The 144,179-nt window shown below is 38.8% G+C and overlaps 5 protein-coding genes across 12 annotated transcripts in view; 1 reads left to right on the top strand and 4 right to left on the bottom strand.

Moving 5' to 3' along the window:
* The window catches only part of LOC119775734 (tetraspanin-2-like), a 9,671-nt gene extending 9,056 nt beyond the window's left edge, over positions 1 to 615 (bottom strand). The window contains exons 1-2 of the mRNA XM_038273808.1: positions 557 to 615; positions 326 to 437 (exon numbers count right to left, since the gene is read on the bottom strand). Coding sequence (XP_038129736.1) covers positions 326 to 427 — 102 coding nt within the window. The 5' untranslated portion in view covers positions 428 to 437; positions 557 to 615. The remainder of the gene's footprint in view (positions 1 to 325; positions 438 to 556) is intronic.
* A 5,552-nt stretch (positions 616 to 6,167) lies between these two features.
* LOC119775708 (CD9 antigen-like) lies at positions 6,168 to 16,368 on the bottom strand. Of its 3 annotated transcripts, none has more exons than XM_038273775.1 (9): positions 16,212 to 16,368; positions 15,903 to 16,050; positions 13,406 to 13,511; positions 13,223 to 13,320; positions 12,499 to 12,573; positions 12,311 to 12,412; positions 12,051 to 12,146; positions 8,859 to 8,942; positions 6,168 to 8,572 (listed from the first exon to the last, which is right to left on the bottom strand). In XM_038273775.1, exons 2-9 carry the CDS (start codon positions 15,966 to 15,968, stop codon positions 8,345 to 8,347), a joined length of 855 nt encoding a protein of 284 aa, XP_038129703.1. In that variant the 5' UTR covers positions 15,969 to 16,050; positions 16,212 to 16,368; the 3' UTR covers positions 6,168 to 8,344. The 3 variants fall into 3 exon arrangements, with proteins under 3 accessions (XP_038129703.1, XP_038129705.1, XP_038129704.1); XM_038273777.1 differs by having other exon boundaries at positions 6,168 to 6,851; positions 16,212 to 16,367; XM_038273776.1 differs by having other exon boundaries at positions 15,903 to 16,080; positions 16,212 to 16,300.
* A 14,438-nt stretch (positions 16,369 to 30,806) lies between these two features.
* LOC119775691 (RNA binding protein fox-1 homolog 2-like) lies at positions 30,807 to 107,277 on the top strand. Of its 5 annotated transcripts, none has more exons than XM_038273753.1 (13): positions 30,807 to 31,780; positions 47,586 to 47,636; positions 74,618 to 74,815; positions 78,141 to 78,314; positions 78,682 to 78,735; positions 80,793 to 80,885; positions 94,769 to 94,856; positions 97,195 to 97,248; positions 97,322 to 97,475; positions 98,438 to 98,480; positions 102,153 to 102,256; positions 102,356 to 102,431; positions 104,574 to 107,277. In XM_038273753.1, exons 1-13 carry the CDS (start codon positions 31,541 to 31,543, stop codon positions 104,616 to 104,618), a joined length of 1,374 nt encoding a protein of 457 aa, XP_038129681.1. In that variant the 5' UTR covers positions 30,807 to 31,540; the 3' UTR covers positions 104,619 to 107,277. The 5 variants fall into 5 exon arrangements, 4 of the variants coding, with proteins under 4 accessions (XP_038129681.1, XP_038129680.1, XP_038129679.1 ...); XM_038273752.1 differs by lacking the exon at positions 98,438 to 98,480 and adding an exon at positions 98,920 to 98,962 and having other exon boundaries at positions 97,192 to 97,248; XM_038273751.1 differs by having other exon boundaries at positions 30,808 to 31,780; positions 97,192 to 97,248.
* A 4,074-nt stretch (positions 107,278 to 111,351) lies between these two features.
* Positions 111,352 to 116,921, bottom strand: LOC119775706 (G-protein coupled receptor family C group 5 member D). Of its 2 annotated transcripts, XM_038273773.1 has the most exons (5): positions 116,658 to 116,921; positions 116,428 to 116,536; positions 113,589 to 114,766; positions 111,582 to 111,637; positions 111,352 to 111,465 (listed from the first exon to the last, which is right to left on the bottom strand). In XM_038273773.1, the coding sequence occupies exons 3-5, from the start codon at positions 114,694 to 114,696 to the stop codon at positions 111,376 to 111,378; spliced, it is 1,254 nt and encodes a 417-aa protein (XP_038129701.1). In that variant the 5' UTR covers positions 114,697 to 114,766; positions 116,428 to 116,536; positions 116,658 to 116,921; the 3' UTR covers positions 111,352 to 111,375. The 2 variants fall into 2 exon arrangements, with proteins under 2 accessions (XP_038129701.1, XP_038129700.1); XM_038273772.1 differs by lacking the exon at positions 116,658 to 116,921 and having other exon boundaries at positions 116,428 to 116,651.
* A 6,969-nt stretch (positions 116,922 to 123,890) lies between these two features.
* On the bottom strand, positions 123,891 to 126,272 carry LOC119775707 (retinal cone rhodopsin-sensitive cGMP 3',5'-cyclic phosphodiesterase subunit gamma-like). The gene is made up of 3 exons (XM_038273774.1): positions 126,116 to 126,272; positions 124,846 to 124,997; positions 123,891 to 124,761 (listed from the first exon to the last, which is right to left on the bottom strand). Exons 2-3 carry the CDS (start codon positions 124,986 to 124,988, stop codon positions 124,644 to 124,646), a joined length of 261 nt encoding a protein of 86 aa, XP_038129702.1. The 5' UTR covers positions 124,989 to 124,997; positions 126,116 to 126,272; the 3' UTR covers positions 123,891 to 124,643.
* Between the last annotated feature and the right edge of the window lie 17,907 nt (positions 126,273 to 144,179).

Here is a 144,179-nt window from a genome sequence, read left to right as displayed (position 1 = left end):
TTTAACTTTCTAAAATAAGGAGCAAGAATTATCAACTTTTTCACTATATTCTGTTTTTTCAGACAAACATGTATAGAGTATCACAGTCTATAATAAATATATCATAAATAAATAAATAAATAAATAACTAAATAAATAAATAACTAAATAAATAAATAAATAATAAATACAATTTTTCCTTTTGTATCGAATTTACTTTCCAATGATATTCTAATTTATTATGCACCAATGACCTATTGTCCAGTTTGTTATGTTATCAGGCTTTACGCATCTTGCCTTATATATAAACCTGTATCTTATTTTTTCATAATTGATTCAAACTTACCAAATAGATGATATTGAAAGCAATGATGGCGTATTTGCAGAAGGGCCTGGAAACATCCGCAGAAATGATAAAGTGCGACTTTATATTTGCAACAGGAGGCATTGTCCCGACACTAAACAGAAATCAGAAAATTAACTAATGTAAAATATAACTCAGGAGGGAGTCTTTTTCCGGTAAATCTCATGCTAATGTTATCAACATCTAAGTGAAAAACAAAACACAAAATCTCACTGGAAAAGCTCAAGTTGTGACAGAAATAGATGCACTCATATCACTGTGAGAAGGTATAGGTTCAGTTTTCTATTACAGGTGAGCTCTTTTTTTCCCTCAGATGACCCCGCCCCTCTGCTCCTGTCCTGGCCTCTCATTGGTTGAGAGGTGTAGCTAATCAGCCAACCAGGGAGCTTGCAGGAGACCCACAGGTCAACTTTTAATAAGGTATTTAAATATGTTTTTGTAAAGTTTATATCATTGAACCTATTGACCATATTTAATCCCTTTAAATGTACTAACTCCCAGGAGTAAAACACATATATTGGAGTAAAAGACTGGATTAAAAAGATAAAAATTATTGGCTCAGCATAAAAGGCAATAGAGGTTATCCCACCCCTTATTAATATTTGATTACCCATAAGGCTATAAACAATAGCAGCCCCTAAATGTAGTTTTTTGTTGTTTATCATCAGGCTGGTTAGAATAACTTAATTCTTTACTGTCAGTTTCTAACCAGCTGAGGCCAGGATCTGCAGATCCCACATATTCTGGACTGGACTTTTCCTCATTTTACAAAACATAATCACCACATGGATTTTTTTTCTCTAAGCTTTCTTTTAAAAGAACACATTTTGCACCATTGCTCGTTTGCACCATTTTCTCATGTCTTTTTTGCTATATAATAAATAATGGATTGCACAAATATATAAAGAATGGTTTGCGCGTTGTTATCATGTGAAACCAAAGTATAATCCAATTTTATTCACATACATTTAGTCAATAAAGCTTATCCTTATATTACTTTGAAGTTATTGATTACTACTCAAGAGTCATGAACATTTTCTAAAGCAGAAAAACCTTATAGCTGCCTGACACACTCCCTTAACATATTAAAACACATTTTAACTCCCTTATAATTAAATCAGGAAGTTATTTAGCCATGAAAATTTGCATTACTGTGATTTAATCTGTGAATTTCAGGTAGGAAATACATGAGAAATGTCCGATTGAGAGCCAGATTTGATCTGTTGATTAAAGGCCAACCATTTTATAAATACAAAGATAAAACAAATTTTAAAACTTTAAAACAAACACTGCTAAAAATAACTAAATAAAAACTCAGGTGTAGAATGTTTAGAGGCTTTAATCCCATTTAAACTGGACTAAAATCATTTCACTGCTGTTTTAATCCATTTTATTTCATTTCATGCCTTTTCCAAATGTAAAAACATTAGAATAAAACAAAACTATTATATGGTAGACCATGGTACCAGGTCAAGATTAGTACATAGTTGATATTTAAACAAACTCATTCTTTATTAAAGTAACTTTATTACATTTAAAGAACCATGTGGGTTATTGTCTTATTAACAAAATCCTGATACTTCAGCACGGATGTTTATCAGATCGACACTGGCTGCTGACGACACAGATTCAAAGCTATTTTAAAGAGAGCATGGGTTATATTAATAAACACTTCCTGCTCCAACAGATGAATAAACCCCTTTTATACAAGCTGACGCTTTCTTTCTAACCACCAAACACAGAATAATGAGTTTACCTTTACTTTGGATGGAAGTTAATATTGAGAACTTTTTAGAAAAGTTAGGTTTCAACAATTTAGATAACTAGATTTAGTTTTGTGCTATAACTTAAAAACTCTTTACAGCTCAGAACCATGTTTATACCCTACTTTTAAAATAAAATACTTTATTATACATATTAAGACTTTCACATTCAACATTTGGTATTTGACATGTCGTCTGGAAATGCTCCCAAGAAGAAAGTGATTGATGCACATCCTACTCTTTGTGAAACGTGTTTTAATATTTTTGTTAAAAAGATCACAGAAGCTTGAGCTTCTATTTCCTGTTCTGTTCTGACCCATGAGCCTCTGTTACTACTCTGTTTAACCAGTTGGAGGCAGTGACTCTGGCTTCTCTCAAAATGATTGTTGGCTGTTTAAAGCCTGGTGGCTTTCCATATGATGCTGTTCCTCCTCAATTTTTCAAGCAGGTGTATTGTTAACAGTAGTCTGACCTCTTATCTAAAGAACCTGCTCTTGATCCTTAAATAAATTCAAACTATAGGTTGATTTCTATGCTTCCCATCAGTTCTACAATTCTTTTAAAGGTGCTTTATAATCAACTGATGGCCTTATTATAAGAGCATGATATTTTAAGGTTTCCAATCTGGTTTTAAATCTTTATACAGCTCTGAATCGGTTCTTTTAAGGGTTTCTAAATTATATTTTTTAGCTACAGATTCTTGAGGGTTTGTGATTCTTGTTCCCTAGGACCTGACTGCTGATACAGAAGACCACAAAATATTACTCGCTCGTTTGGAACAGTTGATCAGCATCAGTGATAAACAAACTGATTGGTTAAAATAATCAAAACTGAACCTTCTGTGTCTCCCTTGGTGATAATAAGGAATTATCTGTTCCCTTATTGTGTGGAGTACCACAGGGCTCAGTCTTAGGCCCTCTTCTTTTTACCCTTTAACTACTTCCCTTTGGCTCAATAATGAGGAAGCATGGTTTATTTCCAGTTATGCTGATGATAGACAAATTTACATTTCTCTACGCAGGAAAGATGAGAACTCGATTAGCGTGCTATTAGAATGCCTTGAAGACTTAAACGGTGGTCCTTCATTTCTTAAAATTAAATTAGAGTAAGACCGAGGTCATGACCTTTAGCTAAACATCAGATGCTCCCTCCACTGACCTAAGTTACCTAGCCCAGAACAGGAAGTAAGTTATTACTAACCTTAAGGTTTCAAAATGGATGTTGCTTCTTCAATTAAGGCAGTTGGCCAAAACAAAGTCCATTATTTCCAAAGAGCATTTAGAGACAGTAATCTCTGCCTTAATTTCTACTGGATTGGATTACTGCAATGCACTTTATGTGGGGGTTAGTAGCTCCAACATTGCTTGATTCAAAAGAGTGCAAAATGCTGCTCTGCGTCTTTTATCCGGCACTCATAAGCATGAAAGCATTCCCCCCATTTAAGCCTCATTACACTGGCTCCCTGCACATTTTAGGATCTATTTTAAAGGTCTTTTGTTTTTAAGTCTCTTCGTGGTCTTGCTCTGTCTGCATCCTCCGGTTGACCCAGGTCAGCCAATCAGCTGCTTCTTAGGGGCATAGGGGGGTATCTTACTTCAGCTCCAAAATTGCGGAAAGAGCTTCCATAGTGTTCCTTATTGTTTGATTTTTTAAATTACTTCTTAAAACTCACCACTTACGACACTTTATGAGATGTTGATGTTAGCCTGTGACCTTAATTTTATTAGACATTTGTAGTTATTTTAATTGTTATATGTATTTAATGCTTTAATTGTTCGTATTTAGGTCACTTCCCTTTGTCACGATTCTGTTCATAACTTTTATGAGCAGAAGCCAAGGTGTTGAAGGGATCCGTTATGGTGGCCTTAGGATTGCGTCTGTGTTATTCGCAGATGATGTGGTTCTATTGGCTTCATTGGGGCGTGATCTACAGCAGCGGTCCCCAACCACCGGGCCGCGGAACGGTACCGGCCCGTGGGTCATTTGGTAGCGGACCGCAAAGAAAAAAGTATATATATATATATAATTTTTTGACGATCAGAGTCTGAGTGATGTTTTATTTTGAAAAATATAAAAAATGGCGGTATTTTCTCCCAATTACATTAGTCAGTGCATCTGTGCCTCTTGACACAGGTTAATTCAGTTCAAGACTCATCCTATCTTTCACATCCTATCATTGTGAAGCGGGATTTTCTGCGGTTACAACGACCAAAACAATACGGAGCAGACTGGACATCAGGAGCACACTTCATGTGTCATTGTCTCCGATTACGCCTAGATGGGACCGGCTTGTTGTTTTATTTTTTTGTGTTTGTCCGTGAAAATATTGTCTGACCTACAGCGGTCCGTGGTGCAAAAAAGGCTGGGGACCACTGATCTACAGCTCTCACTGGAGCGATTCGCAGCCGAGCGTGAAGCGGCAGGGATGAGGATCAGTGCCTCCAAATCCAAGACCATGGTCTTGAGCCGGAAAAGCGTAGAATGCCTTCTCAGGGTTGGGGAGGATGTACTGCCCCTAGTGGAGGAGTTTAAGTATCTTGTGTATCACGAATGAGGGGAAGATGGATTAGGAGATCTATAGGCGGATTGGTGCGGCGTCTGCTGTGAAGCGTGCACTGTACCGGCACCGCTGTGAGGAAGAGAGAGTTGAGCCAAAAAGCAAAGCTCTCCGGCAGATTTACCGATCAATCTAAATTCCTACTCTCATCTATTGTCATGAGCTTTGGGTCATGACCGAAAGAATGAGGTCCTGGATACAAGCGGCTGAAATGAGTTTTCTCTGTAGTGTGTCTGGGCTCTCCCTTAGAGATCCGGGGAGGATTCAGATTAGAGCCGCTGCTCCTCCATATCAAGAGGAGCCAGTTGAGGTGGCTCGGGCATCTGCTTAGGATGCCTCCATGATGAGGTCTTAGGGGCAAGTCCAACCGGGAGGAGGCCTAGGACACGCTGGAGGGACTATGTCTCTCAGCTGGCCTGGGAGCGCCTTGGGATTCCCCTGGAGGAACCGGCCCAAGTGGTTGGGGAGAGGGACGTCTGGGCCTCCCTACTGAAGCTGCTACCCCCGCGACCCGACCCGGATAAGCAGAAAATGGATAGCTAGATGAATTGTTCTAATTTAGGTCCTCTGAATATGAGCTTGCCTGCTTTTGTTGACTGTGCAGCACTTTGGTCCCCAGGGAATTGCTTTATAAATAAAGTTGCAATTGATCTCCTCCCTCTCTCAGTCCCACTCATCCTCCAACTTATTCCTCCAGCAGTGTCAAGACCCCAGGAGGAAGAATACTTAAATTCATCTCCTAGGTTTCTCATCCAAGTGAATGTCAATTCACAGCATCAATCATCTGCCGGGTCCCAGCGCCAAATAACTTATTTCATCCTTGTATGTCAATGTTAATCTGTCCAGGTTGAAATAATGCTGTCTTTGGATATTTTACAAGTAAATATCAGTGATACTCTGCATTTGTAAATACAGTAAAAATAGGTTTTTCATCTAAACTGTTGCTTATTTCCTATTAAACGAAGCTATTTAAACCAGCTGATGAAATCAGTAAAATCCTTGTTTATTATTACTACTTTCCTTTATGTTTGCAGGAACATTGGGGTTAAAGGGAAAAAATGACACTTTCACATATTATTTTTTTAGATGTTTTATGGAAACATGCACAGCAATAAACCTTTAAGAGAAAAACAAACTGTAACGTAAAACAATGCAATAATCTGGGCTACATGTGAAGAAAAATAAGGCATTTAGATTCTAAACAATTTTTTCCAATATATAAAAAAAAATCTTATACCAAGGCAACAGTTTTGATCTACAGCTTTAAAACAAACACATTTTTTTTTATCATAAGCTGCTGACACAAAAAACTTTTTTATTTGGTACTCAAAGACTTTATTTTACATCATGGCTAATCTTGTGGTCCTTAAAACACTAGTCAAAAAATAAAAAATAAAAAAAGCAGGTTTAACATAATAAAAAAATCTATCTCTGTACCTTTAAACCTCTAGAAATATATAAAAGTTTTAATGTTAAAAAGTGAATAAATCTACAATGATTCGAGCATTGCACGTGAAAAAAAGCATCATTACAGTGATTGAAGCACAGAAACAAGATATAGTAAAAGAAATGTTCAAACTTTTTTTTTTTTATTTCACCAAAATACAATCAAAGCTTCTAAAAGCTTGACTTTATGAAATGATCCCTTTATTTCCCTTTTACATTTCTGACAGCGATGTTCATCAGTGTTCCACTGTGGAGCAAACAAAAATCAGCCACTTAAAATCTGTGATCACGGAACATAAAGAATCGAGCTAATATGTAGCGTCGTAGCATGCATTCTTGGTTTTACAAAAAGGCTCAGTGTGGCTTTGCTACTAGATTTTGCAGCTAAATCGTTGTGTTTGTTTTGCATTGTCGGATTACCAGGCTCGGGTATTTGCAGGCCTGTTTCTGCTGATTCGGGGTATCTTCTAAGTTGGTAAATCTAGTGCTGTACGACACTTTCAGCAAACTGGCTCCAGGAGCTGTAGTCGGTAGTTCACACAAACAAGGGAAAAAGCTGTAAACACTGATCTGCTGGTTGAGTTTCCAGCGATGGTAGCTGAAGATGAGGCGGAGGCGGCTGAGGGCCCAACCCTTACCAGTCCTCCTGTTCTTAGTACACAGAGGAATAGTAAGCCGTTATCTCCTGATGCTCTTTCTTGATCTGTTTCAGGAGAACAGCGGCGCAGACCAGGGCAGTAATCTGTCATGCAGACACAGAAGGAGGGAAATAAAGAGCAGAATAAGGGACAGAGGCCCCACTCAGACCTGGCATTAACATCCATCCTGGCTGTTCTGATCATCATTTGATCAGCTCTAAACACACTCAACACTGTCTGAGCTCTTTGCAACTTCTCTTTGCATCAATCAAGTGATGTAATCTGTCCGCTGCAGAGCGTATGAGAAAAGCAGCTAAATAAGATCTTATTGTTCAGGATAGATTTTGATGCCAGGCTGTGATCTACCTGCTTCCACCTCTACAGCAGATCAACATTCAAAACAGACCCATGAAGACAGAAAGACAGGATGTTTCCCATTATTTGCTGATGATTTGCACACAAGCCAAAAATAGAGCATATATGACACTGAATAGGAGTGATTTCTATGACTAAAAGCATCTGAAGGAGAAAATCCAACCCGAATAGATCATAAAAGGGAGCAACCTTTTAGTGTTTAATGGGGGTAAAATAACGGACATTATCCCTTTTTGGATTTCAAGGATGAACCCAGTTCTAGTCAGTGGTTTACGTCCAATCCTCAACGTGGCCATGAATGTTGCACTGATGTAAAGCTTTTACAGATTTAGTTAAACCCCTCAGTTCTGATAATAATGATAAATATTTTTTTTCTAAAAGAACTAGACCCAGAAGTTGAAATTAAAGGGAATATTTGTCTAATCCAAGCAGGTTAAAAAATAATTCCACTTTTATCTTGTCCTTCAAAGGTTGCTTTGAAGCTATCTTTCTGATAGCCTATCAGACTGACTTCAAGTTCAGCACTAAAACAATAGAATCCTTGTTTTATCAGAAATGATAGCCGTTTGGCTTCTTCCTATAGGCAGAGCTGCCTCTTTCTGGTTAATCTGGTTCCTGGACATTTCCGGGTCATCCTTAGCTGTCTGGTATGAAAGGCAAAGTTAAAGCATCTAGGATGGCCATGACCTCGACAGCTTTAATTTGAATTTTATTTCAATTTAACTGAATCTAAGAACCAGGTCCAGACAGAATGAGGACAGATGCTAGGAGCTTGTTTACGACTAAAAAATATCTGTTTCTTGTAGACGAGTTAAAGGACAACTACCTAAATCTGCTATTTATACGCAAACATGTAACAATTAAAATTGAAAAAGAAATTCAGATAAACTCAAACTTCTTTATCTAGTTCTTGTTTTGAAGTTCTATACTATAATCTGAAATTTAGAAATCCTAAATTGTTTGTATAGTCATGACCAAGGTGGATGTACGTAAACATCTGACAGGATGGAGGTGCACTGATGTCACCAAACTGTTATAATATCTTGGTGACTTCCCCAAACTGGGAGGGTTTTTTTTTTTTGTAACTTGGGGGATTTTTCCTTCTGAAGAGCTAAAAGATGAAGTGTGATCAGGTTGAGTGAAGTAACGTTTTCTCAGATCATATCATTGTGAATAAACATGAAACCCCAAAAAGTGACCCTGAAGTTTAAAGAGACGACTTTTAGGCCTGAGCCAAGGGAAGGTTGATGGTAGGCAGGGGTGTGAAGACGACTGGGTCCTGATCAGGGAAGGAGTTGATGGAGTTGGTGACGTGCTGAGGGTATGGCTGAGGATATAGCTGAGGGGCAGCCAGGGAGGGAGTGTTGGTACTCAGGATAATGTACTGAGGAGATGAGGAGAGCCGCCGAATCTGTGAACTGAGCACTCCGCTGCAAATCATAGCTACGGTCTTTTGGTAGCAATGATGGAAAAAAATAAAATGAAAAAACAAAAGTGGGAGGGGGTGGGGGGGGAGACAGATGATCAAACTTAAGAACATGAGCAGAACTCAAACAGAAGCTTGTGAATAGTCTGTTTTTCTCTCTTATCCCCGTTTCCCCCTCAGATCTACCATTATATTTTACATTGATGTGACCTTCCTATTTGCGGAGAAATTTAACTTTATCTGTTACCCTATTTCAAATGAATCTTCATCACTTGCTTTTAGACTAACAAATGTGCAGAAAGTTGCCTACCAGAAGAGCTCCAGTTCCAACGAATATGCCCATCACCAGCGGCGCTCTGCTTTCAAACACGTTCACAATGGTCAGAGGACAGTTCTGTGGGAGAACAGAAGCAGAGAGACGTTAATCGACAGTTCTGGACCTGGACTAAATGCATCAGTAGAAAACTTAATTGCAGTTCAGAATAACACATTTTAAATAAGCATTAGAGACTCTTCCTTTTTTAAAGCCAACATTCATTTGTTGCAACTAAAGTCAACATGAAAACATACGATGAATCTAAGGTGGAGTGTTTTCTAGAGGTGAGACATTTAATTCAGTCATCAATGACTCCCCCTGTTTCTCTAGGCTATAAGTAGAATATTATATACACCATTTCTAAGAATAATGAAAAAAACATGTCATCCGATTAGGTCAGATGTGTAGAACTTTCCTGAGCCTGAAAGCTTTACAGAAAACAAACTAATTTCAAACTTCCCAATATTCATAGTAAAATAAATACAGTAGCCTGTAAACTTAGTAAAAAGAAAACCAAACAACCCCACAGTATGATTCTTCTACCACCATGTTTCACAACCAGAATGTTCTGGTTGTGAAACATTTGGTCTCATTTGATGAGACCACCTTCTGTTTAATGGCTCCCATTTGTCGGGTCGCACATGGTTTGGTACCAGGCGCAGGAATGCAGAAACAAAAAAGAACAGCGGTTTTCCAAAGATGAAAATTCTAGCTGGAAATTAAATGTGGGAGCTGAGATGGAGGAGTAATGGTCTGGGCTCAAACACAGAAGTGTGGATCCTGTTTTACCCTATGAAGAACTATGCACTCATTTTTTCTTGTCTAACACTTCCAATCTAAATAAAATTCAAATTCTTGGTTGGAGCATCATAAGATTGCTTTGCAGGGTTACAGTGGCGTTGGATGTTCTGACTTTCAGTGTTGTTGTGTCCTTGGGCAAGACACTTCACCTGCATTGCCTACTGATGGTGGTCAAAGGGCCCGGTGTATGGCAGCCTCGCTTCTGTCAGTGAGCCCCAGGGCAGCTGTGGCTACAATGTAGCTTGCCACCATCAGTGTGTGAGTGTGTGTGTGAATGGGTGAATAACTGAATGTAGTGTAAAGCGCTTTGGTCAAGTCTCCTGTCCTGAAAAAGGCACTATATAAGTACATGCCGTTTACCATTTGCAAGGCACTGAACATCAAAACCCGGTTAATCATAGGATCTTAGCCATTAAAGTCGTAGGGAAGCAGCTGTTCCAACCGTTACATTTCTGAATTCTCCTGAGTGGTGCCCGACTTTACACGAGTGAAAAAAGTGAATGTGATTGGTCATTTCTCGAGAGGGCGGGATTGTTGTGGCGGAAGGTTCGCAAGCAAGTTTGGTTGTGGCCGGTGTCTCGGAAGCATCTTGCTAACCAGTTAGCAACTTAGCGCTAGTAGGTTCCCAATGGGAAATTCCATTGGGACCAAGTAGGACTAATTTGGTGACTTAGAAACGACACTGTCAAGGAATGCTATGGACAGAGGAAACATGCAAGAGGAAGAGAGTTTTGTGTCGGAGGTCGTGGATGAGTCTCCTCCATCATACATTTTTTATCTAGAGGAGGAAAGCGGGACGAAGATGTTGTGGAAGAGGACGCCAGGGCGGCAGAAGCTTGGTTTGGTGTAGAAGGCTTACAGCCGTACATGTTGGAGCCCTTGCCTCACAACGCTGCCAGTTCTGTTAGCTCTACGCCTGCTGAAGACACAGACGTCCATCCCCGTGAACACTGGGACGGAACTCAATGGGAAAGGAAATGATTCTTATTTCTTATTTCACCTGGTGCGTACATTAGCTGCGACATATGAATAAAGATGCTTTGACCGAAAAAATTTGATTGACAGACGTTGATTTATGATTGGCCGAATTTAGGTGTACAAGCTGACGTATAACTAACTGGCCTGCATAAGATAACGAAAAAATAACACAGATTTTAAAGGCACACTATGCAACATTTTTCAGTTAATTAATGTGTTCCATAACGTTTTGGATGATTAAATGCGTCATTTCAGGTTGAACAAAGGTATTCTCGGCCGCCCTGGTGGTCTGTGGGGGAAATACTGCACTTGCAATTGCAGGAGCACCGACCCGCACCCACAGGCTCAGAAGTCTCGTGAGAGTCAGTCTTGCTTTACGGCGAGAACTGCTACACCCCCCAGTTAAAAGCATTCTCGTTGCTAGCACAGTGGCGATCCTTGTGCAGTTATGCTACGTTCACGCAGCAAAAGCAGCAAAATCGTGTCTGCTGCTTCATTTTTGCTGCTTGAACCAGTTAGTTCTGACGCTCTGGCTGTGCGGTGCAAAAGTGTGTCTGACGCGCGTTGGGCGGAGCTTCACTATCCTTTCTCTGCCTTGCAGCTATATTTGCTGTGATCATTTGGAATAAAGTAGTTTTAATATGTGTTTAAATGAGAAAATACACCTGAAAACGAAATCAGTGCCGTCAGTTCATTCAGATTATTATCCTGCCTTCAATATTTTTTCTGTCGGAGCCGCTCAGACCCCACATACCAGCAGTGCGCCGACAGAAGGAACCCCTTCATCAGCAGCCTCTGGCCAGGTCACGTCCTCGCGGTTCACCGCGGCAGCTGGTAGGTGTTTTTCATCTAAATAATCCAAACTGCATATTCTGCCGGCAGATTTCTGCATTTTAAGTTAATTTAGGCGTCAATAAACTGTTTAAGAGGAGAGATCATAGCCTCTGATCATCAGCGCTCTGTCTCTCTCCCTGCTTCAGCTGCTCAGACGCGCTGGGCCTGCTGCTCCTTTGCTGCGCCTTGACGCGCGTCAACCATTGACTTTGCATGTAAACTCGCTGCTTCTGTCGCGCCAGCTGCGGTGTGAACGCAGCATTAGTCATTCGTTGCGTTAGCCTGTCTGCTAAGCTCAAAACAACCGCGCCTGGCTTGACGGAGAAACCAGGAGAACAGCTGTGCATATTTACGACAGTGCACTTTTACTTTCGCCCTCTGGGGGGAGTCTCGCTGGAAAATCAACACCGGTTGCATAGTGTACCTTTAAGAATGGATTTTTTTTAATAGAAATTTTCTAAATTTTGGGACAATATTGTCTGATAAAGAATACATTTATATACATGTTTAAGCCAGAATAATTTGACATTTAAATATGATTTACCTAAGATTTTAAAAAGTAACTCCACTTACAGACATGACAATGTGCTCCATAAAACCGTCAGGTTTGGGGCAGGTCTGCTTCACTAGCTCAATCAGACTGACTCCAGTCATTCCACAGCAGTGCAGCTGCAGAGCAGAGAACAACAGATAAGACAAAGGTTAAAAAAAATCACCCAGAAAAACAGAAATCCTGCACAATGGATTCCGTAAAAAGATCACTCTCACTCTACATTAACATAATGACACATTTCAAAGTTCGTATCGAAAACCAGCAAACAGTGGACACTCACTGAGTTGTGGATGAATGTGAGAGTGACACCAATCGCTGGGTCTTGGCTGTTCACATAGATGGTATATAAACTGACGTAGAACTCTCCCAGTCTCCGTCCGACCTTGGGGAGGAAATTCCAAACATGTAAATAAAATCTAAAATATTTGATTTCTGACTGGATGTAGACTGAAAACATTTTGCTTTTACCTCGTGGCTGTTTGAATAAGCGAGCGCTCCGACAACAATCTCAGCGATAGCCAGAAAGAAGATCAGGACAGAAAACTGAGGAGACAAGAAAAAAAATTAAATAATGAATGTCGCTGAATGTAACAGAATAGTAACTTAGTATAAAACTTGCAATAAAACCTACTTCCTGTACTCTTTTCTGTTTTGTTACAACTTCATATAAGCTTATTGAGGCATATAACCAGATTTAAAAGATAAAAGGCATTTATTATCATTTATGAGAAATCACAGAATGAAGCTTTTTTTCTTTTATTAAAAAAAAAATAAGTCGTACAGTATAAATGTGACCCTTTCATAACCCTGTGACCCTTTTTTAGTAGCTTGTTTACAAGGGCAGTGTTTAAAACTTTATATCCTGTTATTCAAACCATTTGCATGTGAATAATAAAAAAAAAAAAAATAAATATATATATATATATATATATATATATATATATATATATATATATATATATATATATATATATATATATATATATATATATATATATATATATATATATATATATATATATATATATTGTGTTTTTAACTTTCATTAGTTTGGTCATTCAAAATTAGTGCAAAGATGACCTTTATAGGGAAAAGGAATGACAAATCCAAGCTGCAGCAGCAGTTTCTGAACAGGAAAAAAAAAAAAATCAGTGACTCAATATCAAAGGATGCGCCGGATGCATTTTCTTACCACTTGCAGAGCACATTTCTTCTCATTGCAGGCCCCGTAGTCCCCAAACGCCACAACAAAGAGCATGACTGAGCCAAGAACGATCAGTACAGTCACACCTGATTGAGCAGGAAACAGAAGCAGCTTATTTTTAACAGGAATCTGAAGCTAATCTCTGCTAAGCGATCGCTGCAATGCACTGACCTATGACAAACGTGCTGGAGCTCAGTTGGTCTATTTCAAAGATTCCTCTGGTGCTGCCACTGAATCTAAGCCACAAGCCAAGGCCCAAAAACGCAAACCCCACCACCTGCAATAAAGAGGAAACAAAGTTAAAAGCATAAAATTGAAACGTGGTAAAGGTGTACACAGCCGCAGTTATCAAGATGTTCGCTTTACAATAGTCAAAGCTAAGCTGTGTAGAATTATAAACAATATATCAAATCACAATCATCAAACTTTTTCCCTCTGTGCCCAAATGTGAAGGAGATGCAATATTTGATGTGAAGCATCAACCACAATTGATGCTTCACATCAATGCTATCGATGCTAATAAATATGTTGAACAGCAGGAAAAATAGCAAATTTAAATACGCCCTTTTCATTTGGAAATAAAAAAAATTGTTTTAAATATGTGGATGAACCGTCTTTTTCTGTTTTGTGTGACGGGTAAGATAGCTGCCAATAAAAATGCAAGTAAGAGATGTGAAGAATTGAAAGTTTCGTATTTTCTTCCTGTTGTAAACTCGTATGCATGACATCAGATGTTTCATATGTGAGAAAAAAGGGTTTCGAAATTAAAAATACAAGTAACAACGTTACAACCTTGCAGCAGTATATGTGCAAATAACACATTTCTAAGTATAGATTAACAACCTCTGATGAAGCTGTTACACTCCTTACTGATTGGTGGCGCTATTGAACCAGATTTTTTTGCCTGCTGTCTTTAAATGAGAAAAAGAAGCAGAAAAAGCAGAACAATCAATAAAACCTTTTGCCGTTAATGTGTTGAAAACAGTTTCAAAATGTTTGACCAATAGTTTTATTTTCATCTTGTTTTTCTTTTTCGCATATATATTTGGTTGGCAAACAAACTTCAGTGGCATTACTGCCACCTACTGGTAAGAAGAGAAATACCTTCATCAAGTTGTAGATTTGTACTTGTAAATTTGTCATTCGTGCTTGCATTGTTACAATCATTATTATTGTTTAAACCTAACTCAAATAATAGGATATTAATAAGTTTATCTTAAGTTACCATTAAAAGATCAAACTCTCTATTATTTTTTAATAAACGAATTTCCCTTTGAGCATGGCTTGCTTATTTGCAGTAACTACTCTATAAGAGAACTAAACAATATAATAGACTGATTCACTCGTGTAATTTTTTTTGTCCAAACTGAGTGTACTAGTATGTACGGAAGAGAATAAGAGCCACTGAAAAAATAGAAAAAGCAAACTCATTTTCAATTTTATTTCAGTTTCATATACAGTAGGAAAAAAAGTCAGAATTCCTACTTTAATCTCAGAATTACGACTTTAATCTCAGAATTCTGACATTTTTTCTCAGAATTCCGACTTTAATATCAAAATTCTGACTATTTTCTCAGAATTCTGACTTTTTTCTCAGAATTCGGACTTTAATCTCAGAATTCTTACTTTAATCTCAGTTTCTGACTTTTTTCTCAGAATTCGGAATTTAATTTCAGAATTCAAACTTTAATCTCAGAATTATGACTTTTTTCTCAGAATTATGACTTTAATCTCTGAATTCCGACTTTAACCTCAGAATTCCGACTTTAATCTCAGAAATTTGACTTTTTTTCTCAGAATTCCGACTTTAATCTCAAAATTATGACTTTTTTCTCAGAATTATGACTTCAACCTCAGAATTCCGACTTTAATCTCAGAATTTTGACTTTTTTCACTCAGAATTCTGACTTTAATCTCAGAATTCTTACTTTAATCTCAGTTTCTGACTTTTTTCTCAGAATTATGACTTTAATCTCTGAATTCCAACTTTAATCTCAGAATTCTGACTTATTTTCTCAGAATTCCGACTTTAATCTCAAAATTATTACTTTTTTCTCAGAATTATGACTTTTTTCTCAGAATTCTGACTTTAATCTCAGAATTATGACTTTAATCTTAAAATTCTGACTATTTTCTCAGAATTCTGACTTTTTTTCTCAGAATTATGACTTTAATCTCAGAATTATGACTTTTTTCCCATATGAAAATGAAATAAAATTGAAAAATCAGTTCACTTTTTAATTTTTTTCAGTGGCCCTAATCCTCTTCCGTGAGAAGGGGCCAATAGCGATATTCGTGCAAAAAAAAAGGCACTTAGTGGGACCATGGCTAGAAAATGGTTTGTTTACAGCTACCAAATGGAATCAGGAAGGAGAAAAGACTGAGGTGGGGGGTTGTTGCTTAGGGAATAAAACAAACGAACAAAAACCTGATGCACAATCAAACATAAAGCCTGTCTGCCGTTTGCAATGTAGTAAACGGAATTAACCCCTCCCAAAAGACATCACATTAGAAACAGAGCATGGACATTTCCGAAGAAACGAAACTCTACATGTTTCTACTGTAGCCGCAGACCAAAGGAGCGGTGTGCGCTTCCGCCGCCTCCATCTGTTAATAAACAATTTCCACGCACCCTTTCCCTCTTATTCCATCAGCATTTGTCACTTACAGCAAAGATGATGTTGAAAATGATGAGAATGTATTTGCAGACGAGTCCACATCCGTCGATAGCCATGATGAAGGGTGGGTTTGTTGAACTGCGCACTTTTAATCTGGAGCTGAATGGTTATAATTGGAGCTGATCCAGCAGCACAGGCCTGCGCAAAACAAACTGCACTTTAGCTGACCTACAATAAGGGTAATAATTAGATTCTTACGCTTAAATAAATATGTAACAAGAAAATGATAAACTACCAAATGTGTCTGTAAATAAATTGTCAACCACAGAGATCAAATTAGCTTCTAGTCAAATAAATACCTCTCACTGTTTTCTGCTGTTAAACGGATGAGCAGCACTCGCCTTCAACGACAGCATCTGAAAAAACTGCGTGTTAGAATTCATTACCTCCAACGTGCGACAAGCCCCGCCTCCTCTACGTCCACCAAGCCTCCCATTAGTCGAACAGTTTGATTGGCAGGAATGGCTCCTATGAGGAAGAGGAATTGGGACTGCTGCCTCCACATTAGAGGACGCCACAGGAAAAATGAAACTTAGGGAAACGGACTGCGGCAGGAAACCTTTGACACACTATTACTGCAAGATGACATTTGTGTTTTAATGTATATGATCATATTTACTTTAGGAAAAATCTGCATCAAAAAATAGGTTTTCTGATGTCATCGGCTCCTATAACAGTAGATTGGTACCTGGAAAGAAAAACGAAACAACTTGAACAAGACAATAAAAAAACAGCAACAAAAAGAAAAAAGGGGCATTTAGGTCTTTCCTTTTTTCCATCCAACTGATCATCTTGCATAAAGTTGTAATTTCAATCCCTGAAAAAGCAAGATGTGTTAAAAAAAACATAATTGCAGTTAATAGAATAGAATAGAACTGTAAATTTACAGTCATATGTTTATATTACAGTTTATATATATATATTTTACTATTTTTTAAAGGCTGCACTTTTATAAAAGATTCTAATTGTCCAGAGAGCTGTTTCAAACGAAATTTCTTTTTGTTTTACATTTGTGTAAACAAAATGACAAATAAATCTAAGTCAGGGGCGTCTCTAGGTTTAAGACACAAGGGTGGCTCAGCCCCTAGAAGATAATGCGCGCGCACAGCGCGCGCCGAATTTTTTCAGTGCACCTGCTAAGGCGTTGTCTAAGACAAGGGTGTAACTTTGTGTTGAAAGTTGGTGGGGACGGCTCATAAGGAAAGGGAGCTACCTGCGCGACGCCTTTTTTTTTTTGTTGGAAAGGATAAAGCCAAAAAAATGCGAATAACATTTATCAATTTAATGCTTACAGTTGAAAACATAACTGTTACAATATTCACTTATATATTTTGTGCCAAAAATATCACATAAATCTAAACAGACAGTACAAATCAAATAAATATATCAATTTTGTAGAACATTTATTGACAGTCAATTTTGGGTCACGTTTTAAAATTAATTTACTTTTAAACCAGAACTCGGACAAGATCTTATGGGACCTTAAGCAGAATATGATTAAGCAACTCCGTCTTTCTGTCAAGAACATCCACCAGCAGGGTATCCAGGGGGGGATTTACCATTAGGCAATACTAGGCAGTTGCCCAGGGCCCCAAGTTCTGGGGGCCCCATAAAACTCTGTTTCCATTTATGGTTAATACAACTAATCCTTATTTGTGCACATTAATTATGTTTTTGCTAAAAATCCTTTGGCTAAAATGCCATCAGAACGCTGATAAATAGAGAGAAAAAAGGGACAAGAAGAGAGGGACAAAACCTAGAACAGATAATTCAATTCAATTCAATTCAATTTCAATTCAGTTTATTTATATAGCGCCAAATTCACAACACATGTCATCTCAAGGCACTTTACAGTTCAACCAGATCATACAGTCAAATTGAATGATCCAGATAATGGATGTCTATTCTATTAACATTTCTCTATCTGTAGAATGGGTCTGTTTTATGGGTTTTCTTCTCAGGGGGCCCCCTGCCTTTGCCTAGGGCCCCAAATTTCCTAAATCCGCCCCTGAGGGTATCAATACTGATTTGATAGAATCTGGGAGAGCGGACTATGTTCAACCATCCATTTTCTTTAACCTTATCCCTCAGTGGGATCAGGAGGTGCTGGTGCATATCTCCAGCCACGTTCTGGGTGAGAGGTGGGATCACCCTGGACAGGTCACCAGTCTGTCGCAGTATGTTCAACCAGCTTAAAAGTAATCGGTAATCAGATTTATTATTTGCACTTTTACTAAGTGAACTTTCTAACTCCCTTAAATCTGAAATTCCAATGCCAAAATTGTTTAAATCTTTTATCTTTGGACCCCCTGCAGAGTGACGTCACACCTGCAAGATCCTATCCTTACCTTCCTGCTAGATTGCAAAAAGCAGCTTGCTCATGAGTTGTCAACATAACACGCTAAATCTTAAATGTACGTGTAGGCCTACATATAAAAGAAAAAGGGGCGCAGTGCTTGCTACTGAATGGCAACACTATCAAAGTCAGGAAAAAGTTTTAAGTAAAGCCGGGATTAAAACAGTAGCTACAAGAAGCTTCAAATAAAAGGTGTTCTTTATGTTCAACCTAAACACCAACTCCGATAGACCATCAGCAGAGCAGGTGTTTAAATTAATCAATCACTGCTGTAAAAGCTTATAGCAGTGAAAGCTAATATACCACAGCCATCACTTAATAAACGCAAAATAAACAACCCTCTAAAAATGGAAAACTGTAATGGACTGAAAGTCCTGTTTTTTATGTGGGAAATTATTTGCGTGTGTTTTAGTATAATTCTGATATATTGGCGCTGTTGTCTGTTTCTATGGCAACGATACTGAATGTAGTGTAGCTTAGAGACCTGCATGGGTCGAGTTTTACCAACCCGCACCCGCCCGAACCCGTTAGGATGACTACCGAACCCGACCCGTCACCCGCGGATATCTTCAATTCAAATGTCATGGGGAGAGGTTGGAGGGGGGTGATGGGGAGAAAGCAAGAGGCAACAGATTCTTTTTTCTGAGTTTTTTTTGTCGGGGTTTGTGGACGGTGAGCAGCGGGGAGAACTTTTTTTATTTTCTTTCTGAGGAGCGGCATGAATGGGGTTTTAATCAGATATACACAGCACCGAAAGCAAAATACGTGTACAAAATATTGGTGGGGACTGTCCACACCAGTCCTTAAGGAAGTTACGCCTATGATTGTTTAGATTAACTTGTCTTCTTTATGGCTTTTATTCGGTGCTTTACTGCATTTGTTTTGGGAAAATATGAGGAAATAATAAATACAGAAAAAAAATATATTTTTTTTAAAATCGCAAAATAATTATAGGGTGGCTAATGCCAAAGAAAGGGTGGCTGAAGCCACCCTTAAATAGGTCTAACGACGCTTATGATCTAAGTCTAAGAATAGAATAGAATAGAATAGAATAGAATAGAATAGAATAGAATAGAATAGAATAGAATAGAAAACCCCTTTATTCTCCCACAGTGGGGAAATTGAGGTCTAATACTCTTGTTGCGAAGGTAGACAAAACTACCAAACTCTGTGCTTCGTTTTCTTTTTGTGTTTTTTGTCTAATTAAAATCAAACCCACTGACATCAACTAATTTTAATTATATTTAATCTAAAAAGGCCAGAAATAAGATGTCTGCTTTCAAAAACACATTTTTAAGGTAAATACCTAGAAGTGTGGCATGCATATAAATTCAGTTTCTCTTTCTTAAGTATCTCGATGAGTAAAGACTTGCACATGTAAATACCTATTTATTTCACATACTTTATTTTTAATTTGGAAAAAACTGATAAATGTGTGTTGTTTCTCCTTTTATAACATGTCTCCATTTGTGTTATTAAATAAAATATTTCTACCATACATGGAACTTAGCAGTTTCATATTGCGTTGCTCCATGATGATTGACTTTGTGCGGCAATGCATCATGCTGGGTTGAATTATATTTAAAAAAATCTTAAAGTACAGTAGGCAGAGGGAAGACGCTCCTTCAAATAACAGATAACTCTGCCGTCCATCATTGCAGGTTCAGTGGGTGGCACAGGAGCAGGTAGCAGGGGAGGGAAGGAGTCTGATGGAGTGAGTAAGAGAGAGATGGAGAAAGGAGAGGATACGCCTAAGGCCCCTCTCTCAGACTTTTATGTTGTAATGTATAAACACTCAAATATTTTCAAGAAAGAAGTTTATTCTAGATTCTAATTAATCTTTTGATTTTTCAGAGAAGAGGTAAAGATGAAAATAAAGGGATTAGTGAAGCTCTGGAGGACTAAATTCATCTGAATAATGTTGATAATTTAGTTGTTTTTCCTGAGAGGGAACGTAAGAGTAATCTCAGAGAGGCTAAACTGGTTTGTAGATGGGTAGGTGGAAAAAAAAATATTTTTATTTTCTGTTTGTTTAACAAATATAAAGTTGATGTTTGTCTCACGGGTGAAACGGCAGGTGAGAAATGGTCGGTGAAGGCAGAAGGATTGTAGGAACAGAGGCAATAATTCAATGTTTAGAGGGGAGTTTCTAAGGTTAGTGTTTTGGTGGAAACCAGGAAGTGACTGGAATAATGGGAGGACACTCTTTAGGACACGATAAGACATGAGCAGCGGGAAATTTTCTCCCAGAAATGATACAAAGTAAGACAGCTGGATTCCTGCACCTAAGACAGGCAATCTGGCAGTGTGAGCCAATTCCACTGGTCCTCATCTGCTGCGTCGTTAAAAAATAAATGTTACAGTTGGTAGAAAAGCGCAGCCAGACAGTTCCAACCCAGAGGAGATTAACACTGCAGTAGGAGGAGGAGATATAGAGAGAGGAAACACAGAATGGAACAACTTCTTCAGGATTCAGACACATAAATATGACTGGTTGACATTCTTCTCTACGTTCTCTAATGTTTTAGGGACAGAAAGCTTCTCCTAAAGCATTTTGAAAACCTTTAAAAATGTGACAAAAAAAATGTGTTCTTAGATTTCTTTTTTCCCTACTGTGATACACGAAGAATAATTAATTCCTCAGTTTCAAAAGCTTTTAACAGTAAATGTAATGACCCTTTTTCATAACCCCTGCATGCCAGATGAAGCCAATGATTTAACAGGCTGAGCCATATTGTCTTTTTCTTCAAAGCTCACAACTGAAACCAGACCTAACCCAGACACTAATAATAATCCACCGCAGTGGTTTGCACTGAAACAATAAAGCTTACAGCTGCTGCACCTCTCATACACATATACTTATGATGCTCAGTGGCCAAGACTAAATAACTAAATAACAACTTTCATAATCTGTTGTACAGTAAAATCCAGGTCCCAAGAAATCCTCTGCAAAACTGAAGATTTTTTCCCTGCAGGATTTAGTCCATGGTGCTTCTTTACACAACTGTTCAGTTCTCACACTTATGTAGAATGACTCACTGGTGCTCTTCTTTATCAGTGTGATATTTTTGTTCCTGAAAACCCTGAATTACACAATCAAACACATGTAGTGAGCAGAAAACGTATGAGATTCTACAGAAATCAAAATGTATGTAAATTAATGATCTAATTTAACTTATACAATTTAGTTTTATTTAATTTGTTCGAAAGTTTGATGACACATTTAATTAAAAAATATATATATAGAATTTTTCTCAATTATGTCACGGTCCAGGCTTTAAAGGGTTCAGACAAAAGTCAACCGAAAAAAATCTATCAGGTATCATAATTTGTGAAAAAAAAATCTTCCACTTCCACAGAAAAAATAAGTACCAAGCATTAAAAGCTCAATCTGTGCATCTGTGTTTAATAAATAAAGGTTAGGCAGGCATCCAAAGTGAAACTTAGGCTATGTTGACACGAGAAATAAAAGTGTATTCTTAATATCTTATTTTAAGAATATACTTACTTACAGATATCTTAATTTTTGATTTCTTATTTTTGTTTCCTGTTTATTTTTTTTAAACCCATGAGGTGTATACGAAAACTTAAAAATACAGAAAATAGAGTAGCTGCCTGAACAAAACTAAGAAAAACAGAATTCTTATTGTTTGTTTTCCACAAACAAATGTTCTTTCGCAATAAAAAACATTTCAGGATCTTGTAAGGAAAAAAAATACTGCTACTTTTGCTAAGAGTGTGATTAGGTTGATGACATCAACATCAGTGAATCCGAGAAGTTTGTGACAGATTTTAAATTCTGAAGATTTAAACTTTGATTTGTTTTGCCAGAAGATTTGTAAAATAGATAGATAGATAGATAGATAGATAGATAGATAGATAGATAGATAGATAGATAGATAGATAGATAGATAGATAGATAGATAGATAGATAGATAGATAGATAGATAGATAGATAGATAGATAGATAGATAGATAGATAGATAGATAGATAGATAGATAGATAGATAGATAGATAGATAGATAGATAGATAGATAGATAGATAGATCTGGACTCTGGAAATGTTTACCCTTTTTTCCTCACTGAAACCTGCCTATTGCAAGCTGCCTCTCCACAAAAATTTTCCATGTGTTTCATCTTTTCATAGGTCGTTACATCCATTCAGTGTTCAGTCATACAGCTTTACAGTTTTTTCTGAATGCTTAAGGGCTAATCGGGATTCTTGTAGCACAATTTCTAAAAATATTAATACCTATAGCAAAACCACTCACTGAGTTTGCAAAACTAAAAGCACAAACACTGCATTGCACTCAGTTTGGAATTTTTTAACGCACATTTTGCAAAACTGTAGGCACAATTCACTGCACAACACTCTATTACCAAATTTCCATCACACTCCTACCAAAATTATACAAATGTATAGCTCTCATTAACACTATTTTGCCAACTGTCTGGCACACTTTCACATGTGAAAACTTTTTCAGTTAATTAGTTCACTTTGCAGTCAGCCTAAGCACTATAAATAAGCCACAGGTAAGCTGTCTGTGTGGAGTACAATGGATGGAGCAGTAAGAGTGAGAAGAGTGAGATTTAGAGGAGGCCGAGGGAGAGGACGTGGAGTTGAAGAAGCAAGAGGGTTAGAGGAAGTTAGACGAAGAGGACAAGGAGGAGCAAGAAGAGGAAAGAGGAAGGTAAAGAAGAGTAAGAAATAGAAAAACTGATGACATCAGAGCTACAATAGTGGACCATGTCATCAACAATGGGATGACCCTGAGGGAAGCTGGCCAACGGGTTCGGCCTAATTTGAGCCGCTACACTGTGGCAAGCATCGTTAGGACATTTCGAAATGAGAATCGATAAGTACTTTGTAGCACCGCCATACTATATTGAGAAACACAACAGTACCATATATGCAAAAATACAGAAATTGTAACTTTACAGAATTGCTACACGTCCAGATGTTGGTGGCAGAGGAAGAATGTTCACTCCAGAGCAAGAGACCCATATAGTGAACATGGTGGTTGCCAATAATGCAACAAGACTGCACGAAATACGGCAGCACATAATTGATAATGATACCATCTTTCAAAATATATACAGTCGTGTACTTGCTCGCCACAGAATAAGAATGAAGCAAATTTACAGAGTTCCTTTCGAGAGAAACACAGAACATGTGAAGCAACTGCGATATGACTATGTGCAGGTAAGCTCTAGTGTCATTGGTTCTGAATTTGGAAGTGCATAATGTAGTGCTGTGCATGGGCATGATGTGATGCATTTGTTTTCTCTTGTTCAGAGAGTGATGGAACTAGAAGCAGATGCTATGGGACATGAGCTACTTTTTGTAGATGAAGCCGGTTTTAACCTCAGTAAAACCAGGAGACATTATTGGACACCGTTCCATCATCAATGTCCCAGGACAACGTGGTGGTAACATAACCATGTGTGCAGCTATAAACCAAAATAGTGTTGTTCACCATCATGCAACCATAGGCCCATACAACACTGCACACATTATTGCATTCCCGAACACCTTACATGACATGCTCACTGTTCATAGTCCAGAGCATACCCGATATTTCATCATATGGGACAATATTAGTTTCCATAGGGCTGCTTTGGTCCGCAACTGGTTTACAGACCATCCATTCTTCATGGCACTCATCCTCCGTCCATCCTCATCAGCAGGTAGCCCTTTTACAGGCAATGGAGGAGGTATGTGGAGATATTGACCAGGCATCATGTCAGGCCTGAATACGGCATTCAAGGAGATATTTTCCCCGATGCCTTGGACTGGAGGATGTCGCATGCGATGTGGACGAAATTTTGTGGCCGGACCCAGAAAGACGACAAGATGTAGGCTGATTATGTTTTTGTCTTTTGTGAAATTACTATTTTGTGTTCTGACTTTGTCTTGGTTTTGATGAGTGTGAATAAACAGCAATACTTGAAATTTGGATCCTTGTATGTTTACATGACACTATGACAAAAGTATAACCTCAAATTGACATTTGTACACAGAGAAAGAGAAAGCCAGATGTGTTTTGTATTCATACCATCAGTGTGTATAGTTGGCACATTGCGTGCTTAGATGATGGTTTGTGTTTACTGTTTGAAACGAAAACACCATTTTTACAAAGGTGTGAAGAGTTAATCTAGCTGTGTTCGCTTTTGCAAGAGAACTGCAATGTTTTGATAATTGGGTGAAAGGTTTTCTTATTTGTGTGTAGAGTTTTGCAAAAATAGTTACAAAAAATGTGGTTAAGCAATCAGAAAAAACTGTAATGCAATTAAAAAAGAGAAAATAAGGAAATTAATTGAAGATGTGCATCCAAAGCATCCAAAAGAAAATGGTCGTGTTTAGATAAACTGGGAACTAGGGCAGAAAAAATTAATCCGATTAATTGTGATTAATTGATTATTGAAATAATTGCCAATTAATTTAGTAATCAATTAATCATTAACTGGAGTATAGAGACTCTGAAACATGCATTTAGCTGACCCACTTAGAGCAGTAATTATATATATACAGGTGCTGGTCATAAAATTAGAATATCATGAAAAAGTAGATTGATTTCAGTAATTCCATTTAAAAAGTGAAACTTGTATATTATATTCATACATTACATACAAACTCATATATTTCAGATGTTTATTTTGTTTAATTTTGATGATTACAAATGACAACAAATGAAAATCTCAAATTCATCATATCAGAAAATTAGAATATTACTGAAGACCAATAAAAACAAAGGATTTATAGAAATGTTGGCCAACTGAAAAGTATGAACATCAAAAGTATGAGCATGTACAGCACTCAGTATTTAGTTGGGCCTCCTTTGGCCTGTATTACTGCAGCAATGCGGCGTGGCATGGAGTCGATCAGTCTGTGGCACTGCTCAGGTGTTATGATAGCCCAGGTTGCTCTAATAGTGGCTTTTAGCTCTTCTGAATTGTTGGGTCTGGTGTATTGCATCTTCTTCTTCACAATACCCCATAGATTTTCTATGGGGTTAAGGTCAGGAGAGTTTGCTGGCCAATTAAGAACAGGGATACCATGGTCCTTCAACCAGGTACTGGTAGCTTTGGCACTGTGTGCAGGTGCCAAGTCCTGTTGGAAAATGAAATCTGCATCTCCAAAAAGTTGGTCAGCTGCAGGAAGCATGAAGTGCTCTAAAACTTCCTGGTATGTGGCTGCGTTGACCCTGGACCTCAGAAAACACAATGGACCAACACCAGCAGATGACATGGCACCCCAAACCATCACTGACTGTGGAAACTTTACACTGGACTTCAAGCAACGTGGATGAAGTGCCTCTCTTCTTTTCCTCCAGACTCTGGGACCTTGATTTCCAAAGGAAATGCAAAATTTACTTTCATCAGAGAACATGACTTTGGACCACTCACCAGCAGTCCAGTCCTGTTTCTCTTTAGCCCAGGCAAGACGCTTCTGACGCTGTCTGTGGTTCAAGAGTGGCTTGACACAAGGAATGCGACAGCAGAAACCCATGTCTTTCATACGTCTGTGTGTGGTGGTTCTTGAAGCACTCACTCCAGCTGCAGTCCACTCTTTGTGAATCTCCCCCACATTTTTGAATGGGTTTTGTTTCACAATCCTCTCCAGGGTGCGGTTATCTCTCTTGCTTGTACACTTTTTTCGACCACATCTTTTCCTTCCCTTCGCCTCTCTATTAATGTGCTTGGACACTGAGCTCTGTGAACAGCCAGCCTCTTTAGCGATGACCTTTTGTGTCTTGCCCTCCTTGTGCAAGGTGTCGATGGTCGTCTTTTGGACAACTGTCAAGTCAGCAGTCTTCCCCATGATTGTGTAGCCTATAGAACTAGACTGAAAGACAATTTAAAGGCTTTTGCAGGTGGTTTGAGTTAATTAGCTGATTACAGTGTGGCACCAGGGGCCATCAATTTTGAACCTTTTCACAATATTCTAATTTTCTGATATGATGAATTTGAGATTTTCATTTGTTGTCATTTGTAATCATCAAAATTAAACAAAATAAACATCTGAAATATATGAGTTTGTATGTAATGTATGAATATAATATACAAGTTTCACTTTTTAAATGGAATTACTGAAATCAATCTACTTTTTCATGATATTCTAATTTTATGACCAGCACCTGTATATATATATATATATATATATATATATATATATATATATATATATATATATATATATATATATATATATATATATATATATATATATATAAATATATATATATATACCGTATACATTTTGCATTTAAGATAAAAAAACAAACCTTATCATCTGTCAATATGCTCCATCAAGAATTCCTCAAGTGTAAAAGTTTTAGTTTAATTTCTTAAAAATGTTTTGAGGAACCTTCTTTCTATTCATAAAATGAAAAAATAACTGACAGATTAATCAATTTTCAAATCAATTACTCGTTAGTTCCACCTCTACTCTAAACAGTCGTCTCATGCCCTCCGTGTTATCCCCAGAGAAATGGTAATACGAAGGTGTTATTTTATGAAAACAGATGTGCTGCTATATAATAATCTTATTTTACCAGAAAATCAAATACGAAAACAAAAAAATCAAAACAGGAGTTGGAAAGGTCACTAAAGTAGAAACAGATTTAATAGATATAGACTCACAAGAATAGAGCATATAGTTAATCCTTTAGGAAATAAATTAGGAGTAATTCAAGAGTAGCTTCTTTTTGTTAAAGCTGTGTCGCCTGTTGCACTTTTTTCCTAGATTAATTTGGAGAAAGCGTTTTTTTTACCCAAGATCTAAACCAATTTAAGAGAAAGTAAAGAGGAACGGATGTGATGAGCAACAATTGAACCCGCTCCAGGCTGCAGACATCAGACAACAGCGATATGGGGGCAGCTGTTATGTAAGATTCTGTGAAATATTGTGTTCAGGCCACAGAGAGCTTAGGAAGCTTCATTTGTGTCGATGATGTGTCTCCAGGACATTCAGGAGTGTTGTTTGTGCAAGCTTTTAGGTCAGATCAAAGACAGCTTTATGCTGTTTAAACTGATGTTCCACATGGTTGGAAAAGACAATCCCCATACTCAAATATTTTTAAGATGAGGATCTACTTGTTTCGTCTCCTTCTGAGGTCCAAATGCTGTTATGCTCCAAGATTTGAGAACCAGCTTTTGAAATATTAACAAAGTATTAACATATTATCTTCATTTAATAGCAACCTTTAATCTGGATAAAACTTTTTATTGTTATTTTAGGCCACTTAAGTTTGCAACAATTACCTCAGTTAGCAACTGTATTTAAGTCAGTATAAAGAGAAAGAGTGAACGCAGGCGTTTCAACAGTTGACAATCAATAGGATCGTTATTCATACTATTTAGTAGAACAGATGATGATTAGGCTTTTGTAAATTTCTGATCTGAAGTCACATTTTTTAGGTTGTTGAAGATATGAAGATATTATATGCAAGTATAAACACCATGGAAATGTCCGCCAATCGTGCTGCTTAGGAAAAAAATTATTAATTATAATAGTTTAAAATGAAAGTATCAACGCCAAAACAAAAGCAAAAAGATCTTGTTGTGATGCCCACTTGATATGGTCAGATAGTTTTACTACTGCCAGTAAAAAAAAGTCTTATATGGGCTGGAAGGAGCTCATCATGGACTTCAGGGAAGATTCAACAGGCACTCACGACACCATCCACATCAAAGGAATAGCTGTTGAACGTGTCTCCAGTTTCTAGTTTGTGGGGACTCAAATCTCAGCTTACATGTCCTGGTCAACCAACACCTCCTGCCTGGTCAAGAAGGCTCACCAGCACCTCTTCTTCCTGAGAACACTGAGGAAGAATCAGCTCCCCTCAACTATCCTGGTGAACTTCTATCGCTGTGCAATAGAAAGCATCCTGACCAACTGTGCAACAGTGTGGTAAGGAAGCTGTTCTGTTGCAGAGAGCAGGGCGCTGCAGCGGGTGGTGAAAGCTGCCCAGCACATCACTGGAACCTCACTACCCACCATTGAGCACATCCAGAAGAAACGCTGCCTACATCGAGCCAGCACCATTCTTAAGGACTCATCTCACCCAGCCCACAGACTGTTTTATCTCCTACCCTCCGGCAGGCGTCTCAGGTGCCTCCGGACCAGAACCAGCAGACTAAAGAACAGCTTTTTCCCCAGAGCCATCTCTTTACTGAACTCTAACCCTCACTGATAGACTCTCCTCTCCTTCCTCACACCTACCACCGTTTTGCTGTTCTGTTTTTGTAGAAGACTGTAATGTTCACCTGCACTCCTGCCTGTTACTATGTAACAACTCTTTACATGCATTTTGCACTACTCACTTTGACTGAACATTGATTTGCACTGCTGACTGCTTATAATTGCACTGCCGACTGTTTATTCACAGTACCAATTGTTTACATATACAATTGCAATAACGTACTTTAACTGTAATATGCAATAACCTTCCACTGCACTTTAATTTAGATAGCTTCTGTCCAAACTTTATTATAAACCCATCTGTATATTATGCTATTGTACATAACTGTAAAAACCCTTTTTTTAGTAATATCCACCTGTATATTATATTCGGTATATATCCAGCTGTAAATTTAGTTCATAACACTAGTGATCTATATACTATATTCATTATTCACAATGGTATTCATCTCTATACTCATTAAGTAGAAACCCATGTCTTATATTTATGGAACCATTATTTATCCTGCACTTGCTGCTATTGCACTTCTGGTTAGACCTAAACTGCATTTCGTTGCCTTGTACCTGTACCTGTGTAATGACAATAAAGTTGAATCTAATCTAATCTAATCTAATCTAAAGGAGGAAGAATCTGTTACTCAAAATACAACATAGTCTGATTACAGTGTGCAAAAACATTCAGGAACATAAACCCGCATGTTTGCCCATAATGACATTCTCTACATTTAAAGGCAAAGAGAGAAGCTACGTCCAAACGCAGGGATGGCAGCATTGTGTTATAAAGGAGTTTTGTTGTATGAAGGACTGGTGCTCTTCTAAAAATAGATGACATTTTGAGGAAAGATTATGTTGAAATACTGAGGCAATATCTCAGAAAATTAAAGGTTATACATAAATGGGTCGTCCAGATGGCCATTACAGCTGGTTAACTGTTAAATCAGTCAGAGAATGGCTTGAAGACAGCAACATTGATATTTAGGAGTGGTTATCAAAAACCCCTTATCTCAGTACCATGAAAGACCCGTGACTCAGTTATCCCACCTCTGTGTGAGGGGATAGGCCGTGATATTTTTGGGACTTATTAGGAAAAGCTTGAGGACGAAAACTCAAAATGTTTGACCCTAACCGTTCAGTTTAAAGGCGGGTAAAGGAAACTGATATGAAATTTTAAATCCCAAGTATGTTTTTAAAAACCATCAACACAATTATCTCTATTTATTCTGCAGCAAATCATTTTGTGTAAAAACTTTCTTTTATTTTAGCACAGAGGTCTTAACAATAGTACTGCTGTATAAGGAGAGCCGTGCATGTACAGAGGTTAAGTCACAAAATGAACACCATTGGTATGTATCATTTAACCACCACTAGGGGGTGCCATAACCTTAAAAAAGTGAAGTTTGCCAACCCTGGCAGTGAAAGTCAAATAGTTTTCAATCTGGTTTATTTATTTAGAAAACCTAGGTTTGAGGTGTGACAAAAACACAACAATATATTATTCATACTATAACATTATTGATAATTTAAGAATTAAGGTCAAATAGAAGGGGCCATCCGGTCTATTTATCTATTAAGGTATTATGAATACAATCAAAGATATTACATATTAAAAATCAGAAAAAAAAAAAAAACAACAACAAAAAAACAGGCAGCCTGATAACTTGTTTATTCGTTTTTTGATTAAATCCCATTACCTATCATACCTGTATTATTAAAAGAATAGCAATCATCGGTAATTTTTCACTTATTTTTGCATATATTTGAATATAAATGTTTTTATTATTATTAATTATAATTTGAAATGATATTAAAGAATGGGTAAAAAAAAAAAACTATTTTCTTTTTTAAGTTTGAAGTGTTATTTAATTACATATCAAACTATCCTGTTATGATCCTCAACATTTATTTGAGGCGGATTTTTTTAGGTCACAAAATTAGTTCGGGTAAATTATAAAATTGAGAGAAAAGGTCACTGTTGCTTTTATAAAAAGTGTAGTGCGTAATGTATTATTTAAGTTAGGATAATTTAATTTTTTACCTACTGCAATATTATAAATACGATATTAATATATAGTATAAAAAAATGTATAATACATTTTTTATACAATTTTTTTATATATATATTTTGATGTGTTGTTTAATTTATTCTGAATAAACTTTTTTGTGTCTCTATGTGTAAAAAAATAAATAAATAATTGAGAGACAACCATCTTTGTTTTATTTCTCTAACAGTTTCTTATAATCATGGAGGAGGATGGAGCCATGAGGTGGGGGTGGTGGTAAAGGGAGAAGCGGGTTGGGGTGAAACGCAGACCTCAGACCAGCCAGTCTCTTTTCAGCCTCCCTTACTTTCACTGTGTAACCAGAGAAAGCTGATCTCAGATCGGCGGACCGTGTCTTCCGTCCACACTACCAGCTTTTTGGGACTCAGACCAGAGGAAATCGTGTTCCGTCGGCAGCAGCAGGTCGGCTCATCCACAGCAGACCACGGCGAGGGGACGGACAAGCAGGCAGCGGAGACTGATAGGACCCGCGGAGGAGTTTAAAGAAGCACATCCAGCGGAGGAAGAGAGCACAGAGAACTGAGTGGCGCCTTACGCGGACTACTTTCACTCTCAGCTAATTTCCAACATTTTTCCATTCTTTGCGGCTCTCGGAGCCTGATTTATAAGGAGAGCTAGCGGAATGTACTAGCCAGCTAGCTAATGGTAGCTAGCTAATTAGCTTGTCAGGGAACCCGAGAGTCGGACGTGTGATCTTTATTAAAAAAACAATAAATAGGTCACTGTTTGGCGTCATTTCACTTTTTTTCCTTTTTGGAAAATTCTACCTTTTTTAGCTACTGTTTATAGATTCTAAAATGGCCATTTTGGTTTTTATTTAACAGCCAACGCCAAGTTAGACAATAAACAGAGCGAGCTTTTCCATATTGATTAAATCTGCTCTATATTATCCGGGTGTTTTTGTGAAAACCAAGCCGCGAAGGAGAAAACAAAGGATTAGAGGAGAAGAAACAGAAAAGAGAAGCAGACTTTAGATCTTTAGACCCCCCCTCCACCCCCTCCGTCCAATGTTAATGTCGACCGACGTTGCATCTTTAATGCTGCCCGTTAATCGGGGAATCATGGACCGCGATATTGAGACGGCGGCCGCCGGAGCGCATCCGAACGCGGCCGCAGGAGCCGCGGTTGTCCGGGGGATGAAGCGCGGTGACCCGGAGCCGGACGCTCAGACCGCCGCTGCCCTGACTGACCTGGCCGGGGCGGAATGCAAGAGACCCCGGATAGACGGCTCCGGTGACATCGGACAGGTATGTGAGCCATGGAAACACAAAGGCATGTTTCTCTTTATTCTTTGCATCAGTTTCCCCATTAAACATCTGAAGCATCAATGCACATGGGATTTTTTTAAAAAGGCCGATTTCTTATTAACGTGAAGAAATCTGCAGCTAGATGGGTTGTTTCTTTAATTTAACAAAGAAGAATTGCAAAATCTAAATGCTCTTTTGTTGTGAGCTGAGTGAGGGAGCAAACCCAGACAAAGGTAATATGATCCAGGCTCCATTGCTGTGACAGACAGCAGCACAGCAAAGATCAGGGCCATTCATCATGCCTGTCTCACTGCTCCATCACATGCTGCAAGCTGCTGTAAATATTGTTTTTTATTCACATAGACAAGAAATACCTATAATGGTGATCCTGTTAGGAATGTGCCATTAATCACTCCCCCCCCACTTTTCCTTTAGTCTGGCTAGGTGTTAAGAGAGGGGAAGACAGACAGGATTGGGGGAGGGGTCACCCCACTGAAAGACAAAGAGCAGAAGGTTTTTGCTGGAGGCTTGAACCAAAAAGGGGGGGCTCCTTAACACAGGTCTATGACTCCACAGCTGAGACAGCAGAGCATTGGTGCTTCTCTGGAATCACCTCTCACTCATCCTCCCTGGATCTGTTGCTGTTTATTCCAAAATGCACTGCAGCATTTATATGTGTAATATTTTACACCTAGATCTTGAAGCGTCTGCGAAAATAGATGAAACTGTAGGTCCATCTTCTGGTAAACGAACCTGAAGGAGTTGAAGTTTCTTTCAAATGTGGGCGGAGGTCGGCTGCTGGGTTTAAAGACCGCAGAAGTTTTTAAGAGTTAAGGGCGGACTATACTTCTGCGACCGCACACATCAAATGTCGCTTGCGTCTGGACGCGAACCAGTTTTGCTGGTATGCTTCTGCAACGTCGGGCTGGAATATCTTGGGACGCACTGCAGTTTCCCTCCAAAGCGCAAGGGGGAGCCTATTTTAGAACTCGCGAGAACTTCGGCGCCGGCGGAAGTGTTTATCTTCCAGAACAACGATGGCGCATCTGGAAGATATCACGGTCACGGAGATAGATCTAGAGTTGCTAGACATTGAAGAGGAACAGGTTCTGCTTATAGAGTTGGCAAAAAGACCGATTAACCTTTCGTCGTAGTTGTCCATTGTAGTTTGCTGCTAAAATTCTCAATCATCCAGTTAGCTATTAATGGACCCAAAGACCCGCTTGTCAGGTTCAATTAGGCATGTTTCTAATTAATACAAGGCCTTGGTTTTTTTTTTTGGTCCACTATATAAAGCCTCAACTCATTGCGAATCCAGACATTTTGAATTGAGAACGCTTCCTCGATGGGAAGCGAAACGTCTTCAAACCTTGGAAAAAAAGTCCAGTGGATTGTTTTAAAAAAAAAAAAAACTTTTTCAGAATCCATTGTAGTTGTTCCTTGGTTTTTAAAAATGGCGCGCCCCGGCACCGGATCGAGAAGGACGACCACACAGACAGCCGGAAAGGTATACCAAGGACCAATCACAGCGACGACGGTAGCAGAACCTCTGCACGGGGGCGTGGTCGCAGAGGCCATGCGTCAGAAGCATAAATTGTCCTTTAGGGTTTGGAATTGAGAAGGGGAAATATTTTCAGTCATTCCAGCGGTTAGAAGTCCTTTGAATAAAGTTGCCGCAGTCAGTATCAGCCTCAGCTCCTCAAACGCTTATTGCTGCACACTGCTGGGCAGCTGCTTGTAAAAAAGGCTCATCCTTTTTTTTTTTTGCCAGACGAATCTGACTGGAACTGATTCTGCTTCCACAATTGTGATTTTTATGACCATTTTGCATAACTGTGTTGAACTAATGGATTTAAAGGTTAGCTGTACAGATCCTCTGCAGGTATTTAACTATTTTTTAAAAACAGAGGGCATAATGAATAATAAAGATGCATCAACATGCAAACAAAAGAGATAAAAGCAGGAAAATAAGCCCTAACCTGACTTAGGAATGTCTCACCTTATATGAACTTTTTAAAGTTCAAAGCTGCAAACACTTGTTTTAAATCTACTTTCTAAAGTCCCCTATATCAGACGCCACCATGATTTTTTTATTTATTTTCTTCTTGGCTGAGTAGAGCATAGGGTAACAGTGCTGACCCTCAGCGCCTTTTGTTGCTCATTGCTGTTTAGATTGCTTTTCCCTCTTTTTTCCTAACGTTTGTTTTTGGATTTCCTTCCTAATGAAATACTGGTGTAGAAACTAAAGGATCATCTCGTTATTTTTATGTTGACCCTTTTATAAAACTGGAACCAGATGACAGATAACATTCCATACCTGTCTGATTAACTTTGTCCTTAAAGAGAATTCAGGGGGGAAACGTATATTTGCACACTAAGCATTTTAATTGAAGATTAACAACATTTTGCACGTAGTCTAGATTTTTACGAATCAGAGAACAGATTAGAAGCTTAAATTTGTGCCTTGATTGACTTGAATGGCTGAGAAGCTGTTCAAATATCAAATTTTTTCAGGTTGTGTTTAATATGTTTTAAATCATATATTGGTTCAAAACAAAGAGCTACTACAATATTTAGTCTATAAACACTTCAAACAATAGTATGCATGTTATTGGAGATTGAAAAAGGTTGGGATAAAGAGCTTTAAGACATAAACTAATAAGTTTTATTGTTGAACCTGCTGACATTTATTAAGTATTTGAAATGGAGAAAATGTGGAAGTTATAATGCAGTCAGATAGGAATGTGAATCTGTGTGTCTCTGGGAAGATGGTTTCTCCGTTCTATGCGGGATACAGAGACTACGGAGGAAAATATGGCTTAATGAAACAGGTGAACCGCTGAATAGATGACAGGTGATGGACAAAAGGAGCTGTAGATGGATAATGTTTCAGAGAGGATTCATAGTCTGAGGAATGGCAGGTTGGTAGAAATGCTCCAAATAAGGAGAGGAAAAGACGCTGGCAGGGCCGTGTTTGGGAACTGGAAGATGTTGGAGGGGCCGTATAAAGAACGGCAAAAGAAAACCCAGGGCCATTACCTCCCATCCATGAGGAATCATGATAAGAGGATGAGAGGAAAGTGATGGATGACAGAAACGGCATCGGCTGAGGGAGAGATAAGCAGTGGGGAGCAGAATGAAAATGAGAGGCACTTTATGGAGGATAAATAAAAAGGAGAAACAAATGACTTTGAAGGGGGTTAGGCTGCCGATTGGGGCGTAAGCTCTCCGTCACGATGGAGGAGATGAGTTCTGGGTGGGTGACGTGCTCCAGGAGCCAAATGCCCCCTAACAATTACTGCAGGATTCCCACTGAGGGATGCAGGAGAGCGCTGACCTTCCAGCCTGCCTGTAAATCAACGCTGTAATAATAAATGAGAATGCAGCCTCCTCCTATTGTTGCTCCTGCTCTCCTCCCCCCTCCCCCTGCATGTCCTCTGATTTGTCCCCCCCCCCCCCCCCGCAGGCATATTTCCAGCTTGCTAATTGACTCCTGATTCGGAGGCTCTCTGTACCGATGAGGTGGTTTTCCAACCCCCCCACCTCCATCCACACTTTCTCTCCGTTATCCCACCGCTCCCTCTGCCATTTTTGATTATCTCTCCATTTCTCAGTCCATCTCCCATCACCCCACCCCAATCCATAATGGCTGTATTGATGTTTCCCCTTGAGGCATCGCTGTGGTCCACGCGGATGAAGCAGGAGTCCGTTTTCTAACTCTCCCTCTTTGCCTGCGTCGCTCTCTCTGATTCGTAGAGCCGATTTGTCCTATCGTTGGCAGTAAAGAGGCTTTGTGTCGCACTAACGAGATCAAAGCTTATTTAGGCGAGAGCATTAACTGGACTGATTGCCGTGACGGGCCAAAGCAGTGCGTATGTCGGAGGGGTGATTTAAAAGATCACAGACAAATATTTGGTAGTAAATATCAACAGTTTCAGTATCTCATCTTTAGATTCCCTTTTTTCTGGAATCCAAAATGAACTGAATTACTAAGATTGAGACAAAGTTTTACTTTGAGCACATTTTAAAGGAAATAAAACGACTCCCTGAATGCTTTTGGATTCTATATACTTATTAGATGCAGGTTTTTCTACCTTTTAATATTATGATCACACAACATGCCAACGTAAACAAAGATTTAATTAGAGAGATAAGGTTTAGGAATCTGTCTGATTTTTATTTTTCCTACCAAATCTGACAAATCTAATTTTTTTCCCACCCACTTAGGTTTCATAATAAAAGTATAAAAAAGCCACATAGCGCTTTCAAAAACTAGCTTTTTTTTTTTTCAATCATTCCCGCTGGGAGGTGACCTTCATTTAAAGGGCAAGGAAATCCAAGCTGTGAGAAATACTGTAAAACAATAATGTTTCACAACAAACATAAAAATATAACATGAAGTGTTTGCAGCGAGTGGAATCACAGGGATCTAGTTTATTCGTTTTGATGAGAAGTCTGAGAATCTAAGACAGATGAATTTGACCCTGAGGTATGGAAGCCTAAGGAGTGGATTAGTCAAACAGATCTACATTTACCTGAAGTTTAATCTTCATAAATACAAAATTCAGTTAATGAAGTCATTTTCATGTGGTAATTATACCAACGGTAGAAATTTGGTATGAAGATAAAGCGATGGCGGGGAGTTTTAGAACCGTGGCTGCGGGCTAACTGTGGGGCGGGTCACATGTATCTGAAACTATCTCCAATAATTAACCTCCCTGTCATAAAATGTTTTTAAATAGCAACACAATTAACTCTACTTAATAAAATCATGTATTAATTTTTATAAAATGCCTGAATCTACACTGCAAACATCTGATTTTAGCAAAAAGACGGTAGTCAGAGGCAAACTGTCTGTTAGTCAGGTATATTGCTGAAACAATAGGATTAATTGTGATTATTAGAATAATTGTCAACTAATTTAGTAATTGGTTAATAGTTAACTGGAGTATAGAGACTCCCAAACAACGTCTTTAGCTGACAGAGCAACCCACTTAGAGCAGGATTTTACCAAAAATATGTAAACATTTTCCATTTAAGATTTAAAAAAAAAATCTGCTGTCAATGTGCGCTACCCAGAACTCCTCATGTTTTAAAGCTTTATTTTCGATTGGTTTAATTGTGTAAAAAGTTTTCTTTAAGGAGCCTTTTGCTATCCGATTATTAGTTTATTAATGTGAAATAGAATCGACAGATTATTCGATTTGCAAAATAAAGGTTGGTTGAAGCCTTAGTCAGGTATTTATTGTCCTGCAGCTGCAGTTCTGGCCCCCAAAATAGACTGGATTTAAAGCCATATTTACCTGATGTTTTTATCCCGCTTTGTAATCCAGGGCGGAAACATCGGCAGCTTTACGCACACGTTCATCAGGGCTTTCAGGACGGGGCGGCTGCCTGTGAGACCGCGCTTAGGGAAGTAGGGAGAGACTCACTGCAGCGGTTAGACGATCGCTTCTTTCTCATGAAGCTAAACTCACCAGGAACACAGAAAAGTCAATAAATTTATTGCAGTTTCTTTTTTGTGCAAACGTTTTAAAAGGTCCCCAAATATAGTCGTTGTTTCCTGCTGTCTTTTTCTACCGATAACAGCTAAGCTATGCCTGATATGCTAACCAGCTTTACAGTAATAAAAACGGGAGCAGACTGTCCTGATTTTTCAAAATAGTGTAGATATAAACATTATATGATATTTAAATGATTTAAAACTCTGATTATGATAATTTCACAAACAGTATGCTATACAATATGCTTTACATAGTTTTAGCATGTTTTCTATGTTCGCTATGAAGGTGTGGAAGCCTTTAAGATGCGCCAGGATCAGTTACAACCCTCATGTTGCAGCTTAGTCAGATGGTAAACATATTGAAATCATCTTATATATTTACTCCCCTCATATGTTCTAAATGTTCAGAGCTTAAAAGCATCAGACATGAAGAGTTAGCTGATCGAAATATAAAAAACATGATTTAAGATATTGTACAGCCGCAGTTTTGAAGTAATTTTAATAATTTCAATCTCACCAGTAAACCTACACCAGAGAACCATAAGTATTTCTGATTTAAATGAGTGTCATATATGTTTTTTTGTGTCACGACTAAAGCTTAGTTAGCTTTCATGTTTAAGGGGAGCTCAGCTTTGGGTCACGTGACTAATCAGTGACGGATCCGACTCTTTAAAGTTACAAAGCTGAGTTCTTGATGCTTGTTAGAAGCATCCAAGCGCAGCAAAACTGCAAAAGGATATGAAAAATCATTTAATACGTCTAAAATTACGCTAAAACTTGGGTCATGAGTTATGAAGTGATGCCTTAAGGAAGCCTGCTTTGCCATCATGGGATCTGAGCAACAACTGCATAGGGACTGATGTTTACAATGATTTAATGAAAGATGAATGGAAAATTTGAAGAAAGAAAAAATCTATAACAGAAATATTCCATATATATCTTTATAAAACAAATCTAGCTACGCTGCTGCATGTTTACATCATCATAAACTGGAGCTTTATTTAGACGGTTTGCATTGATTCATGCACTTATAAACATCTTTTTTTTTCTAGGGACAAGAAAATATCTTAAACCTCTTTAGAGATTTTTTCTTCCTTTTGATAATGTACAAAAGATTCCTAAGATTCAGTTTATTTACAAATAGCTGTAATGTATTTAGCTGGCTCAGAAAAAATCTTCAGTTTTGCGGCGGAAATGGGGGTGTGGAGTTGTGCTAATGTGATCTACCTTGATTTTTAGCCGTTCTAGGTCAGCTACACTCCTACATGGCCTGCCGTTTAATGATTGGCGTTAAACTTTGAGCCACAGCTCGGTGGTGTCACCCTTGACTTTTGAACTGGCATTGATAAGCTAAAAATTCCCCAGACAAAGTTGCTCAACCCATTCTGTCTCTCTCTCTCTTTGTTGAGCTTATTTTGCAGTGCTTTGTTTACATAAGTGCTGCAGTTGTATTACCAAACTGTGGAGGAAGAATTTAAACCGAAGAAAAGGAGGAGAAAGGCAGACTTTGTTCAAATACAAGATCAGTTTAGAATCCCTGCATGGGCTCCTGTAAAACGACACTCGGTTATGCTCCTTAGCATGCCACTTGCATGTTCAGCCTCCCTTTATGGTCATCGTGTCGCTGCTTCCCCCTCCCTACATGTCTCCTCCCCAAGGCTGCCCCCAAACTGTCACATGTGCTCCCATCTCCACCCACCCACACAGCCAAATGTCAATTCAGTGTTTCCCTTACATGGGGTCATCTGTGATCCGCTGCCGCTGTATTGTCTTTGCAGTTTTGAACGTCACAAATGATGCACATTCAGCCATGAAATTCCATTTATGTCAGATAAATATATGAGGAGTACATTGAATTCAACTGCAGGGATGAAAACTTTTGCTTAAAAGTTTATTAGTATGTAAATCTGTTGTGGTTCAGAAATATTTGCTATATTTTAAACTTTTATCTGCAGAGATACTTATTATGACTGACTCTGCTCCTTCTTTAGGAACGGTTATAAAAGAAAATAGAACATCAGCAAATGAAATGATTTTTCAAGCCTTTCTGCAGTGAAACGTCATTAATTATTTACATTATGATCAGAGATGATGCCGCATATCTGTGAGAGAGCACTCAATAAAAACTGTGTTTACTAGTTAGGAGGACAAATAACCCAGCAGGCTTTTTAAAACGGGACATTTTGTTGCCGCAGTGCATTTGGTTATTGTACTGGCAAGAATATGGACCCTTTTACCCAGACTAGTGCTGAATGATTTTTGCCAAAAATCTAAATTACGTTTATTTTCAACCAATATTGCGATTTTGATTTTATTGCGATTTTCCTTTGCACTGAGCACAACCATGTCGATGTATTACTTCAGGGTTTCAGCTTTTCCATGGTCCTAAAACCCTGCTTGTTCAGAATCCAGTGCTGCAAAACTTTGCTGTATTTGCATAAAAAAGTTCTTACTTCTACTATAATCTAGGTGCTAGCTTTCCATTCCCTTATGTGCGACAGCATACCCACTTTAATCGTATTACCACCACTTAAGGGAGAAAATTAGTGTTTTACTCTTGCTGAATGTATTGTAATTAAAATTGATTGCTTCTGCGGATTGAAAATTGCATTTTTCTAAATTGCGATTATATTACAAAAGCAATTAATTGCTCAGTCCTAATCCAGAACTTTCCAAAAATTTGCAAAAATGTCCAAATAAATTTGTTTTATAGCATCAGTGAAAGATTTAAAAGGATTTAATTTAGCCATAAAGCCTTCCTGTTAGCAGCTGAAAGTCTTGCTCTCTCTCACAACTTGAACGGGCCAGGGCCAGGTTGGCCAAGGCCGTCAACACATCAGAGAAAATCTCTATGAGCAGAGGAGGAATATAAATACTGAGAGATGGGCTCATCAGTGATAATCTGACACTTTATTATGCTTTTATTTCCTGCTAAACGTAATTCGTACTGAAGGATTTATCTGTCCTTAAACTGATGAACACAAAACAGGTCCCAGTAAACTCCTGAACACAGTAAAAAAATAAAAATAAAGCTAAAACGTTGACATATTGTGTAATTTAAAAGGAATTGATGTAGAAAATAATTAGATTTGGTTATTTATTTAATGCATATCGGGAAAAAAAAACCCCAAGACAAAACGGGTAGAAACATGTAACCTGCTTGCACAGGAACCTGTTTGCAGATAGTGTTCAAAAAGGTGTGTTATTAGCAGACCACACAGGCAGCCGAGAAGTAAACAGTCATCAATACGTCCATCCTGAGAGTGCCCTAAAGCTACTTCCTGTTGTTCAGTCATGTCTAGGACTCCCACTCTGAGAAAATGCATTACGTTAAACTTCAAAGAAAGAGACCTGAGAGGTTCTGACTCTCATTCTCGGCATTTCCAGGCCTGAGACGGCATGGAAATAATCCTTGAGTGCCTGAAAAAGGTGCCCTATAAGACGTTCAGACATATTTATTTCATTGTTTTTCATGTAAAACAAAAAACATAATTGAAATGATTTACAAAGCAAAGAAAGGAAAGATTTACTCCGTCCACTGCTACGGAATGACAATTCCTGCCCCGTTTTATTCAGGTTGTAGTTTAAAGTTTCTTATTGAGCATCGGCAGCTATGTTTCAGCCAGCTGACTGGCAGTGCACTGCACTCTATAGGGATAGGACTCCATATGTTCCTTACAGCCAGGAAAAACTTTTTCTCTTTTTTCTCATTCCAAAAACTTTAAATCCTTCTGGAAATCTGAAACCTTGAGATGCCTCACAATCAATCAGTAGCTGGATGGACCAATGAAAAGCCATCTTTAAACGCTTTAACGGGGAAGCAGCATGGGATGCATGATAAATCATGGGTCTGATGACTAACACTGGGCTGATTAAATAATTAGGGTTTGTTAGTTAACAACAAAGCTTCTTAGGCTTTTTTGGCTTTTTTAAATTAATATATTTTTGTGTTATTACTTTATTCATTTGTTATTTGATTTCATTTTTAGGATTGTTAGGTGTTTATTTCATTTATTGTATTGGGTACTTATTTCATTTTCATTTTTTTTTATATATATATTTTTGTAGTATTCTTTAAGTTTTTTTAAAAGCAAATTTCTATCTATTTGGCCAAGCTTTTCATATTGGTGAATCCTTAAACCAAAAATAAAGGTTACATTTCCTGCAACTTTATCACTTTGGTTTTCTTTTAGGAAGGAGGAGACAACAGTCTCACCTACAATAACTGCAGTGTTGGCTGTCAGCATCTTGTCAGATTGATTCATCTCCATTTTGGTTTTTTTTTTCCTCTGCAGTTGTTACCAGTAAAGTTGTAGGTTTGATGCTTCTGATGGTATGTAGCCAGGAGCAGCTGAGAGTCTCAGATAGAGCTTAAAATCAATATGCAGTTTGGGTGGAGAGCAAATGTAGAAGATGTTGAAAGAAACATTGCAGAAAATACCCGACTCTGGGTTCAGCTTTTCTAGTGTGTAACATCTGGTTTGAAGAGTTTCACTTTCCAGGTTTCTGTTATTTTAACATCACAAAATGTGATGATGGTAATAAGTGAACTGGAGTTTATCTCAGATAAGACTGGAAGTATTTGAGAAATATTTTAGTGATTCCTTGTAGAGATTGTATACTCCAGTTAACGAGTATTTGATTCTGATCCAACTTTAAGGTCAATAATTAATTAATTACGATTTAATCCAAGAAAAATTTTCATCCTAAATGAATTGAAACCTGTTAGCATTAGCCTTAAAGCTCAGCAAAAGTCTGTTTTGTGAAGATGTTTCCAACAGGAGCGAGATGTGCATTTATTAAAGAGTCAGATGGAGGCTGAAGCTCCGGAAGCTTCTGGTGACACGTCCGATTCCTTTCATAGCTGTCTGACCAAGTTAACCCATGTTACAGCTGCTGTTCATCAAGGAAAATAAACCAGCAACGTGTGCCTTAGCATAGCCAAAATGATTAGCTTTTTCCATTTTAGATGTTTAATTATCATTTTGGAGGATCGGTGATTGGCCGATACTTAGATGAGAAACTGATCTTATCTTCCTCTGCATAAATCATTGCTCTAAACATTGATTTATAGGCGAGGGCAGTAATTTCAGACGTTTTTATCGCTATATTTAGCAAGACTGATAGTGTCGGTTGTAAAAAATAAAAAAAAGAAGGTATTGATTAAAACAGATGAGTCTGAATCAGCATGTCAGACTTTTTACAGATCAGAAACCTGCAGTTGCTGCACTAATCCTAATTTTTATGCATTTTTCTTAACAATTTCTTGCCCTTTTGCTCTTCTTTACCAGTAGCTGCTGCTTGCTTTTTGTCACCAGCGTTTAAAAAGAGTATAACTTCTCCAAGATCACCTTTAGGAGTTAAAACTCCAGCTTGCTATAACATCTATAGCATCTGAAGCCAATGTGGGCACGTTTTAGCTCGGCCTCAGATGGCAGCAGGTGGGATTTCCTTAGATCCGACTCCTCTTAACGCCATGAAGGCAGCGTTGGGCCAAGCCCTGTTCTGGTAGGTACCTCCGGATGCCTGCCTGCAGCAGCCTGCCTAATTACCCCCCTGCCCCTCCCCCTCTCTCACCATCTGTTGACCTCATGTCAGCCTGCCTTCCTTGAACCCCCCCACCCCGCCCCGCCCCGCCCCGGTCCTTGCAGCTACTCCCGACTTTTTGGTTCTATTCCTCCTAAAATAGCAGACGGCAGATAGAGGAAAATAAACAAGCCAGGCGCCCTTTTTCAGGTTTGCCTTCGGGTTGAGTTAAGAGAGGAGGACAGAGAGTGGGAGGCTGTGTTTATGAGCGTGTGACTGGATGTCTGTGCTTTTTCTGATCTCTGCCAGCTCAGTCTGAAACCAACGCCTTCCCAGCCTCCTGGACTGGAGCTTGGTGGAAAGTTTGGGGAGTATAAGAGAGCGATGTATTTTTCTTTCTTCTTCCTTTGTTTAGAGCAGTATGGCGATTAGTGATGAGTTTTTTTTTTTTCTGATACACTTCAAGTCATACAGTTTGTGTGAAGAAAGAGGATCAAACTCAGACCCCCACTCCCTTCCCCCACTCCCTAAGAAAATATAAATCACATGGCATATTTTGCTTGTGACTCATTTGGTTCGCTCCTGTTTATTGTATTATTTTACTCCCCTTTCTTTACTTTGGCCATCTTTTTACCCACATTCCTCCCTTCGCCTGTTTTCATCTCCTCCTTCTTTTCTTTTCTTTCTCACCATTCCTTCCCCCATTGCTCCCCCTTTTTCTGCCAACAGATTGATTCCAGATGTTGCTAAACCCCCCCTCCTCTCCCTCCCTGCGTGTGTTTTTCTTTTTTCCATCATAAACTCCTCCTTCTCTTTGCTTTTTCTTCTCTTCTTTTGATTCTTGAACCAACAGACTCTACAATTTGATGGTCTGGGATAATTCTGGTTTTCATTGCTGTGGTGCACCAAAATTCTCTGTCCTTTCTCATTACTAGTGCCTCAAACAAGCCTGTCCGTTATAAGAACAAACATTAAAATACATTTAGTTAACAGTTTTATTCTTTTAAACTCTTTTCTGTGTAGAAATGAACTAAAATGATGCTCCAGATGTTCAGACTCTCTTTTCACTCCAGAAAAGGTTTTGCAAGGCTTCACATCACCGACAGCTCTCTGCTCAATATGAGCCTGCCGGTTATAAATGTAAATGCAGCGCTTCAAGGAGAGGGTTCCCCCTGGGGACGAGGCACGAGGGGAAAATTGGTTCCAGATGAAACAGGAAGTGGAGGGAGAAGACAAAGAGAGGGCTGTTTCAGGCGGGGAAAAGGGAGGACGGGCCCCAAGTCCCGGTACTCCAAGTCTGAGTTTATTACTCATATTAAAGTGGAAAAGACAAAAAAAAATTCTCTTTAATTTTCTTTAAATGTTTATTTTTTAACATCCTACTTATATTTTTTGGCTTCCAGTAATCACACCGTGTCTAGACACCTCTTTATTGGTCTATGCATTGAGGTTACAGCGCCCTGCAAAAGGATTTACACCCCTTTAGCCTTTTCCACATATTTTTCCAATTAAAATGCAGTTATTTTATGGCAGAGCAGAGTAGCCTAAAATTATGAAGAGGGAAAAACTTTGTATAAAATCTGCAGCATGTAGCGTGAAGATATCTTCAGCCCCCCTTTACTCTGAGTTTAATGCAGTCATGAAACGCCTACCTAGTACCGGTAAATAGATTACTGCTGGAGGTTGAATGTCTCCCACTGTTCACAGGGTTTCCGCGGGTCATTAAAAATCATTAAAAGTCATTAAATTATTATTTTTTTTAAATTAACACCTTAATTGGCATTAAAATTCATTAAATTTGCTTATTGTGGCATTTAAAATGCTTTATTAAAAAATGTTTATAAAAACAATTTCGTCAGACATATTTTATCATGATATATTTGCGTGGAACTGCTTCCGGTTGATCGCAACGCTGTATGTTCAGAAAAGAGGCTTGAGTGGGGAAAAAAAGTTAGAGAACGGGGGGGGGTAAAAGGAAAACAAAACAAACAAAAGTGGTTGCTCGTGTCGACTGGTACCTGTTGGTGGCATTAAAATTATTTCTAAGAGCATTAAAAGAGCATTAAAAAGTAGGGATGCATGATATAATCAGCCCCCTATCGGTATCTGAGTTTCTAAACTCTAAAAAAAAAAAAAAAATACTACTTCTTCTTCTTCCTCAAAAATTTATTTTTTACAGACTTAAAAACTTCTAAAGACGAGGGAAAAAATATCGATACATTAAAATATCGTAATATGTTCATATGCTGATATATTGCCATTTAAAAACACCATATCAATCTCTTTTACTAATGAAATATTGCTATATGTCATCGTTATGCTACGAAATCCCCCGAAAATTAACGAAATTTTGCCATATTTTTATATGTTGATATATTGACGCAGTATCGATCTATTTTACTAACAAAATCTAACAAGAATTTGCAAAATATCACGAGAGTTTTAAACAGAACGATGAAATTTCACGAGATTTTGAAAGTAAAATAGATCGATACCGCGTTTTTAAAAATCAATTTGATATCAGCATATGAAAATATATTTGAGTATTATTATTTATATATTATAAGTGTCAGAAATGGATAACAAAATGGCTATTTTCAATGACTACTTATTTTTGTCCAGCTTTAACATCAGTATCGATATCAAGGTTCTAAAACTGTATCCCTAGCTTAAATCCTCTGTTGAGCGTTTGAAAATGGAAACAGGATGTAGCAACAGCAAACGTACAGAGACACATGGTATCTCTGGAGGAGTTGCAGAGATTCTGCATGTAGGTGAAGGAACCTGCTCACAGGATAACTAGCCTGATGCTGAAAACTTCTATCCCATGTAGGGGGGGACATGTAATTAAATGTTTGTTGCAGATAAAACACTGCGGAACCCTCCAAAGCAGTCCCCACTGTGAAGCATAGTGGTGGCAATGTAATGCTGTGGGGATAAGGCTGGTTATAGCTGAGACGAAGAAGGATGAAGCTAAATGGAGTCTAAATTAAAGCTATTCTACAGAGAAAATGGGAAAAATACCTTCTTCCACTTCACCAGCACACACTAAGCTGTCTGCACTGGACTGTTTCACATTCAGATCAAACAACGGGAAGTTTGTGTTTGTAACGAGGCGATGTAGGAAAGCAGCAAAGCCTCCCTCTCTCCCGGTCCCAGTTGCACAGAGAGCTCTTCTGGATTAATAAGCCTTTTCTCTGTCTGTTTATATAAACTTGTGTCTTCACAGCCCTCTGTCTCATACACTTGGCCTTGATTGGCTGGCTGAAAGCAATTAGGAAGCGATTCCCGCAGCGGGCAGCTTCAGGTCAAGGCTAAGAGGTTAACTCTGTTGACGGTCCTCAGAGTCTAAATCAACCTTTTTTTTTCCTTTTCTTTCCCCTTTTTTTCATTCAGGCGGTCTGCAGCACATGGATATAGAAGATTTTCTGATTAAATTTAACAAACGCTAGAGTATATAGTTATTCACAGACACGCACATATTTCTCTCCGTTACCCATCCAGACCTTCCCCCCGCGCCTCGCCTCGCCTCGCCTCTTGCTCAGTCAGACTCACGCCTCAGCTCCTTTTCGAGCGCAGAGACATGAGTCTCACCAGGCGGTCATGTTTTCTCTGCGAGGCATACCAGCAGTCATCTCTCCCTCCCTCCATCTCGCTCTCTTGCTGCTTTTAAACTATCATTTAGTTAACTTTCCATATTGTAGCTCTGAGGCAGACAATGGCTCCTCTTCCCAGGTCAGAAACGGCACAGAGCAGGAAAACAAAAGAGAAGAGAAAGGGTGAGAGAGACAGAAATAATCTAATTAAGAGTAATTATAGAGCAATTAACCACAACAGTGGTTTTCTATGGAGGTCGTTTGGTGAACGACGGCGGTGCCGCTTATTAATGGTCGGTTTCGGCTGCATGAAAGTTCTGGGTCACCAGTCGGACCACTCGCTCACTGTTGATTTAATTTGCTCTTTTGTCTTTGTGCTTCGGGGGGAGTCTCCTTTGCTCTTTCATAAGTTTAGACTTTTAGAGCCTGCAGGAACTTGGAAAAACCTACTTTGATGTTTATGAAAAAGAACTGAATGTGTGTGGTGGATTAGGGCTAAATCATTCAGTGCCAAAGGAATAGATACAAGCTTTAATATAAGCACACACAGTAAGATTTATTTGAATATTCTTCAAAAAAGTTGCAGAAAAACTCCCTCGACAAGCTCCTGATTCGATTGGAGTTGCATGATTCCGCTGGTTCACAGGTTTCATGGATGTTATTCAAAAGGGGAAAGAAAAAAGTGAATGGATTTTGCAGGTTTCCTCATGAGGGAACTTTCTGGAATAAATGCTTATTAGACGAGAATCCTCAAAGCAAATGTGAAGCATGACGGTGGCAGCATCATGGTGAGGGTCTATTCAACTCTCTAAAGGAGCTGAATGATGGTGGAAGATCAGCATTATTTATTAAACCAAACCAACGTGGCTCCAACCTCCAGATCAAGGACAATTCTACACGTCAATCTATTTATTTCCTTAAGAAGTTTGTTTTATAATGATTAAACCCTAGAAAAAGAACAGCAATGTTAAACTAAACGCTGAAACAATAGATAAATGTGTAAAGAATTTGTTTCATGTTATGATTAAAGTGTCTTCTTTATTTGTCGGTCTGAATGCATTGTGGGATTGTATTTGCCTTTAAGCACATTTCAGAGTTTTACTCCGTCACACTGCTCCCGCTTATCTGCAGAAGCCTAGCAACTTAACGCCGCTCTCCTCCCTCCTGTTGTCTCTTTCAGAACAACGAGCCTTTAAACCCCGGTTTCCATGGATATGCACCTCACAGTCAGGTAAGAGCTTATTACTTGCTTGCAAACCTCCCCAACCACCGATAAACGTAAAGAGAATCCTTGACTCCGACCGAACGACGTCGGCTTCATCATTCGGCTTTTATATTTTTGAAGGCTGGAAAAAAGGCAGAACAGACATTGTGTCTTGTGCAGTAACGTGTAAACGGCTTTGTCAGTGGATGCAGAAGGTTCCTCTAAAAATACATCCGTGGGTGTTTATCCTTACGGTGCTGCAAAGAAGCATTTACAAATTTTCAGATTTATTGTTTTTTTTATCTCACTTAAACGTTTCAGATCATAAAACAAATATGATAATTAGATGCAAACAGGAGAAAGCCATCAAATATACCTTTTTTTCAATTCAAAACTACTGGTAACAATAATTTTATTTGTGCGTTTTGATTAATTACCCAGATTTGTAAAAGCAGGTTCTTAATAGAGCCTGTATGACAGCATGAAGTAGGCTAAAAGATCCCCAAAAGAATCAAACCTAAATAAATCCAGAAGCAGATGAGATAAAAAGAAAATAATGCATCAGCCGGGAAAGGGCTGCAGTCGAACCCATACTTTTTGATGCCAACTGACTTAAACTTTATAAACACCAAAGGGAAATAAAAAAAGTATTTTTGAATTGAGTACATGGAGGTGTTACCCACAAATGGAGATAACATGGAACACCCCGAAATTACTTCCAGAAGGTCACAGCAGAACGCAGAAAAAAAAAATTGCTGCAGTTTTTATCTTTCAGCAAGGAAGAAGAAAAATGGCCTCAGTATGAGAATCCCTAATGAAAACCTCTGCAGCAAAAAAGGAAAGTCTTTACATTTCCTAAACTGTGATGATAATCCTCAAGAACCTTTAATAGAGGCTTCTAGACTAAAGGAAAAAAGTGGAAGGCGTCCATGCCCTTTCTGAAACCACTGATTATTTTCATCAGTTAAACCCAGCCCTGATATGTGCTGCTGATGTATCAGTTTATTTTTTGGGGTCCAATTCCTCGGTTTCCTATGGTTTTCTCTTCCTCTATTTACTCGATTTAGATGACACCAAGATAACAATTCTTACACAAGTCATAATTTAAACAGAATTATTAACAAATGAAATAAATCATATTAGCTATTGATAGGAAATGGATAGGACAATGCATGTGCCTCATGTGATGAGACAATGCAAGGCTGCTGAATGCACCAATGAATAAGCCAATGCATGCATGTATCGCAAATATTATAAAGCGCTAATATTTGCTGCAAATATCAGCCGGCTGAAGTATCATTCTGTCTCCAAAACAAAGCCATTTAACTACAGATATACATATACTGTATGACAAGGCAGAGGTAGGATGACAGGCTGGTTTTTCCCTGCTGCTGCAGGAGATCAAACCTTATTATTAGATTTTTTTTAAACTATAATTTACAGTAACTATCTAGGATTTTAACTTTGTTTAAATCCATCTGCTTCCTCTATGTTTTATTTGAACCCTGGTTTATCTTAAAGTTCTGTATAAAATAAAAACTGTTCAACTGCTAGATTGACCTATACAGATTATTATTTTAAGGCAGATACAGTTATCTGCCTTAGTCTAACCAATCCTCAATATGTGTGGCCAATTTTTGAATACAATATTACTTTTTCTTCTCTTTAAAGTGATAAATAGATGTTGACAAATGTCAGAAAAGCTTCTATTTAAAGAAAAAGTACTAATTATTAACAAAAAATATTAACTTTGGATACCAAATGTAGGAGTGATTCGCTTCATGGGATCTTATGAATTACAGAAATGTATCAGCCAATACCTATACGAGAAAATGAATACAAATATCGGTCAAAGATATCGGCCAGCAGATGTATCGGTCTATCTCTAGTTCTTATTAATGATGGAACCACAGCATTTGAGCTGTAGTGGATCGTCTACCTAGAGATCAGTTTATAAGTTGATGAGGTAAAGGTCAGAGGCCTTTGGGTTACAGGAAATGAAGGTTTAAGAACTAGGCGGTTCAAATCTGGGCCAAAGTTTGATTGAGGGCTGGGCTTGACCTTAAGGAGGCCGTTCTTGGTTGGAAAAAGATGAAAACATTAACTCCATTTTTATTCCCTCATCATCTCCATCTGATAAAGAAATAAGTTTTAGGATCTGAAACTTTAGTGCAACAAGAAGAGAGAAAATGGAAATCTGTCAAGGGGAAAATGTTTTTAACACTGTTCAAAAACTGGATTTGATTATTCCAGTCTGATTTGTTTTAAGGGAATAAATAAACCCTAATTCTCGCTGAGCGTTCCGTCCAGCCGTCGCCTCCATCCGGGCTCTCCCACCAGCCGGATCGGAGAAGAACCCGGACGGTTGTGATGTTTGGGAGTTCATACGTTTTGCCCCCTGAGAAGCTCTGAATGGAAGCAGAGCAGCTTGTGACTAAGCTTCCCTTTCAAACTCTCGATCCTCGGAAAGTGGGGTGAAATCATCCTATCACCCGCTTCGAGCAGACCTCCGCACGCGGGGGCCTTTTCACACAGCAGTTGCAGTCCTTTCACTCTTCAGCTCCTCTCATCCTTTCATCGTTCCCTCTGTCTCTCTCTCTCTCTCTCCACACATATTGCTCTCGGTAATCACTGCCTTATGTGTGCAGAAGGGAGGAAGAGGAGCGAGTGTTCTGTTATCTGCCTTGCAGCAGCAGAGCACACTGAGCGGCTCAAACCGTCCCAGGACTTGTGTGTGTTTGTTGAAAGGGTGTGCGCCGTTTTCCTAATGTGAATTTGAAAGCTGGAATATATGAATCTTTGTCCTTGGATCCTTGTCTGCAGCTCTCTGGCAATGCCACAGGAGGGGGGTGTTGGTCTGTGTGCTTAGTGCCCCCCCAGCCTCCCTCCTCTCCACACAAGATGGAAGATTCTCCCAACCCTACCTCTGCTTTCCATATTCTACCCTCCTCCTCTCACCTCTTCTTTTTTAACAGTACTGGTTCTAAAATGTGAGCTTTAGAAATCTGTTTTGTTTAGATTGCGTTTTTCCTGTCCCTACTAGCCCACAATTTAGGTATTCTAAGTCGGATGCTCACTTGACAGAGAGATTATAGGCATATAAAAACAAAAATGGTTTGAGACAGAGCTGGAAGAGACAGATGAGTGTTCAGGATGGCTTGGCTGAAGGCCGCAGAATGCTTCAGGCATATGGTGCTTTTACAAATGCCTTCACACTAATCTTTTAATATTTGCATCCAGCAACCAGTGTTTTGTTTTTCCAGAAATGATTGAGATTAAATCGAACAAGAAATACTTAGGGGAATTGCGGCCTAGGGGTTAGGGCATTGTGCTTGGCTCCAAGAGGTTCAGAGTTCAAGCCCCACTCCCACAGACTGCCACTCTGGGTCCCTGAGCAAGACCCTTAACCCCACACTGCTCCCCGGGCGCTGCACAATGGTAGCCAACTTAACCAGAAATCTTTCAAAGACCAGAAAAGATTTGAGATTGGGATAAAAATTCACCTTCCACCAGAATGGCGGATATTTGAAAGCAGATCTAAACTAAAAAGGGTTAAATTAAAATGTAATGTCAGAACGTCCAGTAAAAGTTTGTTGGGTTTGATGTAGGGCTGAAGCAATTAATCGGATTAATAGAGTATTGAAATAATTCAGTTATCAAATAATTGTCAAATACAGTACATAAACTGTAAAATATGCCTTCAGCTGATAGGGCAACCCTATTTGAGCTGCATCAAAATTGTAAAAAAAAAAATTTCATTTAAAAAATATTGCCTGACAATATTCTCTATCCAGAACTCCTCAAGTTTCACCTGGTTTCATTTCGTAAAAAGTATTTTTTTAAGGAACCGTTAGTGATCCAATTATTAATTGAAAAAATTATTGACAGATGCATTTACAATAATTGTTATTTGCAGCCCTAAATTGATGGTTTCCTATCACACAAAAGTGGTTTTGTGAAGAAGAAAAGACCAAGAATATCAGTAAAGCTGGTGGAGATTCCCCAAAGGGCTGCAAATGTAACGGCAGCAGAAGGTGGTTTATAAAGTAAAGACTAAAGGGGGATGAGTACAAATCCACACCACATGTATCAGACACTTTATTGTAAAAACTATTTTATTCTATTTGTCTTATACATAATAAGCACATTTAGGTTGGTGGTTGTTGAGTGCTAAAATGTGAAAAGTTACAGACAAATCCCAAGAGGATAATTTGCTTGCAAAACAAGTAGCTGTTCTTCCTCCACACCTCGGCCAATCTGCAGCACGTTCTGACTCAGTAAGTCATCTTTTGCATTCAGAACCAGCACACAGGTCTGGATTTGCTTTGTAGATGATTTATAAAGTAATTCCTGCTGATATATTCTACCCTCCAGCTCACTAGCTGCCGGTTATCATGCAAATGGAGTTAGCCAAGCCTAGCTTTGGAAGATTGGTGCGCTCAAACGGTGGCAGTACATTTGTCTTCACGGAGCTTCTATCCTATTATATTTATGCATTTTTTTGCTGCCTGTAGGTCTGAGTTTGTTAATATAATTGTGTTAAACGGTAACAAGCTTCTGGGGATCCCTGCATTTTACAATTTTAAGTCATTACATCCCCCTTAAAGATTTGTTCTGTTTTTCTTATACGTTATACGTTTCAGATCACTGAACAAACTTAATAACAAAGATATTGATTTGCTGAAAGAAAAAAAAAAAACCTTTTCAAATGGATCAAGGCCATCCAAACCAACCAAAATAAAGAAATTAATCTCCAGGCCTGTTTACTGGTTTTACCAGGTTAATTAAGCAGATTTAATTAAGATTAAATAATCTTATTAGGCTCATTTCAAAGGATTTATCGGTACTACTACTTTAAAAAAGACATTTTATTGATTCAGTACTTCATCAATACCCCTATAGATTCCTTTTTATTTAGTTTTATCAAAATGGAAAGAAATCAAATAATGTACTGACTGGACTTATTTTTTTTTATGATTTAGAGCAAAACCATTTAAAATAAAATTAGTATTTTGTAAAGAATGAAAAGCTAAAAACATTATAAAAATAACTTTATAAACAAAAGGATTAAACAATATCTTTTAAATATGCCGCATATTGAGAAAGGAATGCCAACTTTGGCAGGAGAAAATGATTAAAAACACTCTAAGAAGCTAAAACTAAAACAAACCTTTATAAAATTTTAAGTATATATGAAAATATTAACTGATTTCAAACTACATATATAAGTTTTATGTTATATAACATAACCAAATGATGGCAGAGGCAGACACAGTGGATGAAGGGAATAAATGACTGACTGTGTGAATCAATAACAGGGATGAATCTATTTAAATGCAACACAAGAGAGGAAAAGAAAATATGTTAAATACTGTTAACATCATATTTACATCCTGGTTTGAAATCTAGGTCAGTATCAGTGGAAGCTTTGCTCATGTGTGACTCATTTCATTATAGAAACAGACTGGAGTCGGTGTCTGCTCTGACTGCAGGCAGAGATTGCTGCACAACAAGGCTGCTCAGATCAGCTGCCTTCCAGTGCTGTTGAAGTGGGAGGGGCTAACAGCAGCAATCTCTGCTTGCTGAAGATGATGAACTCAGAGGGAACGACACTTTCACTTCTTGTTGACAAAGTCACAGAATAACTCACTAGATTTGCCGCCAGTCACTTCAATTCAATTTAGTTTATTTATGTAGCGCCAATTCACAACGCTGAGTTAAAAACACAACAAAAACAAAAAAAAGCTTCTAAGTCTGAAAATTTGCTAAATTGGCAACAGGGTTGGATGAGAGTAAATTAGTCGCATTTGTGATAGCAGAACTTTACCCCCTCATTGTAGGAGATGGTTGTCAACACTGGGAGTGTTTCTGTAAAAAGTAAATGTGGAACAGTAAAAAAAAGAACCAATAGGACTGAAGCTAATAACTGGTTGCAGTAATTCAACTTCATTGATCTCACATTGGAGAAATGTACCTCTGCATTTAACCCATCTCCTTGGGGAGCAGTGCGGGATGCCCAGGGAACAGTGCAGGGTCTTGCTCACAGACCCAGAGTGGCAGTCAGTGGGAGTGGGGCTCGAACTCAGAACCTCAGGATTCCAAGCTCTATGGCCTAACCACTAGGCCACCAATCCCCTCAGGGTTCCTCCATAGTTGCATTCAGGTCCAAACATCTATTTTGTAAGGCAAGCCATTTAGATCCAGAAATGGAAAACCAGACCATTAAACTACCGACACCATGCCTGGCTTTCAAGGTGTAGATGTTGGTCTGGGTTCTTATATAACCTCCTCAATGAGATGTCAGTTTTAAGGAGCTCCCATTTTGGGGAAGGTTTACTACTCTTCTGTGTCTGGTACACTTTAACCCTTAGAGGTCACCTTTCTTTAAACTAATGAATGTGGAGGAATTTGTTTTCTTCTGGTTTTGGATTTCTTTTTCTATCTGGGCATGGTGATTGTGCTTTAAGAGATATTTAATCATACTTCTAGTTGTCTGTCGGGTACTTTTCTAGTGTTTTTCCTTTTAGATATTTTCAGTTTTGTAAATAGTCTTAATGAACTGGGAGCAACTTACTAAAAATGGTGGTTAATTATAGTCGGTTTAATGTAGGGCAGAGCGATATCATTCCAAAATCTGCATTTTTTTTTTTTTTTTTTTTTTTTAAAGACAGAAATTACTGTTTAATACTCATTTTTCTATTGATTGTATCAAACAATAATCTGGTTAATCAGTTATAAGTTTATTTTCAAGAACAAAAATGATGGAGCACAGTTCAAGGAGCACATCAGATTTTCTAAGGATTCAATTTTAATAAACTACAAGTTCAGATTAATCAATCCAATTAGTTTATCACCCAGCCTGAATTTAATATTTAACAAGGTGGAGCATTTCCTTCTTGCCGTAGGTTGGTATGGATAAATTCTTTTCCTATATTAAATCCTTATTATATCCTTATTAAATCCTTATTATAAAACTGCATTTTCAGGGTTATTTTTGTCCAATATTACAATCAGAATAGAAGTGAAATCAGTTTTGATCAATGCCTGTTTGATCAATCCCTCTTTGATTTGGTTAGTTGGTGGCTGTCGGATGGGTTTAGCTGTCGTTGCCCCATCAAAGCTGCGCCAGCCTGAATCCAATCACAGCACATCTGTGTGTACATTGTATGCATGTGTTTATTGCTGCGTCCAGGCTGTGGACTTAATCCAGGGATCATCCCCCATTCATCCCCTCATCCTCCTCACTTACAGCCCTAATCCTGTCATCCCTACCCTCTTTTTTTTCCACCCAGCCCTTTATCCATTTATCTCCCTATCCCGTTATCTCTGTCGCATCCACAGCACCTCTGCTCCAGTCCAGCTAGCCTTTTTTCCCCCCACTCTACCCCTTCAGCACCACATATCTTTTCCTTCCCTTTCATCCCTTCATCCCTCTGGACCCAGTTTCTAGCCAGACTCAGCAGATGTCTGAATGCTTGGCATCAGGGCTTTTTTTTCCGCAGAGTTCAGTCCCTCCCATATGAAAATGCAGTGCAAGGAACTGCACCCCCGTCTCTGCAAATTAAGCGCCTCCTAACAATGCAGTGTTGGAAAGTGGCGGAACTGAGCCAGAAGGGGGGAAAAAGGCGCAATGCAGCGAAATACAGATTCATGTTCAGCTTGAAGCTCCAGGTTCTGGAATTGGAGCTCAGTTGGACAGCTGCAGGGGAGAGAGAGAGACAACGATCTAGGAGCCTACCCACGCAGCTAGCTACTTTACTGGCCTACCTACCACTGCTTTTTGCAGCTGACAGCCTGCCATGCAATAAATAAATCATCAAAAAAAGCTGCAATGCAGTGGGGGTCGCCTTCTGTACTCTCAGGCAGCCAATGCGTGGATGGAAGGCAACATCTTCTTCCTTTCGTGTTTCTTCTCCCCGCAGAGGCTTGACGAAGCACCAAAAACAGCTTTCTGACTCCAACGGGAGACAGGGTTAGGTGGCTACATGGAGGGATGGATGCCTTGATGGACAGGAAGCACTGAGAAAGGGAGGGAAAGTTTTTAAAAGAGGGGCGGGAACAAGAGGAAGCAGGGGGGAGCAGCAAGACGTGTAATGCGAGCATGTGAATGACAGCCTCGGAGCAAAGAGGAAAGAGAGAGGAGGAGAGAAGAGACTCAAGCTGGCAGGAGGAGAGAGACGGAAAGGCCCAAGGGGGATCAGAGCGGCAGGGCCGCCGGGACGAGGAGAGGTTGAGAGTGACAGGCAGACAGCTTTTGTGTCGAAGAAGTGGGAAGAAGGGGCGCCGGCTAAGAGAAGGCGAGCAAGGGAACGAGGGAGAATTTAAACGTGTGAGACAGACGTGGACTGGAGCCATCTTCAGCTCATGGTCCTGGGGCACAGGCGTAGAAGAGGTGGAGGAATAGGGGGAGGAGAAGAGACCGGGATAGTGGAGAGCTGGTCAGCAGTTGTTCCTCTAGATCAGACCATGATGGGACTGTACTACCCAGCTCTGCTCCCGGTAAGTTCACTTGTTCAGCAGCTGTTTGTATAAACTACCTCATGCACGTGTCAGTCGATGCAAGACGGAGCTGCAGAAACGGTAGCAGTTTTTTCTTATGAGTTTTGTTTGGCTTTGTGTTGAAGTAACTGATGCGCCATTGATGGTACTGCCCTGTTAGGTTTGGCTGTATCTTGGCCCAGGTGAGGCCTCTGTCAGTTGGCAGAGTTTCAGACCGGCAGCAGGGCTTGTTCCTGCAGCTCTGCTCATCTCTGCTTGTATAAAACTCTGCAACCAATAATTACCAATTGTATGGCTTGTTTTGATAGTTCAAGATGCTAAATTCAAAATTTTGTGACCTGTTTCTGATCTCTGCTTTTCGGAAAGATTTGACTGTCTCGAAAGATTTTTACTGATTCTGGTTTATATGTAAAGACATACCGATGGTATTTAATATTCACTAGCTTTCCTGTCATATAGTATTTATATTGGACAGTCGCAGGTAAATATAGCTTTTACTTTAAAAATTGCATACAAAATAATTAAGAAACTCAAATTTCAAACTACTCTTAGCATCGCTTACTGGTACTTAATGTAGCCAAATCTGCTAGCAACTCTAAAACATACATTTTAGTTATGTATATTTTATCTTCCTCCTGTCCTTTACCTAATTGCAATTTCTAAAAGGCTTCAAGTGTTTTAAAATCTAGTTTAAAGTGTTTCGTCATGTAGCCTTCTTGTTATCTCCTTAAAGTCTCGCTCTCTCTTGGTCTCTTGCTGGATACGACTGCTGGAATTTCGTGTTGAATGCAATCGTCTAGTAAATAGGTTATTCCTTATTTCCCTCGCTTGATTTAGTCTCGCCTTACTGATATAGAAAGTTCCTTTGAGTGTCGACACGACCTGGACTGGCTGTGAAGTTTCCGACAGTTATTCACCTATCGGCGCAGACGTTTCGCAGGTTCTTATATATGTGAATAGCAAAGGGATAATACAGAACGTTATTGTAGTCTATTTAGATTGCATTCTAGCTTCTGAAAGTCTGAAAGCAACAACTATGGGGGGAAAAAAAGATAAACAAGTCTTAGCATTTCTGGTTTCGCCTCACTAAGACCAAGGTTCTAAGCTCAACCTGTCAGCAGCTGGTATGGTGCATTCACTGATTGGAAAACTGTCTGATTTGTGAGTTTCACCACTGGTCAGACGGAAATAATGGTGGAGGCAAAAACTGTATATTTGCATTAAGCTTAAAGAGTACAAAATGTATATCTTTATTTTAAAACCGAGACTTTAGATTGTAGTTTCTAATGCAGTTGATGTGTGCTGGGGTGTCGGCAGCATATGGTGGGTGTGCTTGTGCTACTTTATCTTAGAGACAGCCTGAGGATGAGAGCTGCTCTCTCGCTCTGTTCAAGCACGCCTCGCTCTCTGCTCACGGTGTCCTCCGGGCCCGAGGGCAGCTGTTGGGCTCGGATCGGGTCGGGATGGTTAAAAGGGGAATGCACACAGATGCAAGGTAGCAAGTGCTGAAGCCACATGTGTAGACATGCTGACTGCACACAGTGTCACGTTGCTTTTGGAACACGTGTTGGTGTGTGTGCGTGCCGCATCATGTCGTGCAGAGAAGATAGAGAAGTTTTTGTCCAGTGTTTTTTACTGTGTCATCCAAGCTGTCCATGGTGCTCAAACTTCACCTGTTGACTGGATTGAAAGAGGCAGGTGGTGTCATTGCTCACAATTGCATCTTCTAGACAACTTCACTACCATTTTTCTCTTTTCTTACTAGTCCACAACACCTTTAGTATGTTGGCATACAAGAAGACTTCAAAATTCTCACATGCATCTGTCATTACGTTATTTATCCATTTCCTGTAAAGATGCATCCCTTTCTGAATTATGGGAAATCTGAGCAGTGGTTTGATTAGAGCTTTGATTTGATGATGCGAGTTTAACTGATTTTTAATGCTCTTTAGAAATGCCCATTAACGGTATTGCTGTTGAAAGAAACATCTTCAAACTGTTTGACAGAACTTCTGCTGCAGAATCATGTTTTCCCGAGGCTGGAAACAGATCTAGCTGCATTAAAATGCCACCATAATTGACTTCCATGTTTTTAAAGCTGTCAGATAACCTACAACCTCTCAGAGATAAATGCATTTTCTTGATAGTTCAGCCTAGAATGATTTATATCCCTGGAACATTTGACTTTTGAAGTGATGTTTTGATTTTCACCAAAATTTTGATCAGTGTTTTTTTTTGACAGCCATCTTAGATTTAATATTCAAGAAAAAAACTAGGGCTAGGGCTTAGTCTCAGGCCCATTTTAGTCATTATGATATCTGAACGATTTAGTCGGTTTTAGTCGACTAAAACTTAAAAAGGTTTTAGTCTTTATGTTGCAAAAAAAAGTTAACCTTTACAATTTCGAATAACAACCAGTCTCACAGCTCTTGCCTAGATGCTACATTATCTGGGTATAGAATGCCACTATGCAGTTCATCGTTGCTGTTGGGCAGAAAACTTTGAACTTTTTTATGAATTAATGCCCTACTTTATAAAATGTGTCTCACAAAAGTTGTAAAAATAGTAGACCTAGCTCAACACATCATGTTGGATAATCTAGCTGACAGACAAGCTGACAAAATGTACCATAAAGGAATGGTTTTAGACTTACAAGGTTTCCATCCAAAAGGAAACACTTCCTACTATCATCTACTATGATTTATGCATTACAGACAGATCAATAAAATCTTCTTTGCTCCAAAAAAAGCAAAGAACAAAGATATTCTTCTTTCTTCTTTGGCCATTTCAGCTTTATTTCTGAGAGTTTTCCATTTTGTTTCCACTGCTTAGGGGTCAGAGTACATTTAAATGCACAGGGTTCTGATATAGAAAAAAGAATACAGAGAATCTAAATAATTGCCTTGCAATGCAATGGAAATCCAGACCCAGATTGAATGAATACGCCAACTAGGGGTGGGTATTGCCAAAGAAGTCACGATTCGATTCCAATCACGATTCACAGGCCACGATGCGATTCTATCACGATACTTGAATTATTGCGATGCATTGCAATATTTTATCCTCCATGTTTTGTTTTTGAATGACTCGGCACAGTATCCCGCAGCCGGAAATGCTTGTGACACAAGGCAGCGTGCGTCAACACATTTGCAGCAACATCTACTGGACTGGAAGTTGTATTACACTTGTTTTTGGCTGATGTTCACCAACCATTCATGCAATTTTATTTATTCATTTTTTATTCTAATTTTCGTGATCTACTGCATTGATTCTTGATGCCAAGAATCGATGCAGTAGATCACGAAAATTAGAATCACGATGCATCATCATCACGATTATTTTGCACACCCCTAACGCCAACTAAAATGTTGACATATTCAAAAGAAACATAGAAAATGTTTTAACGGAAATTCAAGGAAATATTTACATAAAATTTAAATAGATGCAAACAAGAACAATGAGAAAGAAGTATTCAAAGATCTATGTACCTTTTCACCCAGCTCTTTATCCATAAATAAACATATATAATAGATATAATAGATATAACTTAGGGATTCCTTTTGGTAGAAATTAAAGAATGTTTAGTATCGCCTCTTGTGAGGTGGATAAAATAAAATCTTAATAGTTAGACAAAGGGATTTTTATTACGCTTGGCAGAGAATGATCAGCCACATAGTTTATTAAGTAGTGAGAGCAGGAGGGGACATACTGCTGAGAGCGAACCATCAGTGTTGAGCATAAGGCGCAGACTGGGAGCTTAGCGCAAATAGAGACGCATTTCTGCACAAGCACAGCAGGAAGATCAGAGTTCAGATCTGAGTTCAGCAGGCCCTGGTTTTACTATTTTTAATGTGTTCCTGCAGTGACAACTTCTACTTTGTGAAATGTCTATAACCCAGTCCAGTTTAAATGTATATTAATTTAGTCCATTGCATCATAAACCGACTGATAATTTAGCAGTTGTAAGACTTGAGATATGAGATTGGTTGTGAATTTATGCTGAACTTATAGTGTTTTATCAGTACCAGATTAGTGAACAAACACCTATTCTCCCCCGCACAGCACCCATGCATCCATATACGTTTGTTATCAAAGACTGTAAAACATTCGGCTCACATTGGTCTGATCTCATCTGTTAAATGTCAACACATAACGGCCTCTCTTTCGGATAAGCTATTATTTCTCCATTTCCCTCCGCCCTTGTTTGTTTCTCCTGTATTTTTGCTATTTTCTGGCTAAACACATTATTCATCTTCAATGAGAATGACACCAACTGGAGGATGGCGCTTATAATGAGGGGTAGAGGGACAGTTTGGTGAGGGAACGCACTGTGAAGGTGACACTCCACCAGCCACGCTCTTCCTCTGTAAAATTTATCGCACCGCTTCCTATTTTTGGCATCCTGTCTCTCTAGAATGCTGTAGATAAGTTATTTAGGGTGAAGGAGCAACTGAGAGTTTGTCCATGTAAGCTTTAGGTCTGTCCTTTGAAAATATTTAGGAGTAGGATAAGGGAAAATAAATAATATTTTGTTATTCTACTTCCTACTCTTCCTTATGAGAAAGGTTGAAACCACCTGGCTTTACTGTAGGATCCTGCTGAGAAAGTGATCCTTCCTTCCTTCCTTCCTTCCTTCCTTCCTTCCTTCCTTCCTTCCTTCCTTCCTTCCTTCCTTCCTTCCTTCCTTCCTTCCTTCCTTCCTTCCTTCCTTCCTTCCTTCCTTCCTTCCTTCCTTCCTCCCTCCCTCCCTCAATTAATGTATCATTCCTTTATCAGGGTTTCCGCGGGTCATTGAAAATCATTAAATGATTATTTTTTAAATTAAGGCCTTAATTGGCATTTATCAATCATTAAATTTGATAATCGTGGCATTAAAATGCTTCGGAAAAGAAGATTGAGGCAAAGAAAATGCTAGAGAATAGAGAAAAATGATAATTTGAACCAAAGTGGCGGGAAAACTAGGAACTCGGGACATGGCTGCAGCCTGTCCATGGTGAAGATGACGAAGGATTTTGCCATATATATATATATATATATATATATATATAAGTCATGGGGACTTGTTGATGGCATTAAGATTACTTCTAAGACCATTGAAAGAGGATTAAAAAGCATTAAATAAGAGTTACTCATTCATGTATAAACCCTGTTTATACCAGAGGCCACAGATTAGCGGACCGCGGTCCGGATCCAGACCTAACCTGTTTTCAAACATTTATAAATTACTGCATGTTTTCTGACGATAGGGTCTAATTTCACTTGCGCCGCTTCTCCTGTCAATATGGTAAAGCCCTCCGGAGCGTCCGGCACCAGGCTGCACGTGATACAAATGAGCCAATAAGCTGTCAGTCTGGGTTGCTGCTACTTTTAGACAGAGCAGGCAAACCTGCTCAAAGATGACCCTGCACATTTAGGGTATGTGTGGCTCAACCTGCTGCTGTGAAGCAGGATTCTCCACCATGAATAGAATTAAAAATAAATATGGATCCAGGCTCAAAATGAGCACCTTGATATGTGCTTGAGAATGGCTTTGTCTCCATTCAAACCCAGGTTTAAAGCCTTGCAGGGCAGCCTAAAGCCCACTGCTCTCATTAAGCCAGAAAAAGGAAAGAAAAAATTAAAATAAAATAAACGGTCATATTCAGGTGTTTTATAAAATATGTGAATCAGAAAATTGTCTATATACCAAACTGAATGATTGTTGTCTTCTTAAACACTTGAACCTTTACTGGTTGATGATTTCCTATTTTTGGACCCAGCCAATTTTTTATTGGTTACCTCTGCTTTATACCATCCTTCCTCCACACATTTATATCCATCCTGCTGTTGAATATCTATCATATACATACTGATATATTTATATATAATAAAATATATCCCATGAGAAGCCCATAGAAATCCTCTCCTTTCATCAGGCCTATGGACATAAGTTAGTTTGCCGGTCTCCACCTGCTGGGCTGTAATGGCTACCTGCCCTGCTGTCAGCACATATCAGTCTGATGCTGGCAGACACAAACTGCAGCTAGCACATGAATTAGACTGCGCTGCTCTGAAGGATGAACCTGAATGTCCTTATCTTGGTAGTGACCATCTGAATGTGCATGTGCCTGAATAAAATAAGAAATATCCTTTATAATTTCACTCTTTATGGCTAGATCTAAAACGGACAGACTGAGCTACTTATCTGTAGAGAAAAATAGACCTTTTTTAGCAAAATGAGCGAATGTGCAGCTGTGCCCCACTGGACAGAATTATTAAAACCCTCAGAGAAAGTTCAGGACTGCAATGAGATAACGTAGAGCCAGTTCAAACAGAGCTGTCTGTATAGCTGCTGTAATAAACCGTGTGAAGCCACTCCACCTCAGGGTAAACTGCTTCCACGCTGTCCGTAAAGCTGCTGAGATATCGTCCGACACTAATGCTGCTCTAAGTGACCGCTGCCTCAGGCTCCATACAGTTGGGGGTGAGGTGTGAAAGTCCTACACATGTCACCTCACAGTTCGCATTCATCAACGCAGAAAGGATGATTGCAGATGATGTGAAACACAGATGCGATGCAGCAAAGCTCAGTATGTACGGGGTGCTGCACCTCCTCACATTTTCACAAACGCTGTGCACTAACGCACTATGCATCCTATCTAGCTTTATTTGTTAAAGCATTTTAAAATGATCCAGAGGACCAAAGAGCAGCACAGAAAACAACAGGTTAAAAGGAGAACAGAGAGACAAAATAATAAAAGCACAACATGCATATTACTAACATAAAAACCAACAAAATCTGTAATAAAAATAACTTCATTTTAACTATACAGCAGGGACTCTGTGCTCCTCTGCTTTCATGTTTGGCTCTTCTAAAAACATCCTGCAGAGTGCCCATCTGAAAGCATCTAATCAGGATTTTAAATTTCCATGTCCCATAACTGTTTTAAGCAGCAGAGCAGAAGAAGAGACACTGTAGCCAGAAATGTGACAGATTTCCATTTATGGGTTTCATTTACCATTTCTATAATATCAGGAATTTACAACCGCTGTTGCCGTGCAACATTTCCCTTTAAAATGATAAAGTGATGATCACAAAGTTCTCGTGTCAAACAGTTGTTAGAATGTTCTATTATCACAGAGGGCGAGGTTAGCCTTAAGGTTGATTTATACTCAGGAACTAGGTCGTCTGCGTGTGTCACAGTGATCGCAAATGTGCTCCCGCCCCTTCCACAGACACTCTGCTGCACCTCTCCAAAATTGTAGGTGACGCAGACAGGAAACCTCTGATTGGTCAAATCTACATCCGCTCTACACTATCCGTCTCCTGTTTGGTACCTAACCGGCTTTTTTTGTTTGTATGACCGCCACTGCGGAAAATGAGAAGGACCAGGTAGAAGAGCGAGGTGCGCTAGAACGCCGCTCTTTTTCGCCCTCATGTCCCTCCGCTGTCGCAAAAACTTGTCCCACTTCCTCACCACTTCGGCCGTATCTAGACCCACAGCTAGTTCCTGATTGTCCCCCTTGCGTTGTGGCGTGGAATAACAGCGTAGACCTCGCTTCAATATTGGGCATAAATCAAAAATATCTGCGACAAGCTCACTGCGACACACTGGTGCAGGAGGATAACCAGCCCTTTAGTGTAACGTAGAGACACCAACTGTGACTTAGATGTTTCCAAAACACTACCAAAGTCTGAACATTCTCCATTAAAGACGCAGGTTAAAAGCTATAACTGATGAAAAAAAGCGCATCTTTGCTGCACAGTTCAGCCTTCCTGTTCCATGCTTTAAGTCTTGCTCTCCCTAAAAACTTTAATGAAGCAAAGATGGCTCTGATCGAAGGGTGTAACCTGTCATGGCTTCACAAAATCAAATGATTAATGAATAAAGACATCCGTCAACCTTATCATACTTAAGAAATACCTTTAGTTTGAAATTAACAAGGCATGGTAGGTCATGGTTGGACGATTATTTTCTGTATAATTAGATAAATGATGGGTAGTTTAATTGGAGCTTTATTTACCCAATATAATTTCAGTATGAATAATGCATAGCTTTATCATTTATTTTGTAGTGTGGAATATTAAACAAGGTTTTGACTGACATTACCAAACCAGAGAATATTGGGTGACATAAACTTTAAACAAAAGACATTTTTTCTATCTACATCTGAAGATGAAGGCGTTACATTTTTTATTAGTTTTTCTGTGATTGCAGGCTAAGTTTTCAATATAATTATCTGATTGGGACGTTCTTAAGAATATTGCTATTTTTAATTTAAATGCCTGATTCTTGTAAGAGCTAAAAAATAAAATGATCAAATGTTTTTTGTGACTTTATCTCAATCTAAACAGTTTTTGGACGGTTGATATTGCATATCAGTTACAAACAAGCGAATTAAATAAAAAACGCATCATAAGGGACGCTGTGATTTTGGCAATTGCTGTCCATCACCGTATTGTTATCCAAAAAGTTCTATATAATGTTTAGATAAAAAATATATTTGGTAATAAGGCCTAGTATTTAGATCCCGGGACTCAACATGCTGTTAGATTACTTTTGAGTGGCTTCTGGTAGCTTCTTCTGCTCCCCAGTTTCAAATATTAGGGTTGATTAATTTTTGGGTGATTAATTAATACAATCCTTTAGTCACTGATTTTGTTTTTGTTTTTTAAATTGCATTTTTTGTTATTCAGAACATTTCTCAAACACAGAGTAGAATGAATTTTTTCTTTTCTTTAAGGTAAATTGTAATTTTATTCTATTCAGACAACATGTTTCCCAACCATTAAAGTCATATGGAAGTCATATTTATGTCAAATCAGTCTGGCTTAAACATGTATATAAATGTACTCTTTATCAGAAGATATTGTGCCAAAAGTTAGAGAATTTCTATTTCTAAAAAAAATCCTGTCTTAAAATCTGTTTTTTTCTTCATTATCTTCTGCAGGCCGGTTAGTTATACGTCACCTCGTACACCTAAATTCGGCCAATCATATATCAATGGTCAATCAAATTTTTTTCGGTCATAGCATCTTGATTCATATGTCGCAGCTAATATAAACGCAACGGTTGAAATAAGAAATAAGAATCATTTACTTTCCCATTGAGTTCCGTCCCAGTGTTCACGGGGATGGACGTCTGTGTCTTCAGCAGGTGTAGAGCTAACAGAACTGGGAGCGTTGCGAGGCAAGGGCTCAAACATGTACAGCTGTAAGCCTTCTACACCAAACCAAGTTTCTGCCGCCCTGGCGTCCTCTTCCACAACATCTTCGTCCCGCTTTCCTCCTCTAAATAAAACATTTATGACGGAGGAGACTCATCCACGACCTCCGACACTAAACTCTCCTCCTCTTGCATGTTTCCTCTGTCCATACCGTTCCTTGACAGTGTCGTTTCTAAGTCACCAATATAGTGCTACTTGGTTCCAATGTAATTTCCTACTGGGAACCTACTAGCACTAAGTTGCTAACTGGTTAGCAAGATGCTTCCGAGAAACCGGCTACAACCAGACTTGCTTGTGAACCTTCAGCCACAACAATCCCGCCCTCTTGATAAACGACCAATCACATTCACTTTTTTCACTCGTGTAAAGTTGGGCACCACTCAGGAGAATTTTAAAATACACACTGGTTAGAATGGCTGTTTCCCTACGATTTTAAAAAGATCTGGTGGAATTTCATGTTCTAGTTGTAAAGCCTAACCATCCAACTTCTCCCACTTATTCCGTCAGGGTCGCAGACGGGCGAGAGGTGGGGTGTAAAGCCTAACCATATTTTTAAATATTCACGTTTTTACACTGAAATTCTCCATCTACACTAAAGAATGTATTAAAGTAAAGTATTCAATTTCCCCCAAAGAGAACGACTGATTCATTTATTTAGAATGAAAATTATCTAATTTTTTTTATCACTTCATAACAAATAAATCCCATTTCTTTAAAAGGATTATTATTTTCTTGTCTAACAAAGGAACGTCGACATTATAAGCTCTTCAGTAATTACCTGGATGCAAGAGCTATCATCATTTTTATGATTGTTATTGTAGAAAAAGGATAAGCTAAATACTGTATAGTTCTCTAATTTTGGGTTCATGGCCCAAGGTGGAATGAAGAGAGGCGTCTCTCTGATTATGAAAATGATGCCGACACTGATGCTGATCAGAACTCTCAATAACCAACAAGCTGCGTGTCACAAATCCCAGCAGGCCGCTGACAGACGGAAACCAGTTTGTTTGAGTCATGAGATCCAGTGTCATGCAGCGTGTTCAAAGCAGAACGTCTCCGTTCCACATGTGATGCTACGCTTCAGTTGAGTTTTTAGAGCTCAGCCGAAAGCTAATGAAGTCCCATTGGCTACATGATGCATGTGTGTCAGAGCATGTGGATCTGTACGAGTCCTGTGGGGTCCCAGTGAGTTATCTGTTGTCACCATGAAAGGCTCGCCATGAACGCTTCTAATGAGAACAAATATGGGGCTGTAGTGACTCTGCAGAAGAGATGAGCCTGTAGGAAAACACTGCATGTATAAAAACGTAAAGAAGCTCTGCTGTTGAGCATCAGAACACTGACTCTGCAAATTCTGGTTTTCATTGTCCTGTGGATTGGGAGGAAAAATGAGCAGGGATCCCAGCTGTGCTGTACTGATTTAAAGTTACACAGCTTAGCTTTCTTCTGCCGTGCAAAAGTATTCACACCGCTTTCCAGGAAACAACAACACACTTTAATATTTTTAATTTGGTTTCAGGAGGCCAACACAAAAAAAAGGGCGTTAAGTGATGAGGTGGAGGAGAACTGTTATAGCTTTTAAAAAAACAAATGGTTTGATGGAAATCTATATTAAGCAACACTTCCTCCTCATCCCTAAATTATAGCTATAAGCTTTGTTTATCTGTCTATTTTAGCTTTTCTTGATGTTAGCAGCAGGTGCTAAAATGCAATATTTAACCAAAGCCATGCACTGATATCTTTGACCATTTAGACGAACTAAAAGATAATGATCATCATCCTATAATGAGGAAGTTACAGAAGACTAAGGAATATTTTCTTTAATAAAGGGTTTCCGCGGGTCACTAAAAATCATTCAAAGTCATTAGATTATTACTTTTTAAATTGAGGTCTTAATTGGCATTAAAATTTATGAAATATCATTATTGTGGAATTTTAAAATGCTTTATTTAAAAAAACAACATTTTATTAAAACTATTTCATCAGATATATTGCGATATTTGCGCGGAACTGCTTCCGGTTGATCGTAAAGCCGTATGTTCAGAAAAGATGCTAGAAAAAATGCAAATTTTAAAAATGCAAAAGTGGCTGGAACACGAGGAATTAGGGACATGGCTGCAGCCTGTTGACTGCTACATGTTGATAGCATTAAAATTATTTCTAAAAGCATTAAAAGATCATTAAAAAGCATTAAATTAGAGTTACTAATTCCTGTATAAACCCTGTAATAACAACTATCTTGAATTTGCATAGTGACAGTATTTTGACTGACTTTTTTTTATTTAAACCCCAGTAACTCACTTTGGTTGCCTATAATGTTTTTATGACAAATTATTGCATCCTGCCGTCGTAGTTTTTATTTGCTAATTTTGTCTGCAAATTTAGCCCTTCTGTGCATATTTACCATAACGGCATCATGTGACCAGGATTGCGTCACTGCGGATCCGTGCAGTTGGTCATCAAGCCGACCTAAATTTGAGTTGTGCTAAACAGTATTAGTATTGGAGTCTACTAAAGCTGGAGCTAAAGCTCAGCAAGCATTCTGATGTAGCTGCTATGTTGATGTATACATTAGTACATGTTCTTGCTAATAGTGCTACTGGTGTTAGCAACGCCTTTAAGCCCTATCCTATGAGGTGTTGTCTCTATGCGAGGCATTACAATACACTCGCGTCGGTCAGGACTTATTCAGTGGCTGCGTCAATGGCCACCAGAATGTTTCCTGGTAGTTTAGGTGTACTATCAGTAGATGGCGCCACGTCTGTTTATATCAGTTCATCGCATCCGGTACAATAGTCCACATATCGAAAAATATATCTTAATATATATGGGGACTGACGCTTGGAGTAGATACCCTCATTATATTATAATGAAGGCCATCTTTTTGGCTAATAATGTTAGCATATAGATCTAATTTCTATAATTTACATAAGAATTACGTAATGCTTTAAAAAGCAATATATTTTCCCTGGACCTTTAAAAATTTGCCCTGCATCATGTCGATCTATCCCCAGATCCCAATTAAATCCATCAGCTTGTGGCTTTAACTTGACAGAGTTCAGAAAGTATGAATACTTTCCCCTCCCATTCCAAATCCAGTTATTCACTGATGCATTTTATTAATAAATGCATCCAGTTTTGAATGGAGTAACGTTAAGGCTCTCTTCTCGCTGACAAGACCGTATAAGGACATCGATTGTGGCCTGTCCTTCAATGGACATCATGCTGCAGACACGGTTTTAATGATGGTGTGTGCTGGTGGTTTACAGGAGAAATGACCCTCTGGCTTTCATCGAGCATGTCGAGCTAGAAGCAGGGGGGGATGGTGGTGGTTAGGAGGGTGGAAGATGAAGGTAAGCACTACTTACTGGAACCACAGAGAAGGAAAACAGATGGTTCAAAGGAGTAGAAGAAGCTATAAGAGGAGCAGCTCTTTCTGCAGCGAGTCGACTTTGCAGACAGTAGCTGATTCCATGAGACAAATGATCATGAATTAGCTTGATTGATGAGCTTCAGTGGCTTTACTTCGTGGCTGTCAGTTCTGTCTGTGAGGCGCATATGTGTTTTACCCGGGGGGGTTGGAGGCTACAGTCAGAGACGCTGGCATGAAAAGCCTGGAGAGCCCCCCCTCGTCTCTTTCTGGGCATGGAGGAACATATGGTGCTGCAGGTAGCTCAGCTGCTGCTGATTCCTGTGTGCAGGACTTGAGTTCATGATGAATATGCTTTGGTTATTGGGTCAGGTTGCCAGAAAATAACCTTTTCAGCTGCTATGTGATCTTTGCCGCTTCTGCTTAGCTTTTCTTTCTACTTTTAAAAATGTTTTTTTTAGTTAAAGCGTCTTCTGTTTAAATCATATCTCTGTGTCAGGATTCCCTGTGGAAAGTTTTCAGGCCAGCTAAAACTGGAAAGAAATTCCTCATGATTCCCTATGTGACCCCACTTTTAGTTTCCAATCGTTTCTTTTGTTTTTCCTTTTTCCACTTCTCTCTGCTTGACATTATGATTCTGTCAGGAAACCGCTTTCATTTCTCTTTTTATCAACCCCTCCATCTTTATCACTCCTTCAGGTTATTGAGTAATTTCTTTGAGAACAAAGTACACCTTCATTTAGGATGCAGAGGCGTTAATAAGATTTATTATTTTTTTTTTGCATAACAAACGTGTTAATCAGACACACTGCCTTCGAAATAATCATCTCCCTTGGTCTACATTTTTCCCACATTGGAATTCCTTTGGTTTTAATATCAGTAACAATATGACTGCAAGTCATTGATTAAGTCAATCTAAAGTTGAATAATCTTATTGACTGACTAATGATTAATTGTTCGGCTACTATTTTTTTAAGAAACATTTTATTTTTGCATGAAGAGAATCTTTCTGTAACATGAAACGCAACATGTTTTTTTTTTTTTACAAAACTGAAGAAAAACAAAGAATCACATCATTACATTTGAACAATTTATTTTGCAACCTCTATTACATACTGACTGAATAAACAAAAGAGTTTCCTTTTTTAAAACATGATTAAAAATGAAACGTATTACCTAACAGTTTAAAATAATCCCAGGATGCACACGGTTTGGAGTGTTTCACTGGCGTGGCTCCAGCATGATCAATTATCTTAATTTCTCTGGCTTCAATTAAGATCTACAGCGCCCTCTTCTGGATGGTGGTCACAATTTATCACTGAAAGAATATCAGTCTTAAGCAGACACTATTAGTTAGTCAGATTGATTTAATTTCAATCTGATTAACAATTACTCAATAAGTAAGTTGATTGGTTGTTTAAATCCCAAATCAACACAAAGTGGTGAATAATTATAAAGAAAAAAGAGACTTATTTTTTCTTAACATACATTTTCTTTCAGCCTTTTTTCACCTGAATACCCCTAACTAAAAGCCAGTGTAACCAAGTACCTTCTGTTCTCTTTGTCCTTTGCATTTTTTTTAGAAGACATTGTTGAGCAAACATCATGAATGTCGAGGAACCTTGAGAAGTTTAAAGCAGAGTTAGATGAGAAAAGGTTATCACAAGCTTTAAACACGTCACAGAACTCTGTTCAGTCAATCATCAGATAAACTCGAAGAGTATGGAAAAGCATATTTGCGTTCACTACGACACACACGCAGACGACCTGGTTTCTGAGCATAAATCAGCCTTGAGGTGACTCTGGAGGAGCTGCAGACATCCACGACTCAGACAGAGGATGTGCTCACTGGGTTTCCATTTAAGCTCAAACTCAACACTAATCTTGACATTTTAAATTGAAAACACTTCCTGGATGGGAAGCGAAACGTCTTCAACCTTTTTTAATAAAAAAAAAAATTCTAATTCAGTCTTCAAGTTACACCTTTATGGTTTACACATCCTAAACACATCACTGTGGTGAAACATGGTGGTAAAACCATCATGCTGTGGGCTAGAGCTAAATCACAAGCTTCAGACTGATGCAGAGATTCTATCTCCATCAGAAGAACCCAGAACAGCCTGAGCTGTTAAAACGAGTTAGACCAATATTTATTCATATGTTAGAATGAAAACCTTGGCAGGAGCGTTTCCATCCAGTCTGACTGAAAAGGAAAATGCAGTCCAGCTTTGGAAAAATCCTTAGGCTGTTATGGCAACAAAAGCTTCGTCTGGAAATTATTGACTCAGGGTCCAAATTCAAGTGCGTGCCTCAGTTCTGGGATTCTTTAAAAAAAGGGTTTTTAAAACCAAGCATCCTTTCTTTTCCTCTTCACAACTGAGAGCTGCTCTTGAATTATCTCATAAAAATCCCAACAAAATAAGCTGAAATTGTAGTTTCATGATAAGAAAATGTGTAAAAGTGAATGTGTTGATAGTGCTTAAAGCCTCCGTAGAAAATAAACCCTGCACAACTACATCAGCCTCAGAATAAAAATAGGCAATCAGAGTTTAGATTGCAGCGTCCCGGTCAATAAAGCTTTCTCTGCCTCCTCCTCCACCTCCTCCTGCTACTCAATATTTAATTCATCCTGATTTCCTTCCTTCTGCCCAACACGTTGTTTGCTGTATGAAAGGAAGCCCTACGCTGGGCTCTGCCTGTCAGACACACCCTTTGGTGGCCTCATACAGGCCGCTGCACGCTCCTCTGATCACAAGCCTTAACAAGTGCACACATCCAAGGAAGTCGGAAGCCCAACCAATACATTTCTACTGCTTTTATCTCTTTAAACTGATTCCTTGGTCCCTTTTCTATCAATAGCTTGCATTAAACAGTTGATCGGCGCATTGGTTTCCAGCTCATTGCTTGTCTGGATTGTGCAACATCCTCTATCTGCTGAGCTCAGACCCCAGAAGCTGTCCGTTCCTGAGATTGGCTGCCTGTTTACTGCTGGTGCGGTCATCACTGCTGCAGAGCAGCGAGCTGTCAGGCTATAGGATTAGAGGGAGTGCTTCTTCATATTGCGGCATCTTGGTTACTCCAGCTAATTAAAAACGCCGTCGGCAGACGGAGTGTCTCCGGGCGTCAGCCAGCCCAGATGCAGCTCAGGGCAACCACCGGTTCACGCCGTTACTGTGAGATCTTTAAGAATGGAGCAGAATTTCATTCTTTATGTACTGAACACACTGGATATATTTAATCAATTTTCCATATCTGTGAGCTGAAACTTATATTTATGGTGTAGATTATAACAGAAATGCGTTTATTGACTCAGTGACGGCACTTAGCCTTTGTTACATCTCTCCTGCTGTTGAGTTCACATAATAATGGATGTTCTCTTCCCAATTTGACTGTTATAAAGTAGTGATGCACTGATAAATGTTTTGTGGCCAATCCATTAACTTTAAAAAGCTTCACCTGGCGATATGTTTTCTGTTGTTTTTTTTTTTTAACCAACATTGTCATGTATTGTAGAGTAACAATTCACCTCAGTGTTCCCATTATTTTATATTGAAAAGCAATAAACAATAACCCTAAGCAGGATTTCCAAGTTTTACCGATGAAGCTGTCTTACTGCATTGGCAGATTATTGATTAGAGTTTCAAAAGATCAATAATCTAACAGTCTGTTTGAACAGAATCTTAAAACAAGATCAAAACGAATTTCTGCCTAGATATAAGAATTGGTAGACTTGGTTAGATGGACAATTTTTCACAGTGGGATTTTCAGAGTTTTGCAAAGGTAGATGAGATCGGTTAAATCCACCGATCACCAGAAAGGAAGGAAAGTGGACGAATCGATTGATGATTTCTTGTGTTTAAGATCTGTGTATGCACCCTGATGCTCTATCTCTCTAGTTCTTTTCCCTGTACAGAGATCACTCAGGACAACCTCATTATATAGCACTTCACAACATATATGTATTAAATAACCAGGAGACATGACAACATATTCTGATAGAAATTGTAATCTTACTTAGATCAGAGAAATTGCTTACCTCCGGGCTCACCTCTCAGGCAGTTGCCCCGATTAACAGTTAAAAAGTCATTTTATTCATCTTCAGTCTGCCACATCATCTTATTTTGCATCACACACGTTAGCGGATGACTAGAAATCCATGGCTCCAGCCTTATCAAATATTACACTTCGTTCTTAGCTGAAGGACACCGCTTTCATTCCATTCCTAAATATTTTACACGTACAGAATGAAGACTATAAATGTATATACAGACAGAGGAACTGTCTTAATTAGATTAAAACACCAGTTCTGACACACAACAGGCAGCCAATACCAAGATGTGATAAATTCACACATCTTCAATGATAATTATCCTAACATTTGCATGAGCAGCACCCTCGGTTAGCCCCTTTTTATTTAATGTAAGATTGCATTCTGTCAATTAAATTGGTCATTGTTTGGATTTGACCAATATTGGTTCCTTTTGATTTTTGATTCTGAAGGCAGCATCATCACCAGAATTTGGTCTGGATGAAAAAGTCTGAACTTTTCACTGTGTTTTAATTCCCCCACTATTTACCTTTGTTTCAACGTTACAAAAATGATCACATGGTTGATTCCAAACATTTATAAATATAAATCTTACTACTTTTCTTTTCCTGTTTGTTACACATATCTAGTGTTTAATGCTGCAGCTACTCATGCTGAATATTTATTATTTCATTTACCTGATTCTAACTGCGGTGCAGCGCTGAAGGTAAAAGCAGCCAGTTTGCAAAGGAAGGTCTCATAATGACGTAGATTTTATTTCACTTATTGGGTTTCTTCATATGAAACACATCCTAGTTAAAATTAAATAAACAAGGAATAATAACAATTTCTCTAAGTTGGTCATAATGCCAAGAAGTCTTTACAAATGAATTTTTTGTGTCTTATTTTTTTTTATTCAGTCACTTATTCTTTAGGAAACATGTTTGCTCACTGTGGTACACCCCACCATCATGCTGCCCTGAGCAGAAAGCCATGTTTGTCTTTTTCAGACAATTAAACCTAAATAAATGCTTTTTTAGACGGGAAAAGGAAATGTCCAACCTGCTGTCTGAACCTAATGTGGTCTGTCATCTAGAAAAATCTCGCCAAAACTCCATGGTGACCAGACCCCGTTCTCCTAATCTGAGAGCAGACGGCTCTGAAATCAAGTTTCTGCTGCAGAAAGAAAACAATCGTCTCCTCAGCTTTCTATATTTATCAGTGTGATTGTGTAACACAATGTTGAACCTTTACTGATAAAACAAGATTGTCTGAGTTTTGAAAGGTTTTGTTACCTTTTTCCATTATTTATCTAGCTTTTTTTTATTTATTTCTTTCTGGTAAATCTGTTTCTTATGCGACAAAGACGTCCTTGGGCGTGAGAAATGATTTTAGTCTTGTAGTCACGCACTCTCCCCACACATCAAACGTACAACGACTCGCCGGTAAATTAGTTTGCTATAATCTGCAGCACATCCAGCTGCAGACGGAAAACACATTTAGCATGCGGGATTATTCTCTGCTTTAAAAGGAAGAGTGAAAATAGTAGAAATTAGGATTTTGTCAGGCTATAGCAGCAGCTTTGAGGGCGTCGCAGACGGTTAACGTGCTGCACTATTTTTCTCCTCACCTCCATCCACCTCGAAAACATTCTTCGTATCTGAAACTGTGTATCACATTTTGTGAGTCTTAATAATAGATGGGTGCGCTTTAAATATTTCATGGTAGGCTGACTGAAAACACATGCCTGTTGGAGATATGGTGGTAGAGCGAGGGGGGGGCGAGGTTAGAGGGATAGAGAGAGAGTGAAATTTGATCGGAAGAATTTTACCTTTCTTCGGTTTGGTCTCTGTTCTGTAGCAGAATAAATCTTAATTTGTCTCCACCCCATTCCTGATCCCACAGGGCTCCCAGGACTCCACCGGAGGACAGGAGGGTCTAGTGGCCCCACCCTTTACAACCTTCCCTCCTCCACCCCCTCCTCAAAACGGCCTGACTGGAACAGAGTTTGGCCCGGGGGGCATGTTTGGTGCTGCTGGTCAGGCCACAGCAGAGGTCGGAGCCGGCGGTAACGGAGCAACGAACGCACCCAACAGCAACAATGTAAGGACTCCTGTTTTATTATGTGAGGCTCTATAGGCGCCTCCTGCTGCAGGGACATCTAAAAAAGAAAAAGGGCTTCATTTCAGGAAGATAAAACCACTTTTATTCTATAGATTCATTACAGATAGAGTGAAATATTTTAAGGTGAGGTTATGCCTTACAGAGAATGAAATCCATAAATATGGCGTCTCAGAAAATGTAAATATTACACAATAGCAATTTTATGGCGTATATGTCATAAAGAGGGTCACTGTAGCCCCAATAGGTCATTGATGCGAAGCTGGCTGCTGCATCCAAGCATATATCTACAAAGTTGAGTGGAAGGAAAAAGTGTGAAACGGAGGATATACTATTAGTTTAACTTTATAGAATAAGTGCCCAAATACTGGACTTTAAGATTTCCTAATTATCTAAAACGAACTTGCATACTTTGATCTTTTAAGCACAGTTTGCATTTATTTAAACTTGCGTGCGTCTGCTGATTCATTAGTGCATTCAGCCATCCTTTAAGATAAAAAAATGCACATGCACTGCTGCTCCCTCCATCTGCTGTACAATGTTGTTGTTTTTTAAAAATTATTTTTGTTTAAATTGAGGCTTGTCTAACATTTGGACTTAAAAAATGCGTATCGGCCGATCTTAAACTTTAACACGTGAATATGCTTTTATCTGAACTCTTCCTGGAGGACCTCCTCTATCCAAGCTCAGATCTCAGAAGTTTTTCCTCTTGTTTAGCTCCATCCATCTCCTCCTAAGTCAGATCAGCTTCCCTCTCCTTGCTGACAAACATCCCCCTAGCATGACGCCTCTAAAACTGTGCCTCGCCAGGGGAAAGGGAATGATGTGTTCAGGGAAATGTCCAGTTTTATCTTTCTACAAGATCAAATTGTGACCAGAGCACCACTGTTAGCCTGTTAGCCTAACCCCCACCACTTTTTCCAGGTTATGAAAAAGACTTTATTAAAAAATGCCAGATTTTTATAGTGGATGACTGATAGTTGTCCTGTTGTCAGACCACCACCCGAGCTGTGGATCTCTGCAGCTCCCCCAGAGTTACTATCTGCTTCTTGGCCATATATCTCATTAACAATCTCCTTTCCTGGCTTGTCAGATTAGGTGGAAGGCCGTACCTTGGTAGGTTAAATTAAAGTCTAGTTTTATAGCAGTCAAAATAATTAAATTACCGATTTGTCTGATTATCCAGTCAGACCAGTATCAGTTTGTCCACTCCTCTTTCAAACTGCTGCAGTGAGGATCTTCTTTTTATTGCTAAAGAATCCCCAAATCTAATAACAATCCCATCAGCCTGAGCTGCGTTTGGCTTTATTGATATAAAACAGCTTTTAGAACGCGAACAACAGATGACAGTAACACGGTAAAAGAGGTTCAGGTTACAGCAGCATCATATTTCCCAGCATATTAACATGAAGGCACCAGCAAATGGCTCGGAGCTCAGATCCTTCGTCTCCTAAAGCTGCAGATCTAGCAGAGAGCTCTCTCCATGTCCACAGGAGGAATCTAATCCTTTTCTATTCAGCCATACTAGAATTTTCTATTCCAATCTGTCCGGCTGTCTGTGCGTAGCATCATTTACGAGGCTGGCAGTTTAGATCACAGCGGCGTTCGTTTGCTGCCTTTTTATTTTACAGGAATTCAAGCTTTGTGAAATGTGTTTATGTAGCGTGCTGTATGCACACGCAGATAGAGATCCAAAGCAGCTCCAGGGGTTTTGCCGCGCTTCAGTGTCGAAATTGTTTACTGGTAAAATAAACACGCCGTTCACGCTCGATGGTTTAAAGATTATCAGTTCCTTGAGATGTTAAACAAGATGTTGGCCGGTGAATGAGAAGAGCTCCATCTCCACTGAGATACGGGCTCTTTCCAACTTATTCACACTTAGTGAACTATTTTGTTACGCTTCAGTCACAAACCTCGGTGGATGTCATTGGCGTTCAGGAAGGAAATCGATGCTGTTTCGCTTTTTTTTTACATGTTATATTAAGCCAGTTTAGCAGTACAGTCAATAGCTTTAGAAGCCATCTTATTATTTGAGTAATATTTTAGCATTTTTTCACGAAACTAATGGCATCATGCAGCCCAACGAATGCAGAACTGCTTTAGAAATGGAGAGAGCACCTTTCTGCCAGATAAGGAGGACATTAATCACAGAAGCAGAAAAAGAGGCGAGTAACTCTGGTGAAGCTGCAGAGATTGGCAGCTCGTGTGGGAGAATTCAACTCCAAAAATCTGACCTTTTTAAGGCCATTGTTGAAAGCAGAGCATTAAGAGTTCACTATAAATCATGTGGGTGAACGTTCTCTGGTCGGTTAAGCTTAAAATTGTTCATATCACTGATAGATTCATGTTTAACACAGTTTCTTTTCTTTTTATTCAACTATGAGTTTTTTTACCGATAAGAATTGGGAATGTGTGTCAAAAGGATAATAAACAAATGAAACATGCCAAAAAAATATATATATACCCTTGTTTGATCATCATTTTTTGAGGAGCCACAGGAATCTCTAACGGATTTAAGTCTGTATGGTGGCTGGTTGTTATGGCTCTCAGTTAGGGACAAAAAAACAAAACATGGTGATATTGAAATCAGATTTTATATCTAAATATGTCAGAAGTTTTCATTAGACTGCATTTATTAGAAATATGCCTTCAAGTAATCTTTATTTTGCTATCAATTATATTTTCAATTAATAACCAGATAGTAAATGTTTTCTTATAGAACTTTTTACATTTTTTTACGTGATTTAAACCTAAACTAAACTGAAGCTATTCCAGTTTGGGAGTTCTGGATGGATCATATTGATGGACAAACAAAAGTGTTTCATCATAAATTCAATATATATTTCTGTTTTTTATGATTTTGTTAAATAATTACTGCTTTGATTGGGTCACTCTGTCAGCTAAAAGTCTCTATTCTCTATGATTAAACAATTACTGAGTTCGCTGACGAGTATTTCTATATTCAATTTCTTGTTTCAGCCCTAATTGATTGTAATCCTAAAGGGAGACATGGTGATGGCAGCATCATGATGTGGTTTGGACGTTTTGTTTAGCAGAGAGGAAAAAGCATCAGAGCTGATGGTGGGGATGATATGATGATTAATCCTGGAAGTTCCAGGGTTAAGCTTCATATCATGTCTTCAGCCTCTCTGACTCAGTTCCAGCCTGGAACCGAGTCAGAGAGGCTGAAGACGAAGAAATCTCAGTTTTCAGATGTTTAAAAAAAAAAAAAAAGAAAAATTAAGTTTTATTACCTCACATTTCTTTGTGTTTTGAATTCCAACAATACTTCTCTCATCATCCTCAGGGAAAGACAGAGGAGACGTCCCAGGGTGAGGCGGGGGCGCAGTGTTCGGCAGGAGGTACAGGAGCAGGAGGTTCCGCAGGAGACTCTGGAGAGGCCAAAGGGACTCCCAAACGCCTCCACGTCTCAAACATCCCTTTCCGCTTCCGGGACCCAGACCTCAGGCAGATGTTTGGGGTAAGTATCTCAGAATGGTTGGGGGAGGGGGCCCATTTTACACAGGATCAATAAATCAGTCTAGATGCATGAAGTACTGCAGCAAAAGCCCTGCTTTTTAAGGGATGGGCTGAGGCCGGGTCAGAGTAAATGGGACACAGCCATGGGGGTCATATTAATGCATGCAGAGGGGAACGTTTCTAACGGTGTCACTGTGTTAGCATTAAACTGAGGAGAAAAAGTGCAAATCTAAGCATCAGATAGATAGCTCATTTAATGCTGAAACTAGTCTTTGGTGTAACAGTGACCCCTAGTGTGCACTAGCTGAAAGTTTTGCAACACCATATATTTATATTTTTGCTAAATTCTGCTTCTGTTGTTTTTCCAGCAATTCGGGAAGATTCTGGATGTAGAGATTATTTTCAATGAGAGGGGTTCAAAGGTAAGTTTGAATTAATAAACTTGATTCTTAGAAAGGACACAAGTTTTACGGTGAGATCAGAGCGATTATGTAAACACAACCAAAAAAGCTTCACTCAAAGCGCTGCTGATCGACAGGTCTTCTGTAGCTGTGAGATTCTCACTGTATGAAAACACAGTTTCACAGTAAAAATAAATAACATTAACCCTTTATAGGGCAAGTTAGCGTTCCGTCTCTCAGTGGGGTCTAGAAGCATAAGATCTAAATCCAGCCTTTCAGCAAAGATGCTGTACATCTTATTTTGGCATTTGACAGATTAGATGAGCCTTTGAATGATGTATTATCTACTCTAATAAAAAAAAAAAAAAAAAAGTTAACAAGCCAAGAAAAAAAAAGTTAAAAAACTAATTGAAAAAGTAAAGTTAAAAGTTTAATAAGCCTCGTTAACAATTATATTTAGGTTTATAAACTAATGAATCTAAGTGCCAGTATCAACATTAATGCCTCTAAGGTTATTATTTTTTTATTTCTCTCTCAGTGTTTTTCACAAATTTCTTATAGAAGGAATTTTGTTATTTTTCTTAATATATTTGAGTAAGTTGGCATTTCTTGTTATTACATTGACATTAATTTTTGCCATCAAAATGTCCATAATTTTTTTATGTTTCAAAGGTAATAAGGTCTTGTCCTGAATTCCAATAACACTGTTGCCTTAAAATGTGGATTTTCAAAGTATTTCACTGATTGTCCTATGAAGGGTTAATAATAAAAGGTGTAACATGGTCCGACAGTTTTTTAAATAAGACCGATAAATATCAGAAAGAGAAGGAGAGATTGTTCCTTTGTGCTGATTGATCTATGGTCAAACTATCCCCATGCCATGAAATATTTATCACAACGATGCTAGTATTGATTATATTTACAGCTGCATCTTAACAAATGACAATGTTAATTAAAATGACTGAATAAATTTTCTTTTCTTTTCATTTTTAAAGAGAGAATTGTTTAGTTCAGGCCAATGAATCATAAAGAAAACAGGAAAGTCATTGTGAGCTGTTGGTGATGAGGTTTCAGTTTATTGAGGGCTCTAGCGGAGGAAAGTTTAGCGGAAGGAAAAAAGAGCAAAGATGGCAAGATTCAAAAGTTAAGCCTACTTTTAAAATGCTTTTTGATTGATTTACAGGTTGTTCAGATAAAAGTAATTTCACATTTTAATTGGAAATCAAGACCCCAAAGATTAAAGGAAGTCTGGAAATCTCCCTAATTTAGGCTCCTCTGAGATCCAATGGGAAGTTTGGTGATGATTTGCTGCAACATTTAACCTGCTGGTGTTGTTCCAGCAGTTTTTTCCAAATTGATCACAGCAGAAATTTTAGACCTCTATGCTTCCAGATGCTGTGAAGCTTTTATAGCTGGTTCTTTTTTGTTGAAACGACTAAAACCACCAACACCTGATCCTGGTAGAGTCTTTGGAACCCCAGCTCAATACAGAGAGCCTGTATGCTGCTGCTGCTGCAGCAGAGTGTGCTTTAGTGATAGCTGCAGCACTGCCACAGTAATGCAGTAAATCATGCTGATGGATTCAGATAGAGCACAGCCTTTTAGTTAGCCCAATTTCTATATTAACGCATAAATACTTCATCATAATAAATGTATATTTGTAGCCAATGAGGTACTTAAAGTTGACAAAGAAACTCAATTTGGGGCTTTTCATTCCTTCCAAGATGCAAAAATCTAATTTGTGAGAAATAATTGGTTGAAAGAAATTAGCGAATTAATTAAGTTAAGTTAAACATTTGGATTTGAATTCATTAAACACTTTAACTGTAATGATATTCAGTTTTGTTTTGTTTTTTTAGATACAACACGATTCATTGTTTTGAATAATGCAGTGTACAGTAATAGGTTGGGGAGGGGCCATGCTTTATTTCATACAGTACTAGTTCTCCAGCATTTTGGCGTTTAGACGATAAATCGTAAAGCAGGAGAAATGTTGCTGTGGAAATGATTGCGGTTGGCCTGGTCTCCTGCCACACATCACATCCTCATAATAACCCCCTCTCTGCTCTGGGCTGCAGGGTTTTGGCTTTGTGACATTTGAAAACAGCGCAGATGCAGAGAAAGCCAGGGAAAAGCTCCACGGCACGCAGGTGGAAGGGCGTAAGATCGAGGTAACTTCCCTCCCTTCCCTGCTCTGTATTCTCTCCGCTCTTCCATCATTACTGCCTGATCCCTGACTGCCTAGCTAGATTCATCCCTTCATCCCTGATGTGATACGCTCTGATGCAGCCTACTGGTATCCCACTTGCCCCAGTCCTCTGCAATCTTGTTTCCTTGTTTCTTTAAATCCAATGAGACTTCTTTTTCTTGATTTGTAATGTTTTTTATTTATTTTGAAATGTGCTGGGATTGATTTTTGGGGTTTGTGCAAGAACACGAGAGCCAAAGCATGCATGTGACCTGTCCTCTGCAGCCTTGTTTTCACATTAACCTGTCGGCCTTCCTTAGCTTTGTTTTTATTTTCCAGTGATGCTCACCTTGTAGCCACACTGATGTTACAATTTTTCATGCAACAGCTGGAATGATGTTTGTGTAGCTGCTACCGGAGGGCATGAGAGGAGCCCAGTGAAAGTGAAAGTATGATGCATGGCAGATTGCAGTCGGATGCTCTTATTTCTTTCTTTTTTTATTTTCATACTGTGGATTTACCTTGTATCCCTCTTTTTCTGGTGCTAATGGCTCCTGGTGCTACAGCAGCATGTTGGGATTAACAGCAACACACTGACGCATGTTCACTTTATGCAAAATCTGGATTTTTTTCCGATGATTTTTATTGTTTCTGTGTTTTGAGGTTGTTTATCCGTATCCAGTTCCACATATTTTGTGTTTATTGAAGCATGTGCTAAGTGTTGAATGCAGATTTCCCTTTCTAATTAGGGTTTCCAGTCAGGTTTCCATGTTTGATCCATTCGTTTTAAGCTGGGGGTGATTTTTCTGCATGGGCTTACTCCAGGGGATCTTCCCCTTGTGGTGTGTGCGGGCGTGTGAGAGTCACTTCCTGCATGATGGATGAGGCTGGATGCTTTTAGCTCTTTTTACTCTTCACATCCTGCTGCAGTATGGTTGTGAAAGAGAGACAGCCACCTGCATCCTGCGGTACAACATAATCCCCTCCACCTTCAGCCAATCAGCAATCACAGCTGGAGCCAGTCCACCCTGCATCAGTCTCACCCATGTTCAGAACCTGGACCCCGTCTTTTGTCTCCCTGGGCCTTAGTTTAACCCACAGGTTGTGCATGAGATCAGCGGGAAGCGTGTGTTTGCGTTTCAGTCGTCTCGTTGCATGCGTCCTGTCGTGCTGCAGCAGTGGTGATGGTCTGTAGCATCGTTGGGCATTGGCAGCATGGTGGGCCAGCAGCAGGAGTCTGCAGCGTGCGTCTCTTTCTGTCTGTTTATGGTGCATGAGCTTGCAGGATACAAAGAGTTGATGCTGGTCATAAACCAGTGTTTCTGCATTCTTCCAACCAGACAGAAAAGCTTTATATCTCAGGCAACATCCTTCTTCTCTTGCAGATGTTGCTGCATTTATTTCTCGCTTTGATTGGGTCCTGATTTCAAAGTTTATTAAAGGGTGTTTTAGATGTGCCAGTTCAAAACTCTGAAATTTAGATCTAGTTCCATTGTCTTGCAATAGTGTTCATACCCATGAGTGAACATTTTTGCAGAGCCACCTATTGTTGCTTCTCATCATATAAGGTCGGTTTCTAAGAGACGGAAAATCGTTGCTGCATCTTTTTTCTAAAACATGCTTTGATCTGATCCAGCCATTGATAACCATAACAGTCCGACCAAAAGAGCCTTCTCTGGCCTCATGACCACTGAAAAGATTTTGATCTAAGCTGTGAGATCCTTCGAAAAGAGATGACTCATAAATTTCTCAAAGCTCCTTCAGTATCAATTTTTTATAGCAATTTTGAACAAACGTCACTAAAATCTCAAACTAGATTTCAATGCCACAGAAAATATTTGACATAATTTCTTATACAATGGGGAATAAACATCCTGTAGTAACCAAACTTAATCATGTTCTTTGAATTTCTAAATGACCCAAAGGAAAAAATGGGGAAAAAAAGAAAGAAAAATTCTGAAAATCCACAATTTTTTATTATCATTAATTCTAATAGATCATTTACAGAATAAATCATAATTGTTATTATGACTAAGAATTGATCACAACAACGATAAATGTCCACTCCTAGTTTAGAATACAGATCAGGAAGCAAACATCTGGATTGCCTAGCATCCTGATGACATTTAAATCAGAGGAAAATGTACCTTTAACCTGAGCCTGTTGTAAAGTTATCCACAGCATGCTGTTTTTTTGAGACTAGATTAATGCTGTCTTTAAAATTAAACAGGTGGATTTTCCAGAATTTTATCAAAGGATTTTAGATGAAGAAAATTCTCCTATTTCTGGCTGAAAGAAAATGTAGCCGGTATGAATCCTATTGCAAGACGCTGCGAGGTGACATTTTCATTTGCTGTTTTCCACTCCTGTACCGTGTCCTGCTGTTCAGTTTGTAACCATCCACTGGCAGGCTAGCTGGGGAATACTCCGAGTGCATGGTTTGTGTTTTAATGCGGTAAACTGCGGTCTGATGGAGGCTGTACTGTTGACACAGATGCTTTTCTTGCATGTTTTCATTTCGGTGGTTGAGTTTTAGCAATCAGGCATCAGTATCAGTTTCTTTGTTTAGTCAGCATGACTGCAGTTCTTCTTTCCTGTGGGCTTCATAGTCTTTAAAGAGGTTGATTAGCCTAATCATTTGTAGAGGAATGCTGTGCTTGATTCAGTTGCTAATCTCTTTTGTCTACTTGGTGCATGTCGGTGGGGGTCGCCTAGCTCTTTTGTTGTAGCTACCTATTATGTGCATGTATGTAGCTTTAAATGAACAAGATTAGAAATTCATTTGTTGTGTTTTCAAAGTTAAAATGTACTTTTCTTTGTCTGGGATAAAACTCTGCGCTTTGAAGAAGTCAGTTTCCTGTATGCTTCCAATGTGTCCATGTAAGTGGCCCAACTACAGTTCACTACCTGCTTTTCTGTCATCCCATCACATCATCATCAGTATATATAGTGTTTCATAGTATACACTCTTAAATAATACACAATCCATTCATCTTGATCCATCCATGGCTCTTTATTTAATTGTATGTAAGTCCTAAAAATACAAAAGTCCACGTTTTGATTGTTTTACTCCTGCCTGTGAAACGACCAATGTGTAATTTATCCACTATTTGTCTCATATCCCCCCTTTTGTGGCTGTTGCACAGTTAGCTGTACACTATGACCCCTGTGCGGTCTCTAGGGATGGGCATTATTATAGCGTTTATATTATAACGGGAAAAAAATGTGATATCAAACCATCTTATTGTATATTTCCTGTCTCAGTAAAGGCAAAAAGCAAATGAGAGGTTCTTTAATACATATATTGGCTTAGGTTGAGGATTTACAGAATGGATAAAAACAAAACATTGGGGAAAAAGGGTTTAATAGGAGCAAAGATATGAAGTGAATGATTTTAGTATTTGTGCATGACTGAAGCTAAAAGTTCAAGAAGATGGGATTAGTGTTCAGAGCCTCTCTGGATCGGACCCTCACCATCATCTGCAGGGCCTGCATGTCTGATATATAGCAGCTGGAATCTGTAGCGGAGATTCACTTGTCCACTACTTTACAGAGTGCTCTCTGTTTGCTGAACAGTAGTTCACACTGAGGTGTGTGTATTCAGGATGCGACCTTTATCTGACTTTACATTTCATCCTATCGTCTCTTTACCAGACCTCTAGCTGTTTGACTTCATGTCAGTTCCACTACTTATTAATAATGTTTTCTTGAAGTGTGGATGCACTCTGTTAAAGTATAGTAGTATGAACTGCCGTGGGCCGATCACACGACCTTGAGGGACCCCAGTGATAAATTAGCAATGCTTGGGTATTTTCTCTAAGGGGTAATAACGGTGCTAAACTACAATTGACACACAGGATTCTAGCTTTAGTGTCTTTATGTTCAAATTTGTTTAAACAAGTGTCAATGTTGTGCTGCTTGATGGGTTTAGCAACCTAATTGTTAAGCTTTAAAAGTTCTGTTTACAGGGACTAGACTTCCTTGTCACATTGAGACTAATGTTAGAGTCCAAATTGCCCATCCCTAATGGCTGCAGAGGTTTAATGTGCTACGTGTTTATTTATCCATTTCTAGATTCTAACATTGCTGTCCACGCTTGCCGATTAAAATCATCCCTTTTTTACCACAAAGAAATCTATATACTTTGATAAGTGTTTAATGAATATGTTTTTGTTTGTATGTATTCTGGATGTAAACTAAAAGATATCATATAGTTCAATATTTTAGATGATAAAGCAGCAAAAACAATCATTTTAACTTGCTGATTGTAATATGAAACCACCATAAGGAGATAGTGTCCCTGTTGACCCTAAACCCGACTCCTGTGACTAGCTGAGATGTTTGTGGTCGTTCTGTGTTGCTGAAGTGTTACAGAAAGTCACGGTTTCTCCGCAGCGCAGAGTTTTAGTCAGATATCACAGCACTAAAGGGCAGAAAGGCTGAGTTGTGTGTGAGGAAGCAGTGCAGCTCTGCATGCAAACTGATTGTTGTGTTGTTTGGCATCAGTGAAAAGGAAGTGTCATCATCACTGCATGGATGTTTGTGGAGGAAATGGATGGGAAGTAGTTGTGAGAGCGGTTCTGCATGTCTGACCCTGCAGACTCCAAACACCTGAATGGAGCACAGTTTTAAGCCCACTTCGGCCCAGTTTTCCAGTTAAGCTTTCCTGGTGCTATTTTTAAATTAATCAAACCAATCGAACTTGAATTAGCTTTTTTATTATTGTTTCTCAAAGCTTAAGGCTTTGAGAAAGAAGGGAGCTCCCTCCCATCTACATTTTAGAATCAGACCAATCTAAAAATATTTGTTATTTAGCTATTTCTAGGTTCTAACATTGCTGTCCACGCTTGCCGATTGATGCAATATTTTTCTCCTTGCATGATTCTCCCCTGGAATGACAAATGGCTGAAGTGTTAGCTTATCTCTGTGTTCTTTGTATGTGTGTAAAATTGCAGAAAAGGTTGAAGAAAATGGAGAAAGAATCCGACCTTTGTCCTTTCCAGTCCTCTGTCTTTGATTCATTCTGTCTCTTTCCTCACACCTTGTTTTACTTGCCAGTCATGTCTGTTATTATTTTTATTTTTTTTACTAAACTTAACATGAAACTTTTTTTTTTTCTTTGTTCAACTCTTCTTCCATATTTTAATCATTTTCTTTACCTTAGTGACTATCTTCATGGTGACTGGTAAAATCAGGAAAATGTCCCAGTTTACCTGCTCCCCAGTATCCCACCACACACTTCTCCATTGGTGTAACTTAACCACATGAATAAGAACAATATCTCCCCTAAAAGTTATACAAACACCGAACCAACTTTGCTCTTCTGTTTCTATTATGGACAATATGTGCTTCATATCACAGTTTATTTCTTAGCGCCTTGCAAAGTTATTCACACAACTTGAATAATTTGTCACCAAATGAAGTGAAATAAGACGCAGAAATGGTTTTGGGAAAATGTTTTGTTCCCTCTTCTAAGATGGTTCATATAAGGGCTGCTTATTATTAGGAAAACATGCCAGATAAAATTATGTGGGGGAATTTTTAGATTGTTGAAAAAGTGCTGACCTCGTAATTAGAGCAAGGTGCTTCTGTCCTGTGAAGGCTGAACGTTTCCATAGGAGCAATCTATGAACGCTCACTCCCCTTTAAAGTCGAAGGGAAGTCATATTTAAATGTCAAATAATTCTGGCTTAAACATGTATATAAATGTACTCTTTATCAGACTATATTGCCCCAAAATTTAGAACATTTCTAAAATCTGTGTTTTTTTTCCGTTAGCTAATTCAGGCCAGTTAGTTATACGTCAGCTTGAACACCTAAATTCAGCCAATCATATATCAAAGGTCATCTGTCAATCCAATTTTTTCGGTCATAGCATCTTGATTCATAAGTTGCACCTAATATACGTAACGGTTGAAATAAGAAATGAGAATAATTTCCTTTCCCATTGAGTTCCGTCCCAGTGTTCACAGGGATGGACGTCTGTGTCTTTGGCAGGCGTAGAGCTAACAGAACTGGCAGCGTTGCGAGGCAAGGGCTCAAACATGGACGGCTGTAAGCCTTCTACACCAAACCAAGCTTCTGCCGCCCTGGCTTCCTCTTCCACTACATCTTCTTCCTCGCTTTCCTCCTCTAAACAAAACATGTATGACGGAGGAGACTCATCCACGACTTTCGACACAAAACTCTCCTCCTCTTGCATGTTTCCTCTGTCAATAGCGTTCCTTGACAGTGTCGTTTCTAAGTCACCAATTTAGTGCTACTTGGCCCCAATGGAATTTCCCATTGGGAACCTACTAGCACTAAGTTGCTAACTGGTTAGCAAGATGCTTCCGACAAACCGGCCAAAATCAAACTTGCTTGTGAACCTTCCGCCACAACAATCCCGCCCTCTTGAGAAATGACCAATCACATTCACTTTATTCACTCGTGTAAAGTCGGGCACCATTTGGGAGAATTCGGAAATGCAACGACTTTAATATTTATGTTAGAGGTCAAAGCATATCTGTTGTAAACATGGAAAAAGTTAATGCAAGTGAAGGTAATTTAAAAATAAGGACGAAACAGCCATTTCAAGGTTTTATTTGTGCATTTAGAAGGTGGTAGCCCAGATTATCTAAACCAGTGGTTTCCTAACTTTTTTTGGTGACCACTTCCCTTTCATTTAAATTAATGGTTTTGCACCTTCCTCTGACCAACCTTCTCGACAACAAAACAAACCTTTCTTTTAACAAAGTAAAATTGATTGCAGTTAATGATAATTAAAAAAAAACTCCTCTTTTAAAGAGTAATTATTAGTTCTGCTTAACAGAATTTAGCATTGTCATCATTTTTTTTTCAAACCCTAAAACTAACCCTACAAAATTAGTAAATTATTCAGTTCATCCATGGTATCCCAGGCTGTTGGCAGCTTCATTACTCCATTTGCTACTGAAATGAATCAAAGTTGAAGGGTGTGAACACATTTGCAAGGCGCTGCTTCAGTAAGGCTAGTTTAGGCCATTGTTTTTCATAGTCTTCTTTAAAACACCAAATCTGCTGCTGTTTAGACTGGTGGTTTCAGCATTGAGAGTTAGCATCCCCTCTCCCTTTGTCTCTCATCTCTCCTCCTCTTCCTCGGTCTGTTAGAAGCTAAAACAGCTGCAGTCTTTTTTTTTATTTTATTATTATTTCACATTGGGGACAATCAGGGTGACAATTAGGTTTCTTTTGTTCCTAGGATTATTTGTTCCTTTCATTTATTATATTTTTTCTGTTTCCCTGACGACTTCTGTGTGTTGTTGTCAGTCTCCACGGTAACCACTCGCTGTTTCTTCGGCAACGGTAAGTTGTGTACAAACATCTTATCACTGAACTGATCCCTTGAAAGAAGCATTTGACAGTATTGTCTCCAGCCTAGTGCAGAGTTTGAAGCAAGCGCCATGACTTCTCCACGCGTGAACTTAGAGTTCACTAGCCTACGTAGTTTGCCTTCTCATTAGAAACAAGCACAACACATATACAGACAGCTGGACATGACATTTTTAGCTAGGTGTTCACACAACGTCATTAACACTTCACTGGGAATGACTGAATGTAATCACCTCCTCCTATGCAATGACACATTAATTCTCCATTGGAGTGTAGCATTCATCTCCTCCTATAATAAAACCCATCAGAAAGGATGTGAAGCTTTGCTCCCTGTTGCTGCCTACAGTTTCTTCCAGCGAATGCAAAGCTGCAGGGCAAACAAGGCTGCTCTCATTCCCCCCCCCCCTTTTTTTTTTTTTTTTTTTTACTGACCTGTGTGCTTTGGCAAATATTTTCCAAACGTTTGGCAGTTGGAGCCATTATGCATTTGAGATTTGAGGCACTACTGATAAAGAATTTCATGCAAGTATAGGATTAAGGCCAGGCACAGTTCTTGGAACACCATGTTACCAAACAAGGCTGTGATTCTCTTGCCTGACTCTGTAGCCAAAGCAGAGACCTAATAAAAGTATACACTGATCTCTGTGAGAGGGAAAATTTTTTTTAAGGAGCTACAGTGCCTGGCAAAAGATTTCCAACACATTGATTTTTTTCACATTAGACCTGCAACCTCAAACTTGTTGAGATTTATATGAAGCAGAATCTTATTATTAAACAATTAATACCCTTTTTGGCAGAAGCATGTTTGTAGCGTAATACTAATGGCATAGCCTACAAATGCTAGCCGTGTATATTTGTACGATAAATCTAAACAGGGTTTTAACTTTATGGAATGTGGACTAATTCAAGTGCTACAAGAACTTTTGCAAGGCATTGTATGTTTTAGTTGTTTAAATTTCACTATTAATTAACATTGAAATTATGCTCCAGTTGTGAGCTCAGTTGCACCAGTTTTTCATAAATCTGCAGTGCCTATTCAGTTTACCATTATTATCATCGGGTTAACTTATAAATGTACTTTTTGGTTTGACAAAATTGGCCAATAATTTGCAGGCCATATCCTGAAGTTGTCTAAATTCAGCCAGCTGCAAAGCAGTTTGTTACTCTACTTCAGATACATGTTAAGCTGGAGCTGATGATTTTCAAGTCTAAATATTATTCTAGCACCTGCATGGCATTTTTTCCAGGGTTTGTGGTTTCCTTGGTCTTTAATGTCTTTACTGTTAACACTGAAAGAGTAAAGGTTTTATAACTGTGAGATAGAACTCTAAAATAGCTCCTTAGATAGCATCAATGCTAACTTGAGCCTCATTTTAGCTAACGTTAGTGTCATTGTGGGCTAATAGTTGGCCATTGTCAGCTGGTAGTTGGCTATTGTCGGCTAATAGTTGGCCATTGTCAGCTGGTAGTTGGCCATTGTCGGCTGGTAGTTGGCCATTGTCAGCTGGTAGTTGGCTATTGTCGGCTAATAGTTGGCCATTGTCAGCTGGTAGTTGGCCATTGTCGGCTGGTAGTTGGCCATTGTCGGCTGGTAGTTGGCCATTGTCGGCTGGTAGTTGGCCATTGTCGGCTGGTAGTTGGCCATTGTCGGCTGGTAGTTGGCCATTGTCGGCTAGTAGTTGGCCATTGTTGGCTAGTAGTCGGCCATTGTCGGCTAGTAGTTGGCCATCGTTTGCTAATAGTCTGCCATTGTCGGCTAATAGTTGGCCCTTTTTTTAGTATTATCAGGGTGATTAATAGTCATCCATATGTTGTCTTAACAGGTTTAGAGTTTAACCTAATTAAATCCTACTTAGCTTAACACTGGTAGGAGAAAAAAAAGAAAATGCTAACACCAAAGACTTTTTAGGCTAATTGTTAGCCTTTGTCAGTATTCTCACTGTGATTACCGTTCATTCATATGTTTTCCAGTAACCACACAGGTTTCAGGTTTAACCTCATTAAACCCTTTTAGCTCAAAGGTATTGTGGAGGATTTTCTCAAATTTTTTAAAAGACCCGTCCTCTTCACTTTAAAAAAATATGCGCGTACGAGAGCATGCACGAGCCCATCTAATTTTTAGCCTTTGTTGGTATTCTCACTGTGATTACCAGTCATTCATATGTTGTCTTAACAGGTTTAGGATTGAGACTTAGCATTCATATGTTATCTTTTTGTTTACAAATATACCAAATAACCAAACTGGTTTAGGGATTAACCTCATTAAACCCTACTTAGCTTAACACCAATAGGAAAAGCAAAAAATATGCTAATTCTAAAGTTTGTTAGGCTAATTGTTAGCTAGTGTATGTTGAAAGAATGAAGAGCTGGTGCAACTGACTTCTGGTCACCCAATAAAGCTAGTTTCTTTTTCCAACCATATGCATCCCTAAACCGATATGGGGTTTACCTCGCTGTTTTGGGTCTTTCTTATGCTGCCATTTTTCTTTTCTTTTGGTTTGGTTTTCTTGTAGTGGATTGTCTGTGTTTTAGTATTAGTAGCAGTAGTTACAGTGTACTGGTCCTTTTGTGACACACAATTTTAATGCCTGGCAAAGTGTCTCATGTTTATTTTACTTTCCTCGTTTTTCTGGAATGAGAATTGCTATCTATTCCTCTCTTTCTAACTCTTTCTCTTTACCTCTACTGGACCTTTATCTCTCCTTCTGTGTCTCTCTGTCTCTCGGTTCCTTCCATCCTTTGGTGCTCTGTTTCTCAACCCACCACATATAATAAGATTTTTCAGGAGAATGGTCACCAAATGTAATTGCTTTATTTGAATGATGCACTTTGGTATATATTTTTATATACATTTTAAACTGTTATTTTTTTCTTGTGTTGCTTGTGTAATCTTATTTTCCCTCTTTTTCATCTTTGTGTGTCCCTGTTTCTGAATACGGACTGGCTCCGTCTCTTTACCCCTCACCTGCATCCCTCACCCCTAACCTACCCGTCTCATCTTTGTCTCGTATGTGTTTGATGTGGGAGTGCTCAGATTGTTTTGATTGGTTTTAATTGTGCATCCAAAGCTTGCTGATTGGCTGAATTTCGTTTTGTTGGTATATTTCAGTTTGTAACTCACTCTGGGTCATGTGATGCACCCGTATATGGCTGTGTGCAACTTTTTTTTTGTTGTTAGATGATTATTAATTTTGTCAAAAAAAAATGTTTTTGCACCCCCTCTTTCTCTCCCTCTCTTTTATATTTCATTTAAACTGCATTTATTCTTTTAGGTACGTAAACCCCACAAGTTTGGTTTCATATGGAAATGTGATTTGATCTTTGTCCGGATCTATCTGCCAGGCTGGACTGGGAGGGCAAAAGTGGGATGAGAAAGGATGAATGTTTTTGATCAATCTCTTTCTTCCATATTGGTCTCTGCTGAATTGCATGTGTTGTCATATCCTGTTTCATTGATTACGCATGACCTAAATACAGTTATTATTGTGTATTGCTTTGCCTTGGGACAGTTTTTATACATTTCTGCATATTGATGAATTACAACCACAAGTTGTGTTTCCTTTTGCTGAATTTAATGTGAAAGACCAACACAAAGTAGCACAAGATTATGATGGTAAAACTTTACTAATCTAAAAAGTAACATGCATTTATATTTGTTTCTTTGCTGCTCTATTTTGCCTCATTAACTCTTAATTTCCAGTCTCTGGGGAGAAAAAGATCCCACAGCAATGGCAGGTTTTACAGATGGTATTTAGCGTTAGATTCTTACCGAGGGAAATATTTTACATATTGCACCTGTTTCCCCGGCTAGAATGCCATGTATATCCAGGGGATTCGGGTTATAAAAAAAAGAAACATGGTCAAAATATTATATTTTTGAAATGATATATTTCTAATGAAACAGTGTCCTCACATACGCCATCCTGCATGTAGAACCAGAAGTTGCTGTGGTGGTAAATGTCTTGTGATAAATTTAAAACAGGACCTCATTCTTTCTTTTCCTCTGCTCCTCTGAAAATGTCTAAATTGGTGTTTCCGTTGCCAGGGAATGAAAATTCACACCTTTCAGATTATATTTTAAAGTCTTGTAAGCCATCTATCATTTTTATTCGGCTTCGTTGTGTGGGTCTATCACATTAAACCCAGATATATAACACAGAGGATATTGGTTGTCATAGAATGAGGGAAAGTTCAAGGGTTGCAACGTATATCCCTATACACAAACTAAACTATAAACAGCTAGCTCAAACTAAACACATTAGGAAGCACCTTCTTAATATCTGTAGACCAAAAATGTAGCTTTATTTTGGATCATTTTAATTAATCTAATTTACATTTTAGAAAATCTTTCTGTACTGTAACATTTAAAACGTGTAATTCAAGCTAGCTAGCCCAGGCTAATTGAATCATTTGCTGCTGACCTTGTCATCTGCAATGAGGGAAAAATGAGGTACACCTCATTTCCATTTGAATGAAATGCTGCAGATAAAGAACATGACTCACCGGGAGAGGCATTGCGAACAGCAGCCGAGGCTTTAATAGTCCCCTAAATTGCAAAGCAGTGTGTGTGCATGCACGATCACTCTCATTCCTCGGCCTGTCTCTAGTGCTCTCCTTCTTTGTCGCATGCAAGCACACCCTCTCTTTGAGTCTTGCCAAAAGGTCATTAATCTTTCGCTTTCTAAACAGTCAAATGTGCAACCTCCGCAGCACTCTCAGACAGGGTGTGTTATTATGTAGAGCTAGTCTCCCTCGCTTAAAGCCCATCAAAGGAATATAAGGATACATCAAGGGACCAAAGTGGAAGCCTTTGAAGCGCAGAGAGGAGATTATCAGCCATCTTGGATTAAAAACAGCAAAAATAATTTGGACTGAAATAACAGCTAGCATCCACAGTACATACACACACCATCAAAGCCCCAATGTGTTCATCTGTGCATGCTGAAAACATAGCTCAGTTTACTATCCTGCGTCACCATCTTACATCTCTGTATATCAAACCACCAAAAATCTCGAGCACAGCTTGCTTTTTGTTGCATGACTGAAATTCCCCTTAATAACCTCCATCCACTTATGCCATCAAACATAAACACAGACACAGAGTTGAGTTGTCACTTTTAAAATATAATTTAACTGCCCTTTGGTGATGTTCTAATCCCACACTGCTGAGACTTTAGGTCAGACAACTGACACAATAATACCCAACTGATTCACAGTCAGGTTTTTTGTTTCTTAAATGAATGATCAACACTTTATCCTTCAAGCTTGATCTTTTCATAAGTCACATGTTGAACCGGCCTAGCTGGTTTGAACTCTGATGGTAAATAGTCACCCCATTAACAAAACAGTTTGGCATAATCTACTCTTATGATAAGCACAGAGCTTCACGGGTGGTACCTTCCTGAACATTTAGCTAGGTGCTCTAATGGTGTCTTAGATGTTTTTTAAAAATCCAGCTTAAAAGGAAACCTAATATTTTCCTGTCAGCACCTGTAATATTAAGGAAACATGCTGAGGGTGGCTGACTTATTAGTTTCTGTAGCAATCTTAAGTTCATATAAACTAGAGATGTACTGATCAGAGATTTTAGGCTTAGTTCTGGTTTATTCCAGTCATTGTTATTTAACTTTCTGACCTATCTCAATAAATGTGAAGAATTAGCAGTTGAAAATAGTTATAAATAAATTGGTTATATATAGGTAGGAAGAAAAAACATAAGACTTCCACACTTTAAACTGTCTTTCCCCAGATAGCATTGTTAGCATCAAAATCTGTGAACAGCAGTCCCTAAACCTATACTACCTCACTTTAACTAAGATTTGGAAAGACTGCTTTAATTTCCAGATCTGAGATAATCCATGACATATAAGCTGAAATCGAAATAACACAGAGCCACTCAGCTGTAAATGTTGAGCCTTCCTGTTATCTGCTGAAAATCTTGCTCTCTTAACGCAATAGTGTATTAAAGCTTTCTTTCCTGAAGCTTCTAAATAATTTTGGAGACGATAGGGAGATGGCTAGCTTTAATATTTCTTCTATAAGAAAAACCTCCATCCATACTTGGGTTTGTTGTGTGTACTGATAGGAAGAAGAAAAAAATCTATATCACTTCAAAATAAGTTATTAATGTTTGCCTATGTTTTTCGATTCTTGAAAATTCCCCAGGTACAGACGTTATGAAGTTTTTCTTAATAAAGTTTGATTAAAATATACCACAACACACCGCCATATCCCCTTCTTTGTATTAGAATGAAGCGCCATAGAGCTAAGATATTAAAATTAGAAAATAGATGTTGATAAAAGCAACCCAACTAGCATCTTTAGTGATGAATTGTTGTAGCACACCAAATGAAACAGTCAAAGGCAGGCTTCATCATTAGCAATATACACATTAATTATGCTTTAGTGTTAAAGCAAACATATACATCAGCCTTGACCCATTTTTGAGTTTGTGTGCTAATTTTCTCTTCCTCTGTTGTCTTTACGCTTGACTGTCTGCTCCTCCCTCCCTCCCAGGTGAATAATGCCACCGCCAGGGTGATGACTAACAAGAAAATCGTCAGCCCTTACCCTAATGGAGAGGCTCTCGGCACGCTGCCCTATGGTAACAACTGCAGTGACGCACACTAACACTGGGCCTGAAAGCCCAAACCAGCACATGGAGAGAGGCAGTTGGACACAAATGCCCACTTTTACATCGCTGCTTACTTGAAATGTTTGTTTACCCATTACACATGATCCCCTTTTAAAACTGCCTGTGGTGTAGCTTTACAGTAATGGCGTAAAGCACGCCATCAACTCAGATGATGCATTTCTTTTAAATGCAAGAAGCTGAATTGCTTAACCAAACTGACAAAGAAGCTGAACTGAAGCAGAATTTTACCACAAATAAAACTGAAACTAGATTTGTGAGATGCAACTTCAACTCGAAGGAAGAAGCAGACTAGCATAAAGTCATAACATTGCAGAGTTAGCTTAAAAAAACAGAAGGGTAAATTGTGGGATGCTAACATGCTTCTCATAGCATGTTGGCTAGAGGTAGCTAATGTTACCTACAACGGTTACATAAAATATCAATCATTTACTAATATGCTACCCATTGTTGCTACCATTATATCGCTTTCTACCAATATCCCTTGAGCTAACCATAGCTAACACTGTATACTATGCAAATTTTTAGAATACTGTCATCAGCTAATATGGTAACATTAGCTAAAATGCTACTAATATCCTTCCAGTTACTTTGCATAATTTAGACTGCAGCTAGCTAAATAGTATGTTAGCATTAATCAGCCTGCTGGTAATAACTTGTTTGCTTACAACAGCCAACATTATTCAACATAAAATACAATCATTTGGTAATATTATTGTATTAGCTGGGCTGCTATTTATGCAAATTAACCAGTAGATGTTAAAAGCTACGTTAGTTGCTTTTCCATTACAGAAATGTGCAAAAACAATGTCGATGTTCTGCTAAATTTTAAAATGCGAAGTCTCACTATTGCGGTATTTCCATTGAATAACGCATGCAATTAAACACGTGATTACGTTTGTTGTTGTGGTAACTCTAATAACATGGCAGCTGTGGATGTGGACACATGAGATATATCCACCTTTCATCCAAAGCCCTAGGGGGCGCCATCATCCTGTAACTACTTCCAGTCTTCTTTGTCTTTTAACAAGGCAGTAAGGTCCAGAACTTTGCAAATCACGTGACACGTGATGTGAAAAACTGTTTTCATTGCTGTTTTGCGAAATGTAAGAATTTCGATATGACCAATAAGCCACCTTATTGAAGGGTAAAAACTTTTGATCAAATAACGTGTTTTTGGAGTTACAGTGTTTACAATTAGCAAATTTATTTTTGTAATTACTATTTGCACAATACCTGATATATAGTCACTTAAATATAGGGTGAATTATTATATGCTGATCTAATGCTACTTTCAAACCGCAAGCAGCACGTTTTAGCGTGAGCAGTGCTTCATTTTTTATGCTTGTAAAAGTTTAGTTCTGACGCACAGCTGAAGCATCTTTACTGCCCTAGCTGTGCAGTTGAAAAGTGGATCTGATGCGCATTGGGTGGAGCTACCCTATCCTTTCTTTCCCTGTAACAATCGTAGCTATATATGCTGTGATCAGTGGGTAACAAACAGTTTTAATGTTTTTAAGTGAAAAAGTCTGGCTGAAAACTTCATCTGTGCACTCAGTTTATGAAGAATACGATCCTGCATTCAATCATTATTTCGCTGTCGGAGCTGCTTAGACCCCCGTACGCCGGCGGTGTGCTGTCGTGAGGAATCCCGTTCAACAGCGGCCTCTGGCCCAGTCGCCTCTTTGCGGTTTTCCACTACTGTTCGCGGCGGCTGGAAGTAAATGTTAGCATTTTTTATGTACGTAATCCAAACTGCAGGCACCAGTATAAAAAATTCGAGCATATTTTGCCGGCAGGTTTCGACAATTTAAGGTAATTTAGGCGTTAATGAACTGTTTCAGAGGAGTGATCACAGCGATTCGCATTAGCAGCGCTGTGTCTGTCTCCCTGCCAGCTCCCCGATTAGTCTCTGTGATTGGTTGATGTGGCATGTTGAGCAGCAAAAGTTCAATTTTTCCAAATCCAGCAGCTGATGCTTCTGAAGCACATGACATGCGTCAGAAGCTCATGATGCGCTTCTTAAGCTGCTCAGACGCGCTGCAGGACCTTTTGCTGCACTAAGATGCACGTCAACCATTGATTTTGCAATAAAACTAGCTGCTTCTGCTGCCTCTGCTGCTTGCGATGTGAACTTAGCATAAGTTTAAACCATATAAATTATCATAAAGCATTGGACTAAATGGTCAATATGTGAAATAAATCATACTGTTTATGTTAAGTAGCTCAATCTTTTTTTTTCTTATTCATTATTTCATTTAATCCAAATTTTCTGTCTAATTATCAGCAGGTTGGAAACTTAGTCCCATGGTGGGAGCTGTGTATGGACCTGAGATCTACGCAGGTAAGGGAGACCCCTTCCTCTCATTGTACTTCTCATCAAAGTGCTTAACTAATTTCACGTTATGCCCTTTCAGTGCCAGGGTTTCCCTACCCAACCGCAGCAGCGGCAGCAGCAGCCACAACAGCTGCAGCAGCTTTCCGCGGTGCCCACCTCAGGGGCCGAGGTCGGCCCGTTTACAGCGCCGTCAGGGCTGCTGTGCCTCAGCCTGCCATCCCTGCCTACCCTGGGTAATGAAAATCTGACTCATCTGTGCCGCTATCTGGGATGTCTTTCTGTTTTAGAAATATTTTTTTTAAATAAACTGTTTTATGCAGTGCTTGACTAAATCTGTTTGCCAAGGTCTCTGTCTGACTCAAGTGCTCATTCAGTCATCACGCTCCACAATTATCCAGGTTCTTTCCAGCCATCCAGTTGGCAGATCTTTCCATCTGTTCACAAGCAATCAAGAGCAGTTCTGCTCTGATTGGATTACACCACAGAGCGTGATTTGAATAAACAGACACCCCAGTCAGCAGATTTGCATAAGCACACACAAAGCATATTTAGTGACAGTACAAACGCAGTCACACAGGTTTGCTGCTCCTGAACCAGTAGTGCCTCATTCTGTTTTCTGTAAACTGTGCATGTCATTGTGCTGTGATGATGGGCTAATGGGGTTGCGGCTGCATTTACACTATGATCAAAGCAGATTTCAATGATTTATGTTTTACTATGATATGATTAAACTGAATTTGGGGCGATGAAATTTGGAGGATGCAGGAAATACTCTCTCCAAATCGGCTCCACCTTCAGTCATCATTCCCTGGAAAGTGACCCGAACAAAGCAGCTCTCTATAGCTTTGGTTTTCTTGTAGCAGTGGAACAGTCACGCTTTACGGTCACATGTAAAATCATTTCATATATTAGCCCTGGCAGTGGGATGTTATTAGTTTCCAGCTGCATTCGTGGAGCTCAAATGGAAGTTGTATTTCCTCTGCATGCTGCATGGGTGTGAAATAACACTTTTTCTCTGTTTTTCTCCTCTCTCTCTTCCCCCCTCTTTTTTATGCTGTGTTTTTTGATCCTCATCCACCTTGGGTTTTTTTTTTGGGACTGTGCACTACTCCGTTTGCACCCCTCCCCTCCCTCCACCACACCCTCCCTCCTGTACCTTCTCCCTACATCTGCCATGTTCCCCCCCTGTTCTCAGGGTGGTGTATCAGGATGGGTTTTACGGAGCTGCAGACTTATATGTAAGTAAATTCACTTCCAAACAACACGTCATCTCTGTCCCTACCCTCACGGCCTTCTCTCTGCTCTGTGTGTTGTTTTTTCTGTCCCTCTGGGGGTGATTCTGCATGTGCATCCAGTCATGCGCGCACAGAGCTGCCTGTATCATGGTGGAATTGATGAAATGTGTCACAAATTTTCACAACATGCAAGATGAATCATGCCCATGGGCTTTTTGTTGGTTGAAGTAAAAATAGTGGAACAAACGGATCTGTCTGGGTTTAAAAATATTACCAGATGAGTAAATAAAGAACGTCTTGATTATAGGATGCAGGATCTGAAACTCCACTACAAAGGCTGCTTTGTGGGTGGATGCTGCAGTGTGCATCAGTGTTTGAGAGTGTGGCTGTGCGAGTGTGTGTGTATCCAGGTTGACAACGGCTGTTTCTGTTCTCTCTATAGACTAGTGTTACAGGACTCAGTCCTTAGTCCCAGATTGCCTCAGGTAGGGTCACCTCACCATCGAACCTACAGTGTGCATTGTTTGACTTTTACTACCTGCTCTGATCTTAAGAATCATCCTCTGATCTGATCTGGAACATGTCGTCTTTTAGTTGAGAAATTGTCTTGGAGTTTGCTTTATTTTTCTACTAACTCACTGAATCCTTCAAGTTGTGGAAAAGGGGGGAAATGTTTGTTTGTTGACTAAACCACTACTAAAAACGATTGCACATACTCTTCCTCTCAGTAGATTCAAAAGAGAAGCTGGTCTCTCTTCTCTGTTTGGCTGTTCTGCAAGTAAAATTAGATATAAGCAATTTGTTTCCTTGCTGGCGGAGAAAAGATTAAATCCTGCATTTATGGTCCGGAGGTTTGAGTTGCAATATTTGCATTTGACTCTGAGAGCTGGTCTCATGTTTAGAATGCACCAAATTAAAATCAGTTTTTATTGCAGTCAAAAAAGCATTTAATTTGAGTTGATCATATCAGCCATAAAGAAAGACAAAATATTTTTACAGAAAACTATTTTGACATAATTACCAGGTGCAAAGTTATTGGTTCCCCCTGCTGTTACATTTAGTATCAGAGCTCTTCTCCTAAAGCATCAGTGATTTTTTTTTTTTTTTCTTTTGCACCATCTCCAGATCATCAGAAGTCCTGCTTGATTTCGCTTTTTTAAAATATTCCTTGCTGATTTGAGCACATTTCCTTTATCATTTTCCAGTTAAAGGACTCTGTGACGATTTACTTTAAACCTACTGGGAGAATCGAAATACATTTATATATAACCTCAGGTATTCTACAATGGTTTTATATTACCAACTAGTGCTTAAATGATTCATCAGATTAATGTGAATTAATCAGTTATTGACAAAATCATCGATTTAGTTAGTTATTAATTCATTGTTAACTGGAGATATACAAACTAAAACATACTGTAAGCTTAAAGACTTAACCATTAAGACCAGTAATTATGGCAAATTTATAAAAATATATAAATACTTTGCATTTAAACTGAAAAGCCATTTTTTTTGTCCTCTAATAAGCTCTAAGAAGAACTTCATAAGAGGCAATGTTTTAGTTTAGCTTGGTTTAAATTCTGTATTATTTGTTCTTCATGGCAGGTTTTGTTCTCCAATTATTAATCAAATAATCAGAAAACGAATCAGCAGATAAATTAATTGTTAGTTGAAGCCCTAGTTAGAATGTTAAGCTTCCCTGGATCTTATAAAGAGGAAGAGTCCCGCAGCATTAAGGATCCTCCACTTTACTAAACCATGGATATTAAGTGTTTTTTCCCCCCTACACATTTATTCTTTGTTGCCTTAAAGCCAAATCTCAGTTCTGTCCAGTCGAGGCTCCCAGTTGCAGTCAAAACACCAGAAAAACTCCACAGAAAATCCTAAATAAACAAAAGACGGTCTTAAAGTTTTTATAAAGACCTGGTCTCTGTACTGTGAACCTTAGAAATTTTTATTGCCATTACAATCCTGCTCACTGTGAGCGATGCATTGATAAATATGGGTCATGGTCCTTTCTGCTGCCTCTGTGCCACATTTATTTTACCTGCTGAGGAAACACTAAGCTAAATATTAGAAACAACTGACCAACTTTATCCAGGAAAACATAAATAAAAAAAAAAAAATTTTCTTTCATATGGATTATTCTCAGGTACCAATGATGAGACTAGAATTATTTCTCATTTATAAAATGTTTTTGCTCCTCTTTAAATAAATAGGCTCTAGTTAAGATGTTGCTACTGCAATAAACAATTTTTTTGGGGTTTTTTTTCCCTTCAAATCTTTGCCATAATTCCTAAGTGTGGCTACATACGTAGATCCAGCTGTATATGTCTGACATCTCCATTCTTACTGTCTTGACTTTATTATAAATTGAAGTGTTCGATCTGATTTTAATAATATCTGAACCGTTAAAACATCTGGTTTCATTGCAGACAACTAAAAATCTAAAAAAAACTCTGCAATATGCCACCTGTCCCTTTAAGAAAAGTCTCAAACAATCTAAACCGTTTTAGTTCTATTAAAACATTTAAACCGGTGCCTGATCATTGCTTAGTGACACGCAGTCAGCAATAACGGGTATTTTCTGTCAAATTGAACGTTTATATCACTCTGCTTTATAATTTGGTGAGATTGATTTAGAATTGGAGCAAATGAAAGGTTTAGAGACGACCTGACTGACTGCTGCAAACCAATGCAGGCAACAACAAAAACTCTGAATAATTTTCCTGATTAAAGGAGAAATATGTGTCTGATGTTTAGCGTTATAGCCAATCTTTAGCCGGGTTTACATTAAAGACATGTTGCTGATTTGAAGCATTAAAAACAAAACACGTCTCATCCAGACGCAGTTTTTCTGCAAGAATTTGATCTCTTCATCAGCGTGAAATGGAGACTCAACCCCTCATGTTAATAGCTAATAGTTGAGGCATGTGCTGATCAGCTGCTCCATGCAGGCTAACTACCACACGGCAGCCCCCCCCATCCATGAATAACCCCCCTTGCCTCTGCTGCCGCTTCATCTCCTGCAGGAAGCTGAGAAAAATCTCAGATTTCTGCTTTTTGGCTGCTCTGATCTCACATTCACGTCAGGTTCAAATGCAGTGGGGTGTTTGTTTTGTTGTTGTTGTTGTTGAGGTCTGAATTGTAATTCTGGGTCATGCATGGAGTCTCTGAGCAAAGAGGTGATTTTGGTGTCTGTCTGGGCTTGTGTGAGTGTGTCTGACTTTGGTTTCCAGCTTTTAATCCTTTTTTATGTCTTAAGTTCACCAACAGTATTTGTAACATCGGTCTGATCAACATTTTCATCCCTGTGATGTTTAGCTTACTCTTTTTTTTTTTTTTTTTTTTTTTTGAGTTTCCTTTGTTCCCGGCGCTGTTTGGCATTCTCTCTTCCACTTCTTTCCCTCCCTCTTCCCTTTAGTTACTCTACAGTAATTCTGACACTCCAATGTCCTCTGTCTCCTCTTCTGTCTCACACTGAGCCATTGTGCTTTTTATTTATTTCATTTATGACATTTCTAGCATTACAATACAGCTTTTATATAATAAAATGGAAACCTTTTTTTAAACTTTGCTAAATATAGATTGGTCCTAAGTATTTAATCAGTCACTGCAGCTGTTTCCTCCCTGAAGCCGTGCCAGTTAGTTGTCTGTGGGTGTGTGTGTCTCCAGGGAGGCTATCCTGCTGCTGCCGCCGCGGCCGCCGCTGCATATCGCTACGCCCAGCCTGCTGCCGTAACCGGGGCAACCGCCGCCGCTGCCGCCTACAGTGACAGGTGAGACGTTTATATAAATGCATCACTAAAGATGAGGCCTGCTTGATCCTGAATAAAAATTAGCCGTTCTAACCTTGTTTTCTGCTGTTTTGTTTTTAGTTATGGCCGGGTTTACACTACAGATCCGTACCACGCTTTAACTCCAGCTGCTGCCGCGTACGGAGTGGGAGCCATGGTAAGAAGTCTGATCCTGGGATGGTTGCCTTATCATCTTGAAGCGTTTCAACACATCGCCAAACTGTATTCATACTGAATTGATACTGTCTCACAGAATACTGACACCTGCTGGACATTTAAAGCCACTACAGGCAGCTGATTTGACTAAACTTATTTGATTTGATGACCTAGTAAAATTATATAATTTAAGTTATTGTAGGGTATATTGTATGTCTATATTTAGATTAAAAACATATCTTTGATATTTTTAGATGCAGCCAATAAATAATGTAAACATATAACGTAACAATTTAGGGGAAAATGTGAATGAGGATGCTTGTGGACTAAGATATTTAAATCATATTTTTAAAACAATAAGTACAGAAAAAAAACAGTAAGTAAAAAAAGAGTCAATTTGAAATTAACTTAAATTCAGATGAGTTGAGTGATAATTAAGAGGAAAAGTATGACACAATGAGAAAATTAAAATAAAATCGTAACGGCTGAAACCTTCCTGTGCCTTTTAGGCTGCCCCAAAATTCTTGATCATTTTAATGATAAATTGCAAAAGATTAGCCTTTTTTTTTTTTTTAGAAGATGCATCATGTTAAAATTTACGTTTTTAACCACAGTTTAGTCTGTCAGTCAGTTTGAAACAACTTCTGTATCAGTCACATGACGTTCTTGAAACGATACAGTGTTTAGCCCTATGGGCTCCACGCATCCACCGACCCATCGGCGTTGTTGGACCCATCACTAGTCAGTAGAGATAATAGAGAATCTGGTTTTAGGCCAATTTTTAATTAGGGAATTTTATGACCAGCTGGCACCTTGTTTTTTATTTTTATGTTATTATCCTGCCATTATTATATATATTTTTTTTTTGGTTAATATCACCATCAGAGACGACGTCACGCCTTGTATGCAGCAGCCTTAAAAACACCTAAATTAGAGTTCTGCTTTTCTTTCTTTAACATCGTTTGTTAGCATTGTTAGCACAGTTAGCCTCCGCTAACAAGTGTTAATTGGAGAATGTTGATCCATACTTTTAACCACTAGATTTTTAAGGTGTAAAAAAGTTTTGATAATACAGCATATTCCATAAAATTAAAAAAGAAATTATAAAAAGTTAACTTGTTGTGATTCATTCAGCCTATTATATCAGCCACATCCTGCTTCTGGTCATTTTGCTCCTTGCTGGACATAAATCCTGTGGAGGACGGCTCTTTTTCAGCCACAACAAGACAAAAGGACCAGAACCTGCTAAATCTCTGCTCTGTGTCATCTGATAAAACTGCTTTATTCAGTTTTATTGGCTTCTAATGCTCAATATATTCAACTATTGGTCGCCTGTCTTCTATTACAGTTTCCTCTCTGCGGGGAAAAAAACTCTTCAGTAATCATGAGAAAACAAACTTTGACCTTGTTTAATTTAGGAACCGTCGCTCACTGATTGAGCTAAATTAATTTATACTGTTAGATTTTCTATTAGAGTCTGGATTAGACCGAATAAAAAGTTTTGGTCTATCCTAAAATTCAGATTTTCTGAAGATTACTTTTATTTTTAGTTTTCTAAACACAACTTTGTTTTTTAGTCCAAATGAATTCTAGCTCCTGTCAGAAAATTAAAGGCAGGAATATTTCACCTATTATTGTTTCAGTTCAGACTTTTTTACTTGTTTTACTGGGTTTAAAACCAGATCAAATCCTTTTGATCTCAATACATGTTGAATCTCATATAAAACATTCAAATATTCTTTAGTAAAATTAGGGAATCACTGATAACAATGATTTAAAAAACTGGTATCTACTCTTTTTCTCAAAATACTACAGGTTTGAACCTAAGTTTGTCTAAATGCCAAATAAAAATTGATGGAAGAATGTGGCTCAGGGATTAAATTGTGAAAGGTGGGTTCCTTCTGCGCCATGCTTGGTTCTGCTGGCGTCAGTCGCTTGTTATTCCGGCCCACTCCTGCCCCTCTGTGGGACGTTTAGATTTTCCAACTCTAGACACTTTTTTTCCCCTTTAATTCACTCTTAAATGTGCGTTTACATGTAAATTGCTTGCTGTGAGCGCACCTTGAAACGCACCACTCTAAATATATATATATATTTTCAATGTCTAATTTCCTAATCTCCTTCTCTCCCCTTTGTCTTTCAGGCTAGTTTATACCGAGCGGGATACAGCAGGTTTGCTCCATACTAAAGCCACAAAACCCATCCAAGGAATTCCACTTTGCTCCAAAGCTCCCTCTGAAGCTCTGTGTTTTGGCAGGAGCCTCCCCTCCATTTTATCTGCAGGCAGACTATAATAGTGACAGCACTCTTCTTACTTCCCCCTCTCGTTCTTTTCGTGGTCGTCGCCAGGTCACCAAAACCAAACTCTCTCCTTCTCTCTCCTTCTTTTCTGTCGCCGACATGGAATCAGTTGGAGGAACAAAAATCAAGTAAATAAAAACTGTGATAAGCATCTCCCAAGTATGAAGCTGGATGATTTGAACTCCAGAACAGGACTTTGGACTGTTAAGAAAAAAAAAAAAAAAACACACAATGGGACTCAGGCGGAGAGGGACCTCGGTTCCGGAGCGACCCAACACACTACAATCCCTTTTTTCCCTCCCGATGAGCTGCCCCGTAAGACCCAACCCGACTACGTTGAGAACCAAGTATCCCGTTTTCTCTCACAGTGTTGGACTGAACTGAAAGGCTGAACTGCCGCAGCACTAATGTAAAAAAAAAAAAAAAAGGTACTTTTGTTTTTAAACACTACATTGACATTTAAACGGAGCATAGAGCCGCTGCAGTCGTCTTTCTGGCTACAATAACAAACCTACAATAACGATCTACAGAAAAAGAAATGGATGAAACCAAGTACTTGATTCAGGAGATATAGGATTTTTATTATGTTCTTCATTTCAATGATGAAAACCACTGCTTTGTACTATAACCCACTGCATTTCTTTATTTTCATTCATTTTGTTAAAGAACCCCCCAAAAAGACAACAACAAAAAACCTAAGATCATCAGTTCTCCAAAACGTTTGAAAGTGACAAGGAAAGATCATTTTTCTGCATTACCTCAGTTTAACAGCCATTTATAAGAAGCTAAATGGAAAAAAAAAAAAAAAAGATTGTTTTCCTTTTAAAAAGTTTAGCTCCTCCCCTCCTGATGAACTTATAATTTCCCCCTTCGGATCTTGTACGTTTTCGTTAACCTGGACCGTCGGGACATTCCAGCTCCGGCGAGGGAGCGGATCGGATCAACTAAAAGGAAAAAGGATTCAGCCAATCAGGAGCAGCCAATGAGTTCAGCAGAACCATCCTGCAGCATGTAGACGTCACAGTTATATGATGAAGTTTAAAAAAAAAAATAGATTTCATCACCAGGTTTCTGTAGTTTCAAAGCTCCTCATCTTGTTTTAAGTTTTACTTCCGGTGACTCTGAAGGCGTCATAAAAGAAAAATGACTGACCCCCCCCCCAAACCCATGCTGAATCTATCTACATTACTGCTAGTATTTGCCTATTGCTTTTGCAGTTCCAAAGATTTTCTTTTCTTGTGGGGTCCTCTTGTATTTCTTTAATTTTTGTTTTATTTTGCAATATTTCACCATGTGAGTTAAGGGGAAATGTCATCAAAGCAACAACTAAAATAGCAGAAGAAGTGATTTATACATACAGGAATTGAACCTTAATTTATTGAGGCTTCTGTATTTTTTGTCTTTCTTGCACTTAAACGCAGCGTAGACGTGCAGGCAAAGGAAGCGGGAGCAGAAAGGTGGGTAGAAATGAGAGGATGCAGGGTCCAACGCTGTCCACCGTTTTTTTTTTTTTTTTTTTTTTTTTAGAGAATGATGAAACAGCATGAGGGGCGGTGAAGGTGAGAAACGGGACCCATTAATCATCAGCTGACAGAAAAACACAGTCTCCTTCCCACCACCCCCTCCGGCTGTCTTTTATAGGGTACGGCACGCTCAGGGTGGAAAGGACCAGCATGATGAAGGGTGTGCCATTTGTTTGGCTTTTCTTTTTTTTTTCTTCGTATGATGGTGAACAGTGTGCAGTAGGTCCAATTAGTATTTTTTGACAAGCATTACCTCTGTTATTTTATTGTTTTGTCTTACTGTTCCTTATGAGTATTATCTGAAGTGTTGCTATGCATGCTCTTGCGAGGGAGGAAGGGTGTCAGTCTTTCTGTTTTTTTTTTGTTTTTTTATTTGTGCATGAATTCAAATCCTAGTGCTGGAGGAGGACAGGAGTGTTTACGGTGCAGGAGGAGCGGAGAGCTTTTGCGATGTGATGCAGGGCGACGGGAATGTTAGGGAACGTCCAGCGTTAAGTGTTTAAGGAGGAGCTGGAGATGCTCGTTCAGGCCTCAGATATGGCGGTAAACTCCAGGCGCTTGTTGGATGGCGTTAGATTCGGTTTCAACTCATTCGAGGCAGTTAATGTAGCAGCTGTATGATTGCTTAGAGGGCAGTGGGGGCGACGCATTCGCCCGTTCTCATATCTGCTTATTGAGGCAAATTGTTTTCGGGAATCCAGCAAAAGAAATAAAGAGAAAAGAAAAAGGACAAATCGAGGAGATGGAAAAACTCAGAAGCAAAAGTTCTCCTATCCAGCCAGCCAGTCCAGTGGGAGTCTGTGTACAGCAGTAAATGAATGGGTTTGAATTGCATGTGAAGGTTTCTTTTCTATTTCACATGCTCTTAAAAGCTCATTTATCCAAGTGATTTTATTTTTAAATAAGTGAAAATAAATAAGTGTATTTTTTCTCTTGTTTTATTTTTCCATCCTTGTGTCTGCCTTCTGTTTATTCTCTCCATTATTATTGAATGTATATAATAAATAAACTGTTTGGTTTTTATTCTGGTCTTTGAGAGCTTTCTTATCTCCACCGGTTGTTCAAGCGTTTATATATATTTATATGACCGACAAAATAGCTCATTACTTTGAAGCACGATGGAAAAGTGTTTTCTCCTGAAATCCTTAGTGAAGTTTTTCAGCCACTTTTACTTTGGTATCTCTGAATGAATTGGAGGAGCTGCAGAGAACCATGGCTCAGGTGGTAAAAGATGTCGACAGGACAGCAGTTATCCCTTTCAGATTGACCGTTTGACCAACTTGGTTACTAAAAGGCTGGCATCCTGCGATATGTCAAGCTGATCCATTTCTTTGTGTTTCCTCATCAGCATATTAAGTAGTTCAGAGGCCTGAGAATAAGCTGTAATTTGACGGGGGGGGGGTCAAACCAACAGGATAGAAAAGATGCTGGATATCAGTCCTAGAGGAAGAACTTTGGAAATCTGGCTTAATTCACAGCTTATTCATCTCTTAGACCAGTCTAGTCAAAGTAAAAACCTAAATCCAACAATCAATCTCGAAGGACTTCGGAAATCTGGTTTAATTCCAGCCTTATTCATCTCCTGGACTTGCCTAGTCAATGTGAAATCTTAAATCCAACCAACAATCTCGAAGAACTTCGGAAATCTGGTTTAATTCGCAGTTTATTCATCTGTTAGACTGGCCTAGTCAAAGTAAAAACCTAAATCCAGCCAACAATCTCAAAAGAGCTTCGGAAATCACGCTTAATTCCCAGCTTATTCATCTGTTAGACCGGCCTAGTCAAAGTAAAAACTTCAATCCAACCAACAATCTCTAAACACTTCGGAAATCTGGCTTAATTTACAGCTTATTCATCTGTTGGACTGGCCTAGTCAAAGTAAAAACCTAAATCCAGCCAACAATCTCAAAAGAGCTTCGGGAATCACGCTTAATTCCCAGCGTATTCATCTGTTAGACTGGCCTAGTCAAAGTAAAAACCTAAATCCAACCAACAATCTCGAAGAACTTCGGAAATCTGGTTTAATTCCCAGCTTATTCATCTGTTAGACTGGCCTAGTCAAAGTAAAAACCTAAATCCAGCCAACAATCTCAAAAGAGCTTCGGAAATCACGCTTAATTCCCAGCGTATTCATCTGTTAGACTGGCCTAGTCAAAGTAAAAACCTAAATCCAACCAACAATCTCGAAGAACTTCGTAAATCTGGTTTAATTCCCAGCGTATTCATCTGTTAGACTGGCCTAGTCAAAGTAAAAACCTAAATCCAACCAACAATCTCGAAGAACTTCGGAAATCTGGTTTAATTCCCAGCTTATTCATCTGTTAGACCGGCCTAGTCAAAGTAAAAACTTCAATCCAACCAACAATCTCTAAAAACTTCGGAAATCTGGCTTAATTTACAGCTTATTCATCTCTTGGACTGGCCTAGTCAAAGTAAAAACCTAACTCCAACCAGCAACCTCTAAGTTAAAAAAGTGGAGGTTCAGACCTTATCTCTTTAACTGACAGAGTTTAAGATTTCAACCTCTCTAGGTTCATTGCTGGTAGAGACATCCTGTGCCTTTCAGATGAATGTGAAGTAACAGCGAGGATCCTTTTATTTTAAAAGCTTGCAAAAGATAAAAAAGTTTTGGTTAAACTTGATTTAATCAGACTGCAGCAACATTCTAATAAACAACTTCAGGAGCTGTTGCAGAGTGTTCCTCCTCAGTGGGGGCATCAGCTCTTCCAAGACCAGATGATTGATGGCTGCAGCAATTGCACTCGATTACAGCGGCTCGGCTGGCTTGGCTTACCCCCCCCACTTCCACCTCTGCTCCCCCAGATCAAAATCCTCTATGCGATAAGCTGCTCCAACCACCTCCAGACTTTTTTCATCGCTGCCAGGGGGGGGGGGGGGGGGGGACAACCTGGAACCAGCTTTAATTGCATGTGGAGCTAATGGCTGTAAATGGGTTGGATGTGGCGGGAAACCTCATATCCCTGCTAATTGCTCCAATGCATGAGGGGCCAATTGCCAATTTGATGGCACGTGCTTTTTTTGAGTAATTGAAGTTGGGGATAATTGGAAGAAAAGATTGAAGAGTAACCAATAAAGGGGGCGAGGGACTCATTTTCTAAAGGTTAGAAGCGGATTTCTGTGGACGTTACATCGCTACAGATCTCAGTGGAGGAGAAATGATCTAATTTATATAACTCTGGTTGTTGCTTTAGTTGGAATCTATGATTGTGTTTTCTATCCCAATAATGGGATAACTGCAACGTAATATCTTGTGTCAATCCTGGTTTCTCAGTCATTTGAAATGTCCTTATGTCGCCCTCTGGTGGCTGAGCTATGACACTTTCTCTCATTGAGGCAAATACTGAAGTACTGAGAGAGATTGGCTTCAAGGGATCCTCACAGGTGTGTCAGTGTTTCTCTTTAGTCCAATCCAAGAGATTATACTGATTGCTTTATTTAAAGTCTTTCTGATCATTTTAATTGGTTCACAGCTAATGAAAACAGTTTCTTTGAAAATATCAATGTTACAAAAGATAAAGTCTGGATGAAGAAATGTCCTGCTGGAAGGTTGTCCATGATCAGTTCACGGCTGAGGCCTCCTCTATGAATTACTGCATCAATGAAAGGTTGCAGGGGCTTTTTTTTTGTAATTGTTACCTGTTCTGTTTAGAAATTCAATCAGCATCTTCATAAACTTTGTCAGCAGAGGGATGGATTGGTTTTCTGAATGTCCTGTTGGACGACTTAAAAAATGCCATGGACCAACACCAGCAGATGACATGGTTCCAGTCTTCACTCGCCAAGGAAACTCTTAGGATCCATCCATCCATCCATCCATCCATCCATCCATCCATCCATCCATCCATCCATCCACTCATCCAGGGTCAGGTAACAGTGGTAGCAGCTTCGGTAGGGAGACCCAGATGTCCCTCTCCCCAGCCACTTTGGCCAGCTCCTCCGGAGGAATCCCAAAGCTTTCCTAGGCCAGTTAAGAAACATAGTCCCTCCAGCGTGTCCTGGGTCTCCTGGTGGGACATGCTCTGAACACCTCACCAGGAGACATCCTAACCAGATGCCTTTGCCACCTCAACTGGCTCCTCTCGACGTGGAGGAGCAGTTGCTCTACTCCGAGTCCTCCCAGGATGACTGAGCTTCTCACCCTATCTCTAAGGGAGAGCCCAGACACACTATGGAGAAATCTCCTTTCGGCTGCTTACATCCGGGACCTCATTCTTTCAACCATGACCCAAAGCTCATGACCATGGATGACAGTATGAAGCTGCAGTCCATCGCCTGCAAATCCTTCAACAGATTTTGCTCCCCAATCTAACCAAGATGGCTGTTTTTGCATCTTTCCATTCAACTTTTCGTGCCACGCCTTTTTCCCCTCTAGTTAGGACACTGAACAACCCCATTAGCAGTAACCTTTCTTGACAAGGTTGAATGTCTATTAAACTCACTGCTGTCCTTCCAGTGGTTTTTATATCAGTGTTTTAAAAAATAAACAAACAATATGTAATTATTTACTTAAACATTTAAATTTGTTCTTTTCTTTAGTTGGCATGTAATTAAAATGTATTTAATGATTATTGAGAGAGCAAAACTGAGTCTTTGCAGAACTTTTTATTTACAAAATATTTCATATTTAAAGATTGCATCTTATAAGGTATATCATCCTTCCATGTACTCTTAATTTACCTCTTTCAGCGACAACAGCAGAACCCCTAAACTGTAAATCTCAACAAGGGGACGTAAAGCAGAGCTGACACATCTGCCGTCCTGTCCTCCTCCTGTCTCACCTCATCTCATCCTGTCAGATCCCCCTCCATGTTTCATCTCTTCCTGACGTCTCCTGCTATCCTCAGCAGTTTGGCACCTCAGCAGAGACGGTTTCACGCCTCTCTTATCACCTCTGGGCTTTCCTATACATCTCTGATCACTGCCGAGCATGCACGCACACAAAAGCACACATCTGATCCCTATTTTGCTTCCAAAAGCAGAGGAGTTTTACAATTTACATCACCAAAACAACATATTTACATTTACACATATCAACGTCCATGACCTTTGGCTTTGCTGTAGATTTCTTTTGTGTGCTTTTTTTTTTTTAGCTATGATGCTTCATTGTTGTGCATAATGTTCATCATAGGGTTGATTGAAGTTAGTGGTCTGAGGGCGAGGAATGGTGTAGTCCTTGTTGGGGTCGATTTCCTGAAAGACAGGCAACCTCTGGGTAAACAGTGTTTTCATTATGTTTATTACTTTGCTCAGTAGCTGTAATAATCTGCAGAGGGAGGAACTGTGGAGGATGTTTGATAAAAGCTCACCGTCAAGGAGAAGCCAGACTCGTAGGGGGATCGCAGCGCTGGCTCAGCTCTCCTGCCTGAGGGGGAGACATGATGCAGTTTGGGAAGAATCAGGTCAGCGTTTGCAGTTCATCATTGGCAGAAACAGTCAAACCTGACCTGAATCAAACTTTGCTCCATTTCTCTTACTTTTATTGGTAAATACATGTATTTCCTGCAGTCATTTATGTGCTATATTGACTGCAAAATAACCCTTTTCTTTTAGTGTTTCTAGAAAACATCCTTAAATCAGAAATGCTTTCACAGATTGGGGAATTTCTAAACAGGGCTATAACTGGCTGAGGACTGAAAACTACTTTTTCCCTCAGCAGGTCTGAATGAGTTCCAATAAATAAACCAGTTATTCTGTCAACCTCTGAATTAATCACAGCTCTGGAAGATTTATTGGTTCAAGTTATTTCATTTTGTCAGCTTGTTTCTGTTAGAACAGAATGCTATTGCAAGTTTTAGTCACAGTAAACCCCTTATATGTTTAAAGGTGGTTTTAAACCCATGGAAATCAAAATGATCAAAAGGACACAGAAATCTGGGAGGATTTGCATAATTTTAACAAATTAACAGCAAACTAAGAAGATAATCACTTCATGTATCTTGCTTAGCTCAGGCTGTGGAGGCGGGACTGAAGATTAATCATATGTAGCTCCTACCTTAAAGTTTACAGAATATCAGCTGATTTAATTACAACAAAAATGTTTTGCTTATTGTGTTTTCCTCATTTATCAGATTCTATTCAATTCAGTTTATTTATATAGCATTAATTCACAACAGGTCATCTCAAGGCAGTTTACAGTTCAACCAGATCATACAGTCAAATTGATTCAAAGTTTTCTATCTAAGGAGAACCAGCTGGTTGCATCGACTCATTGACTCAAATACAATCCCTCACACTAAGCATGCTTGTAGCGACAGTGGAGAGGAAAAACTCCCTTTTAGCAGGAAGAAACCTCCAGCAGAACCAGGCTCAGTGTGAGCGGCCATCTGCCGAGGCCGACTGGGGTTCAAGAAGGCAAAAAAGATTTTAAAAAAGCAACAGTAAAAGGCGGCCCCATCCAGGAAACCCACAGCCAGGCAGACAAGCTCTGAGCCAACTCCCATGACTCAAAGTCAGAGAAACAGCACTACACTGAAAAACAGGCTGATCTCCAACATATATAAACAAAGGTGTTGATGGCAGCTGATATTTCTCTCCAGGATGGTGTCGCAGCCAAACGTTCTAACATTCAAGGGTTGGAGATAATGTTGTTGCTTTAGTTAAGGGTTTCTTTTGGTACAAATTCAATAAACTTTAATCCACGATGTTGAGTTTAATAATAGAATTACACATACCGTAGATGATCATCTTCCCACCTTCTTTGTTTTTAGGGCAACAAAGTCAATCGGACCAAATTCAGATCCACATTTCTTAGATTTTCAAGCAATTAAAAAAGGATCTTGCTCTATTTTGTATTTATGTTTTACGGTATGTTGTTCTGTCACATAAAATCCCAGTAAAATATGTTAAGTTCGTAACAGAGACAAAGTTTTAGAAGTTTGAAGACTTTAGCAGGTTGCTATACTGAAAATGTTGTTCAGTCTTAAGTTAGTTTCAAAAACTTCTCTCTATAAAAAAAAAAAACAGAAATCTGTTTTCTTCCACCTTACATCAAACAGCAAAGACTATGTTTTATTTAAACAATTTGTTTTCAATTTTAGTCTTCCAAGTGAACTGTTTAATGTAATAGTTGCATTTAAAAAATTAGTACTTTTACTATTAAAGGAATATGTGAGTTTTACTTTTTATGAATGCCATTTATCTTATTTAATTCATATGCAATAGGTCATTAAAATTTTGTTAAAGATTAAGATTAAGGTAAAAACACCTTCAGTGCATGTGGTGTGCAGAATTGAGTGGTTTCCGGTTTAGAAAATCTATGGAGTTTTATTGCTGCGTGCTGAACAGACAGAGAACCGATCATGTTTCCATCTCACCTCTCCTGTTCTCGCTATCGCTCTCGTAGCTTCCGTTTTCCTTCCCTTCCTTCTGGCTTCCCAGTCCAGGGATGTCTGCATTGGGGTGAGTCCAGCCTGCAAAGCTCAGAGGAACCTCCTGGGCTGTAGCCTCCCCTCTGCAGAACAGGGCAACCTGGGAGATGCCGTGCCCTAAAAGTAACACCCAGCCATTTGTTACCAAGGCGATGCTCAGCACAGGGTCATCCCAGACTGGCTGTTTGTTCACCTCCTCGTTTCCCCTAGTGAGCATTGCGATCCACACCACCCATATGCAGGCGGAAAGCACCAGGGTGACGCAGAGCGCGACTGCTTGCGGCTTCCACTGCTGGTTGGTGGGGCCCGTGTAGCTGTAGGTGTACGTGAAGCAGGAGCGGCACAGGATTTTCAGGGACAGGATTAGACTGATCAATAAGAGGCACAGCACATAGATCTGCAGCATGGCAAACTCCGCCTGGCTGTACTCGCAGGGGTTCTTGTCCCGAACCAGGACGATGATGAGCCACTGTGTAGAGATGATAACCTGCACGACGAAGAGCCCCAAGGCCACGCCTGGTTCCCCCCAGCTTCGGGCGGCTGCAAAACCCAGCATTGCAAGGCAGCGAGCCAGCAGGCAGGAGAAGGCCAGAGAGAAGAGCACCCCAAAGAGGAAGATCCTGGTGGGGCAGGTCTGGGGGTTGTGCTTGATGATGAAGGAGAAGGTGATGGCGAAGATGCCGGCTGTGGCAAACAGAAACATGGACATGGAGAGGACTGTTCCCCCGACTGTGCTGCCGCTGCGGTTCGGGGAAGATAGGAACCTGCACAGCGCCCAGAACAGCAGGCCTAAAAGAAGACCTATACTTAGCAGGAAGCCTGCAGAGGCCAGAGTCTCCAGAATGATCCCCCAGGCTGCCCGGCGATCACACAGGTAGCTATAGTCTGGATGGAGTCCATCTCCACAGCCTCGCACCTTCGGATAAGTGGCGTTTGAGGGAGTGGTTGGGCTGCTGGTGCTGTTGGTTTGGGTCTGGGATAGGCAGGCGAGAGGGGAATAGAGAAGGAACAGAATGGGGAGGAAAGAAGTGGGCTTTGTGGTTGAAAAAGCCATAATGACTTTACAATCCACAGTGGGGTTCAGCCTTAGTGGATAAACTCTCCCCTGATGTGGCAGCTTGTTCCTGCAACACAGAGAACCATCAGACACCAAAAGGCTGACGTGACATAACAGAGTCTGCAGCATAGAAGAGAGCAAAGAGGTTTCTCAGTCAAAGTGCAGGAACAGGGAGTGTGCAAACATGCCAGAACACAGCAGAAGGGTAAGCGAGCGCAGGACTAAAGCAGAATGGAGTGAAGGCTGAGCAGAAAGCAACAAATAAAGCAGCCAACAAATCCTCACAATTCAGAATCTTTCCTTTAGGAAAGACGTTATTAATCATAACTACGGATTATGTTGCTTTTGTTCTTAGGTGTCTACGTTAAAGGTTCTCCACACATTTGACCTCTAATATAGTTTAGGGAGTGCGTAATCTTGCACTGGGAAAACCACATAGCAATAAGTAAAAATTTCTTAAACTAAGTGTATTTACCCGTAATTTGAGTAGGTAAAGGAGACAGTTTGCCAGTGGAATGAATATTTTTACTCTTAAATAAGATAATTAGATAATATGCACTTAAAATAAAACAATGCAATTGTGTTTTCTTATTTTAAGTGTAAATTATCTTATTCCTTTGGCAACATGTCTCTTTTACATCCTCAATTCAAAAAAAGAAAAATTACTTATCTAGATTTCAAATTTTTCCATTTTTTACAGTGTTGTGATCTTTTCTACCGGAGTGCCTCAAGGCTCTGTTCTCGGACCCACGCTATTTTCCATCTGCATGATTCAAATCTCTTCTCATAGCTCTAATTTACACCCAGTTAAATCTACAAAAATATTTTCTTGTTCCTCTGCTTCCTCAACTTGATGAAACTAAAACATGTAAGTATTGAAATTAATCACTGTGATGATGATAAACCAGATATAATTATATTTGTTCATAGCAGGACCTGCTAGATGCCTGCTTCAGATCTGGGTAAAATTACAAGTCTTAAATGTTGTGATATTTATTAGTGATGTTTATCTTAGAGTGTAGTTTACTGATAAAGATAATCTTTAATTGAGGCTTTTATCAAAAGGTTATCATGTTTTAGTGCTCAACTTTAACAATTATGTAGAGATTTAGTTAAAAAATGTCTCCTTATCAATCTACTACAAAATACAGGAGCTTATCTGTAAACACCAAAAGATACCTGCCTCTATTTGTTTGCTCGCTGCCCATAAAAGAAACTTAAAGATTTTAAAGCTGGCCAATTCTGTTTAATAGATTTTTTCTGCTACATGTATGCATGTACTGTGCATACAAGGCTGGAACTGGAAGATGAGCAGTCCTGATATGCAGGTATAACTTCCGTCAGCTCAAAGTGGAGCCTTTGTTTCTCTGTCAGAGGATCAAAAATTATCTTTATGTCATTTTAATCCGAGGCAAATCTGAATTTTAGCCTGATGCTCGCCTTTTATTATCTACTCGTGTGAAACAAAGGTGGTAAAAATATTATTTCTGTATCCTGATGGAAGCTTGGAGAGTTTATTTCAACAGGAAATCTTTTTTTTTTGTTCAAGTTATTGTTAGTGTGCGGAAAATAACATCAGTAAATCAGCAGAGATAGATTCATGCTTTTATCTCATTCCAGACAAACAATAAACCTTTACTGAAGATCTCCTAAACTTCTTTTTTATTAAAGTGCTGAGAAGGGATTGCTGTTTAAATCATAAAACATTTGTAATAAAAAGACTCTTACCCTTTTGTTCCTCCAGATGCAGCTTTGAGCTCCTAAAAACCTAGAGTTGGGTGTGTAATTCCTCAGTGTGCAGCCATGCAGCTCTTATCTAGCCTGTGTGCTCATAGGTCTGCCAATTCCGAGTGAAACAAAGGTAGTGAGGTCATACAATTCCCGCTTGAAAGATTGTTTTCCCTTCACAGCAACAGAAAACAGAACGCTACACCCAGACTCATCCCTTCCTCTCTTACCTGCTCCGCTTTGGTCCCTCCCTCAGATTCCAGGTGTGCTCATGCATCTGAGAGCTGCGATGGCTGCAGAGTCCCACCTCTAGATCTGAATCCCATTTCCCGTCAGCATTTGCATCCCATTTGCTGATGGCGCTGGCACTCAATCTGGATTAACCAGAGAGTCTGAAGCGGGTGTCGAAATCAAACTCAGGAGGGTTTAGGAAATTACAGAGAGGAACGACTTTAAGGTGAGTCCGACTGACTCATCCCGATGTCACGGGGATACACAGCGTTGCCTGAGTTACTGGTGGATCACCAACACAACATTACAAATCAGTTAGCTTGCCTCGGGGTGAGTTGCACTACGTCTAGAGAACACTTTAAGACTGTTGTCTCTCACAGGTCCTTACAAAACACTGCAACTCATGCCTGTACAAGTACGGCAATCATACGCTCAGGGTGTGTTGCACTCAGTTTGAAGTCACTCTTTAATGCCAGAAAAGCATTTGGGAATGCTGGGAAATATCTGCTATTAGGTGAAAATATCAGTATCAGGGCATTCAGATGGTTAGACCTGAAACCATGGAGCCATCCAGGGTCACTTTCCCAACTGAGCTTCCTTTAAATGCCAAAGCATAGAAGAGCTGCTGACTATATTCACCTGTCGCCGTGCATGCACTGTAATTACTGCTTTCTGCAGGGCAACCTGCACTCTACCAAGTAATTATGATCAAAGACTGTCATTTTGTACATTACAGAAACAGCCTGTTCAGTGATTTCACTTCATAACAGCGTGAGGATGTGGTGAGATGGATCATTGTATGTTCTTTAAATGAGCTGTTTAAAGATAACACATTGTGTGCAATAGTTCTGTTCATATTACTGAGTGGTATTTAAACCGTCACATTTACTCCACCATGATATGAGCACTAATGCACAAACGATCACATTAACTCACCTTAAAACAGAGTGTACATAAAGCACACACAGGCCTTCTAACCAGCCCAAAACCATAGTGGCACAGGGTGTAACACAACTGTTAACCACTAAGTAGCATTTATTTTATAATGAACACTTTCCTTTTATTGAAGGAAAGCAATAACATAGTTAATAGAATCTGCAGTTTGCTTGTCGCCATGGAGTTGGATTTGATGATGCCATCATACACCTGCTTCACCAAACCCAGTCATTTAGACAATGCAGACAGCACTGTGAGGATTTGTGTTCTTTGATTTCTCCGATGGATTTAACACATTCAGCCTGAGTTACTGTGTGAGAAACTCCAGAAGACTCATCAACGATCACCTGGATCAAAGACTACCTAATAAACAGACCCCAGTTTGTTAGATTGAAGGGTCAACTGACTAATCAAGTAGCAGCAAGCACAGGAGAAGCAGAGGGGACGGTACTCTCTTCATTTCTCATTACTCACTGACTTCCAAGACCAGACAGAGTCCTGCCATCTGCAGAAATGCTCAGATGACTCTATCATTGAGTGCATAAGAGATGGACAATAGGTTGAATACATAGAGCTGGTGAACCGCTATGTGGCATAGTATGGAAACAATCATCTCACCCTAAATGTCAACAGAACAAGTAAGATGATTGTAGATTTCAGAAGAAATTCAGGTGTGGACTGGAGACACAACTGTGAACCTTTCCATAAGAAACGACAGAGAAGACTGTACTTCCTAAGGAAGCTTAGGTCCTTCAGTGTTTGCAGCAAAATGCTAAATATCTTCTAAAAGTCTGTGGAGAGGGCGATGGCTCCCTCCGACTTCTTCTAGGGTAACAGCATCAGAGATAGACTTAGATAAGCTAGAAAAGCTAATAAAGAAGGCCAATTCTGTTATAGAAATTATTCTAGAACCTCTGGAGATTATTTCAAAAAGACAAATTCTTCATAAAGTGAAGAAAATTATGGAGAACAGTGTCTTAAATGAGAGGCTTCTCCATATTATGTGCAAGAAAGGCTTACAGCCTACAGCTATCAATATTTATAACAATTAGATTAAAAAAAAGGGAGAAAAAAGCAAAGACAGCCTCTCTGAGTTACTACAATTTAACTTCCCTCAGTAACGTAATCTTAATAAAATATTTCAACATTGGATTCTCCCCCCAACTATGTAATGTAACTCAGCTTTGCCTGCTTGTAAAACAAAAACATTTTTTCTTTATTTATTATTATTATTTTATTTAAATTTTTTTTTCTCTGTGGTACGAGTGGGGGCACTAGGGAGGGAAGGCATGATTGAGATGGTGTGTTTTTTTTTTTTTTTTTCCTTTTTTTTTCTCCCAGGTTGGGGTCTCAACCGCACCCTCTCCCAAATACATCTCAAGTCTCCGCTAAGTGCGGAGCCCATTCCCCCCGTCCTGCTCTCCCTCTGCTGGCTGGCGTCGGGGCTCACCGGTGCACTGGTGGAGCTCGGGGTCTGGGGGTGGATGCCCGGGGGGCTGCTGGCTCATTCCTGGCGGCCTCTCCGCTGGCCCCGGCCGGCCGGGGCTTTGCTGGGGCTCCTGTCTGGGGGTCGGGCGCCCTTGGGGCCTCGGATTCCTGGGGCCCGGGACTGGATCCACTTCGGGGTGGGGCTGGGTGTTGTTCAGGGATCTTCGGTGTCGGTGCCGGTGCCTTCGCTACGATGCCGGTTCCTGGGCATCGTAGCAAATTTATGTTCGAATATTTTTGCTGAATATTCGAACATAAATTTGCCAAATATAAGAGGAACATCATAGTTTGGTTTAAAGAAAGCATTTTAGTTTTATTATAAATTAGTTTGTTGCAACAATTTTACAGTTTGTAGAAATAGAAAATGACACCATATGCCAACCGTCACAAGGATGTGAATGACAAGGAAGGGCTATATATCATCTAAATGATACCATGCATCATTTAGACCGTTAACATTGTATTACTTCTTTAGCTGCTTCAACTATTTACTGTCACAGGTAGTTGCTTCGGCCAGAAAGTAGGTGTTCGGGCCGGTATGATTTAAGGGTCGGCCCTCGCACGCTGAAATTAGGACCGGCCCACCACAGATTACCAGTCCCAGCCTGTGCGCAAATACAACATTTTCCCAACAAGTTCTATGCAGATTAAGGACCCAGACATACAGGGACATGAAACATAAGAATGGTAATCTCTGCACAGGGGCTGACCAGCTGCAGCTCATCTCAGGCAGACCAGAAATGGCTCTTTAACAGGGAGAACATGTAAGGTAAATAAAATCCCATTATTGTCCCACAATGGGGAAATTCACTCTCTGTATTTAAGCCATCCCCTTGGAGAGCATTGGACTGCCATTGTGTGGCGCCCACGGAGCAGTCTGGGGCTAAGGGTTTTGCTCAGGATCTCAGCTTGGAGGCTGTAGGAATTCAACCAGGAACTTGCAACCTTCTCAGAGCACATTGCTCTAAGCCACTAGGCCAAACCTCTCCAATTAGAACAAAACATGTGCTGTAACACAATGTTTTGTTAGGTTTTGTCGCACTTAGATCTTTTCAGATCATTAAAATGCATACACCTCCTAAAAAGCTAACCAGATCTGTCCAAACCAGTTTGCACCCAATGATTAACTACACTGCAAAAAATATAAATCTAACTAAGTCATTTTTTCTTAAAATAGGTGCATTTGTTTCTTGAATTGAGGGGGAATGGGAGATACTTTGCCAGTGGAACAAGGAAATTTACATTTAAAATAAGAAAAAAAAATGCATTGTCTCATTTCAAGTCCATATTATCTAATTATTTTATATTAAGAGTAAAAATACTCATTCCATTGGGAAAAAATCGTATTTACCTGCTCAAATTAAGGGTAAATACACTTGATTTAACATATTTAATTTCTAGATCGTTTTTGCAGTGTATGTCACCCCTAAGTCAAAAAAATACGGGAAAAAAAATTTATTACAGTTTTTTCTGATTGCTTAAGCACATTTTTTTGTGACTATTGGCTATATTTGCAAAACTCTACACACAAAAAAGAAAACCTTTCACCCAATTATCAAAACATTGCAGTTCTCTTGCAAAAGCGAACACAGCTAGATTAACTCTTCACACCTTTGTAAAAATTGTGTTTTCGTATCAAACAGTAAACACAAGCCATCATCTACTAAGCACACAATGTGCCAACTACACACTAATGGTATGAATACAAACCACATCTGGCTTTCTCTTTCTCTGTGTACAGATGTCAATTTGAGGTCATACTTTTGTCATAGTGTCATGTAAACATACAAGGATCCAAATTTCAAGTATTGCTATTTATTCACACTCATCAAAACCAAGACAAAGTCTGAACTCAAAATAGTAATTTCACAAAAACCAAACAAAAAAACAATCAGCCTACATCATGTCGTCTTTCTGGGTCTGGCCACAAAATTTCGTCCACATCGCATGCAACATTCTCCAGTCCAAGGCACCAGGGAAAATATCTCCTTGAATTCCGTATCCAGGCCTGACATGATGCCTGGTCAATATCTCCACATGCCTCCTCCATTGTCTGTAAAAGGGCTACCTGTTGATGAGGATAACATTGTCCCATATGATGACATATCGGGTACTGTATGCTCTGGTCTCTGAACAGTGAGCATGTCATGTAAGGTGTCCAGAAATGCAATAACGTGTGCAGTGTTATATGGGCCTATGGTTGTATGATGGTGAACAACACCATTTTGGCTTATAGCTAACTCTGTAAGTTTGTTTCATTCTTATTCTGTGGCGTGCAAGTACACAACTTCATGAAGAAATGCTTATTGCCTATTTTGAAAGATGGTGTCATTATCAAATATTATTATTTATAGTGCTTAGGCTGATTGCAAAGTGAACTAATTATCTAAAACAGTTTTCACATGTAAAAGTGTGCCAGACAGTTGGCAAAATAGTGTTAATGATAGCCATACATGTGTATAATTTTGCTAGGAGTGTGTTGGAAATTTGGTAACAGAGTGTTGTGCAGTGAATTGTGCCTACAGTTTTGCAAAATGTGTATTACAAAATTGCAAACTGAGTACAATGCAGTGTTTGTGCTTTTAGTTTCGCAAACTCAGTGAGTGGTTTTGCTATACGTATCAATAGTTTTAGAAATTGTGCTACAAGAATCACGATTAGTGCTTAAGCATTCAGAAAAAACTGTAATCGGAGTTTTGTAGTGACTTTACAAGTAGGTATTTATATTTTCACACACCACCACATGCTGAGATGGCTTTTGCAATAAACAAGCATTTTTGGTAATCAAGATTTCTGAAGCCATTTTCGAAATAAAAAGAAAATTAAATTAAGTTTATTTACCTTTAATTTGAGTAGGTAAATAAGATGATTTGCCAATGGAGTGAGATTGTTTACCCTTTAAATAAGACAATTACATAATATGCAATTGAAATAAGAAAATATAATTGTTTTTCTTATTTTATATTTTTTTGCAGTGTAGGATTCTTTGGATCTTTGGTATCAAAAAATAAACAAGCATGATCACATTTTCCTCTCAAATCATAGTGCAAAACTGTAAAAACAAAGCATCAGGTTTGTACGAAGTACAAAAAGTACAGAAAGTCGACTTTAGGAATCAGACCTTCCTTTCCTAGTCATTTTTGAGCAGCACCTCTTGTTCAGGCCCTTTCGATGTAAAAAGATTTTTCTAATGCATATGCTGGAGAAAAAAAAAACTGAACAGAAAAACCACCCACTGAAGCTGGAGTGCTGAGTCCATTACAAAATAAGAGTTTGACTTACTCTTGTTTCAGAGAAACTGCGGCAAAGAACTGCTTGTTTTCAAAATTAGGCAGCATCTAATACCTATACAGTTATCAAGAAGGTTTCAAACATCTAATAGGTCTCTGAGACACCCCAGTTCATATGTGGACTGTTAAAATAAAGTTTAAAGTCTTCAAAATAAAAGCTTTGCTTCTTTTTTTTTTTTTACATTAAATCCGTGCAAAAAAATCGAATGGTGCTTTTTTAGTGTATTACTTTTCAAACATAATAGTCTGGTGTTAACAGGCTTTTAGTTATTATATGAGCTTATTTTAGAATACCTCACAGATTTAAGCTAGAAATATAGAAATAATTAGTTGGGCCATCAAAATATATCTTACAGATACACTTGGGAATAAAAGTTCTCATCTGTAAGCCTAGTCTGCATTTGTAGATAATTTACACCAATTAGTATTTAGTGAATTGAATTGTAAAGTACCTTGAGATGATGTGTTGTGAATTGGCGCTATATAAATAAATAAACTGAAATGATTTGAATAAAAATCAGTGTTTTATTTAACACTACTAGGGAAAAAAGAAAACACTTCACTGAGTGCTGATAGATAGAAATAATTTGTTGATAGCCTACTATTGCATAGGTATTTCCAAATCATCTCTCTCTTTTATTTATTTATTTTTTTTCTACATTGTGTCCTGTTACAACTATAAACCTAATGGTAATGCATTAGGTTTATAGGTGATGGAGAACCTTTAGGTAGGATATAATTGCTGATGAAGGTTCTCAGTCATCCAGGTCATAGTCATTCCGTAAAAATTCAAAAAATATCCACTGGACTTGGTTTTCAAGATTTGAAGACGTTTCGCCACCTCTCCAGGAAGCTTTCTCAATTCAAATTTGAATTGAGAAAGCTTCCTGGAGAGGTGGCGAAACGTCTTCAAATCTTGAAAACCAAGTCCAGTGGATATTTTTTTAATTTTTACGGAATAGGATATAATTCCAAATCGAAGTTTGTTTTCATTTTTCTAACAGTTTCACAGCTTCATAGACAGAAATCTTTGGCTGCTTATCTGTGTTTTCTAAATCCCTGATCCACAAACATAGATTTTCAAGTCTTTTGCCCCCTCCAACAGGGCTAGGTTCACCTGAGTTCACATCAGCGTGGGTGGTGATAGTTTTCATCCACATTTAGTCTACAAAATTGTTATGTCCCACCTTCTCTTACATATCTATGCTTTTTCTCATACACAGCTGAAACTCTTAAACCCCTCTATAAAATATAATGAACTGTGGTAAAACCTGATAAAATATTACAAAATTCAAGGGAAATAATGCTCTTGCCAAGTATTTTACATCTCTATCCACACACTATGTTACCTGCATGCTAACTTTATATTTGTCCTATACCCGGCAGTGAATCACAGCAAGGAAAAATCTTTATATTTTCTATACACCAGCATTAAAATGTGATTATTGCACACACAAAAAAAGCTGTGACCTCTACTAAGTTCTTTCAGGTTTAAAAAACAGTGAAGGCAGACAAGAATGTTGGAAATTCATACTTTACTGACAGCTATCAGTACACACCAGTTCACAGTACATTTTCTTCTGTATTGTGCTTTAAAACACTCAAAAAGCATGCAGCGTATGTCTTAAAGTTCTCTTAGAGGGAGCTGGGTTTAGATGGTGGGGAGAAAGGGAGGTCATGTGAAAGTGCATCGTAGCTTTCACCCCTTCCAGCATGATGCACGCTCTTCTTGGTTCTAACCTGGGTCACATGGAGCAGAACAAAATAAAAACATTCACACACACACCTCACACATACGATGCAAAAATAAAGAGGGGGAGGGAGTACAAAAGGAAGGTAAAAAGGTTCAATCTTAGGAGTTATTCACATTTTAACAAACAGCTAGAAGTGAGTAGAGGCTAGTGTTGAGCTAGCGTTTGGCTTGCATCCATCGCCGTGGTAACGGAAGTACAGGGAGAGAGCGGGAAGGCCGTAGCTGGGGGGGAACTTCTCTACATGGCTGATGGGATGGAAAAAGGTTTGTGGGTTTTTTCTCGTCTTCTCATTTCAAGCATATATACTGTAAACAGTATCTTATATATATTTATATATATAATATTAATAAAAAAATAACAATATCCACTCAGTGGATACTTTAATAAATATGAGGCAGTCAGACGAGCGGGCGTTAGGGGGTTGGCTGGCAGCCTTATGGCGGCTCGCCGGGCTGAGACGGAGAGAAGGCCGGGCGGAACGGATCCTACGGAGGAAAGGTGCAGGAAGGCAGGAGGTTTAGATGATGCCGTATTTGGCCAAGTCGCTGAGCTCCATGTCGCCGAAGGCTTCCCATGGGCACACCACTGTGATGTCAGTGCCGAGGCCCTCCATGCCGGGGATGTCGTCTCCGAAGCTGCCGAGGTCAGAAAGGACAGCGGTCAGATTGCTGAGCTCTTTTTGAATTTGAACAAAGACAAAACAATTCAGAGATTTTTACCCCTTCTGGCCTGGCTTGGGAGCCTTGCTTTTGAATGTGCGGGTCTGCCTCTGCTTGAACTTAGGTGGACCCTTTTTGGGAGTGGTGGGCCCCGCTGCTCCACCGGGGGACAGGGCACTTCCTGCTGGTGGACTAGCGTTCATTTCGAGTGTCTGAGAGAGAGACAGAAGTTATTTAAGGCACTGCCTTCTGGCGCCTGGCTTTAATCCTGTTTCCATCGGGCTCCTAATGCCAATCAGTGCTGATTGTACAGATTAGGCTAACCTGCCAGATTAGCTGTAATCCATCCAAAATCCTCAGACTGCTAATTGTCCTTCACAGAAAGCAACCTAGATCTTTGACCTCAAACCTTCCTGGAAGATTTTTATGTTAAACATCCAATAAGCAGCAGACTTTAACTTAAACTCTAACTGTTTGGGTTTTCTACCCAGTAAATCTCAGTGTGCGTATTTCTGTATAAAGAAAACTGTATATCCTTTCAGCTTCCCTCTATCAAACCCCTGAAACTTGAGTGGTGTTAAAAAAAGGTAAAAAAGTCTCTGTTCCATCCAGATATGTAACTTAAACAGAGAACCACATTGGAAAAACAATCTGGTAATAAGTAAAAATTTCTTAAATTAAGTGTATTTACCCTTAATTTGAGCAGGCAAATGAGGTAGTTTGCCAATTGAATGAGTATTTTTAATTTTACAATAATTAATTAGATATATGCACTTGGAATAAGACAATGCAATTGTGTTTTCTTATTTTAAATGTAAATTGTCTTGTTCCTTTGGCAAAATGTCTCTTTTACCTCCTCAATCCAAGAACAAATGCACTTATTTTAAGAAAAAAAACTTTTTTCCAGTGCAGCTGCAGCAGCATCGGTATAAAGGACCCGTGGATAAGGAGGAGATCCTTTAGGGGGGCTGTTGCTGAGCTTTGCTATGGGAACAACCTATCAGCCATCTGTCTGTTCTGACAGTTTCTCCTTAAGTCAATCCGCTTTACTCTGAGCCTTCAACAAACAGAGACCTGCTTTCAGTTTTCCAGTTATCTCTTTTAAAACTTTACAGTTTTATTTAAGCAGCAGAGATTTTTTTTTTCCAATTCCAAAACTTCTATAGCTTCCTCTCTGTCACTAGTTTTATTTTTAGCTTCATTTTTGTTTTCTACAATTCAAACATCTGCTAATTATATGATGTTTTATTTAATAATCCAAATTATTCCTACTTCTCATTTCCAAGAAAACAAAGAATAATTTCAGCAAGAAGCATCAGTCTGCTCCTACCTTGTGCTGCAGGTATCCCAGGAAGCCTCTGTTCAACGCTTCTTCTTTGTGCTGCTTGACTTTAGGGAGCACCTTGTCTACATTGTGCTTTTATACCTCCATTTCTAATCCCCACATCCTCTTCTTACCAGTCACGTGGTCACTGGTAGAGGTCAGCCAAACATCTCGAGGAACCCAGCATCTTCTTCTCCCCCTCCCTTCCACTTGTTTCCATGGCATCAGGGGCCCCGGCCCGCCCCTCCCTGCCTTCCTGCCACAGCATGGAAACGGTCCGTGGAGCTTGAAAAACAATGTCAGAGATCAGTCTGGAAAGATTTTATCCGGCTTACTGTCCTAAACCCAGGCACGCCTGCTTTGGCTGTGCTGCGATGAGACCATCTAAACGGTCGCGTTTCACGTCCATGTGAGAATCTGCTCTCACATGTGAGATGTTGACATTGTGTGTTTTTATGTTGAAAGTAAAGGGATTAACACTTGGGAATATTAGCAAAGTTTTAAAAGAAATCTAAAAAATTTGTCTCTAGAAGACAAATATCTGGATAAACCCTTTAAATGTTCAGATTTTTAGCCACTTCTGAGCGATCTGATCAGGCGCGGTGAAAAAAAAGAACATTCTAGTCATTTACAGAAGTAGATGATAGATTCCTAGAACTGATACCTCAATCCCCATAAATCTACATCCCATTAAAACCTTAATGTTTTACAGTATGCTCTGCGTTTGTCTGAAGCAGAATATGAGACCCAAATTGATCTAACAAATCTAGGTGTTGTATATTTTTTCTCTTTGTCGTTTGATCTGTTTCCTCTTTTGCTGTTTTTCTGTTTTTACTGCTAAAAATTTTATTTTTTATTTTTTGACTATATTTAAAAACCCTTTGGTCATATTCCGTTGTTTTTAATGTGCCATATAAGGCTGAAGCAATTAATCAGATTAATCGGAATTAATCGATTCCTGAAATAATCAACTAATCTAGTTATCAATTACTAGATTGCATTTACATGCCTTTAACTGACAGAAAAACCCACTTCGAGCAATAATTATTCCAAGATTTTGAAAAATAAACATTTTGCATTGAAATAAAAAAAATGTCTGTCAGCATGCTCTATCCAAAACTCCTGAAATGGAAAACTTTTTTTAATATTACAATAATAGTGTAGTGGAATAAAAAAGTTAGATGGTTTATAAATATAGATCTAAAAAGAGTGGCACTTATTTTTGATCTCTATCTATCTATCTATCTATCTATCTATCTATCTATCTATCTATCTATCTATCTATCTATCTATCTATCTATCTATCTATCTATCTATCTATCTATCTATCTATCTATCTATCTATCTATCTATCTATCTATCTATCTATCTATCTATCTATCTATCTATCTATCTATCTATCTATCTATCTATCTATCTATCTATCTATCTATCTATCTATCTATCTATCTATCTATCTATCTATCTATCTATCTATCTATCTATCTATCTATCTATCTACCTACCTACCTACCTACCTACCTACCTACCTACCTACCTACCTACCTACCTACCTACCTACCTACCTACCTACCTACCTACCTACCTACCTATCTACCTATCTACCTATCTACCTATCTATCTATCTATCTATCTATCTATCTATCTATCTATCTATCTATCTATCTATCTATCTATCTATCTATCTATCTATCTATCTATCTATCTATCTATCTATCTATCTATCTATCTGTTTTATTTCTTTCATAATATCTAGATAGATAGATAGATAGATAGATAGATAGATAGATAGATAGATAGATAGATTTCCTTCTACATTGATCCATTGCTCTGTGTAGGTCTATCACATGAATTAAAAAAATGACCAAATCTGGTAAATTTCAGGGATCTTTGTATTGTACCTTAACTGACATGAGTTAATATGTATGTGGCTGATTATTAAAGCACTTTTTACACATTTAGCTGTCTTTTCCTTTCATCTTTATGAACATGTGATCCTCGCTGTCTTTATTTCAAACATTCAAGCCTTTACTCTCATTCCTGATGGAGTTTCGCAGCAGGGCTTTGGATGTCTTGCTGTGAGAGATCGACAGAGTGATTAGCGTGGTAATTACCAGTCACATATAAAAGAACAAAAACAACCAATGTAATAAGCAGTGGGAAGCAGAGCTTAGTTATAATAGAGGAGGAAATAGTTGCTGAATGTCTAAAGAGGAAGATGGAATAAATCCATCATATGGACCAACAGTAACGATTAAGTGGATTAAACAAGGAAATAATAAAAAAAAAATAAAGCCTAGTTGGGAGGTTGTTTCCCAGTGAAAGATGCCTGAAGGCTCTTCCTCTACGTTCTATATTTGGAAACCACAAGAAGAGCTTGACCCTGACTGCCCAGTTCAAGCGCTGTTTACTGTGCTCTGGGTGAGGTGGAGTTTTCTGGAAGCATGGTGAATTAAAGACATAAAAATCAACAAGAATTTAGTAAAAAAAAAAAAAAAAAAGCTTTTTTTGTGAAAAGCCTTCCTCCCTGTTGTTCCTGTCAGAACATTCATTTAAGCAGGTACTGTACAAAATGTCAAGAGCTGAGCTAACAGATGCAACCAGTACAATCTTTTAAAACAAGTGTTTTTACATAGAGGTGAGTAAAATTATATAACAATTAAATAAGATTAATGCAATTAAAATCAGGGGGGAAATTTTCTAATTTTCTTAAATGCAGTATTAAAAATTTATTATTTTAGTGGTCAAACTAATTTTTTGAAAATTTTATTTTTACTTTAAGATCATACGAATAATGTACTAAACACTTTAAAAATCAATTTAATGAATTCTTACAATTTACCTGTGATCTTGTGTTTAGAGGAAATTCTGTTAGATTATTTATCTTCTTTGAAGCAGATTTTTCTTAAATCTGCCATGTAAAACTTCTTGTTTTTAGGATATTTATATCATGATTTAAATAAATCTTACCAAATGCAGCACTGGCAGATTATTGCTCTTATTTTAAGCAGAGTTTTCTCAAACTAAGATAAATACCTCAAAAGAAGACAGAATCTGCTCTTGCTCACCTTATTAATCTCATCTTTAATCTCAACCCTAAGATCAAAAACTGGGCAGATCGTTTGTGGTGCGGTGTGTGTCATTTTTACTTCCTTTTTTTTGTAATATAAATCTACAAGAAACATTATTTTTACTTCAGTGCAAACATTTTAAAACGCTTTCAAAACCCTTTCATGGCTGCCAAGATAATTACGACCACTCTTAAATTGTTGTCACAAATGCAGCTCTCTAGGATAATGATTATATAGCGTCCTCAAAGTTTTATGAGGCCGCTGGTCAATTTCATTTAATTGAATTCACTTTATTTATATACAGCCACTTAAAGAGACAATTCAACCACATCAGCCTGTCAAATTGAGTCAAAGTTTTCTATCCAAGGAAAATCAGTTAATTGCAAAGCAATCCCTCACACCAAGCATGCTTGTAGCGACAGTCAAAAGGAAAAGCTCCATCAGAACCAGACTCAGTGTAAGCGGCCATCTGCCGAGGCCAACTGGGGTTCAAGGGGACAGAAGCAGACATACGGAAAGAAGCAAAGATACAAAAGCTATTTTTCTTTTAACGTTACGAGCCTTATTTGCCATCCGGTATGTTTGGTGGAAACCTAACAGCATGAACACAAACTAAAGACACCTTCACTGTGGAAAAACTTAGTTTTAATAACCTGCTGAGGGGATGCTTTTCCTCAGCAGGGATGGGGAAATTGGTCTGAGATGATTGACCTAAATGCAAGGTTAACTAGAAGCAAACCTCTAGACGTCAAACCTGAGTAAAGGTTAACCCTCCTGCCAAACGTAAACCATAAACTTAAATACAGAGCTACATTAGGATGCCTTGGATCAAAGATTTTTTTTTTTATTCCAAAAATGACTCAGAAATAATCCTCCTGAGGATATGTGGCATCTTTCTTATTTTTATCTGCTCTATATCTGCTCTATTTTATCTGCTGTATAAGTTTTTTAAAAAGCGAAAAAAAGACCAATATTGAAGTGTTTTAGAAGTTAAGGCAAGCAGATACCCTAAAGACTCTTCTGAGACTTTGAGGAGCTAAAAGAAAATCCTCAACACACTTTTCAGTTTTTAATTTAAAATAAAAAAAAAGGGAAAATGACTTTCTTTTCACTTCTTCACTACTTTGTGTTTGTCTGTCATCCTATAATTTGGATATAAAATAATAAATTGGTATAGATGCAATCTATAAAGATTGCTTTATAAAAATCTGTGTTCTTTGTCATAATCTGGATGTAATCATATGGAGTCTGTAATGATGTGTCTTAGTTGATCTGCATTCTAAACTGGAGCAGAATCGAGGTTAATCATACCCTGTGCAGGCCCGGTGAGGTCTGACTAACAGTCAACATTGGCACCAACCTCAGAAGGAGGACATGACCACAGCTAAGCTACTTTATCACTATCAAGGCCAAACATAGTGGTTTTATAAAAATGGTAAAGATTTATGTTTTCCTAAACCCCTAATTTATTTTAAACACTTTATACATTTAATTTATGGAATAATACATGTTTTTTGCACCTTTTGCATGAAAATTAGGAGACCTTGTAAAGCATATAGCAGACTTTTACCTTTAACTCCATTTGCCGGCTGACCCTTTTCTGCTCTGTGCCAACTGAATAAAACATTTAATTAAAATTGCTGTAAATGCATGACACCATGTGCCCCATTTTCTTCCTACAGGTCACTGTGTCACCTTTTGCTGCCCCTATCCCAAAGATGTTAAAACCTCCTCTACTAATTAGATTAAGGAAAGAGCTTGGTATTAAAACTTTGCAGAGGAGCAACAATGTTAAGTAGGTCTTAATAAAATACTAGAACTCCTCACCTCTTGTGAGTTTTTCTCATGTATTTGGCCTCAGACGTCATATGATCAATCAGAATAAGGTCAATATAAGCACAGGTATGATTCCATTATCCGATTAAATTGATTTCTAATAAACGTGTCAATGTAGGAGGCCTTTGCAGTGCAGGGGAGACCATTACAATGTTGCCTGGGATGTGATTAAACCATATTTTGCATGCTAATTGATTTTCTATATTGAAAATACCACCTGATTTAATCACCATGATGTGGCACAAGTTATTCTATGTATTTTAAGTACCAATCTTAGCAATTAAGAATCAACAAAAGCATTATTTCTGTTAAAAATCTTACAATATCAGATTTAAAAATACTTTTTTTTAAAGATATGAGTTCAGCAGGTCCATGAATATTTGTGAAAAATAGCTTTGGGATATTTAAAACTTTTCAGACCGTTTATTTGCTGGAATATACAGAAAATTGATATTAATTGATTCTTCCAGGTAAAAATCAACATTTCATTTACTAAAATAAAGTTATTTATTTCTATCTGTTGTAATTGTAGATGTTCTTTGTCACTTTGACATAGGGATGGGATTTTATTAAAAACATTTACATTGTCAGTTCGCAACACATGTCATCTCAAGGCACTTTACAAAGACAATTCAGTCAAATCATCAAGACAGATTAGTTAGTTTGATACGACAGAAGCACTGGTCAATAAATACTTTGCATGTTGGAAAAAAGGAGCAGCAAACTAGCCCCATAGGCAGCTCTGTGTAGAAGAGAGATAAATTAATGAGCTCTGAGACATTATTTTAATCAGAAAAGAGACAAAAACGCAGAGATAAAAGCACATAAGAAAGACCCAACTCTATCACGTATTAAAAAGTTGTTGATGACTGCAGCCCAGATGTCGTCTACCTCTAGGATGGTGTCACAACCAGACATGACCAGACCAGATGTAGCTACCATAACGACAAAAAGCTGAAAGAGGATAAAATGAAACAATAAATTCACAAACACTGAAAAATTGGAAAACATAGGTGGAATGAAGCAGAATGATGAAAGGTAGTCCCTATGTCCTCCAGCAGTCTAAGCCTACAGCAGCATAACTATAGAGACAGCTAAGGATAACCTGAATAAATCTAATTATAAGCTTTATTAATAAAAGAAGACTTGAAAGTAGACAGGGTCTCTGCCTCACAGACTAAAACTGGTAGTTGGTTCAACAGGAGAGGAGCTTGTCCACAATTAGAAGTTGTGGATTTCCTGAAAAGTAACAAATATTTGGAATAGTTAGTCAGTATCATCCTGGCACAGGAATTGCTAGTTTTCTATGATATAACAGAGATGAAAGAAAAAAATGCTAGAAACCTCTTTAATAACCGTCATGCAATGTAGGAATCAGAATGGTTTACTTAGTACTTTACTCTTACAAGTTGAATATGATTACTCACTTTAGAGCTCTTCTTGATATATATATATATTTCAAATGCATTGGACAAAATCAAAAACAAAAACAAAGAGGAAAAAGAGAAAAAGGGAGAACATAATAGAGAATAAAGGAGAAGAAAAATGAGGATAAAGAGAATACAAGATAACATCAGCCTGCTTTACACCTACAGAGGGAGAGAAAAAGAACGAAACAAACTGAAAAAGGGTATAACAGGTACAAACAACCAATGTAACATACATAACAAGAACATCACCGAAAAATACACAATTTCATTTAACACAATAATATATTGTAGTCCCAGGTGTCCAAAAGGCTCCAGAATACTGGAGCTGCAGGAGGTCTAACATAAGCTAAAGCCAAGCATAGTGTGGGAGGCTACACCAGAGCAGATCCAGCAATGGGTCCAGGGACCTGATATCCAAGGGTATGCTGACCCCCTGCAGGGCCAGCGAGTGTAAGCCAGCACACATGAGGATAGGTCCATATTGCTGCTGCAGATTTGTTTTTATTGATTCCTAAAATCAGGAGAAATGTATTTGTGAATGTCAGCAGCTGTAAAAAGGTCATGTTTGTGAATATATTATTATGCCATTTCCAAGGAGGAATGTTTGAAATCTCTAAAGTGTTGATTATGGAGAGAAAGAATCAACACTTTTGATACACTATATTGCCAAAAGTATTTGCTCACCTGCCTTGACTCACATATGAGCTTAAGTGACATCCCGTTCCTAATCCATAGGGTTCAATATGACGTCGGTCCACCCTTTGCAGCTAGAACAGCTTCAACTCTTCTGGGAAGGCTGTCCACAAGGTTTAGGAGTGTGTTTATGGGAATTTTTGACCATTCTTCCAGAAGCGCATTTGTGAGGTCGCACACTGATGTTGGACGAGAAGGCCTGGCTCTCAGTCTCCGCTCTAATTCATCCCAAAGGTGTTCTATCGGGTTGAGGTCAGGACTCTGTGCAGGCCAGTCAAGTTCATCCACACCAGACTCTGTCATCCATGTCTTTATGGACCTTGCTTTGTGCACTGGTGCACAGTCATGTTGGAAGAGGAAGGGGCCAGCTCCAAACTGTTCCCACAAAGTTGGGAGCATGGAATTGTCCAAAATGTCTTGGTATGCTGAAGCATTCAGAGTTCCTTTCACTGGAACTAAGGGGCCAAGCCCAGCTCCTGAAAAACAACCCCACACCATAATCCCCCCTCCACCAAACTTTACACTTGGCACAATGCAGTCAGACAAGTACCGTTCTCCTGGCAACCGCCAAACCCAGACCCGTCCATCAGATTGCCAGATGGAGAAGCGCGATTCGTCACTCCAGAGAACGCGTCTCCACTGCTCTAGAGTCCAGTGGCGGCGTGCTTTACACCACCGCATCCGACGCTTTGCATTGCACTTGGTGATGTATGGCTTGGATGCAGCTGCTCGACCATGGAAACCCATTCCATGAAGCTCTCTGCGCACTGTTCTTGAGCTAATCTGAAGGCCACATGAAGTTTGGAGGTCTGTAGTGATTGACTCTGCAGAAAGTTGGCGACCTCTTCGCACTATGCGCGTCAGCCTCCGCTGACCCCGCTCCGTCAGTTTACGTGGCCTACCTCTTCGTGGCTGAGTTGCTGTCGTTCCCAAACACTTCCATTTTCTTATAATACAGCTGACAGTTGACTGTGGAATATTTAGGAGCGAGGAAATTTCACGACTGGATTTGTTGCACAGGTGGCATCCTATCACAGTTCCACGCTGGAATTCACTGAGCTCCTGAGAGCGACCCATTCTTTCACAAATGTTTGTAAAAACAGTCTGCATGCCTAGGTGCTTGAATTTATACACCTGTGGCCATGGAAGTGATTGGAACACCTGATTCCAATAATTTGGATGGGTGAGCAAATACTTTTGGCAATATAGTGTATTTTAAATGCTAATTTTAAATGTTCTCCACATAATAAACGATAAACAGGACTGAACTCCAGTTGATTTTTTTTTATCACAGACATGTGGTGGATCTGAGTCGTCCTTAAAAAGTTAAACAGTCAAAGTTAGAAAGGTGATTTATTCCTATAGCATCAAATTAAACTGCAACTGCTGCAAACTTTCTATTTTCTTGCTCTGCTTTTGTATTTATAGCTGTGTCACTGTTTATTTAGCTCTACACCTTAGCTAAGATTAGTCATGTGGTCAACCATGACATATTATGTGTCAACATGTCTGCTCTGAGTGAGCGGAGGGCTCAGACTGGCCGGTGTACGGTGTAGGACGAGTGCAGAGCTGTAGATCATATTCTAGGAGCTCTATTTCCAACGCAAAACTTTCAAATCTCAGCTGAGCTCTTTGTCAAGGCAGCAATGCTCACCTCTGACCCTGATAAACAACAGCAGAATTGATAAAACATTTCTATTCAATCATGTATTCGTTATTTAAAGAAGCAAGAACAGGTGTGTTGTACCAAATTTAGCAACTGGTCTCTGGTCTCCCAGTAAGATTGAAAATAAAAGAAACAAACTACTGGAGGGTTGAAAGAACAGCATTCTCAGAATGCCAGGTTACTCTATTATGTTTAGCATTAACTGATTATAGAAAGAGCAACTTTAGCTATTATATGTATGGATAACTTAAGCCTCCTCTTATAATGCTGTTACAGTTATGATAAGAAACCAGGACTGGTTATTCCTTTCTGGAGTCGATTTACAAAGAGTCTGTTCTCAGAGAGGACAGTCTGATCCAACTCATACACTCTATTAACAATATAGAAGGTGAGCAGAGATAGAATGAATAGTTAAATAAAACATTTTATAATAATAAAATAAAAAATTAATCTGTTTCGTTTAAATGGAGAGGAGGTGATTAATAGAACCAGGATCCGGTGACACCTGACTCTACTGCAGCAGTGTGGGAATTGATAAAATAAGGAGCCAGACTCTATAGTACATTATCAGTGACTTTAAACTAAAAAGTCCTACTTCCTGGTTGAAACATTTTTCCTTTAGGCCAAAAAAACAGGTCAAAGTAAATGTTCAAAAATGATTGAAGGTATGGAGGGGACACCCACTTCTATAAACTATACACAAAAACTTTAAACCATTAGAATATCTAATTTGTTTGGCTATCCATGTCATTTAATCTTAATCTCTAATTTCAGTCAGATTTTTTTCATCATCTTAAACCTAAATCTTTCCTTGAATTTTTGTGATGTAAAGATGTAAATATGTACATTTTTCTAAACCTGATTAGGTTTACTAGTGAGAACATTTTCTAATGTGGCTTTTCGGGAATATTTTCAACAGATTAGACAGCAATAGAAAAAAATTATAACTGATATCCGGTTTGCAGCTGAATGTGAATCGGCCGGGATTAGGATCAACACCTCCCAATCCGAGGCCATGGTTCTCCGGAGAAAGGTGGACTCCCCTCTTCAGGTCGGTGGAGAGTCCAAGTGGATGAGTTCGAGTATCTCAGGGTCTTGTTCACGAGTGAGGGATGGATGGAGCATGAGATCGATAAATGGATCGGTGCAGCATAGGCAGTGATGCAGTCGTTGTATCTGACTGTCGTGGTGAACAGAAAGCTGAGCCAGGGGGCAAAGCTCTCGATTTACAGGTCGATCTGCGTTCCAACCCCCACCTATGGTCATAAGATCTGGGTAATGGCCGAAAGGACAGGATCACGAATACAAGCGGCCGAAATGGGTTTCCTTCACAGGGTGGCTGGGCTCACCCTTCCAGATAGGGTGAGGAGCTCAGTTACCAGGGAGGAGCTCTGAGTAGAGTCATTACTCCTCCATCTCGAAAGGAGCCAGCTGAGGTGGCTCTGGCATCTGTTCGGATGCGTCCTGGTCGCCTCCCTTGGGAGGTGTTCCAGGCATGTCCCATTGGGAGGAGGCCTCATGGAAGGCCCAGGACAAGATGGAGGGACTACGTCTCTGAGCTGGCCTGGGTCCCCCCAGAGCAGCTGGAGGAAGTGTGTGAGGATCGGGAAGTCCGGGCATCTTTGCTTAGACTGCTTCCTGTCCGACCCAGTGGGAGAAAATGGATGGATGGATGGATGGATGGATGGATGGATGGATGGATGGATGGATGGATGGATGGATGGATGGATGGATGGATGGATGGATGGATGGATGGCATTCACACAATCAAGGATAATGGCTCCTTTCTGCCATAAACAGGAGAAGTTGTAAAGTGTTTAACACTCATTTTTCCCTAACCAGAAATCCCCAATTGACCTTCAGCATTTTGGTATGTCCTCCAAGAACATCTCCCACACTCTGTGAGCAGCTCTGCATGTTCTCCTTTAAATAGCTCTGGAGCTTAACACTCGCTGCACGGTATTATTCTGCAGTGCAGCTCCAGGTTGTCCTCTCTTTCAAGGATTATTTGCATTGAGCTCTTTGGAAAATGAAAGAATAGACATGTAAATAAAAGAAAAATCTCTCACACGCTATATTTTCAGATGTCTTTTATTCCAATATTTCTATCTTTTCTATTTTTCACTTTTCTGACTGGAATCAAATGCATCCATCTGTGCAGCATTTTCTATTAATTTCCTAACTGTTTGACATGTTAACCATATAGAAAGATGCTTACTTAAAAAATAAATAGCATTGCAATTTGCATCATTTTAAATAGAGACAAATAGAAAACATATGAAAAATGCAATTAATAGCTGTTTCGTTCTTTTGACTCGGGCAAATAAAAGGTCAAACCCGTGCTATCAGACCATGTTTTCTCCTTTTAGATTCACCCCTATGGTGTTCCTGTAGATTCTGCTGAAACTGACATTAAGCTTAGATTTCTGTTCTTTGATAATCCTGGAGAAAAGTGGTAAAAATGTGCAAAAAGTCTCTCCTCTTAACCTTTTAACTTATAGAGACCTTTGACTTTGCTGTGTGGATGGATCTTTGTGCAGATCAAGAGAGCTTACTTTTTTTGTGCTGCCCATAAGTGGCCACACATCCATTCTACCTTTTCTGCCAATTTGTGAATTTAAAAAGGTCTGTTTTCTTTTACAGATGGTATTTCACTTCTGTGGCTCGGGGCAACACGGCACCATCCATACAGAGCAGTGTTTTTCTCTCTGAGAGATATGGCTCATTTGTAGTCAGAAAATATTCCTTTTAAAATCACTTATTTGCTTACGAAATAAGGCAAAGGTGGATTATGAAGGATTTACATACATTTAATCTTAATAAGAAGGATGTTTGCACTAGCTTGCATTATCTATATTTGGTCTACAAAGCAGTATAAATTAGTTTCTTCAGTTCTTTGAATAAATTAATTTATGTTTTCCTGCACATGCAGTTTTTTTATCAAATGCATACACTAATCAACTTGCCGGAGCAGAATAAGGAGCAACAATTTCCCTAAAAGATGAGTCTGCAGGTCAGCTGGAGTATGAAGACCTTGTTTTTGGGAACACTACTGCATCACCAGTCTGTCGGAGCTTTTAATATACAGAATGTTAACTTAAATGTTAAAAGGTGTCCCTGTTTGGTTAATATGATAGAAAATGGTCCCCAAACCTATGCAATAAAGTAGAACATCAATCAACATCACTGACTGGATGTGCTCTCTTCATCCTCTGGCATGGGAGCTGGCTCGGAGCTCGTCTGCCTGGCTGTGTGTTTCCTGGACGGGCCCGCCTTTTACAGCTGCTTTTTGTGTCTCTGCTTCTGTCTCCTTGAACCCCAGTCGGCCTCGGCAGATGGCAGCTCACACTGACCCTGGTTCTGCAGGAGGTTTCTTCCTGTTAAAAGGGAGTTTTTCCTCTCCACTGTCGCTACAAGCATGCTTAGTGTGAGGGATTGTATTTGAGTCAATGAGTCAATGCAATCAACTGGTTTTCCTTAGATAGAAAACTTTGTATCAATTTGACTGTATTGTCTGGTTGAACTGTAAAGTGCCTTGAGATGACATGTGTTGTGAATTTGGCGCTATATAAATAAACAGAATTGAATTAATACTCATAACAATGAGATTTTTCAAATTTTCTTTACCATCCATTTTCCTTTACGCTTATCCCAAGCGGGGTCACGAGGGGTGCTGGTGCCTATCTCCAGAGGCGGGATACAACCTGGACAGGTCGCCAGTCCATCGCAGGGCAACACAGAGACAATCAACCATTCACACACACACCTAAGGAGAGTTTACAGAAGCCAGTTAACCTAACAGTTTTTGGATTGTGAGAGGAAGCCAGAGTACCTGGAGAGAACCCACAAATGCTCAGGGAGAACATGCAAACTCCATGTAGAAAGACCCCAGGCCAGGAATCAAACCCAGAACCTTCTTGCTACAAAGCAGCAGTGCTACCCACTGCACCACTGAACAGCCCAAAATCTTCTTTTTAATAATTTAATTCGATTCCGTATTCTTACAACATCTGATGTCACGTTTGCAGACTATGCAATTTGCATTACAGCAACAAGAGGTTAAACAGACGAGTTGTTTGTGCTGTTGCTCCAAAGTTAGATATTAAATTAAGGAAAATATTCCAGTTTTGCATGAGGTTTTGTACTTTCAGTTCAGTCTCCTCGTGTTTTAAAATAAACACCAGAGCTCTGCTGTCAAAGCCATTTACTCTAAATATGCAAATGCCCTATGCAATGCATTTTATGTCTCTAATGCATATTTAAAATCTAAAATGTGAAATCTATTTACCTGAAACCCTAATATTTAACTCTTGTGATAACTAGAATTTCTAGTCTTGATAGAAATTCCTTGGAATATTTAAATTTATTTATTTCTGCCTAACTTTAGTAAAATAATTAAGGTCAACAGGACTCAGACCGGGCTGTAATGTTTCTTCATGTATATCTTGCATCTGTTGACTTGTTAAAATAATTAGCGGCTCATATGATATGCTTTAAAGATTTCAACTTTTGTGTTTATCTTTGCAGAAGTAGGAAAAAGTGTATTTCTCTTCACTTTTTGAGAAAACATGTTCACTGCTTCACTAAATGAATCATTTGTTCCTTCAGCGGATCGTTGGCAGAAAAGGTCTCTCTAAGTTTGGCATTCCTCCAGTGCTGCTGCCAGTTTTCCTTTCTTGTGTCAGTGTTATATAAGAGCTTAAGAAGTTGGTGTGCTGCACCAGTTGCTCTGTGAAAACAATCCTTTGACGCACTGATTGACCTGAATCTGATTTTTACAGGCTTATGCCGTCATCGGGCCAATCTGAGCTCAATTTGTAGAAGTGTTTAAATCTTTTGTCCCTTTTCCACAAATATATCTAGAGTGTTTCTTCTTAAATGGATAAACAAACCAAAATGAACAGTCTTTTAAAATCTTTCAAAGTCTCTTGCATAAGTATGAGACCTTTTGAAGAATTTCATTGCGCAGATGTGGGAAAAGCCCCTTCAGACAGTGTAACAGTGTGACGGCAGCATTATTATTATGGAGATGCTTTTTTTCCAGCAGGCAAAGGGGAAATTGCTCAATATTTTTAGGAGAATGGATTAGTGGAAATATGGTGTAATCCATGCAGAAAACCTGTCAGAAACACAAAAAACCTCAAACAAGTGCGTTTAAAAGTGAGAGCCACATTGAAAGGTGCACAGATCCACAGCATTTCTATATACTGTGGATCTGTGCACAGTCTGATTTAAGCATTTTACAATCAAGAATTGACAGAATCTTGGACTATAGATGTTCAAAGCTACTTAAAAGACATGCCAGACTATATGCTGCTGTAATGGCCCAAAAAGTGATTATTCAATGTTGACTAAAGAGATTCAGTGCACAATTTTTAGTCCTTTTATTTATAAAAAATGCATCTTTCTTCCACTTCAAAACTATACACTACTGTGTTTTTCCGTGACATAAAAATGCATAAATAGGTTTTTGGCTATATTTAACATATAAAAACATTTAAAACAGTTAAAAAGGAGTTTAATTTTAGTGTAAGGCGTTGTACACTGTCTTTTCCTCCTGCTTTCTCTGCAAAACATCAAATGTGCCATTTCTGTGACATAAATGACAAACTTTCTAGATCAGAGTCACAGCATGGTCTGCTCTGCCATCAGAGCCTTTTACCATTTCCCTGTTGGGCTGAGCTGGGAGAGACTTTTGCTGCAGCAAGCGTGTGGGTGTGCAGTCATTTGTTTTCCATATTTCATTTTAGGGACGCAGTGAAAACACTGTGCCAAGGAAAAGGAGAAAAACAGCAAGCAGGGAACAACTGAGCTGGCCTGCAGCATTTAAGCCATCATCAAAATAAATAAATGCATAAATAAAAGATGAATGAATTCATACAGCAGTTGTTTTTTTGTTTTTGTTTTATGAAGTTGTACTGAAAAGAAATGAAAGAAAGCATAGATGCAGACATGAGGCAGACCATGGTATGGAAATAAGGTCAAAAGCAGAAACACAAAGGAGAGATCTGTATATTTATCATGGATACATATTTGTCCATGCCAATTAAATTACATGCTGCCATCATGTTTTGCATGACTGCTGACCTGTCCATGGTGTACCTTGCCTATTGCCCGTAGACAGCTGCATATATGCACAAGCACCCCTTGTGACACCCCTCGTGACACTGCTTTGGATAAGCGTGACATAAAATGATTTCTGCTATTTTTTCACAAATCCATTACTGTAAAAATGTCCAGAGCTGTACACTGATTATTTATCCTTTCCAGATGCACTGTATTTATATTGTGAAAAAACCCTAAAAAGTACAGCATTTTTATTTTCTTAACTCTGTCACTTGTGACCACTTTTTCTATAATATTTTTGCTGCTATCTATAAATGAGTGTTTAAGTAAAGCAAATGTTTCAGTCTTTTAATCAAATTGGAGCTTAATTACAGCATAATCTAAACATTTAAAGCAGGATTCTGGTCTCCAGACTGCCCTCTAGTGGATGGTTACTTTTTTGCAACGATTGCCCTCTACCTTTCTGATCTGCAGCCCTGCCTCAATTTTGTTAGTTTGCCATTTTTTTTACTAACACATAAATAATGATATTGATATAATCTTTTGTATATTTGCATACATATAATTGAGTACTATGCATTAGTATTTTTAATTGAAAAAGTCCTTATTTTCGTCTATGGCAGTTGAGGCAGAGAACTAAATAACAAAATATATCTCTTATTTTGTAGACATGAAACTAAGGATGACAAAATATTGCAAATCAGCTGAATAGTGAAAGACTGAATACCATGTGTGAAGGATCATTAGAGCTAAAGATGAAAGAAAATAGCATGGTTTCCTTTAGGCAACAAACAAGAAGCAGCAAAAATGGTAAAGAATCAAAAACAAAAATATCAACTGGACTAGATCTGAAAGTAAAGTAGACAGACAGGGATAAAGCGCGGAGCAGGAGGTGTAATCCGAGCTTTAAGTCTTATTAGGAGAGGACACTGGGCGGATTGTAACGTTTGCTTCTCAGAGGGTGAAACTAATTGGATGTCTCTGATTTACAGTGATTGATGTTTGGATGGCACACAACCGGATGGTGTGGGTGGAAGACATTGCGTTGGGTTAGAGAGTCCCAGAAGCAGAACTTAGTGTTAATCATATAAAACTAAAGATGCTGAAGCAAACCAGTCACAAAAAAAGCAACAACAAAAAGAAAAAATCTGAAAAAAGCTTAATCTCATCATAATAAAAGAGATCCGACTGTGGATAATAATTCTCAAGGTTACCACACCCACCTGGATTGGACCACTCTGACACGTTAAAATGTTTTGATCTAACCTCATTCATTCATGGCTGATGGTTAGGCTCTTTTTTCTGTATAAAAACAACTTCACTAACATTTTTACATCAGCTGCGACCAGCTCTACTGTCCAGGCAGAGGAAACCTTCGCCATAGCATGATGCTTCCACCACAATAGTTTCCTGTTTTCATGTTGTTTAGGTATTATTTGTTTTCACTGTCTTCCATTTGTTTGCTGTGTCACTTTCTGGCTTGCTACAAACTATAAAACTTAACCTTTGCTTTTGTTTGACAGTAGTTTCCTTCCTTCCACTCTTACATTCAGGTGAAATTTATATTGCACAATAGCTACAGTTTAGAAATTATTTCCCGCCTGTGCTTTGGATGTTTGTAACTTCTCCAAAGTTAAAGTGAACATCTTGGTCATTGCTGTTTAGATTGTAAATCATGTCTTTTTAGGTTTTCACACTGCAAAAACAATCTGGAAATAAGAAAAAGTTCTTAAACTAAGAATATTTACCCCTTATTTGAGTAGGTAAATAAGATGATTTGCCAATGGAATGAGTGTTTTTACTCTTGAAATAAGATAAGATAATATGCACTTGAAATAAAATAATGCAATAATTTTTTTCTTGTTTTAAATGTAATATGTCTTATTCCTTTGGCAAAGTGTCTCACTTACCTCATGTATTTTCAAGAAAAAATTTATCTTTTTTCTTAAGAGAAATGACTTATTTAGATTTACATGTTATGGTGCAGTTTATGTATCTTTCCATTTTTCACATGGCAGACTTAATATTAATGTTACATATTTCTTCCTAAGGTGTATTCTTCGTTCTTCATCATGATGTTTGAAGACTGAATGCATTTGCTTTGATCTGATAATCACTCCTTTAGTATTACAGAAAAATCCCCCTAAAGACCATCGTTACGCTGAAAATGAATCCATCAGAGAAACAGGCTCTGTGTTGACGTCAAACAACATAAGGAGTTTTTCCTGCACCTTGCTTTAAAAATGCATTATGCACATTTCCTCTGCCTGCAGACATGGGAAATGAAGCAGTTTGATGCATGTTAATGAGCCACATTTTAAAAAGTCCTGAATTCCTGCTTCCTTAGAGTCAAAGCTATTAATGGCAGCAATCATTTCAGCATGTGTTTCCCTCTGCCTAGTACCACATGCTCACCTTTAGCTGGTATATAAATCCCCTTACTGCTAATAAATAAAACTATGTTTTCTTGTTTTCCTTTTTTAATGTTGGTGTCTTTAGTTGTAGCCCATAAATTCCCAATCTGTTCTGTTTCATTATTCACCTCCACTACCCGATTCGCCCTCGGCGATCTAAGCATCCCATTTCCAGCTCGCAGTTTCCTAATGTGCTCATAAATACTTAACAGAGTCCATAACATTGTGATGCAGGGAAGGAGGCTCTCCGGCTCTTATTAAAACCTGAGCGGGGGGTCGAAGAAGACAGATTATGGATCCTTTACGTTTTCAGCAGCTGTGAGATAATAAAACCAAGAACACACCGAGCATTTTTAATGAGCAGGAGACAAAACACAGCAAGTGCACCATAATGATAAATCTCTGACTCTATACAGACTCTGGAAGTGTTTGAATTTCCCTTTGGAAACTCAGAGAAAACGACCAAGTGGGGAATACTGTATTAAACTTTTCAATTCATGTAAATAATCATAAAAATAATGATAGTAATAAATTCCAGATGGTTAAATCCAGACCATAGAATCGTTTAGGAAGATTTATTATTTTATTTAAGCTTGTACTGCAGTTGCTTCTTGTTCAGATAGTTAAACACATTTCAGTACTTTGGTTTATAAATGTTCTTGATCATTATAATGTTTTGATATCAAATTCAATATTTGTGCATTTGTTGCCCAGGATGCTTAATATCTCATAAAGTAACACCTGTCTGCAGCTGATAGTTCTGCTTTGACAAGAGAACAAGAATAAATCCTATAAATTAAAGACACAAACCAACTGCAGAGACATACAAGGAATTATGACGTCTGCTACTAAAGTGTTTTTAGAACCAAATAAACCTTTTTTTTTTTCTTAAAA

The sequence above is a fragment of the Cyprinodon tularosa genome, unplaced genomic scaffold (genome assembly GCF_016077235.1).
Source record: "Cyprinodon tularosa strain WSP-4 unplaced genomic scaffold, ASM1607723v1 ctg89, whole genome shotgun sequence".
NCBI lineage: Eukaryota > Metazoa > Chordata > Actinopteri > Cyprinodontiformes > Cyprinodontidae > Cyprinodon > Cyprinodon tularosa.
The sequence above is the reverse complement of the archived record's forward strand: the minus strand, read 5'-3'. Positions and strand labels throughout refer to the sequence as shown.

What these genes read in the sequence shown, in the direction of transcription:
- LOC119775708 (XM_038273775.1), bottom strand. Translation starts at nt 15,968, where the DNA reads ATGGCTATCGACGGATGTGGACTCGTCTGCAAATACATTCTCATCATT. An exon ending in AGAAATGTGCTCTGCAAGTG is followed by an intron (nt 12,574 to 13,222) that starts GTAAGAAAATGC and finishes TTGTCTCCTCAG; the next exon opens with TTTTCTGTCCTGATCTTCTT. An exon ending in CTTATTCAAACAGCCACGAG is followed by an intron (nt 12,413 to 12,498) that starts GTAAAAGCAAAA and finishes TTCCTCCCCAAG; the next exon opens with GTCGGACGGAGACTGGGAGA.
- LOC119775691 (XM_038273752.1), top strand. Translation starts at nt 31,541, where the DNA reads ATGTTAATGTCGACCGACGTTGCATCTTTAATGCTGCCCGTTAATCGG. An exon ending in ACCTCAGGCAGATGTTTGGG is followed by an intron (nt 78,315 to 78,681) that starts GTAAGTATCTCA and finishes TTGTTTTTCCAG; the next exon opens with CAATTCGGGAAGATTCTGGA. An exon ending in TGGAAGGGCGTAAGATCGAG is followed by an intron (nt 80,886 to 94,768) that starts GTAACTTCCCTC and finishes CCTCCCTCCCAG; the next exon opens with GTGAATAATGCCACCGCCAG.
- LOC119775706 (XM_038273773.1), bottom strand. Translation starts at nt 114,696, where the DNA reads ATGGCTTTTTCAACCACAAAGCCCACTTCTTTCCTCCCCATTCTGTTC. An exon ending in CGATAGCGAGAACAGGAGAG is followed by an intron (nt 111,638 to 113,588) that starts GTGAGATGGAAA and finishes TCTCCCCCTCAG; the next exon opens with GCAGGAGAGCTGAGCCAGCG. An exon ending in AGTCTGGCTTCTCCTTGACG is followed by an intron (nt 111,466 to 111,581) that starts GTGAGCTTTTAT and finishes CCTGTCTTTCAG; the next exon opens with GAAATCGACCCCAACAAGGA.
- LOC119775707 (XM_038273774.1), bottom strand. Translation starts at nt 124,988, where the DNA reads ATGAACGCTAGTCCACCAGCAGGAAGTGCCCTGTCCCCCGGTGGAGCA. An exon ending in CCCAAGCCAGGCCAGAAGGG is followed by an intron (nt 124,762 to 124,845) that starts GTAAAAATCTCT and finishes TGACCTCGGCAG; the next exon opens with CTTCGGAGACGACATCCCCG.